Source organism: Lampris incognitus, chromosome 3 (assembly GCF_029633865.1).
Source record: "Lampris incognitus isolate fLamInc1 chromosome 3, fLamInc1.hap2, whole genome shotgun sequence".
Classification (NCBI taxonomy): Eukaryota; Metazoa; Chordata; class Actinopteri; order Lampriformes; family Lampridae; genus Lampris; species Lampris incognitus.
Genome location: NC_079213.1, coordinates 56,852,272 through 56,996,450, shown reverse-complemented (window position 1 = coordinate 56,996,450; position 144,179 = coordinate 56,852,272). Strand labels below are relative to the sequence as shown.

At 47.2% G+C, this 144,179-nt stretch overlaps 2 protein-coding genes and 1 pseudogene across 2 annotated transcripts in view; 2 read left to right on the top strand and 1 right to left on the bottom strand.

Moving 5' to 3' along the window:
• The window catches only part of LOC130109391 (desmocollin 2-like protein), a 79,027-nt gene extending 73,623 nt beyond the window's left edge, over nucleotides 1-5,404 (bottom strand). The window contains exon 1 of the mRNA XM_056276279.1: nucleotides 5,224-5,404. Within this exon, the coding sequence (XP_056132254.1) occupies nucleotides 5,224-5,265 (42 nt within the window). The 5' untranslated portion in view covers nucleotides 5,266-5,404. The remainder of the gene's footprint in view (nucleotides 1-5,223) is intronic.
• Nucleotides 5,405-42,684: 37,280 nt separating this feature from the next.
• Nucleotides 42,685-45,657, top strand: LOC130109767 (uncharacterized protein K02A2.6-like; annotated as a pseudogene).
• Nucleotides 45,658-74,434: 28,777 nt separating this feature from the next.
• On the top strand, nucleotides 74,435-120,918 carry LOC130109766 (desmoglein-2.1-like). The gene is made up of 16 exons (XM_056276748.1): nucleotides 74,435-75,370; nucleotides 75,474-76,213; nucleotides 83,338-83,368; nucleotides 98,787-98,909; nucleotides 99,163-99,321; nucleotides 101,242-101,383; nucleotides 102,257-102,420; nucleotides 103,522-103,656; nucleotides 107,415-107,600; nucleotides 108,311-108,795; nucleotides 108,920-109,062; nucleotides 112,152-112,373; nucleotides 112,810-113,049; nucleotides 113,765-113,895; nucleotides 118,882-119,181; nucleotides 119,569-120,918. Exons 1-16 carry the CDS (start codon nucleotides 74,435-74,437, stop codon nucleotides 120,916-120,918), a joined length of 5,487 nt encoding a protein of 1,828 aa, XP_056132723.1.
• The last annotated feature ends 23,261 nt before the right edge of the window (nucleotides 120,919-144,179 follow it).

Sequence of the window (144,179 nt, the reverse complement as noted above, 5' to 3'; positions counted from 1 at the left end):
AGGAAATGTGCAACCTCCTTGACGGCATTATTCGGCTCTACTTATGTGTGTGTGTCAGCCTTTTCTCACATGAAGATTATCAAGTCAAAATACCGTTCCACCATGACAGATGATCATTTGGAGGCCTGCTTGAGGCTGGCTACCAGCAGCTACTGTCCGAACTATGCAACCTTGTCTGACTCCCTCCAGTGCAGGTCATCCTCAGAGTAGAGAGGTAGAGATCACAAATCTATTTACCACAGCTGTAAAGGTTCATGCAGTGATGCAATTTCAACATAGTGTAGTAGCAAATGCTTGGTATGATTATTGCCTGTGTAAGGTTCAATATAAATGCAAATCCATTGCAATACTGTATATGTAACACAACATGTATATAAATACACACACTGCATATAAATGTTCATATATATGTAAAACATGTATTGAGTATTTTTATTATTATTTTTAATATGAGTAGATCATTTTGACCTGGTCATTTTAAAAGTAGCTCACGAGTCAAAAAATTGTGGGCACCCCTGCTATAGAGCCTGACAACACTACAGAGCCTGACAACTCTATAGCGCCTGACAACATTAGAGAGCCTGACAACACTAAAGGGCCTGGCAACACTACAGAGTCTGACAACACTACAGAGCCTGAGAACACTATAGAGCCTGACAAAACTACAGAGCCTGACAACACCATATAGCCTGACAACACTACAGAGCCTGACAACACTATAGAGCCTGACAACACTACAGAGCCTGACAACACTATAGAGCCTGACAACACTACAGAGCCTGACAACACTACAGAGCCGGACAACACTACAGAGCCGGACAACACTATAGAGCCTGACAACACTATAGGGCCTGACAACACTATGGAGCCTGACAACACTACAGAGCCTGACAACACTATAGAGCCTGACAACACTACAGAGCCTGACAACACTACAGAGCTGGACAACACTACAGAGCCGGACAACACTATAGAGCCTGACAACACCATAGAGCCTGACAACACTACACAGCCTGACAACACTACAGAGCCTGGCAACTCTATAGAGCCTGACAACACTACAGAGCTGGACAACACTACAGAGCCGGACAACACTATAGAGCCTGACAACACTACAGAGCCTGACAACACTACAGAGCCTGACAACACTACAGAGCCTGACAACACTACACAGCCTGACAACACTACAGAGCCTGACAACACTACAGAGCCTGACAACACTACAGAGCTGGACAACACTACAGAGCCGGACAACACTATAGAGCCTGACAACACTATAGAGCCTGACAACACTACACAGCCTGACAACACTACAGAGCCTGGCAACTCTATAGAGCCTGACAACACTACAGAGCCTGACAACACTATAGACCAGGGGTGCCCACTACGTCGATCGTGATCGACCAGTAGATCGCGAAGGCAGTGCTGGTAGATCTCCATGACATTCCAAAAAAACTTTTTTTTTCCAAGACATTAGCCTATCATCTGTCCTCCATTTAGCATTTGCCTTTTGATTGACGTAAAGGACGGCCACTCTGCTGTTGCCTAAAACCAAAGATTCTAGAGCGGAACCTAAAACTTTGTTACATTAGGTTACCATAACAACCAGAGCCCTTCTCGAACGTACCTTGAAGTTCACATGCCCACAACGTGAGCTAACGCAGAACTGCATCGAGCTAGCTAGTTCAACCCTCTAAAAAAAAATTCTACTAAAAAGTGAAACAAAACAAAAATGAGTGGGGGAGCCGGACCTAGCAAGAAACAAAAAACGTACCATTTCCATGTGGAATGGGAGGAGGACTTTTTTTTCACCATGTCTTATTCCAGATGCGTTTGTCTCATCTGTCAGTCTAGCATTGCTATCCCAAAGAAAGGAAATGTGGAGAGGCACTTTCGAACTGTTCATAAAAACTATGACAATGACTTCCCTCCGAAAAGCGAGCTGAGAAAAAGGTGAAGGAACTAAAATCGCAGTTAATCGCCCAGCAGTCACTTTTCACGCAGCCGCATTCAAAGGCAAAGGCAGCCACCGAAGCATCTTTACGGGTGAGTCACTCCATCATTAAGCATAAGAAAGCCTTCCAAGATGGAGAGATGATGAAAGAGGCCTTCCTTGAGGCAGCAGATTCATTGTTTCGGGACTTTAAAAACAAATCAGAAATAATACCTGCAATCAAAGCTCTCCAGTTATCAAGAGATTCCGTCACAAGGCACTGTGAAGTGATGGGCGATGATTTGACACAGCAGTTTTGGAAGGACATCGTGGACTGCGAGTGTTTCTCACTACAATTGGACGAGTCTATGGACATAAGTGATACGGCCCAATTGTGCATTTTTATTCGCATGGTGTTTCAAGATATGACCGCGAAAGAGGAGCTGTTAACAATACTACCCATGAAGGAACACATGCGGGGAGAGGACATTTTTCAGATCTTCAAAAACTTTGTGGATAAAATCCAGCTCCCAGTGTGTAAACTGGTGTCAATCACCACAGACGGTGCGCCTGCTATGGTGGGCCGCTCGAACGGATTTATTGCCAAGTGCAGGGAGGACGATGCTTTCCCTGACTTCCTTAATTACCATTGCATAATACACCAACAAGCATTATGTGCAAAAATGCTAAACATGAAAGAGATCATGGATGTGGCAACCAAAATCGCCTGTTCTATTCGAGCGAGGTCTCTTCAAAGGCGGTTTTGTGGTACACATTTGGAAGAGGCTGACTGCAACTACTCTGACCTCTTGCTACACACTGACATGAGAAGGCTTAGTAGAGGGAGATTCTTGCAGAGATTTCGAGAGCTCTGTCCGGAGATTAAGGAGTTTCTCCTTATCACTAAACATGCGGAACACAAGCAACTTAATGACAATCAGTGGCTGCTAGACTTGGCGTTTTTAACTGATTTAACCAACATGTTGAACGAGCTTAATTTAGAGCTGCAAGGAAAAGACAAAAGCGTGGTAAACATGATCAGCTCAGTTAACGCTTTCAAACGGAAAATGCAACTTCTGTCCTCAAAGTTGCAGCGCCGTGATTTGGGAAACTTCCGAAACCTCGCAGCAGAGCTGGAGAAGCAAGGGAGGGCATGTGCGCAACTTGACAGTGCACGCTACACAGAGCAGATTGAAAATGTCCGGTCAGACTTTGACAAACGGTTTCAAGACTTTGCTTTGCTCGAGCCAATCGCTACATTTATGTGCTACCTATTTGGGGAAGATACAGAGGTGGATTCTCTCGCCTCAAAAACGGCAACACTGTTTCACCTGAACTCGTCTGCAGTGGAGGATGAGATGCTGACAGTACAGGCTGACATTCAGCTTAAGTCCAGGGCGCATGAAGAGTTTTGGAACTTACTTACAGAGGACAAGTACCCAAACATGAGGAAATGTGCAACCTCCTTGACGGCATTATTCGGCTCTACTTATGTGTGTGTGTCAGCCTTTTCTCACATGAAGATTATCAAGTCAAAATACCGTTCCACCATGACAGATGATCATTTGGAGGCCTGCTTGAGGCTGGCTACCAGCAGCTACTGTCCGAACTATGCAACCTTGTCTGACTCCCTCCAGTGCAGGTCATCCTCAGAGTAGAGAGGTAGAGATCACAAATCTATTTACCACAGCTGTAAAGGTTCATGCAGTGATGCAATTTCAACATAGTGTAGTAGCAAATGCTTGGTATGATTATTGCCTGTGTAAGGTTCAATATAAATGCAAATCCATTGCAATACTGTATATGTAACACAACATGTATATAAATACACACACTGCATATAAATGTTCATATATATGTAAAACATGTATTGAGTATTTTTATTATTATTTTTAATATGAGTAGATCATTTTGACCTGGTCATTTTAAAAGTAGCTCACGAGTCAAAAAATTGTGGGCACCCCTGCTATAGAGCCTGACAACACTACAGAGCCTGACAACTCTATAGCGCCTGACAACATTAGAGAGCCTGACAACACTAAAGGGCCTGGCAACACTACAGAGTCTGACAACACTACAGAGCCTGAGAACACTATAGAGCCTGACAAAACTACAGAGCCTGACAACACCATATAGCCTGACAACACTACAGAGCCTGACAACACTATAGAGCCTGACAACACTACAGAGCCTGACAACACTATAGAGCCTGACAACACTACAGAGCCTGACAACACTACAGAGCCGGACAACACTACAGAGCCGGACAACACTATAGAGCCTGACAACACTATAGGGCCTGACAACACTATGGAGCCTGACAACACTACAGAGCCTGACAACACTATAGAGCCTGACAACACTACAGAGCCTGACAACACTATAGAGCCTGACAACACTACAGAGCCTGACAACACTACAGAGCCGGACAACACTACAGAGCCGGACAACACTATAGAGCCTGACAACACCATAGAGCCTGACAACACTACACAGCCTGACAACACTACAGAGCCTGGCAACTCTATAGAGCCTGACAACACTACAGAGCCTGACAACACCATAGAGCCTGACAACACTACAGAGCCTACAGAGTAGTAGTACAACTACTACCATGCAATTTCAGTTAATGTAAAGTAAACTGACTGGGTGCATTTTGGGGGTCTGGATTTTGAAAACCACATTCCACTAACTGCAGCCAAGAGAAGGTAGGTAGCACCAAAACGTGTTAGAGGATTTGCTGGGACATCTGAGACACTACAGGGTTTCAAACTAGTGTCTAAAGAGTTACTTCAACACATCATTTATATAATGCATCCCCACCACTGACTTCTGTTTCACCTCACTTTACAGGGAAAGCTTTCCATTATAGATGGATGGCTAGATAGATAGATAGATAGATAGATAGATAGATAGATAGATAGATAGATAGATAGATAGATAGATAGATAGATAGATAGATAGATAGATAGATAGATAGATAGATAGATAGATAGATAGATAGATAGATAGATAGATAGATAGATAGATAGATAGATAGATACGGCTGAAGACTTCCTTAGTGGCAGCAGACAGTAACGGTATCAGCTTCTCTAAAGTCGCCTTCCACAAGTGAAGGTCTTCCGGCGGTGCACAGTTCCACACAAGCCGGGTTAGAACCGGAACCGCTGCCTCAGCCTCGCAGCAGGACGTAAGCTGAGCCGTAACAGCACACCGGCCCGTAAGAAGGATACCGCGCGTTAGAGAGCATTAGTAAAGTTGGGGGTTGTGTGCGGCGGATCAGTGCTCACCGAGACGCAGACGCAGAGGCGCAGGACGTTGCCCGGGGCCATGGCGCACGCGGCGGCAGAGAGGTGGGTGTCCTGCTCTCAAAGTCCGCCGGGTGCGGGTGGAGCAGCAGCGTGGGCGGTGGATATCTAAGTCCACACATCCACCCTAACGGTTTCGGGACTTCGGTGGGAATGGAGTGTGTCTCAGCGCTGACTGACTAAACTTTTCCCGGGAGGGGGCAGGGGGTGGTGCTGGACTCCACCCTCGGAGAGACAGCCTCTGGTCAAGCGCGTGCGCTCGTCTGCGTTCACCCGTACGTGTGTGCGGGACAGTCTATTTGTCTATTTGTCTATTTGTCACAACACACACACGCACGCACGCACGCACACACGCACACACGCACACACGCACACACAGGCTGAACTGACCTACACAAACACGCTGCTGACTGTGAAGGCTGTGCGTGTTGTTTCCCGTTTTACTCCACACACACACCAGCAGTCATTTCCACTGGCACTTAGTACTCTGATCACTTAGTACTCTGATCACTTAGTACGCAGGGTTCTGTCTCAGCGTGTACTAATATCAGTTAGTACACAGGATTCTGTCTCAGCGTGCACTAATATCAGTTAGTACGCAGGATACTGTCTCAGCGTGTACTAATATCTGTTAGTACGCAGGAGTCTGTCTCAGCGTGTACTAGTACTACGCAGGATACTGTCTCAGCGTGTACTAATATCAGTTAGTACGCAGGAGTCTGTCTCAGTGTGTACCAATATCAGTTAGTACGCAGGATACTGTCTCAGCGTGTACTAATATCAGTTAGTACACAGGATTCTGTCTCAGCGTGTACTAATATCAGTTAGTACGCAGGATACTGTCTCAGCGTGTACTAATATCTGTTAGTACGCAGGAGTCTGTCTCAGCGTGTACTAGTAGTACGCAGGATACTGTCTCAGCGTGTACTAATATCAGTTAGTACGCAGGAGTCTGTCTCAGTGTGTACCAATCTCAGTTAGTACGCATGATACTGCCTCAGCGTGTACTAATATCAGTTAGCGCGCAGGATGCTGTCTCAGCGTGTACTAATATCAGTTAGTACGCAGGATACTGTATCAGCGTGTACTAATATCAGGTAGTACGCAGGATACTGTCTCAGCGTGTACTAGTATCAGTTAGTACGCAGGATACTGTCTCAGCGTGTACTAGTATCTTATAGTACGCAGGATACTGTCTCAGGTTGACGTGTAAGTCTTGTGGATGTTAGTGGGTCTACAGCCGCTGCTCTCATACCCCATACACATACTCTCTGTGGATATACCCCCCCCCCTCCGGGGGGTAGAGAGACACACAGCGCGTTAATGAGTGAGAGGGAGGGACGGAGGGAGAGAGAGAGAGAGAGAGAGAGAGAGAGAGAGAGAGAGAGAGAGAGAGAGAGAGAGAGAGAGAGAGAGAGAGAGAGAGAGAGAGAGAGAGAGAGAGAGAGGGAGAGAGGGAGAGAGGGAGGGACAGTGAGAGGGAGAGAGGGAGAAAGGGAGAGAGAGAGAGGGAGGGAGGGAGGGAGAGAGGGAGAGACAGTGAGAGGGAGGGAGGGAGAGACAGAGAGAGGGAGGGAGGGAGAGAGAGGGAGGGAGAGAGGGAGAGAGGGGGGAGAGAGGGCGAGAGAGAGAGAGAGAGAGAGAGAGAGGGAGAGAGAGGCAGCGAGAGGGAGAGAGAGAGAGAGAGAGAGAGAGAGAGAGAGAGAGAGAGAGAGAGAGAGAGAGAGAGAGAGAGAGAGAGGGAGAGATAGTGAGAGGGAAGGAGGGAGAGACAGTGAGAGGGAGGGAGGGAGAGACAGTGAGAGGGAGAGAGGGAGGGAGAGAGAGAGAGAGCGGTTGACCGCGGAGCAGAGGGTCTGATAAGGGCGCATTCCTTTCGGTATTGCTGCAAACAGAAGCAGGAAGTTGCTGTTCCTGATGAGATGAAGGTTTCTCTCTTAACCTACTACCCCTGTATATGGGCTTCATACACACACACACACACACACACACCCTTACACACACGCACGCACGCACGCACGCACACACGTGTGTGTGTGTGTACAATGTAGCCCTCTCTGAAGGGGTAGGCTATATGTGAGGAAGATACAAGTACACTTGCTCAAAATGAACAGCAAGTTTGTTTCTGACCGACATGTATGTGTGTGTGTGTGTGTGTGTGCGTGCGTGCGTGCGTGCGTGCGTGTGTCTGTGTGTCCTCTTCAGTGGTTGTGTCAGCGGTGGAAGTGAATTGGGTGGGGAAGCAAGGAGGGGTTGTGTGAACAAGAATGCTGCACTATGGCGTTCACAGCAAAACCTTTCTCCTACACACACCCTTACACACCTACACACACTCACACACTCACACCTACACACTCACACACACACTCACACACCCCTACACACTCACACACCCCCTACACACACCTCTACACAAACACACACACACACCTACACACTCACACACACACTCACAAACTCACACACAAACTCACACACACACTCACACACACACACACACACACACACTTCTACACACTCACACACACATCCACACACACACACACACCCCTACACACTCACACACACACACACACACACACACACACACACACCCCTACACAATCACACACACACACACACACACACACACACACGCACCTCTAAACACACACACTCATACGCAGCCAGCTCACATCTCCTGAGTCTCCTTCCTACTCCCCTTCCCCTGGCATTCCCCCTCCTTCCTTAATACTTCACTTTACCCCCCCTGCCCTCCTGACTGCTACTCTCTGTGCCTCCCCCCGTTCCTCAGTGTCTGAGCCAGAAGGCACGGCCCTCACTTCCTGTCCAGTCAAACTGGAGCAGGAGAAAAAGAAGAAATGAAGGTGAATCCGGTGCTGCTGACTTCCTCTGAAGGAGGAAGTCCCCTCAGAACAACTGGACTACACGAACCCAGAAACACATCAGCAGGACTGCCAAGAACCCAAAGACGAACTACAACAACCCGCCGGGTGGTGTATTTCCTCCTACACCACCACACCGGTGTTTTCATTGAATGCTTTATGCTATTATATGCAACTATTATTATTTGCACTTTTTATGTATTATTAATTTATTTCATTATTTATTATTATTTTATTTATTATTTGCAATTATTATTTTTGCACTTTGTGAGTCCAAGTGCTGTCTAAGTGCTAAGTATAAGAAATTGTCATTATTATTATCATTATTATTGTTATTATACAAATGTCCTTTAACTTCATGCCATAATACAACATAATAAGCAGGCGGGTCCATTCCTTGGGCCTCGGGTTAGGATGAGGTGGAAGTCTATGTGATGGATGGTGCCTTTCTTAGGATATGAGATGCTCCCAGTAGTGTGGTCTTCTGTAGTTCTTGTATTCTGATGTTACCTGGGATCCGCTGGGTGTATTTCTCCATCCCTTTTTTTACAAGTCCCAGGGCTCCTATCACTACTGGTACTGTTGTGGTTTTTACACGTCCCAGGGCTCCTATCACTACTGGTACTGTTGTGGTTTTTACAAGTCCCAGGGCTCCTATCACTACTGGTACTGTTGTGGTTTTTACAAGTCTCAGGGCTCCTATCACCACTGGTACTGTTGTGGTTTTTACAGGTCCCAGGGCTCCTATCACTACTGGTACTGTTGTGGTTTTTACACGTCCCAGGGCTCCTATCACTACTGGCACTGTTGTGGTTTTCACAAGTCCCAGGGCTCCTATCACTACTGGTATTGTTGTGGTTTTCACAGGTCCCAGGGCTCCTATCACTACTGGTACTGTTGTGGTTTTTACAAGTCCCAGGGCTCCTGTCACTACTGGTATTGTTGTGGTTTTTACAAGTCCCAGGACTCCTATCACTACTGGTACTGTTGTGGTTTTTACAGGTCCCGGGGCTCCTATCACTACTGGTATTGTTGTGGTCCCAGGGCTCCTATCACTACTGGTACTGTTGTGGTTTTTACAAGTCCCAGGGCTCCTATCACTACTGGTACTGTTGTAGTTTTTACAGGTCCCAGGGCTCCTATCACTACTGGTATTGTTGTGGTTTTTACAGGTCTCAGGGCTCCTATCCCAACTGGTATTGTTGTGGTTTTTACAAGTCCCAGGACTCCTATCATTACTGGTACTGTTGTGGTTTTTACAGGTCCCAGGGCTCTTATCACTACTGGTATTGTTGTGGTTTTTACAGGTCTCAGGGCTCCTATCACTACTGGTACTGTTGTGGTTTTTACAGGTCCCAGGGCTCCTATCACTGCTGGTACTGTTGTGGTTTTTACAGGTCCCAGGGCTCCTATCACTACTGGTACTGTTGTGGTTTTTACAGGTCCCAGGGCTCCTATCACTACTGGTACTGTTGTGTTTTTTACAGGTCCCAGGGCTCCTATTACTACTGGTATTGTTGTGGTTTTTACAGGTCCCAGGGCTCCTATCACTACTGGTATTGTTGTGGTTTTTACAGGTCCCAGGGCTCCTATCACTGCTGGGACTGTTGTGGTTTTTACAGGTCCCAGGGCTCCTATCACTACTGGTACTGTTGTGGTTTTTACAGGTCCCAGGGCTCCTATCACTACTGGTACTTTTGTGGTTTTTACAGGTCCCAGGGCTCCTATCACTACCGGTACTGTTGTGTTTTTTACAGGTCCCAGGGCTCCTATTACTACTGGTATTGTTGTGGTTTTTACAGGTCCCAGGGCTCCTACCACTACTGGTACTGTTGTGTTTTTTACAGGTCCCAGGGCTCCTATTACTACTGGTATTGTTGTGGTTTTTACAGGTCCCAGGGCTCCTACCACTACTGGCACTGTTGTGGTTTTCACAAGTCCCAGGGCTCCTATCACTACTGGTATTGTTGTGGTTTTCACAGGTCCCAGGGCTCCTATCACTACTGGTACTGTTGTGGTTTTTACAAGTCCCAGGGCTCCTGTCACTACTGGTATTGTTGTGGTTTTTACAAGTCCCAGGACTCCTATCACTACTGGTACTGTTGTGGTTTTTACAGGTCCCGGGGCTCCTATCACTACTGGTATTGTTGTGGTCCCAGGGCTCCTATCACTACTGGTACTGTTGTGGTTTTTACAAGTCCCAGGGCTCCTATCACTACTGGTACTGTTGTAGTTTTTACAGGTCCCAGGGCTCCTATCACTACTGGTATTGTTGTGGTTTTTACAGGTCTCAGGGCTCCTATCCCAACTGGTATTGTTGTGGTTTTTACAAGTCCCAGGACTCCTATCATTACTGGTACTGTTGTGGTTTTTACAGGTCCCAGGGCTCTTATCACTACTGGTATTGTTGTGGTTTTTACAGGTCTCAGGGCTCCTATCACTACTGGTACTGTTGTGGTTTTTACAGGTCCCAGGGCTCCTATCACTGCTGGTACTGTTGTGGTTTTTACAGGTCCCAGGGCTCCTATCACTACTGGTACTGTTGTGGTTTTTACAGGTCCCAGGGCTCCTATCACTACTGGTACTGTTGTGTTTTTTACAGGTCCCAGGGCTCCTATTACTACTGGTATTGTTGTGGTTTTTACAGGTCCCAGGGCTCCTATCACTACTGGTATTGTTGTGGTTTTTACAGGTCCCAGGGCTCCTATCACTGCTGGGACTGTTGTGGTTTTTACAGGTCCCAGGGCTCCTATCACTACTGGTACTGTTGTGGTTTTTACAGGTCCCAGGGCTCCTATCACTACTGGTACTTTTGTGGTTTTTACAGGTCCCAGGGCTCCTATCACTACCGGTACTGTTGTGTTTTTTACAGGTCCCAGGGCTCCTATTACTACTGGTATTGTTGTGGTTTTTACAGGTCCCAGGGCTCCTACCACTACTGGTACTGTTGTGTTTTTTACAGGTCCCAGGGCTCCTATTACTACTGGTATTGTTGTGGTTTTTACAGGTCCCAGGGCTCCTATCACTACTGGTACTGTTGTGGTTTTTACAGGTCCCAGGGCTCCTATCACTACTGGTACTGTTGTGGTTTTTACAGGTCCCAGGGCTCCTATCACTACTGGTATTGTTGTGTTTTTTACAGGTCCCAGGGCTCCTATCACTACTGGTACTGTTGTAGTTTTTACAGGTCCCAGGGCTCCTATCACTACTGGTATTGTTGTGGTTTTTACAGGTCCCAGGGCTCCTATCACTACTGGTACTGTTGTGGTTTTTACAGGTCCCAGGGCTCCTATTACTACTGGTATTGTTGTGGTTTGTACAGGTCCCAGGGCTCCTATCACTACTGGTATTGTTGTGGTTTTTACAAGTCCCAGGGCTGCAATCACTACTGGTACTGTTGTGGTTTTTACAGGTCCCAGGGCTCCTATCACTACTGGTATTGTTGTGGTTTTTACAGGTCCCAGGGCTCCTATCACTACTGGTACTATTTTGGTTTTTACAAGTCCCAGGACTCCTATCACTACTGGTATTTTTGTGGTTTTTACAGGTCCCAGGGCTCCTATCACTACTGGTACTGTTGTGGTTTTCATTCCCCACATTCGTTCAGTCTGGATTTCAAGGTCTTTATATCTGGACAGTTTTGCAGTTACTGAGGTGCTCCTTTCAGTCGGGATGGACATGTTGATGAGTAGGCAGCTTTATTATTATCATTATTATTATTATTGTTATTGTTATTATAAGTGTCTTCGTTGACAAACAACCCCATGGAAACAAGCATTTACACTTCGCATGCAGTATCAGTGTATAAATCATTCCTAAAATGCATCTTGCCACACCCTGACACCCTGTCATCACATGGGAATGGCCTCACTCAGCACATACACAAGTCTGTGATGACAGGCTGGGGTAGTTCAAGTTCACGAACTTGATTGTCATTGTGCAACCACAACGACACTGCAGATGGTGCACATGTAACCCAGGAGCATTTCTCTCTCACACACCCCCCCCTAGTCTACAGGGATCTGGTCTACAGGGATCTCTCCTGCACGGCCTGCTTCAGATTAGTGTCTCTGCGTTGTGTTAGGGTGGGTGTGTCTGGAGGGAGAGGAACGGAGCCGGGTTCTCGTATTGCGCTAGAGACTTCTATTTCCTCCACAGCAGGCGCCAGCAGTCACCGCAGGCCTAGCAACTCGCAAGACAATGCAACAGGTATCCAGTTACTACATGATGCACAATCAAATGACTCTTCATACATGAGGTCAACGGAGGTACTACAACCCTTTGGAACATGTAATACACACGGCAATGAGAGCCAACAACCAGCAAGTAGCAGCTAAGCAAATCACAGCAAGAACACTTTGTTTTTTTCGATAAAGATAAAACAACCTGCTTCTCAAATCCACATTAATCTGTATTTAAACATCTTAATAAACAAACGCTATCAGCAAAGTAGGTGGATGGGCAGTTTTATTTCTCATATTCTAATAGAGGCTACACACACTGCCGCCCACACAGCTCACCTTGCAAGATAATGCAACACGTATGAAAGTACGCTGTCCTGCACAGGAAATGCGTATGGCGGACGTCCGGGTAGCTGTGGTATTGTGATAAGAATACAAATGAGGACGGCTGTAGCATTCGTAGGTTTATTCACTCCCCGCCCCCCCCCCAAGTCTTCTTCTTCTTCGAGTACTTCCGGCAAAACCCAGTATTACCGTGCAACAGCATGTTATAAATTGAAGCTCCACCTGGCGGTATAATCCGGAATTGTACAGAACATCACCTATCCCTCTTAATAAGGAAACACTTCTATCGTGAAATTGTAACTGTAGCCTTGCAATTGTAATACTACAACATTAACATGTTACATTTCACAATGAGCAATGAGTTAACCGTCACTATGCAAGTAAGAACAATGAGTTAACAGTTACTATGCAATTATTAAATGACGTTACATTTGCTTTTTCTAACACAGTGACTAACATAACAAAATCATCCTGACTCTAAGTCATAACAAAGTCTTTTGTCCAGTCTGGTACTCGTCTCAGCCTGGCCTGTCTACCAGGAGGTGTGTGTGTATCTGGCTGTAGTGCAGGTGTGTGTGTGCGTGTGTGTCTAAGTGTGATGCAAGTGTAGCGTCATGGTCACTGTCATGGTTAATGTCGCCCCCTTTTCCCCCCAAGAGGATGGTGCAAGGTACAAAGCACAGTATGTAAGAATACTGTCCTTTCTTCCCCACCACTCTGAGCAGTTTGGAAAACCTGCACTGTGTCCTATGAAGGATGCCAGGTTTCTCCACACTGAAAGGACACACTCTTTGCCCCTCGTTTGTGATCTGTGTATGCTTTACTCTTGTCCTGTTTCTCGCCTACCCTGAAGGCTATGTCCTTCGGTGATGGTAATGTGGCCTGAGGAATCTGGAGCCCAGCCACATGGAGTTTGGTGCACATAGACCTGCCATGCAACAGTTCAGCAGGTGAATGCTGCGTTGTGGAGTGTGGAGTTGTGTGGTAGACCTGTAAAAAGTCTGTTGTAAACTCCTTCCACTGCTTGCCTTCCAGCAAGGCAGTCTGCAGAGTGTCTTTCAGCAAGCGATTAAAGTACTCGATCTCACCATTTGCTCGTGGATAATACACAGATGATTTGCAGTGAAATAATGCCCCTGTCTTGAAGGAACATTTCAAACTCCCGTGACACGAACTGGGAGCCATTGTCAGAGATAAGCTTTTTAGGGTTGCCCTCTGTGCTGAGGACTGTAGCTATGAACTGTATCACAGTCTGTGATGTGACTTGTGACATGAAAGCTATTTCCGGCCACTTGCTGTAATAATCTATCAGAGTGACTGCAAAGCGACAGTCCAAGGGCACCTTGTCAAACTGCAAGACTTGTCAAGTGACTTGCATGTGATGCATGCTTTGATAGCAGACTCAACCTGGGGGTCCATGCCAGGCCACCAGTATACTTCTCTAAGTCTTTGTTTTGTCCTCACTATTCCCTGGTGTGTGTCGAGGGCCAGGGAAATCAGCCTAGGCTGAAGACTGTCTGGAACCAGAAGTCCAGCTGTGCCCTGCACAACACAGTCATCCTGTACGGAAAGCTCATTCTGTAGCTTGAAAAATGGCCACAGGGCCGGATCTACGTTCTTGTCTGTCTTAGGCCATCTGGAGGTGAGTAGCTCACGCAGTTTCTATTGCACAGGACAGGAAACACATGTAGCCTTGAACTCAACTGCAGTGATAGGTGAAAGGGTAGAGGTTAGTGCTACCACTTCTATATCATCCTCTAGGCTAGACTCTGAGCTAGGCAATGGAAGTCGAGACAAACAGTCAACAGTGAAATTGTCTCAACTGGGCTTGTACTGGACATCATAACTAAATGACAGTAGTCTTGCAGACCACCTGGCTATGCACATGCCTGCTCTACCCAGACCTTTTGAGGTAAGTAGTGTTGTCAGTGGGCTGCGGTCTGTGCGTAGGGTGAACTGTCTCCCCCACAGATATGTTCTCTACTTTTCTGTCGCCCACACACACCCTAGTGCCTCTTTCTCCACGGTAGAGTAGTTTCTCTTTGCCTGGGAAAGTGTGCGTGAAGCAAACGCCACCGCCTTTTCTGAGCCATCAGGGTATATCTGAGTAAGGACCCCACCTAGACCATAGTCTGATGCGTCTGTAGTAACAACAGTGGGTCGCTTCGGATCAAAGACTGCAAGAGCAGGGCTATCGACTATGAGTCCTTTAACAGCCTCAAAACTCCTCTGAGCCTCAGCTAAAAGTAGCTGACCCAGGGAGTAAGGCTCTCAGGGGCTCAACCACAGCAACATACCATGGGATGAATTTCTGGTACCATGCTGTAAGCCCTAGAAATGACCGCAGAGTGATCAGGTCAGTAGGAGGAGGTGCTTGAGACATTGCAGTAACATGTGACGCGTCAGGTTGTATTCCTTTCGCCGACACAGTATGCCCCAAGACTGTGAGCTCTGCCTTTCTAAAGTGGCACTTTGCAGGATTCAGCTTGAGTCCTGCCTCATCAATGCATCGGAGCACAGCCGTCAGGTTTTTGTCATGCTCCTCAGCGGTCGCGCTTGAGACTATGATGTCATCAAGGTAACACTGGACCCCCAACTGACCTTTGAGGACCATCAACATCATGCGTTGGAAACAGATAGGTCCAGATGCCAGCCCATAAGGCACTCTTTTGTAGTGGAACAGTCCACCATGTGTGATGAATGTAGTTGAGCTACGGCTGTCCTCGTGCAATGTGACCTGGTGGTAAGCACTCTGAAGGTCTAATGTAGAAAACAGTGTTGCACCCCTCAACTCTGTATACATTTCCTCCATGTGGGGTAGTGGAAAGCCATCAACCACCACTGCCTTGTTAGGCTCCCTCAGATCTACACAAAGCCGAATAGCTCTATCTTTCTTTTTGGTAACAGCTACGGGTAAGATCCATTCTGAAGACTCCACTGGCTCTATGATGTCCTGCTCTACCAGGTTCTTTATCTCCTCGGAGACTGCGGTGAGTGAACTCTTTAGCGCACTCGGGTGTATTTTTTTCCCCCATGTTCAACAGTAGCATCCATCTGGCTGCACGGAGCAGAAGTAGCATGACCATCTAGTAGTTGCATGTGTAACGCAGAGAATAAGTCTCTCCCTAACACGGCTGAACCTTGTTTCACAATGTTAAGCTCTGTGTCAGTGCAACGGTCACCAAATGCCACGTTTGCTTTTAAGCATCCATCTAGAGGAATTGTATTTCCCCCATAGCTAACAAGTCAAAGCTTTGGTTCAGTAAGACGGAAGAGTCGTGAGTAAGTCGTTCTGGGTAGGATCGATACGGCTGAGCCCGTGTCTAGCATGAATTCAACATCCTGCCCCTCCCCCTCTTTTGTGCAATCTTGAACCTACCTCCCCCACAGTATCCTCAACGTTCAGCACAGTAACTTCAGGTACAGTTATTTCACTCACATGCTTAGAGCCCCTACATACTTTTGCGAAATGTCCCTTCTTTTTGCACTTGTTGCATGGCGCATCTCTTGCAGGGCACCCCTGGAAGTTGGCAGTGTGCTGAGGAGAGACACATCTGTAGCATGTCTGTCCTTTCGTTGACTGGGAAGGCACGGGCTGTGGGGGCGTAGCGTTACCCCGGCCCCGCTTGACCCTGTGCTGGCGCGGTCTCGTAGGCTGAACCGCTCGAACAGCACTCTCTGCTGGTCCCCGGAACATGACGTTAGCCTCGGTCCCCGCGGTTTCAATCTGCCCGGCGATCGTCATGGCTCTGGTCAGGGTCAGGGGAACTTCCAGTAGTAGCTGCTCCCTGATGCGTGCCGAGTTCGTTTTCTCGACCACCTGGTCCCGAATCATCGCTTCCTCCATAGACCCGAACTCGCACGTTGGTGCAAGCTCCCTCAGACTGGCAACGTACTGGTCTGTACTCTCACCAGTGCTCTGGCCACGTTGACGAAAACGGTAGCGCTCGGCTACCACATTCACTTTTGGTGTGAAACATTTCTGAATAGCCGCTAGAACCGTCTCGTATGTATCATCTTCAACCGTCGTTGTATAGAAAAGTCTTTGATCTTCCGCACCCAAGCAGTGGATGAGCAGAGCGCGCTTTCTTGCATCTGGCAGCCCCTCGTCAGACATGGCTAGCAGGGAGTTTTCAAACGTACGGATCCATGCCTTGAACGGAACAGCAGGATCTCCGAAGTCTTGTACAAACCGTGCGGGTTGGCTCAGGTTCAAAAGCGACGTCCTCGTCGCCAATATGTTGTACTGTGGTAAGAATACAAATGAGGACGGCTGTAGCGTTCGTAGGTTTATTCAATCCCCCCAGTCTCTCTTCTTCTGCTTCTACTTCTTCTTCTTCGAGTACTTCCGGCTAGACCCAGTATTACTGTGCAACAGCGTGTTATAACATGACGCTCCACCTGGCGGTATAATCCGGAATTGTACAGAACATTACAGTAGAATAGCGGTCTGTTCCGTTGCCTACCAACATGGGGATCGTCGGTTCAAATCCCCGTGTTACCTCCGGCTTGGTCGGGCGTCCGCACAGACACAATTGGCCGTGTCTGCGGGTGGGAAGCCGGATGTGGGTATATGTCCTGGTCGCTGCACTAGCGCCTCCTCTGGTCGGTCGTTCGTTCGGGCGGTCGTTCGTTCGGGCGGTCGGTCGGTCGGTCGGTCGGTCGGTCGTTCGGGCTGCAGTGTGGGTGGGGAGGGGAGAATAGCGTGATCCTCCCACGTGCTACGTCTCCCTGGTGAAACTCCTCACTGTCAGGTGAAAAGAAGCGGCTGGTGACTCAGAGGAGGCATGTGGTGGTCTGCAGCCCTCCCGGATCAGCAGAGGGGGTGGAGCAGAGACCGGGATGGCTCGGAAGAGTGGGGTAATTGGCCAGATACAATTGGGGAGAAAAACTAACGGTGTCTCCCACTCCCTAAGCGACAACATTAACCAGTCAACTGAAGGGTCCGACCCGTTAGTCAAGGACCAACGTATCTACTTATCCATGCACGTTACAGTATTCTAAATACTTTGAATTTGTCACGTATCAGGAAAGAACCCAAAAGCAGACGGGACAACCAGGTAAGGGAAGAATCAAGTCTTTATTGAAGTAACCGATCTCAGGGGTAGAGCAGGAGTTGGCTCAGTGGCAGGTAGGCAGGCAGGCAGAAGTCCATGAAAGGCGACGTTCCAGCGAAGACTGGTCCACAGTGGAGGCTTTTTAAGGGTGATGATCGCTTTGATGTCAAGGGAGAGCGGCTGACTGCTTTGATGGCCAGCTGGTGTATCGGGGTGAAGGGGGGGTCAGCAGGTGTCAAGGGCGATCGCTTTGATGTCAAGGGCGAGAGGCTGATTGCTTTGAAGTCAAGGGAGAGAGGCTGTGACGGGGGGGGGGTGTCAGCAGGTGTCAGGGGCGATCGCTTTGATGTCAAGGGCGAGAGGCTGTGAGTGACGGGGGGTGTCAGCAGGTGTCAGGGGCGATCGCTTTGATGTCAAGGGCGAGAGGCTGTCACAGTACCCCTCCTCCGAGGGGCGCCACCGGGCGACCTACCAGACCCGTCAGGGTGCGTGCTGTGGAAGTCCCGGATGAGGTTCGGGTCCAGGACAAGGCGACGAGGGACCCAACACCTCTCCTCCGGGCCATATCCCTCCCAGTCCACGAGATACTGCAGGCCGCGACCGCGGCGACGAGAGTCCAGGAGACGACGAACGGTGTAAGCCGGATGATCGTTGATCATACGAGGAGGTGGGGGTGGGGGGCGGAGGAACTAGAGGGCTGGTAGAGACAGGTTTGAGGCAGGACACATGGAAGGAAGGGTGAACCGGGGCAGCTTCAGACGGACCACAGAGGGGTTAATGACTTTGACAATGGGAAAGGGACCAATATACCTGGGGGACAGTTTTTTAGCGTCCGATCTCGAGGGTAGATCCTTGGTAGAGAGCCATACCTGGTCACCGGGGGATTAGTCCGGAGCAGGGGAGCGATGACGATCCGCCAAGCGCTGGTAACGGCCGGGGGCCCTGAGCAGCGCAGCACGGGCTCGCCGCCAGGTCCGACGGCACCGACGGACATGGGCCTGGACAGACGGAACCGGAATGTCTACCTCTTGAGAAGGAAAAAGGGGAGGCTGATAGCCGTAAAGGCATTGAAAAGGGGACAACCCAGTATAAGACGATGGCAAGGTGTTATGGGCATACTCCACCCAGGGAAGTTGTGAGGACCAAAAGGATGGGTTGGCAGACACCAGACAGCGGAGGACAGTCTCCAATGCCTGGTTGGCCCTCTCGGCCTGGCCGTTGGTCTGAGGATGGAACCCCGATGACAGGCTGATGGTGGCACCGATGGCAGAGCAGAAAGCCTTCCAGACAGCAGAAGTGAACTGGGGGCCACGGTCAGACACTATATCACGGGGAAGACCGTGGACCCGGAAAACCTCCCTGACCAGCAGATCCGCAGCAGTGGCGTAACCAGGAATATTTTTGTAGATGGGCCTGAGTGAAAATGGGTGGGCCAAAATTTTCCAGCAATAATCCTTCAAACAAGACGCAAATTCGAACACATTACAGCAATAAACACATAACAGAGGTTTTTAGTACGTGACCAAGAAACATACTAAAACTTTAATAAAAACCCACTTAAAAAAATACCACCCCAGTCATTCTCGCCAGGCTCTGCACAACCATTTAAACATCACTGAGGAAAACAGCCCGACTCGGTCTAAAAGATCATGATACAACATGTAAGCTATAGGCCTATAGTACACGTTTTACAGCACAATGTGTAGACGCCGAGGGCGAGCGTTGAAGATCGAGATTATTTCATCATAGTCCAAAGAGTCAGTAAGTTCTCTTTCAAAGGACAACAGGGATAGATTGTTGAGGCGTGAGGTTAGCATGGAAGATCTTAGACATGTTTTGATACGGCCTGTAGCGGAGAAGAGTCTTTCAACAGTACATGAAGTCAGGGGAATGGTGATCATTGCCCTTAACAGTCTGTTAATGTTTGGGAAAACGTCAGAGTTGCAGCTGTCCAGCACTTCAATGAGGGATGGGTAACACTGACCCCTCTCCACTTTACGACGCAGTGCCTGAATGAAAACGGTCCATTCCGAACCCTCAAATTTACCAAGGGCAATACAATGGGGTTTGCTAGCCTGATGTTTCGAGCATGCCTGGCGGAGGTGCTTCCAATCTACAAACCTGCTTCGAAAAAAAGTGTTTTCCATATGGGGCTCGGGGAAATGCCTACACATTTTACAGAAAACAGCGTTCCTTGCTGAGCTGTATTCAAGCCACTTAAATTCTTCATACCACTTATGGGAAAAAGAACGTAATTTTCCTGAAATGTTGGTTGCGGGGAACACTAATTTAGGCTGCGTGGGTGGCTCATCCACAGCAGACAAATCTGGCGGTGGCATGGTCAAGGGAATCGTCTCACCGTCGTCAGAGGGGGGAGGAGAAGCTGCCTGCAACGGAGAAGCTGTAGCCTCCTCTGTCGTTCTCTCCGGCGGTATCTCACTCTCATTGGGCGGCTCAGTCGGTGCTGGAGCAGGGTTGCTTTCCTCCTCTCCATCCGTGGCTTTTTAAAAAAGCGGAAGATTGAACTTTGTTTCGCCATTCCATAAGTTATGGCTAACTGTTGGCTATTGGCTAGTTAGCAGCAGTGAAAAATACAGAGCGTGATGGTATGCGCGCTCAGATTTTGCAGTTCTACGTACGTAAAAGGGGCCGGCCTACGTGCTTGTAAGCCAGCATGATTGGGTGGGCCTGGGCTTGAAATGGGTGGGCCTGTGACAGGCCAGGCCCACCCGTGGTTACGCCCCTGATCCGCAGTCTCTCGGGCCGAAGGCAGTTTAGACAAGGGCAAAAAGTGGGTAAATTTACTGAAGCGATCAACAAGTCAGTACAACGGTGTTACCGTCGGAGGCGGGCAGACCCGAGACGAAATCCAAGGACAGGTGCGACCAGGGACGGTGTGGAACAGGCAGGGGGCGCAGCAGACCGGCACTGGCCCGAGTGGAGGGTTTATTCTGGGCACAAACAGGACAGGCAGAAACAAAAGACCCAGTATCCTCCGTCATGGAAGGCCACCAGAACCGCCTGCGGAGGAAGGCTAGGGTACGGGTTACTCCAGGATGGCAGGTAAGTTTGGAAGAGTGAGCCCACTGCAACACGCTAGATCTAACAGCGTCTGGAACAAACAAGCGCCCGGGGGGACCGTTACCTGGGTCAGGCTGAGTCTTTTGTGCTGCCATGACCTCCCTTTCAATGTTCCAGGTGACAGCTGCAGCCGCAACCACACAGGTAGAGGGAACGATGGTGTCAGGTTGGAGCTTGGGCTCAGACTCCTCCCCATGCACACGAGACAGAGCATCGGGCTTGGCAGGTCTGTACGTCAAAGAAAAATTAAAACGACCAAAAAAGAGCGCCCACCTGGCTTGGCGCGCGGTGAGTCGCTTTGCTGACTGGATGTATTCCAGGTTCTTATGGTCAGTCCACACTATAAAAGGAAGCTCAGACCCCTCCAGAAAATGTCGCCATTCCTCCAGTGCCAATTTCACCGTCAGGAGCTCACGATTCCCCACATCATAGTTCCTTTCAGCTGGGGAGAGACGGCGAGACAGGAAGGCACAGGGGTGTGTCTTGCCATCCTCACTGGAGCGCTGAGAGAGGACCGCCCCCACCCAATCTCGGAGGCGTCCACTTCTACAACGAACTGCTTGGTTGGGTCTGGCTGGATGAGGATAGGAGCTGTGGTGAAGCGGTGCTTGAGGGCTTGGAAAGCTGCCTCTGCTACAGGGGTCCACAGGAACGGTCTGGAGGTGGAGGTAAGAGCGGTTAGTGGGGCCGCAACGCGGCTGTAGTTGCGGATGAACCGTCTGTAGAAGTTGGCAAACTCGAGGAACCTCTGAAGCTGCTTACAGCTGGTCGGGCTTGGCCACTCAAGAACCGCTCTGACCTTGGCGGGGTCCATTCTCACCTGCCCATCGGCCACGATGTAGCCCAGGAAGGTGACTGAAGGGGCATGGAATTCGCACTTCTCTGCTTTTACGGAAAGGCGGTTCTCCAGAGGCCGTTGAAGGACTTGGCGGACGTGCATGACATGCTCTGACAGGTCTCTGGAAAAAATCAGAATATCATCCAGGTAAACAAAAACTAAACGATCCAAGATGTCACGTAGGACATCATTGACCAGACTCTGGAAGACAGCTGGGGCATTACTGAGACCAAACGGCATCACCAGATATTCAAAATGCCCCAGGGGGGTGTTGAAGACAGTCTTCCATTGATCTCCGTCTCGAACCCGGACCAGGTGGTAAGCATTGCAGAGGTCTAGTTTAGTGAACACTGTGGCTCCCTGGAGAGAATCAAAAGCGGAAGTCATGAGGGGCAGAGGGTACTTATTCTTGACTGTGATGTTATTGAGGCCTCTATAGTCAATACACGGCCGGAGGGTCTTGTCCTTCTTGGCCACAAAAAAGAACCCCGCACCAAGGGGTGATGATGACGGGCGAATAAGACCAGCAGCCAAGGAGTCCTTGATGTACTTCTCCATGGACTCCCGCTCAGGCTTGGAGAGGCTATATAGGCGGCTGCTGGGGAGGGGAGCGCCCGGCAGCAGGTCAATAGCGCAATCATAGGGGCGATGAGGAGGCAGGGAGAGAGCTTGCTGCTTGTTGAACACGGCTTGGAGGTCATGGTACTCTGGAGGCACCAGTGACAGGTCAGAGGTCTCAGAGCTTGACACCTGACAGGGGACAGACTGAGGCAGAGCAGACTGGAGGCATATGGCATGACAGACGGGACTCCAACTTGAAATTCTGGCCGATGACCAATCAATATAGGGACTATGCTTAACCAGCCAGGGATGACCAAGTATAATGGGAACAAAGGGAGAATTGATAACGAAAAAACTTAACTCCTCTTGATGGTTTCCCGACAACAGGAGGCGCACAGGCTCGGTCTTAGAGGTTATCCGGGCCAGGAGACGTCCATCCAGGGCATTAGCTTCAAGAGGCTGGTCCAGACTCACAGTGGCAAGACCTAGCTGCTTCACAACACTTGCATCCAAAAAGCTTTCATCGGCTCCACAGTCAATTAAAGCCAAAAGTTTAGTGGACTGACCTTTAAAACTGATGGTAGCTTGCAACTGGGTACGTGGACGAGGAGACAGAGCGCAGACAGTTGGGCTCACGAGGATCCTCCCCCTCCCTCGTGAGCCTGCTAGTTTGACGGAACGGTGAGGGCAGGAGGCGAGAAAGTGACCAGGCTGACCACAATACAAGCAGCTGTTCTCGGTGATGCGGCGTTGACGCTCCTCCGGGTTGAGCCGGAAGCGGCCGAGTTGCATCGGCTCCGAAGCTGGGGAAGAGTCACGCCTCGGGCTTTCTCGGAGGACGGCAACCTCAGTCGAACGAGCTCGGCCCCCAGAGTTTGGAGGTGTGGCCCGTGGTAAGTTGTTGTGACCAGGAAAGCGGCGCGTCCTCTCTCGCCTCCGCTCCCGGAGACGGTTGTCCACACGAATGGCCAGGGTAACCAATTCCTCCAACCCTCCAGGCTCGGGGTAAGAAACCAATTCGTCCTTTATGGATTCGCTTAGCCCGTTGGAAAAGCCGGCCTGGAGGGACTCGTTGTTCCATCCGCTCTCCGCTGATAGTGTACATAACTCAACTGAGTAGTCAGCGACGCTGCGGGAACCCTGGCGGAGAGAGATCAGTCTTTTTGACGCGTCCTTTCCCCGCACGGGATGATCAAAAACCTGGCGAAAAGCATTGGTGAACTCAGCGTAGGATGAGGAAGTGGAGGCCCGCATCTCCCACACCGCTGTAGCCCAATCCAGGGCGCTTCCCCGGAGAAGACCCATGATGTAAGCGACTTTGGCTCCATCCGTGGAATATGACTGGGGCTGCTGGTTAAACACAATCTCACACTGCATCAAAAAAGGGCGACAAAGTCCAAAATCTCCATCAAACTTATCGGGCGGGGCAACCCATGGTTCCTTAGCCGAAGTTGATGGCGCTGGGGGTGGCGGAGCTGGAGGGGCGGATCCCGGGCTAGCGGAGGCACTAAATTGGGTCTGGCTTCCGGAGATCCTTGAGCTGAGCCCACGGAGGGCGTCAGCCATCCCCTGTAGCACCTGGCTGTGCTGGCCGAGGACCGATTCCTGGTTGGCTACAGCCTGGCAGACCGTGGCCAGGTCTGTGGTGGAATGGTCTGCTGGGTCCATAGTGGCTGGAACGTACTGTCACGTATCAGGAAAGAACCCAAAAGCAGACGGGACAACCAGGTAAGGGAAGAATCAAGTCTTTATTGAAGTAACCGATCTCAGGGGTAGAGCAGGAGTTGGCTCAGTGGCAGGCAGGCAGAAGTCCATGAATGGCGACGTTCCAGCGAAGATTGGTCCACAGTGGAGGCTTTTTAAGGGTGATGATCGCTTTGATGTCAAGGGAGAGCGGCTGACTGCTTTGAAGTCAAGGGAGAGAGGCTGTGACAGGGGGGTGTCAGCAGGTGTCAGGGGCGATCGCTTTGATGTCAAGGGCGAGAGGCTGTGACAGAATTACTTTAATATTTTCTTACATTTTGTGTAACAGTATGTATAGCATTCACACAATACTACTTACTTGAGTAGACTATTCTGTTTCTTCTATTGTAACTGGCTGAATGCATTTGAGTCACCTTAAATATATATTAACAAAGGCTAGAAGAGTATGTAAACACAAAAGATCTATGTTTTTTAATCAGGTAAAAAAAAGAAGATAATTTTTCCATGTCCTTTTCTTTATTTCCATAATTGTTAGAATGAAAAACCTTAGACAAAGATGACAATATAGCATACTGTTTTACTGAATTTACAAAATGTCGGATAGGAAACAACAAGTGACGAGCGGTGCCGGGCCCCGCCCACCCAGGAAGACAGTAGCCAATAGCTTTGAATTCATAAAACCACACCTATTTTCGGTTATGATCCAAACTCCCAATGCTAAAAAATGTGTTGAGAAAGGGCATGTCAGCCTCTCTTTAAAGTGTCCTACAACGTTGCGGGACTGTAGGGAAACGTCCAGTATTGGTTATCTTTGTGTAACCAAGCTATTTTCTCGCCCGTTGCGGGATTCGATCCGTATTGTACAGCACCAGGAGGCGACATCGCTAACCTCTCAACTAAAGGGGGCCGACCTTTAATTCCAGATTATAACTATTGCTCCAGATTTCTCTTTGACACTGTCTCTAACCTTACTAAAAAGCAGCCGTCTGTTAGCTGCTCACCATTCACGTCCCGCATGAGTTTCTAGACTTCATCTGCAATAAGGTTGATGAGATCAGAAACAAAATTAGTTCAACTCTAGCTACTCCTGCAGATCCTGTCTTACCAAATTTGTAATTTATGATAATTGGCTATACAAATAAAATGGACTTTCTCACCCCCAGTCTACAGGGATCTCTCCTGCACACCCTGGTTCACATTAGTGTCTCTGCTTTGTGTTAAGGGTGGGTGTGTTTTGTGGGAGAGAAATGGAGCTGGGTTCTCTTATTGCAGCAGAGACTCATTTCCTTGACACTAGAACCAAGCAGTCATGACAGGTCTAGGAACCTTGCAAGACAATGCAACACGTATCCAGTTACTACATAGTGCACACTACTATAACGATTCTTTCAATGCATCTTCTTTTAACATAAGGTCAACTGAGATTCAACCCTTTGGAACATGCCATACAGACAAAAATCAGCAAGCCAAAAACAAGCCGAGGGGAAGCCTGGTCAGAGTGGCTCAAATGTAGGAGGCAGACTCAAAACGGTTTCATTATAATAAAATGATTTATTTACAGAGTGTAGCTTACATGTAAAACAAAGAATACGCACAAAGCAACTGAACAGTTAGTTCAATTTAGCTGAACAAAACTCGACTCCCAATAATAACTGAGCTTAAATTAACGTCAAACAAACAAAACTGAACTCATAACATCCATCCATTATCCAAACCGCTTATCCTGCTCGCAGGGTCGCGGGGATGCTGGAGCCTATCCCAGCAGTCATTGAGTGGCAAATGAGGAGACACCCTGGACAGGCCGCCAGTCCATCACAGGGCCCACACACATCCTACCCAAACTAACAACTCCAAGACAACTACTTAAATACGCCCTTGGAGTCAATTAGCAGGACCTGAGTTTAGGCTGCACCACTGTGACAAGGAGGGCCAACACCTGGTCATGATGAAGATGATGAAGGGACAAATGGCTGCCACATAAGCAAATAACAATTAAGCTATTGCCGATACTGCTAGCTGAGATCATGGCAAGAACATTATTTTTTCCAACAAAGATAAAACAATCTGCTTTTCAAACCCTCATTAATATATTTAGACTTCTTAACAAACAAATTCTATCAACAAATTGGGTGTATGGGTCTATGGGTAGTCTTAGTTCTCATATTTTAATAGATGGTACAGACTGCCGCTTAATACAGATTATCTTGCAAAGTAATACAATAAGTATGAAGGTACGGTGTCCTGCACAGGACCTAACTAATATGTATGGCCAGCTAGAAAGGAACCAAATCAAGGCCAGATCACCACCCAGCGGTTGAAGTTAGACAACTTCCTTACACATAAAAAATGAATAAGACAGGAAAGACATAAGAAATATGAAATATCAATAAAAAGTACAGTCTACACAATCTACTGCTGCTATTACTTTTGGCTTCTCCCGTTAGGGGTCAACAGCCACACGCATGCCTCTCTCACCACATGCATAAACCTCCTCTTTGGCCTTCCTCTTTTCCTCTTCCCTGGCAGCTCCATATTCAGCATCCTTCTCCCAATATACCCAGCATCTCTCCTCCACACATGTCCAAACCATCTCAATCTTGCCTGTCTTGCTTCGTCTCCAAACCGTCCAACCTGAGTTCTCCCTCTAATATACTCGTTCCTAATCCTGTCCTTCTTCATCACTCCCAATGAAAATCTTATCATCTTCACCTCTGCCACCTCCTGCTCCTCCTCCTGTCTTTTCATCAGTGCCACTGTCTCCACACCATATAACATAGCTGGTCTCACTACCATCTTGTAAACCTTCCCTTTAACTCTTGCTGGTACCCTTCTGTCGCAAATCACTCCTGACAGTCTTCTCCACCCACTCCACCCTGCCTGCACTCTCTTCTTCACCTCTCTTCTGCACTCCCCGTTACTCTGGACAGTTGACCCCAAGTATTTAAACTCATCCACCTTCGACACCTCTACTCCTTGCATCCTCACCATTTCGCTTTCCTCCCTCTCATTCACACATAGGTATTCCGTCTTGCTCCTACTGACTTTCATTCCTCTTCTCTCCAGGTCATACCTCCACCTCTCCAGGCTCTCCTACACCTGCACCCTACTCTCATTACAGATCACAATGTCATCTGTGAACATCATCGTCCACGGAGTCTCCTGCCTGATCGCGTCCGTCAACCTGTCCATCACCATTGCAAACAAGGAAGGGCTCAGAGCCGATCCTTGATGTAATCCCACCTCCACCTTGAACCCATCTGTCACTCCAACCGCACACCTCACCACTGTCACACTGCCCTCATACATATCCTGCACCACTCCGACATACTTCTCTGCAACTCCCGACTTCCTCATACAATACCACACCTCCTCTCTCAGCACCCTGTTGTATGCTTTCTCTAAATCTACAAAGAACAAGATAACTCCTTCTGGCCTCCTCTATACTTCTCCATCAACATTCTCAAAGCAAACATCACATCTGTGGTGCTCTTTCCTGGCATGAAACCATACTGCTGCTGCTGATCATCACCTCTCCTCTCAACCTAGCTTCTGTTACTCTTCCCCATATCTTCATGCTGTGGCTGATCAACTTTATACCTCTGTAGTTGCTACAGTTCTGCACATTGCCCTTGTTTTTGAAAATCGGTACCAGTATGCTTCTTCTCCACTTCTCAGGCATCCTCTCACTTTCCAAGATTGTGTTAAACAGTCTAGTTAAAAACCCCACTGCCATCTCTCCTAAACACCTCCATGCCTCCACAGGTATGTCATCAGGCCCAACTGCCTTTCCACTCTTCATCCTCTTCATAGCTGCCCTCACTTCTTCCTTGCTAATCCACCACACTTCCTGATTCACTATTCCCACATCATCCAGCCTTCTCTCTCCCTCTCATTTTCTTAATTCATCAGCCCCTCAAAGTACTCCTCCGTATTCTCACCACACTCTCCTCGCTTGTCAGCACATTTCCATCTCTATCCTTGATCGCCCTAACCCACTGCACATCCTTCCCAGCTCGGTCCCTCTGTGTAGCCAATCGGTACAAGTCCTTTTCTCCTTCCTTAGTGTCTAACCTGTCATACAACTCACCATACGCCTTTTCCTTTACCTTCACCACCTCTCTCTTCACTTTACGCTGCATCTCCTTGTACTCCTGTCTACTTTCTTCATCTCTCTGAGTATCCCACTTCTTATTTGCCAACCTCTTCCTCTGTATACTTTCCTGTACTTCCTCATCCCACCACCAAGTCTCCTTGTCTTCCTTCCTCTGTCCTGATGACACACCAAGTACCTTCCTAGCTGTCTCCCTCACTATTTCTGCAGTGGTTGTCCAGCCATCCGGCAACTCTTCACTACCACCCAGTGCCTGTCTTAACTCCACCCTGAACTCCACACAACAGTCTTCCTTCTTCAACTTCCACCATTTGATCTTCGGCTCTGCCTTCACTCTCTTCCTCTTCTTGGTCTCCAAAGTCATCCTACAGACCACCATCCGGTGCTGCGTAGCCACATTCTCCCCTGTCACCACCTTGCAGTCTCCAATTCCTTTCAGATCGCTTCTCCTGCACAAGATATAGTCCACCTGTGTGCACTTTCTTCCACTCTTGTACGTCACCCTGTGTTTCTCCCTCTTCTTGAAATATGTATTTACCACAGCCATTTCCACCCTTTTCACAAAATCCACCACCATCTGTCCTTCTATATTTCTGTCCTTGACACCATACCTACCCATGACCTCCTCATCACCTCTGTTCCATTCACCAACATGCCCATTGAAATCCATTCCAATCACCACTCTCTCCTTCTTGGGTACCCTCTCCACCACGTCATCCAACTCACTCCAGAATTCTTCTTTCCCTTCAGTCTCACACCCAACTTGCGGGGCATATGCGCTGATAACATTTATCAATACACCTTCGATTTCCAGCTTCATACTCATCACTCTGTCTGACACTCTCTTCACCTCCAGCACACTGTTGACATGCTCTTCCTTCATAATTACCCCTACCCCATTTCTCCTCCCATTAGCACCATAGTAGAAGAGTTTGAACCCACCTCCGAGACTCCTGGCCTTACTCTCCTTACACCTGGTCTCTTGCAAACACAGTATGCCTACCTTTCTTCTCTCCATCATGTCAGCCAGCTCTCTCCCTTTACCAGTCATAGTGCCAACATCCAAAGTTCCGACTCAAACCTCCACACTCCTGCCCTTCCACCTCCCTCGCTGCCTCTGGACATGCCTTCCCCTGTAAATGACCCATATAATTTTGTCATAATATTTTTTATTATTATTGATTTGTATGGTGCTCATTATTGATTTGTATTTGGTACCTAAAGTACAGTTAATTACACTTCCTTTTGTTATGTGACCTTTATTTGAAAAACTCTGGTCTCCCATGATGCTGTGCGCTGGTGCGAGAAAACGGCAGAGCAAAACTGAAAGTTGGACGCGATGGTCATGTTCGCTATGCACAGAACGAATTCACAACTTATAATTCATTGATCATCATCATTTATTTAGCACCTAGCTGGAAGGCGAACAGGTATGAGTGCCGATTGACTGTTTGATTCGAATTTCGTTATGTTTTTATTTACAATGTGTTCTTTGTGATTTGGAGATCGCTAATGATAAGCTAATGCTAGCTAGTGCTATGCACCCCGTACTGGTGGCTAGCTATGGGGGAAACGTGGTTGCACATATAATTGAATGATTGTTTTATGTATATGCTTTCAGCCCCTACGGTGGTTCTATGGTGTGTCTACGGTGTGACTAGTAAAATGCTGCAATAAATGGTCTGATACCGCACCATGGACCCATCAGTCGTTATTGGAGTGCATCGTCTGAATAAAGTCCGGCTGGAATGCTACATCTCCCTCTCCTTCTCCTTCGCCCAACAGTAGCATGGTTTCCACCGGCACCCTGCTGGTCAACAGTACCGGTGATGGTTGTTGGTAACCTGGCAATCTTATTTATGATCCGCATATTTGATATGGCAAAGATTTTACGCTGGATGCCCTTCCTGACGCAACCCTCCCCATTTATCCGGGCTTGGGACCGGCACTAAGAATGCCCTGGCTTGTCCATCCTCAGTGGCTGGGTTAGTGTTGTTGGCTGGTGTATCCTGTGTGTTATTTTTCCTTTTGTAATCTGTGATTGCCTGGATGCCTTGCCACATCCTCCGTGGGTTGGAGTTGCTGTTTAAGTCATCCTCAATCTGTCATTTGTTGTTGTGATTTGCAGATCTGATACCTCTCTTAAGTTTCACTGTGGCGACGTCGTACGCTGAGGTGTCTCCTGATTTAAAAGCTGTGTCTTTTGCCATGGGCAGCCGTTTGACTTTGAGGGTCATCCATGGTCTGTCATTGGGGCTACTCGGATCCTTTTGCTAACAGTAGCATTGTCAACGCAGTAGTTAATTAATGACAATACAGATGAAGTCTACACCTCCAGGTCTGTCTGATGGCAAATATGGTCCCTTTTTTTTTTTACCCTGGCTCTGCCAAATGACGGAAGATAAACAGGTATGGGCTTGGCACTGGGATGGGAGACCTCCCGCGAAAACGGAGTTGCTGCTGGAAGTTGTGTTGGTGGGCCAATAGGGGGCAGTCTTCCCTCTGGTCCTAATTTTAAAAAAAACAAAAAAAAACAAACGTCAAATCCCAATGCCCCAGTGCAGTGACAGGAACACTGTGCTGTAGGAGATGATGTCCTTCGAATGAGACGTTAAACCGAAGTCCTGACTCACTGTGGTCATTAACGATCCCATGGCACTTATCACAAAGAGTAGGCCCGGTGTCCTGGCAACATTCCCAACCTGGCTCTCTCCATCTGGCCACCTAATCATCCACCCTCCCACCCCCGCCCCATGTAATTGGCTCAATGATTCCTCCTTCTCCACCTCAAGCTGATGTGTCGTGAGCGTTCTGCTGCAAAATGACTGCCGTGCATCACCCAGGTGGTGCTACACATTGGTGGTGGTTGAAGTGAGTTACCCCTTTAATGTGAAGCGCTTTGGTTGTCTACAAAAGCGCTATATAAATATTATTATTATTGTTATTATTATAATTATTGTTATTGTTGTTGTTATTATTATTATTATAATTTATTTCGAATTTCCTGTTTTACATCCTGTAGAGCCGGGTCCAAACTATGGACCTGAGGGACTATAGGGCAGATGTCACTTGATTGACAGTAGTCATCGTAATATGTGGGCTGTTCCGAGTAGTGCGGTCTTCTGGATATAGCCTCTGTATACTTCTCTTCCTGTGAGAAGACCAGAGATGAGCTGTATACAGAGGTGTTATATAGCCTCTGCATACTTCTCTTCCTGTGAGAAGACCAGAGATGAGCTGTATACAGAGGTGTTATATAGCCTCTGTATACTTCTCTTCCTGTAAGAAGACCAGAGATGAGCTGTATACAGAGATGTTATATAGCCTCTGTATACTTCTCTTCCTGTGAGAAGACCAGAGATGAGCTGTATACAGAGGTGTTATATAGCCTCTGCATACTTCTCTTCCTGTACGAAGACCAGAGATGAGCTGTATACAGAGGTGTTATATAGCCTCTGCATACTTCTCTTCCTGTAAGAAGACCAGAGATGAGCTGTATACAGTGGTGTTATATAGCCTCTGCATACTTCTCTTCCTGTGAGAAGACCAGAGATGAGCTGTATACAGAGGTGTTATATAGCCTCTGTATACTTCTCTTCCTGTAAGAAGACCAGAGATGAGCTGTATACAGAGGTGTTATATAGCCTCTGCATACTTCTCTTCCTGTAAGAAGACCAGAGATGAGCTGTATACAGAGGTGTTATATAGCCTCTGCATACTTCTCTTCCTGTAAGAAGACCAGAGATGAGCTGTATACAGTGGTGTTATATAGCCTCTGCATACTTCTCTTCCTGTGAGAAGACCAGAGATGAGCTGTATACAGAGGTGTTATATAGCCTCTGCATACTTCTCTTCCTGTACGAAGACCAGAGATGAGCTGTATACAGAGGTGTTATATAGCCTCTGCATACTTCTCTTCCTGTAAGAAGACCAGAGATGAGCTGTATACAGAGGTGTTATATAGCCTCTGCATACTTCTCTTCCTGTGAGAAGACCAGAGATGAGCTGTATACAGAGGTGTTATATAGCCTCTGCATACTTCTCTTCCTGTGAGAAGACCAGAGATGAGCTGTATACAGAGGTGTTATATAGCCTCTGCATACTTCTCTTCCTGTGAGAAGACCAGAGATGAGCTGTATACAGAGGTGTTATATAGCCTCTGCATACTTCTCTTCCTGTGAGAAGACCAGAGACGAGCTGTATACAGAGGTGTTATATAAGCTCTAACGAATGAACACTTGACATCAACAGAGCACATAGAGAACTTCCGAAGCAACATATCAGCCTGGGCATAGATTTTACAGCATTGTCAGTATATATCTCTGTCATCCGTCAGATCATCAGAGAGGACATGCCCAAGATATTTTATTTCCTTGCATGTATCGAGAGGACTATCTGATAACTGAAACACAGGAAAATTTGATTTCCTGCCCTCTCTAGTTCTGACAATCAGAACTAGAGAGGGCAGCTGTTATGGTCATTCAGAGCGAATAACAGTATATCCATATTATTCGCACTAAATGACCTTAACAGCTAAAATCGGTCGACCAAAGTCTTATCGCACATTTGATGTCTGACTTTTAGCACAACCAGATCATTTCCATTTAAACCGGATCATTTCTGACAAACCAATCAAATCCATTTAAAATTATTTTCATAAAATTCAGACCAAAAACATTTTTATTTTTATTCATGAGTTATGTATATTCAAAACGACGAATTTCAATTATAGTAGTCTATGGATAAAAAATGTGCAAACAACATAAGACTAGTGGTTGGTGGGAAGTGGGATTGGTGACGGGCCTGTCCGTCCAGGGCGGGCACTACTGACTCCGAGGGCGGGCACTACTGACTCCGAGGGCGGGCCCTGTCCCCTAAAGCCTGCCCATAACGCCGGAACTGCTGTTGATCTGGGACGTTGTTGTTACGGATCGCCGATTCCATGGCTGTGATCAGTTCCGCTAGCGAGATTTGCCTCGACGTGACAGCAAAATTCAGCCCCTTAGCAAGTATGGCGTTCTCCACCTGGGTGAGCTGCCTGTCGTACAGTTTCTTCACCCACTTGTCCACATCGCCGTCGTGTGTCTGGCATCCGTCTCTCTGTCTGCAGGTGAGGGCGCCGTCTGTTGTTTGCCGATGTCTGCAGCAAGTACGCCAAACTTCTTTTGCTGCCTGGTTTTCGACTCTCCATGTTTTCCTAGATGGGCCTTCTCCGTGAACTCAATCACATGTTGGAAAGTGGTCTCCTCTAGACCCGACGTGAGTCTCTGTTGGATCTGCTCCTCTTTGGCTTTCAAAGCATCGATGGTCAAATTAGTTTGTCTCAGGGTTTGTTGTTTCGAATCCCTGTGTTACCTCCGGCTTGGTCGGGCGTCTCTAAAGACACAATTGGCCGTGTCTGCGGGTGGGACGCCGGATGTCGGTATGTGTCCTGGTCGCTGCACTAGCGCCTCCTCTGGTCGGTCGGGGCGTCCGTTCGAGGGGAGGGGGAACTGGGGGGATGAGCGTGATCCCTCCACGCGCTACGTCCCCCTGGTGAAACTTCTCACTGTCAGGTGAAAAGAAGCGGCTGGTGAAACCACATGTATCAGAGGAGACGTGGAAGTCTGCAGCCCTCCCCGGATCGGCAGAGGGGGTGGAGCAGAGACCTGGACGGCTCGGAAGAGTGGGGTAATTGGCCAAGTACATGTAGCGCTATCTATCCTTTTTAACTGTCAAGGACAACGCTCCTGAGTTCTCTATACAACTCGGTATCCAATAAACTATTGAAGTATGTTAACTTCGCTTTTTATGTGTTTAAAGTATGTTGTAAAGGCTCTAAATGTCTTACAGTGTCATCAGGTAACTCCAACTAAAAAGGTTGACTACCCCTTTAAGGCGCTTAAATATGGCATATGACCCCTTTAAGGCAATCTAACATGGTCTAGACACCTCAATGTGTCACCGAGTAACTTATATTAAAATGGTGGACTAGCCCTTTAAGGTTGTCTCAACATGTCACTTACCATAGCCTAGACACCACTGGAATAAATACACATGAATAATCCACACTCACACAGGTACATAGAATTATATATACAAATGTATTATGAGTAATAATTATTAGAATGAATGAAAGTGATAAGCCTCAATGGCTAACAAGCATCTGCATTCAGATATACACAAATTAATCAGACTAACACATTAGCATACAGCTCAATAACCCTATAACTAAGCCGGCAATAAAATAAAAGAAAGTCAACCCCCAGTTGCAGGCCTGTTTCTTTATCGGGTACGTTGGGACCCTAAACAGCCCTCTTCGCTCCCCTTGGAAGCCCGCACATCCAACTTGTACTCACAAAGAATGCTCCTCTTCGTCTCGCGCTTCTCACCGCGGCACAGCAGCGAACGTCAGGCAGGCAGCCATCCTAGCTAACTGGCTAGTTGGCCGTTAGCACCATCTCACGGTCGAACCGTGCGCTCGCCTCGGCAGCCCAACACGGCAACAAACGACTCCTTCTGCGTTCCTCGATGGTCGCATGAACCCACCACTACACTGTACTGATAACGTTACTTCGCTAAACTAGAAGACGGCCCGACTCACTGTGGGGAGAGCCCCTTACCGCATCCAGTCCATTCGCGCGTCTTGCTGTGCTAACAACGGACACCGACTGGCTAGCTCGCTCCGTAACGTCGCTGGGTCCACATATGGGACTGACGAGTAGTCAGTTTGTCTCCCAAATCCACACAAACAGTTCCTGGGATGGGTCTCGGTCAGACACCCGCACACATCACTGTTCACTAAACTTCAATTACATTTCTCTCACCGCAAAATAGCATATAACAACTCGACATCAAACTGCTCCGTTTTGCTCACACAAGGGCCGAGAGACCTCCTCCCCGTCCAGTCTGCTCGTGCTGACGTTTTCCGCTGCCTTCTCAACCAATCACATTCAAGGTAAGGTATTCTCTCCACAGCCAACCAATCACAACAATGGTAAGTTTCAACACGAAAGTAAATGCATTTCACATTGGTAAACAACTGTTTTGCAGAACAATATCAACAATATAATATATTCATATTCAAAAGGTATACAAAATAACAAACGTAGGCCAAACTCTTATCTAATAGTGCAATATAATATATCTATAATTTAACCACAGGGTTACATACACTTGGTGAGAAAAAGGGGGAAAACTCCAAAAAAAATAAAAAACAAAAAGGGTTTGTCTCACTTCGCTCAACAGCTGGTTCTGTGTCTTGTGGAGGATCTTGCTAACTTGGGGGGCCTTCACCGAAGAGGGGGGTAAGAGTACATCTGTCACCATCTTACAATGCTGTGATTGCAACTGTTACCCAATCCTCTGTGAATAGTACTGTTAGGGCCACGGGTGTGTCTGTATAGTTGTGTGTTGTGTTGCCTCCTGTGTCTAACCCTCACTCCCACTCTACATCCAGGTGTCCGCTAGGTGCTCCTCATCACCTCATCACCTCATCAACCATCAACCAACTTCCATCCGCTGTGCAGTCTGCTGTTTAAACCCCCACACGTCTTCACTTCCCCGGCCAGCTGGTTTAGCTTGTGTGTGATTGTAGTGAGTGTTGTGTTGCTACTTTGTGTTGATGTCTTTGTCTCTGTAGCTACTTTGTGTTTGTGATGTCTGGCCCGTTTTCATTTAAGTTTTGTGTTGTTTAAATCCAGAGTATTTTGAGTTGTGTTTAGCCTTTAGTTTGTTTAGCTCTTTGGGGCAAGGGGGGCAAGGTAAGGTGCCCATGGGCAAACACCCCGTCACATAGCTTACCTCTGTTAGACACACTAGGCTAGGAGCGGTGCCACCCTCGGTCTTTAGGCTTGCTGTTTTTCAGCACTGGCAAGGGGGGGTACTTTTGTTAGTAGTTTATTGTTTTTGCAACCGTGCGGTTCCCTTGTCCTGTCATGGTGTCAATAAATATTTATCTTTTATTATTTAAAGGTTTGTCTCACTGTGTTGCACCCTCACCTCACTGTTACCCAGTACCCTAACTGTTGCACCCTCTCCAGACCGAGGGTCGTAACAAGTACACATGACCCTTTAACTCTAGTTGATGGTCACCGTAATTTGCATATGAAACTGATCGTTGGTTTCAGTCGTTATGCCACTGTGTTGTTTATAAGGGTGGGGACACCTGCAGTCACTGTACTGTTTATAAGGGTGGGGACACCTGCAGTCACTGTGTTGTTTATAAGGGTGGGGTACATGCAGGCACTGTGTTGTTTATGAGGGTGGGGTAGCTGCAGTCAGCTGAGACTAACTGCGTCACTTGGATGAGTGATGAAACGTTTCTTGTGTGTCCAGGTGAACTGGTTCAGCCTCTGGGATTCCCTCCCGGGGTTACTGAGCATGTGTCAGAAGAGAGCAAGAACAAGATGCAGAGGTTTGCTATTTCAAGTGAAGAATTTAACTTCGTATTGTAACTAAATTATATTCTAGTTTTGTTCTAAACCGGGTGAGAAATGCACGTTATAGCTAAAAGCCTCCTGATTTCATGGGACAACGTGCATGTCTGATTTATGATTTAAGAGAACCTGAATATCGGCCTGCAGCAACTGTCTCAGTAATTTCATATAGCGAAGGGAAGGGGGGATCTGAAAGGATGGAGGTGAAATCTAACATGATCTGCTTGACTATTAATGGTAAACACACGTTAGCAATGACTCTAGCTCGTTGTGTGTCTCTGCTATTGCTTGTCTGTCTTTCCATTTGTCTGATGTCTGTCTTTCTAAATGTCTGATGGCCTCTTTGTCTTTTCTTTACCTGTCTGTCTGTATGTCTGCCTGTCTGCTTCTCTTCCTTCTTTCTGGAATTCTTAGGAATTCACTGCTGCCTCGTTGGTCTTCCATGTGGAAGTCATTAGTGTATCGGCACGTGACTGCAGCCTGCATCACACATGTCAGCGTATCGAAGTGTGCATCCAAATCCACTCACGTAAACAAATACCACACGTACTTTCAGATACACCGGACGTATAGGGACAAACACATTCACAACCACAGTGGAGAGACAGACCCGCAGCGTGGCGTTCGTGTTCTGCCTGTTATTTCTCTTTCACAGGGCCGGGCTCGGTTCATGAGTCACCTCATTTGTGTGGCACATCCTTTACTCCTTCTTTTGATTTTGTTATACTCTATTGATCTACTCTGTTGACCCCCGTGGGGAAATTCCTCTCTGCTTGTAGCCATCCCAGCTGTGTAGCTAGCAGCAGTGGGCAGCCGCCGTGCAGCACCCGGGGACCGACTCCGGTCCGTCTCGCCATGCCTCAGTCAGGGGCACAGACAGGAGTATTACCCCTAACATGCATGTCTTTCTGATGATGGGGGAAACCGGAGCAACCGGAGGAAACCCACCGCAGACACGGGGAGAACATGCAAACTCCACACAGAGGATGACCTGGGATGACCCCCAAGGTTGGACAACCCCGGAGTTCAAACCCGGGACCTTCTTGCTGTGAGGCGACAGCGCCAACCACTGCACCACCATGACACCATACTTGCTCCCATCCCAGCTTTTTGTCAGTCTCACTCAGGTGCCATGCAGGGTCATGTGTATGCAGGTCTTCTTTCCAACCAGACACTCAGTTGGTTGATTTGGCTGATTAGTCCTCCTCACTCTGGGTGAAGGTGTGCTCATCCATGGAATCACCTGGTGTGTAGTCTTTGGTTGGAAAGACAACCTGCATACACATGGCCCTCCGTAACACATGGTCGAATACCACTGACCTGTAATAACTACTGCTGAGCAAAAATCAAGAAGCTTTCCCGCATGTTGTTGAATAAACATTTATTTTAGGTTGGATGGGAGTTCTTCCTGCAGTTGCACCATGCATCCTGCAGTACTGTCACACGGCCGTACTACCCTTCACAGCCATCCGGCCTTCACATTCTTGCAGATTTTTAACTCCCACTGGGGGTCGAACTCCAGAAAGAGCTCGCTGTACTCACCACCTGCATGTCCAAAGAAAAGGTACGCTGTACTCTTAATTAGCTTGTATTTAGTCAGTCTTCACTGGTTGTTGAGTCGTATTACTTTGTAGTTACGTCAAGTAGTTGTGTTGTGTATCAAGTAAGAAAGTGACAGCTTCATTTCATCTCACAGCTCCCCCAGTTAGACGGTGGCAGAACATCAGCAGAACACCACTTACCTGGGTTTGTGGGCCTTTAGCCCTGGGTTTGTGGGCCTTTAGCCCTGGGTTTGTGGGCCTTTAGCCCTGGGTTTGTGGGCCTTTAGCTCTGGGTTTGTGGTCCTTTAGCCCTGGGTTTGTGGGCCTTTAGCTCTGGGTTCTCTTAACAGAATATAGTTTAAAAACCAGCGGTCATTTTGACTGCCCATAGTAATTTTAAGTAGAAGTGAAATCTTGGTCGTTCTAGTGTTAACGAGGTGCTGCTGTGGTGGTGCAGGCTGGTGTGAGTGTGGCGGTGAAAGGCTGGTGTGAGTGTGGTGGTGAAAGGCTGGTGTGAGTGTGGCGGTGAAAGGCTGGTGTGAGTGTGGCGGTGCAGGCTGGTGTGAGTGTGGTGGTGCAGGCTGGTGTGAGTGTGGCGGTGCAGGCTGGTGTGAGTGTGGTGGTCTCGGCTGGCATCAATGTGGTGGTGCAGGCTGGTGTGAGTGTGGTGGTGCAGGCTGGTGTGAGTGTGGTGGTCTCGGCTGGCGTGAGTGTGGTGGTCTCGGCTGGCATCAATGTGGTAGTGCAGGCTGGTGTGAGTGTGGTGGTGCAGGCTGGTGTGAGTGTGGTGGTGCAGGCTGGTGTGAGTGTGGTGGTGCAGGCTGGTATGAGTGTGGTGGTGCAGGCTGGTGTGAGTGTGGTGGTCTCGGCTGGCATCACTGTGGTGGTGCAGGCTGGTGTGAGTGTGGTGGTGCAGGCTGGTATGAGTGTGGTGGTGCAGGCTGGTATGAATGTGACGATGCAGGCTGGTATGAGTGTGGTGGTGCAGGCTGGTGTGGTGTGGTGTGGTGGTGCAGGCTGGTATGAATGTGACGGTGCAGGCTGGTGTGGTGTGGTGGTGCAGGCTGGTATGAATGTGACGGTGCAGGCTGGTGTGGTGTGGCGGTGCAGGCTGGTATGAATGGCTCCACTGTGCTGCTCGGCCTTCAACAGTCGGCGGTTGTTCCTGCAGCGCTCGGGTTACAGCAGCACAGGTAAGCTAATGGGACGGTTTCAGTTTCAGAGAAAGAGGAGAACATCAGGAGAGGGAGGGGGGGGGAGGAACGCTACAAAGGGAGGCAAAGGGGAGGACGGCGTGGGAGGGCAGTGCTTTCATCAACGTGAAAGACCAAAACGTCCGGGACAGAGGGGAAAAAAACCAGAACAAGCCATGAAAAGCTCCTTTCTTCTCGTTTTCTTTTTCTTCTTGCACTCTACCTGCCCTGCTGTGTCGTATCCTCCCTCATGCCCATGCAGACTCGTTCTGTTAGAACTTGTCCGGTCCATCCAGGACAGCTGACAGGATGTGGAAGCAACCAGATTACACACCTCACCTCCACCGCCGTGCTAAAACCTCCAAATGAATCCGTTAGCGCCAGTGGAAAGGCCATGGCGGTAGCAGCAGTGATCAGGCGGCAGTAGGTGGTGATGTGTGTTGGTGTCATTCTGCCAGTTACAATCATGACGTCTCATAAAGGCCTCACAACAACACACACATGTCAGCACAGTGTAGCATCTTGTGAGGACACGTTCCTGCTGCACAACTCTGCTGCAACGGCCATTGTCCTCCAGGACGTACGGCGCGCGTCCCGCTCACTCCGTGTGTGTGTGTGTGTGTGTGTGTGTGTGTGTGTGTGTGTGTGTGTGTATTTAGTGCCAGCCACTAGTGGAAACAAGCTGTGCAGGGACTTTCTTGAGGAACCAGTTTCCCTGAGACGGTCGTCTGAGAAGAAGGGGGTTTGATTTGCTGCCTGTAAGTCAGTAGGAGGAGGTTCCTCCTGGTCTCCTGCAGTCTCCGGGGAAAAGCGGTTCCGCTGTGCCAAATGGTCTATATAAAGAACTCAGTACCACTCCCTCTGCCGTGTGCAGCACATTCATGTGCCAAACGATGAGCTGTGCAGGCGGGGAAGTGGTAAGTGTATGTGGGCCTAAAACACAACTGTCTGCACTGTTGCATGACAAAGTTCCATATGAATGCACAACGTGTAACGCACAGCATCACACCTGAGGTCCGGGACAGATTAAACAGAACTCGGCGGAGCGATGGGATCAAACCTCCCTCACTTGAGCTTTACTGTGTCGTCGCTGAAACGCTGGTGGAGTGTAAGGTGATGACACATCCGTCTGCAGGTGACGGACTTCACGCGTACACATGGGCTGGCACACTGACAAGGGCGGCAGACCACCACCATGTCTTCTGGGACTGTCCTGTTCTCATGCCCTGCAAGACATGCTGACATGTGAAATCCTCCTCCACAGTGGGCCCATATGTGCTGGGGATGTACCCCGGCCTGCCTGGAGGGAGGTACTAGATGTTTAATGGGTGTACTGCCGGCGGCTGGTAAGAAGACTCTTACCAGGAAATGGTCCTCACGTGGATGGAAACTAAGGCGATAACATCACCTGTCAATCAAGACTCGGAACAATCAGCCTCATACTGCAAAACGTGTTTTGACTGCGTAGCGTCCCACAGGCCTGATTCCGTTTTCACAAAGCCATGATTGTGTTGTAAAAGAAGCTCCCTCCCACCTTTTTACCCCGAGCTCTGCTCTGTCTGTTCTAGACGTGCATACAATGTTTAGAAATAATAATAATAATAATAGTAATAAAGCACCAGCATACAGAGCAAAGACCTTCCCAGAATGCTTCCTTAAAGGAAGCTGGAGCAGAACGTTCAGGTGTGTCATGTGTCAGAGCAGCCTGAAGGAGGCGTGTCGCGGAGGCTGTGTGGATACAGTGTTGTCCCAAAACAAAACGGCACAGGAACAAAGCCATCCTGCATGTTCGGCTGCTTGCAGCTGGATGACGCGTCTCTTTGGGTCGCAGGTTTGAGCTGTAGAATGGCTAACGTGCTGACGCACTTCCCCGTCATTACTGTCGCTCGTGCTGCTTCCGCTAACTCGCCGCTGTTTTACTTCTTGTTTATGTTTGTTTTTTGTTTTGTTTTGTCATCCTTTTTAGGTCTTTTGTACTTGATCGTTTGTATTTATGCCCCTTAAAGAAACTCGATAACAACTTTTAAAAAATGGCGGCGTGACTTGGCGTTTGCGGCGGCCTCCCCCAGTACCGTGCATGCAGTGTCTCTGTCCGTGTGGTATACTGAGTACCCGTTCATATTATACTTACCTGCAGTACCACCCCACACCCTAAGGAGGTACAGTTGACCCCAGGCTTATCAAGTTGATGAGTTGAAACATACGCAGAAGAAGTAGTGATAACTGAAATGACCACATGTGAATCTGTACGCTGTTCCGTGAGACAATAAAAAAGGTAAACCCGAATCCGGTGAAACTCCATCTTTCCATAAAGAACGTTATCACATATTGGCGACGAGGATACTGGATGGATGGGGGAAGTTCCTGATTGAAGACGGATGCGACTGGATGAGTTCAGGAGGCGGAAAGCAGGAAGACGTGCTAAGTACGGAGAACTAGGCTAAATTGGACCGGAGGATTAACGAGCAGAAACGTAAAGATGAATGCAATGATAGGCACCCTGTCGGCATTTGCTGCAAAGGAGCAGACATGGGAAGAGTACTGCGAGATTCTCGACCAGTTTTTTGAAGCAAATGAAATTGATGGCGGGGAGAAGCAGAGAGCTATCCTCATCAGCGTGGTGGGACCAGCAACATACAAGCTCATAAGAAACCTGGTGAGTCCAGCAAAGCCTAGCTCGAAAACGTACAATGAGATAACAACTCTAATGAGAGAGCACTTCAACCCTAAACCGAGTGAGGTCGTACAGAGATATAAATTTGATTCCCGTTTTCGGCAGCCTAACGAGACCGTCATGCATATGTAGCACAGAGCTGAGACGACTAGCTCATGATTGTACCTTTGGAGCTACACTGGAACAGGTGTTAAGAGACCGTCTAGTGTGCGGTATTAATGATGATCGGATTCAAAGACGTTTACTATCTGAAACAGACCTCACGTTTGAGAGGGCATTCAAGATTGCCGTAGCTGCAGAGGCCGCTAGTAAAAATGCACAAGACCTGCAAGCAAAGCCACCGTTAGCATGTCACATTATGAAAAGAGAGAAAGGGAGGAGATTGGAAAACGAGAGAGAAGGATGCTACCGATGTCATGGAAAGCAACACAGTGCAGCGGAGTGCAAGTTTAAAGAAGCAAAGTGTCACTGTTGCGGAAAAGTTGGGCATATTGCCAAGGCTTGTAGAAACAGAAACAGAGGAGGTGCACCGCGCCCCACTGAGAAATCACACATAACAGATCAGAGCGACGCGCGCGGCCACATCCATCACACAATGTAGGCTGTGAGTGTGGGAGGCAGGATAGTGAGGGTTCGGAACAAGAAGAAGAGGCATTTACATTAACTTGCCTGAAAACGGAAACCTCCATAAAGAGAATAAAGCCATTTGAAGTAAATGTGGAAGTGAATAAGAAGAAAGTAAATGTTGAAATTGACACAGGGTGTAGTGTGAGCGTCATGAATGAAATGAAGTTTAATGAGGCGTGGGAAGAAAAACAACGCCCGTCAATAAAACAAACCAAACTCTCACTCAAATCATACACAGGAGAGACAATTAAAGTAGTAGGAGTGGCTGAAGTGGAAGTAAACTACGCGCAACAGGGGAAGACGTCCCTAGTGGTGGTGAAAGGTACTGGACCTAGCTTGTTAGAAAGAGGATGGCTAGAGGCCCTGAAGCTGAAGTAGGATGAGATAAAGCATATGAGGACACAGACACAGAGATTACCGGAAGTGCTCATAAAGCATGAGGATGTTTTCAAGCAAGAACTTGGCATGTTAAAAGGCATGAAAGCCACAACTCGTGTATCTGCTGAAGCCCGTCCCAAGTTTCACAGGCCCCGCTCAGTTCCGTATGCCATGAGGGCGAAAGTAGAAGAGGAGCTAGAGAGACTACTGAAGGCGGGCATTATAGCGCCTGTTAAGTATGCTGAGTGGGCGGCGCCCATTGTACCTGTCCTGAAGCCGGATGGTTCAGTCAAGATATGTGGTGATTACAAACTAACAGTAAATGGCGCCTCTTCTCTAGAGCAATACCCTATTCCCCGCGTCGAAGACCTGTTCAATACACTAGCAGGAGGGAAACAGTTCTCCAAGCTCGATTTAAGCCACGCCTATCAACAGATCATCATGGATGACGAGTCCAAGAAATACCTAACAATAAACACACACAGAGGCCTGTTCACCTACAGTAGGCTTGCGTTCAGAGTATCGTCAGCACCTGCGATTTTTCAGAGAAAGATGGAAAGTCTGTTACAAGGCCTGCCTAGGGTAGCTGTTTATTTAGATGACATATTATTGACGAGGAGAGATGAATCCGAACACCTGAGCACGTTGGACGAGGTGCTCAGGCGACACAAAGAAGCCGGTCTGCGACTTCACAGATGCAAGTGTGCATTCTTACAGGCCGAAGTGGAATACTTAGGTCACAGGATCAATGCTGATGGTCTGCACCCAGTACATAGTAAGGTGAGAGCCATTGAGGAGGCCTCACCGCCAACCACAGTGACTGAGCTTAAGGCGTACCTAGGCCTGTTAAATTACTATAACAAATTTCTCCCCAATCTTGCCACACGTTTAGCTCCATTACAGCAGCTGTTTAGAAAAGACGCTCCATGGGCCTGGAAAAAGGAACAGGAGGACGCTTTCCGTGTGTCCAAACAGCTGCTGAAATTGGCCAAAGTCCTGGGTCACTACACAGCAGACAAGGACTTGGTGCTGGCATGCGACGCCTCACCATACGGAGTTGGTGCCGTGATGTGACATGTCATGGGAGATGGAAGTGAAAAGCCATTAGGCTTCATGTCACGCACACTGACACCAGCCGAGAAGCGCTACTCGCAGCTCGATAAGGAGGGGTTAGCCATCATGTTCGGAATCAAGCAGTTCCATAAATACATCTATGGACTTACATTCACAATCAGCACTGACCACAAACCGCTAATATAACTTTTTCATGAGAAGAAGCCAGTGCCACAGATGGGGTCACCAAGAGTGCAAAGGTGGGCAACACTGCTGAGAGCTTACGAGTACAAAATCATATACAAACCCGGCAAGGAACACGCAAATGCAGATGCACTGAGCAGGTTGCTGCTGCCACAAACAGAGGAGGAAGACGACACAGAACAAGTCCTGATGCTGGATGTGATGGAAGATCCACCTATCACAACAGCACAGGTAAAGCAGTGGACGGCGAAAGATGAGACACTCTCTCAAGTGCTCCTTTGGTGTCTGAAAGGATGGCCAAAAGAGGTGGAAACGGCATACAAACCCTACAGTCAGAGAAGACTGGAACGTAGTGTGAAAGATGGATGTGTGCTCTGGGAGGCGAGAGTGGTTGTTCCGAAGAGGAGAAGGGAAGCCATCTTGAAACAACTACACCACACACACCCAGGTATATCTAGAATGAAGGGCTTAGCACTTTCGTACATATGGTGGCCAGGGATGGACTCCAACATTGAAAGGGAAGTACAGTCCTGCCACACATGTCAGGAAAACAGGAAGTCTCCAGCCGCAGCGCCTCTCCACCCCTGGGAGTGGCCTGAGACACCCTGGAACAGACTTCACATTGATTATGCCGGCCCTCATCTAGGTAAGATGTTTCTTATCATCGTAGACGCACACTCCAAATGGATTGACGTGTATCCAACGAATACCGCAACAAGCCAAGCAACTATCGAAAAGCTCAGACAGTGCTTTAGCACGCACGGGCTGCCCCAGACAATTGTATCTGACAACGGAACTTGCTTCACAAGCCAAGAGTTTGAGACGTTCCTGAAACAGAATGGCATACAGCACGTGACATCTGCGCCCTTCCACCCGGCATCAAACGGCCTGGCTGAAAGAGCCGTGCAGACATTCAAACAAGGTATAAAGAAAATAAAAGGAGACACTTTAGAAACAAAAATAGCCAGATTTCTATTCAATTACAGAATCACACCGCAAACCACTATTGGCTTGTCACCAGCGGAAATGCTGATGTCCAGGAGACTACGTTCAACACTAGATCTTCTACTGCCTGATGTGAAGTCCAAGATACGTAAGAAACAACTTAAACAAAAGGAAAAACATGACACACACAGTAGGTGGAGAAGTTTTTCCCCTGGTGATGATGTGTACATCCGTAACTACAGCTACGGGCCCAAGTGGGTACCAGCGGTCGTCGAGCAGAACACAGGACCTGTATCCTACACGGTACAGACAGGAGATGGACGCGTCATGAGACGTCATGTTGACCAAATACGGAGACGGCATGCAACAATGACCGAGACGTCCATGACGGAGGTGACAGAGAAGCCTACCACTCTTCAGGAGCCGGAGCAAGCAGCGGAGGCCTTGCCTACAGACTCGACGGTCCCTGCTTCAGTGGAAGGGGAAGTCTCTGAGCCTGCTGAGATAGCTGAGGTTCACCCTCCAGACCCGCCAGACGTGAGAGCAGACCCACCACCAGTACTGCGCCCCTCTGAGCGCACAAGACAGGCTCCTGCTTACCTGAAAGACTTTGTAAGTTAGTAGTGAGATCCCTCAAGCAAGAGCAAGAATGCGCTCTGGGAATCACCGGAAGGCTGGTAGTCTACCCACCTTCCTAGTTCATTCTTGTGCTATGTTCAAAAATGATATGTAAAAAAAAAATTTAAAAAAACACACACGGGTAAACATTGTCATAATATGAAATGTTGAAATTAACTTTGAACACTTGATTAAGTTAAACATTTTATTTAGTTTTGCATTACTGTTACAGTACAATGTGTGAGCAGTTTAAAAAGAGAAAAGGTAACTTGAGGTTAAAGCTCACCCGAGTAGTTTACTCTTAAGGGGGGAGGGAAATATGTGATAACGTGTTCTTTATGAAAAGATGGAGTTTCACCGGATTCGGGTTTACCGATTTTATTCAGTCTCACGGAACAGCGTACAGATTCACATGTTGTCATTTCAGTTATCACTACTTACTCTCTGTATATCTCAACTCATCAACTTGATAACCCTAGGAGTCAACTGTACCTCCTTAGGGTGTGGGGTGGTACTGCAGGTAAGTATAATATCAACAGGTAGTCAGTATACCACAGTCCGCGTCTGCGTCCAGGCTCGTCTTCGTGTGATGGCTGGGAGAGCTGGCGCTGGGTCAGCCGGGAGAGCTGGCGCTGGGTCAGCTGGGAGAGCTGGCGTTGGGTAGGCCGGGAGAGCTGGCGCTGGGGAGAGCTGGCGCTGGGTCGGCTGGGAGAGCTGGCGCTGGGTCGGCCGGGAGAGCTGGCGTTGGGTAGGCCGGGAGAGCTGGCGTTGGGTTGGCCGGGAGAGCTGGCGTTGGGTTGGCCGGGAGAGCTGGCGCTGGGTCGGCCGGGAGAGCTGGCGCTGGGTAGGCCGGGAGAGCTGGCGCTGGGTCGGCCGGGAGAGCTGGCGCTGGGTCGGCTGGGAGAGCTGGCGCTGGGTCGGCCGGGAGAGCGGGCGCTGGGTCAGCTGGGAGAGCTGGCGTTGGGTAGGCCGGGAGAGCTGGCACTGGGTTGGCTGGGAGAGCTGGCGCTGGATCGGCTGGGAGAGCTGGCGTTGGGTTGGCCAGGAGAGCTGGCGCTGGGTCGGCTGGGAGAGCTGGTGCTGGGTCAGCTGGGAGAGCTTGGGCTTCTGTCCTGTGGGCCCAGGGACCACGGCCCTGCCCGGAGCTGCACTGGAAGAGACGCGGAAGCGGGGCAGGCTAAGCTAACGGCTAGTCCCTGCAGGCCGGCAGTCATCCTGGCTGGCGTTTGATCTCCTGGGCAGTGATTTGTCTTGTTTAGTGTGGATGTGTTGGTGTGGGTATGTGTGTTCTTGTAGATTTTGGATGTGTTGTTGTCTTTGTGTTGCACTGCTGTGGGCTGGGGGAAACGGATGTTTAGTTTCATTTCACGTACACAAGTGCATGACATGACAAAGTCTTTGTGATTTCGATTCTGAAAAGTCATGTGAATTCAGCAAAATCTGATAAAAAACATCAAATGTTTTCATAAATTCAAAGATGATGTGATATGATTAAAACTGATGATTTGATTGACTTTTTTTTAATCGCCCATCCCTTTCTTTCATCCGCCACTCATCATCTGCGTGGTCACTGGGCAGCATATGAGGAGGAAGCCAGGAAGGCTCCTGGTTGGAAAGCAGGGTGAAAGCATCTTTGCTGACGGACGGGTTTCTGCAGAACACTAACCCACAGAACCAGAGGCTGTCCAGCCCTGCTGCACACTTGCAAGTAAACGCAGCCAGTACTCAAGTACTGCATCCCCTGAAGCAATAAGGCACAGCGCTGTTTGTGTGGAAGTAGACTGAGTGAAAGTGTGACGCATGTGTGACTTGCCGAGGCAGTGCTGGGACTATAAATCGAGACGGAACTGGCAAAGACCGAACACAGCCTGTAAAATACCCTGAAACATGCTGGCATCACACCATCACATGTTAAAGACATGTTGGAAACATGCTGGCATCACACCGTCACATGTTAAAGACACGTTAGAAACATGCTGGCATCACACCATCACATGTTAAAGACATTAGAAACACGTTGGAATCACACCGACACATGTTAAAGACATGTTAGAAACACGCTGGCATCACACTGTCACATGTTAAAGACATATTAAAAACACACTGGCATCACACCGTCACATGTTAAAGACACGTTAGAAACACGCTAGCATCACACTGTCACATGTTAAAGACACGTTAGAAACACGCTGGCATCACACTGTCACATGTTAAAGACATGTTAGAAACACGCTGGCATCACACATCACATGTTAAAGACAGGTTAGAAACATGCTGGCATCACATCATCACATGTTAAAGACATGTTAGAAACACGTTGGCATCACACTGTCACATGTTAAAGACATGTTAGAAACACGTTGGCATCACAACATCACATGTTAAAGGCATGTCAAACACACTGGCATCACAGCATCACATGTTAAAGGCATGTCAAACACGCTGGCATCACAGCGTCACATGTTAAAGGCATGTCATAAACACGCTGGCATCACAGAATCACATGTTAAAGACATGTTAGAAACACGTTGGCATCACACCGACACATGTTAAAGACATGTTAGAAACACGCTGGCATCACACTGTCACATGTTAAAGACACGTTAGAAACACGCTGGCATCACACTGTCACATGTTAAAGACATGTTCGAAACACGCTGGCATCACACATCACATGTTAAAGACATGTTAGAAACACTCTGGCATCACAGCATCACATGTTAAAGACATGTTCGAAACACGCTGGCATCACAGCATCAAATGTTAAAGGCATGCCATAAACACGCTGGCATCACAGCATCACATGTTAAAGACATGTTAGAAACACGTTGGCATCACACCGACACATGTTAAAGACATGTTAGAAACATGCTGGCATCACACATCACATGTTAAAGACCGGTTAGAAACATGCTGGCATCACACCATCACATGTTAAAGGCATGTCATAAACACGCTGGCATCACATGTTAAAGACATGTTAGAAACACGCTGGCATCACACCGTCACATGTTAAAGACATGTTAGAAACACGCTGACATCACACATCACATGTTAAAGACAGGTTAGAAACATGCTGGCATCACACCATCACATGTTAAAGACATGTTAGAAACATGCGGGCATCACCGTCACATGTTAAAGACATGTTAGAAACATGCTGGCATCGCAGCATCACATGTTAAAGACACGTTGGAAACATGCTGGCATCACACATCACATGTTAAAGTAATGTTATAAACACGCTGGCATCGCAGAATCACATGTTAAAGACATGTTAGAAACACGCTGGCATCGCAGCATCACATGTTAAAGACACGTTAGAAACATGCTGGCATCACAGCATCACATGTTAAAGACACGTTATAAACACGCTGGCATCGCAGCATCACATGTTAAAGACACGTTAGAAACATGCTGGCATCACAGCATCACATGTTAAAGGCATGTCATAAACACGCTGGCATCACAGCATCACATGTTAAAGACATGTTAGAAACACGCTGGCATCGCAGCATCACATGTTAAAGACATGTTAGAAACACGCTGGCATCACAGCATCACATGTTAAAGGCATGTCATAAACACGCTGGCATCACAGCGTCACATGTTAAAGGCATGTCATAAACACGCTGGCATCACAGCATCACATGTTAAAGACATGTTAGAAACATGTTGGCATCACACCGACACATGTTAAAGACATGTTAGAAACACGCTGGCATCACACATCACATGTTAAAGACAGGTTAGGAACATGCTGGCATCACACCATCACATGTTAAAGGCATGTCATAAACACGCTGGCATCACATGTTAAAGACATGTTAGAAACACGCTGGCATCACACCGTCACATGTTAAAGACATGTTAGAAACACGCTGACATCACACATCACATGTTAAAGACAGGTTAGAAACATGCTGGCATCACACCATCACATGTTAAAGACATGTTAGAAACATGCGGGCATCACCGTCACATGTTAAAGACATGTTAGAAACATGCTGGCATCGCAGCATCACATGTTAAAGACACGTTGGAAACATGCTGGCATCACACATCACATGTTAAAGTAATGTTATAAACACGCTGGCATCGCAGAATCACATGTTAAAGACATGTTAGAAACACGCTGGCATCGCAGCATCACATGTTAAAGACACGTTAGAAACATGCTGGCATCACAGCATCACATGTTAAAGACACGTTATAAACACGCTGGCATCGCAGCATCACATGTTAAAGACACGTTAGAAACATGCTGGCATCACAGCATCACATGTTAAAGGCATGTCATAAACACGCTGGCATCACAGCATCACATGTTAAAGACATGTTAGAAACACGCTGGCATCGCAGCATCACATGTTAAAGACATGTTAGAAACACGCTGGCATCACAGCATCACATGTTAAAGGCATGTCATAAACACGCTGGCATCACAGCGTCACATGTTAAAGGCATGTCATAAACACGCTGGCATCACAGCATCACATGTTAAAGACATGTTAGAAACATGTTGGCATCACACCGACACATGTTAAAGACATGTTAGAAACACGCTGGCATCACACATCACATGTTAAAGACAGGTTAGGAACATGCTGGCATCACACCATCACATGTTAAAGGCATGTCATAAACACGCTGGCATCACATGTTAAAGACATGTTAGAAACACGCTGGCATCACACCGTCACATGTTAAAGACATGTTAGAAACACGCTGACATCACACATCACATGTTAAAGACAGGTTAGAAACATGCTGGCATCACACCATCACATGTTAAAGACATGTTAGTCCGCGGTGGCGTAGCGGTCTAAGCATCGGCTTGGTGTCGATGCAGTTGCCCACTGGGGACTGGGGTTCGCGCCTCGGTCTCGTCAGATCCGACTATGGCCGGACTCGATGAAGCAGCAATCATTGGCAACGCTGTCTTCGGGAGGGGGGCGGAGTCGGCTTGTGTTCGTCATGTGAATGCGTCTCTGTGTGTGTCGGAAAAACAGTGGTTCGGCTTGGATTCGCCTTGTCACGAAAGTGGGGAGGCTCTTTCCTTCGAGACTGCCGGCCGGAGAGATGCAGTTGGCGAACGCATGCAATACGAGGGTGGGTGTTTGAATTAAAATAGGGATCAATTGGCCACTAAATTGGGAGGAAAAAAAAGGGAAAAATCAGAAATAAATTTATAAAAAAAATAAAATAAAGACATGTTAGAAACACGTTGGCATCACACTGTCACATGTTAAAGACACGTTAGAAACATGCTGGCATCACACATCACATGTTAAAGGCATGTTATAAACACGCTGGCATCGCAGCATCACATGTTAAAGACACGTTAGAAACACACTGGCATCACAGCATCACATGTTAAAGACACGTTAGCGGATTTTCCACATGGCGGCATGCATGATGTCACAAACCACCAAGACTGCAGGGAGGAGGCGTTCAGTCTGCATATCCTGTCCTGCTCATATGCTCCTCAAAATATGTTGGATTTACTAAGACACAGACTGGGCTGCAGGTGTATTATGGGTTTAGTCCGCTGTGTAGTCGCAGGCAAACTCAAACATGAGGACAATAACACATACTGGTACTGGGATGCATCTACTTAACCAGTACAGCAGTCTCACTTTTCACCATGATAAATAATTCATTACATCTTCTGTCCACCAGCTGTCCGCCGTCTAATCATAGTCCCTGAATCCTGTGACTGAAATAACTGTCACCTTCCAGGATGTAGCCTTCACATTCTTATTCCAGGTTCGTATACGGTGTTACTTGTTACCAAGGTTGTGTTTCCAAGATGTGGTTTTGCTTGAATTTCGACTTGAATTTCGATTAGAATCATGAAGATTTGCTGTCAACGCAGGTATCAGGATGTACTTTAAAAATGAAGATATGTTGCAATACAGGAAGTGTTTATTTACAATACAGGAAGTGATTATTTACAATACAGGAAGTGCTTATTTAAAATACAGGAAGTGATTATTTACAATACAGGAACTAATTATTTACACACAAGCAACAATGTTGTTATGTGTAAGGATACTCTGTTTATTTGCTGTCAGGTACACTGTTTATCTATCTATCTATCTATCTATCTATCTATCTATCTATCTATCTATCTATCTATCTATCTATCTATCTATCTATCTGTCTATCATCTATCTATCTAACTACAGTGGCGCTTGAAAGTTTGTGAACCCTTTAGAATTTTCTATATTTCTGCATAAATATGACCATCATCAGATTTTCACAGAAGTCCTTAAAGTAGATAAAGAGAACCCAGTTAAACAAACGAGACAAAAATATTATACTTGGTCATTTATTTATGGAGGAAAATGATCCAATATTACATTTCTGTGAGTATGTGAACCTCTAGGATTGGCAGTTAATTTGAAGGTGAAATTGGAGTCAGGTGTTTTCAGTCAATGGGACGACAATCAGGTGTGAGTGGGCGCCCTGTTTTATTTAAAGAACAGGGATCTATCAAAGTCTGGGCTTCACAGCACATGTTTGTGGAAGTGCATCATGGCAAGAACAAAGCAGATTCCTGAGGACCCCAGGGCGAAAACAAGCGACGCACGAAACAAGCTTGTCCTGCTATGTTCTAAAAGTTTTTTCCTACATCTGGGTTGCTATTCCGCTCCTCGTTAGTTGAGCTTTTTTATCAACACCACTGACAGTTCCGAAAAAAAACTCTCTCTCTCTCTCTCTCTCTCTCTCTCTCTCTCTCTCTCTCTCTCTCTCTCTCTCTCTATATATATATATATATATACACACACAAACACATATATATCAGGAACACTTTATTTGTCATTTCATGAAATGAAACATCGTTTTCCCCAGCCCACAGCAGTGCAACACAAAAACACATGTAAGGACCTCTAAAATCTATTGTACCTACTTTGTGGTACTTCATTTACCAGCATGCTTTGTGTCTTGGATATTTCCTATGTTCTTGTGGGTTTCTAAACATGTGGACCAATGGAATGTATTTGTTCTTTGTATTTTTATTTGAATTTTGTTATTAGCCAATGATGTGGTGTGGAGTTGTTATGCCCGCGAAATCGCGAGGTTCGCAACGGTCGATCTCCGCACGGAAAGGGAGGAGTTTGGGATTCCAAGCAAGACTCCGAGGAGAGACGTCCGTTTTTTTCTACTGCTCTGTCTGAGTACCCGTTTCGCGGAGACTTTATACACAGCCGTGTACTAGGCCCGCATTTGAGGTCAGGAGTGTTGCGATTGTCCCGCGGTCGTATGCTTGCTGGTGGGGTTTGTTTTAGTCCGATTATTTTGTTTCTGCCTCATAGCCAGTGTCGCTGCTAGCTAGCTAAGTGGATTTAGCATCCAGTGCTAGTGTGTTAGCCGACTAGAGTTGTGGAGGCTAGCCAGAAGTCATCGGGCTGCGCTGGACGGTGATCTAACTAGGGGAGCCGCTCTGCTCCGTTCCTGGGACCTGTCTGCTGTTCAAAGAGGCTTCATCTGCTCTCCGGCGCTGGGCCCACCGGAGGACCACTATCTTCACCAGGGTTGTCTGAACAGGCCACTACCGGGGAGCCGACACCTGCCAGCTGCTAGGCTAGCACTACGCCTTCCATCCTCTGGACTGCACACAGCTCCCGGTTGAGGGAGCGATGGGTTGTGAGTAACCCGAAAATTTAATTTATACTGACACACACACACAAACACTTTAATCTCGTTGCCTGGGCATCGTAGCGGTGGCTGCCTTGCCCCTCCGCTCAGAGAACTGCTTTAATGTGCACCAACGGGCCCCAACGGAAGGCGCTGGGTATTTTTGTGTTCTTTTGATACTTTCTTTCTGTTTATTGTGACCGGTTGTGTCACACCCTGTGTAATTTCAATTAATGTTTATTTAATCAACAATACTACACTCGTGTGGTTCTCTCTCCCTCCCTCTCTCTCTCTCTCTCTCTCTCTCTCTCTCTCTCTCTCTCTCTCTCTCTCTCATTATTATCAAATAAATCCTATTATTATTAATTATATTTCGGGTGTATTGGCAGCTCATTTTCCGCATATGCAAAGCCTAGGTTACTTATATAGTGCTGGTAATAAGCTTGTACAGTAATTCAGTACACAGCAGGGTTATAAGATCTGCATTAACCACATGTTTGTTTAATTCTGGGAAGATACACCATTCATTAGCCTTAGGTAAGTGTAGTATTTTCACAGTGGAGGCACCGCGCTACTAAATTGATCATTATCTTGGTTAATTATTTCTATTATCAATTATCACTAATATTGTCATTAGTGGCACTAGCCTACTAGTACACAGGAAGTTCAGCCAGCTCACCATTCCACCGCTGAGAATTTAGGATCCTGTTGCGCCATTGGATTGGATTGTAACACTTTAGTAACTGGTAGCATTAGGCTTTTGTCTTGTTTAAATGTGCTTGGCGTTGCTCGCCAGTGAAAAAGGGGTTACACACACCCAAAACTACAAGAACTAGAAGAACACACATATCCAAAATAAATAAATAAATAAATCACTGTCCAAGGGAACAAACGCCAGCCAGGATGACTGTCGGAAATGCCGGTCTGCATGGGCTAGCAGTTAGCTTAGCCTGCCCCGCTTCCACATCCCGTCAGACCGCCCTCAGTGTTTCCTCCTTGGGCGCAGCTCCAGGCAGGGCCGTGGTCCCTGAGCCCACAGGATGAAGCAGACCAAGCTCTCCCAGCCGATCCAGCGCCAGAAGACACGCAGATGTGGGTAAAGCAATTGCATGGACGGTACTGGGTGAGGCCACCACAAATGTGAATTCGCGCCGCCATTTTCTCACAATGGATATATCTATATATGTTATTGAGTGTTGTTGTTTGATGGCGCCCTTACTCTTTGTATTACGGTACATTCGGATGTGACGTCGCCACGTTCTCTGCGTGTGACAATGTGCGACAGTGTGTGTTATAAGAGTTGGTAGTAGAGAGCTAAGACCTGCTGTATTTGCCTAAATAAATATGCCTAACGTTAAAGGCTAAAGAGAAAACAGTCAAGCTTTGCTTATCCTCCAGACGCAAGGGGAAGATTGCGCACCCCAGCTCAACAGGTTATGGGCCCAGGCAGAGTTGGACTAGAGCTAGCATTCCGGAAGAAGTTTAACGCGAAGTATTACACGGAACTTCTACGGGCTATGTGGACCAGCTTGGAGATAAGTGAGCATTTATAGCACAGAGTCTCTTAAGCTGTATTTATATTCTCGGAAGAAATTTTACACGACGTATTATGCATTAGCCAATGAAGCTAACAAGCTAGCTTAGCAAAGAAAAAGTATAGCAAGCTAGTAGGCCACGGTACAATTAGCGCGTTAGCAAAATGGCAAGCAGAGCAACGGGAGTCTTGGCACCGCAGCTTTTGTTCGACAGATCCGAGGATAAGTATGACCTTTGGGAAACAAGATTCCTAGGCTGCTTACATACTCTGAAGCTAACAGAGACTATTTTATGCGAGCCCACCGGCGCTAGCGAAGAACAGTTAGCTGAAGATAGGAGGAAGAATGCTGATTGCTATGCTGAGCTAATAAGACTGATAGATGATAAAAGCCTATCGCTGATAAGACATGATGGCAGGAAGGCTCTGAGAATACTGAAGGAACATAATTCCGGAAAAAGCAAGCCGCCGATAATAAATTTATACACGTCGTTGACCAAGCTATGCATGGCGGACAACGAGAGTGTTACGGACTACATAATAAGGGCGGAGAACCTTATTACGGCTCTGAGAGATGCAGGCGAGACCATGAGTGATAGACTGATCGTAGCCATGATACTAGGCGGGCTACCAGACTCTTTTAAGCCTCTAGCCGTCCGCATAACACAAAACGAAGATAACGTTACGTTCGTAGACTTTAAACGAAGACTACGGGTCTATGAAGAGGCAGAGAAAATGAACACGGCCATATCTACGGATAATGTGATGAAGACATGTGCAGGGCAAGGCCGAGTCCCCACCGAGACGCACGCTAGCAACAGAAAAGATGAAGATGCCAACGTGACGTGTTTCAAGTGTGGAATAAAAGGGCACAAGGCAAGAAAATATTTTCGAAAAGTGTGGTGCAGTTACTGCAAAAATAATACACACCAAGCATCCCTGTGCAAGAAAAAGGGGGAACAAGATGGTGTCAGAAAAGTCGCAGAGGAACAAAATAGTGACCAAGACCATCTCTTCAAGACCAAGCACACAAAGAACGAGAGACCACAAGACAACGTGAGGATGAAAGGGATCATGGTGGATGCAGGAGCAACATCCCACATCATGAACGACATCAGAAAGTTTAAAAGCTTCGACAATTAATTCCAGCCTGACACCCATTCAGTGGAGTTAGCCGATGGGATCAAGTGCAGTGGAATAGTCCAACGAAGAGGAACGGTGATGATGTGTCTACTAGACAGCGCCGGACGACGGCACAGAGCACAGCTACGGGATACACTGTATATGCCTTCATACCCACATGACATCTTTTCGGTGGCAAGAGCAACAAACGGAGGGGCGACAATCACTTTCAGGAAAGGGGACAGTCACATGGTTACCAAGGGCGGTAGCAGGTTTGAGATCCACAAGAGTGGGAATTTGTATTACTTGCCAACTGTTGAGGAGAGTGTTGACCAATGTAAAGGGTGTCACGACATACAAACTTGGCATGAAATTTTGGGTCATTGTAACTACGAAGATGTACAAAAGTTACAAGGTGTAGTGAAAGGCATGGAGATAAAAGGAAGTGCAGTCAGACCAGATCAGTTATGTGAAGTGTGTACACAAGGCAAATTCACCCAGACGAGAAATAGGGAGCCAGACAGACAGGCTAAGAAACCCTTAGAACTAGTCCACACAGACTTAGCTGGTCCCATGCCAACACCGAGCATAGAAGGGTACAGATATGCACAGTCTTTTACAGACGACTACTCAGGTATCATGTTGGTGTATTTTCTAAGGTCCAAGAGTGATAGAGTGCAAGCCACAGAAAGGTTCTTAGCAGACATAGCACCTTACGGAGAAGTCAAGTGTATCCATTCAGATAACGGCACTGAGTTTACAAGCCGAGACTTCCATGCACTGTTAACCAAGAATAGGATTAGACACGAGACGTCTGCACCCTATTCGCCCCACCAAAATGGCACAGGTGCTACTGCAGGCTCACAAAGAAAACGCCATACGAGCTGTTCACAGGCAAGAAACCAAACATATCCAAACTGCAGGAATTTGGATCAATGTGTTTTGCTTACAAGCAAGATAAAGGGAAGCTAGACTCTAGGTGCGAGCAAGGTGTTTTCATTAGCTACGATAAAAACAGCCCAGCTTATGTAGTGTACTATCCAGACGCAGAGAGGGTTCAAAAGCACAGGTTGGTGAAGTTCACAACCAAGACAGCCAAAGAAAAGGAAACGCAAACACCTGAGTCATACATAGAATATGGTGATAGGAATGTACATCCCAGGGTCAGACAGTGAAGAAAATGTTGATGAAAATGTGGAAGATGTACCAGGTCAGGGTGTTCCGAGTGGAGTTTCTGGGACTTTACCTGAACAGACTGAACGCACACAGCCAGGCAAAATCACCGAGACTGTAATCAGAAGAAACCCACCGCGAACCAAGAGGAGACCAGCTTACCTACAGGAATTCGAGACTGAGGACAAACTGCAAACATGCGGGGACTCTTGTTATAGAGCAGTGTGCGACATTCCTCAAACCTACCAGGACGCCATAGCATCAGCCAAATCAAGGCAGTGGAAAAATGCCATGAACAAGGAGATGCGATCACTGCAGGAGAACGAGACCTTCAGCCTCACCTAGTTGCCACCAGGTAAACAGGCAGTGGGGGATAGATGGGTCTACACACTCAAGTGTTACATTGATGGATCTGATAAGTACAAGGCGAGATTCGTAGCAAAAGGCTACAGTCAGAAACCAGGAACTGACTACGAGGAGACAATCTCACCCACAGCTGATATGACAAGTGTAAGAGTAGTCTTGCAGAAGGCAGCACAGGAGAACCTAGTCTTACACCAGATGGACGTTAAGACAGCCTATCTGCATGCACCAATTGACTGTGAAATCTATATAGAGCAACCAGAAGGTTATGAGAAAAAGTTAGAAACGTGTGAAAAGCTAGTATGCAAGTTGCAGAAGTCTCTCTATGGTCTAAAGCAGTCAGGCAGAAACTGGAAAGCTATGTTACATACACGTTTGAGTGAAAATGGTTTTGAATCCCGCTGATCACTGTGTGTATACAAGAGAAAAACATAATGGAAAGGTAATCTTGGAATACTGTCCTACTGAGCAAATGATCGCTGATGTAATGACAAAGCCAGCCACCAAGATAAAGCTAAAGAGGTTTGCTCAAGACATGTTTGGCACTTAGAAGTGTAAAGAGTGTGTTCTCATTGTCAAGGTAAAGAAGAAGCCTTATTTTTTGTTGTTGTTTTGTTTCAGGTAATCCAGTGAGCTAAGAGCGAGTGGGGGTGTTGGGTGTTGTTGCTTGATGGCACCCTTACTCATTGTATTACGGTACATTCGGATGTGACGTCGCCATGTTCTCAGTGTGCGACAGTGTTTTGTAAGAGTCGGTAGTAGAGAGCTAAGACCTGCTGTATTTGCCTAAATAAATATGCCTAACGTTAAAGGCTAAAGAGAAAACAGTCAAGCTTTGCTTATCCTCCATACGCAAGGAGAAGATTGCGCACCCCAGCTCAACTATATATATATATATATATATATATATATATATATATATATATATATATATATATATATATACTAGTAAGTGACCCGCAACCAAGTTGCGGTGATCATGACGTTTATTAGCTATCCACCCGTGTAAATCTCCCTCCTCTTCATCCTGCCAGCTAACCGCCTTTCCCCTGCCCCTAACCCCCCCCCCCACTCCAACTCCCTCCCCCCAAATGCTCAGAATCACTTGAAATGCCGAGAAAAGTGGTTTCTAGCCATTTTTAGAAAATGCATATTTTGCATAATTATGCATAATTATTGTAATTATATTTTAATTTTCTGCTATTTTTCTGGTCCTCTCTGGAACAATACCTACCACCTCCAAAAGAAATTAGGATCATAAATGCTTTAGTTTTCGGTCCCGCTATCTACACTAACATACACACACACTAACACCACACACACACACATTCCGAAAATATATGAGTAGAAGGTGCGAAAGTACCCACACCTGTACGACACGTCACAGAGAGGATACATACCACCGTCTCTTCAGTTTATTTTCTTGTAGAGCCAGCAGGCAAGAGCATCTCTTCCTCGTCGTCAGTGTCGGACGCCATGACAGAAGAGTGTAAACAACACGCAAGTATTATGGGTAATGTTGTGTTTCACGGACAGTTTTACAGGAAACTACAACGCGGAAGTGCGCTCGACTATGGAAGCCCAAATGACTGCGGACATTCCTCGTGGAGTCCGTTCCGCGTGCGTTCCGCCCGAGTATGTTTGGGCCTTTAAATCTGATTCATCAGATAAGACACTCGGACACTTCCACGCGCGCAACAGCGGACAACTTTATTGTTCGTCAGACCCGCCAAAACCCGAACCGCCCGCATGCGCTGATTTACATTCAAAAACAGAAAACTTTATTGAGTTCACTTCACGTGACAGCCGCCATATACGCCCGTGCTCGACCCATGCAAAAGCGACTGTGACGTTGTGGTTTATTTCACGGACGCTTTGTATTTCCAACGCGGCTCGCTGTCTCCGACCGCCATCCAGCAAGCCGTTAAGAACGCGAGGTTTGTGCGAACGGCGGAAAGAGCCGAGGCGTGACGTAGCCAGAGCCCGCCATCTGCTCAGGATTATGAAGGGATTCCACATATTTTATGCCTATTCCGCATATTATGCATATTTTTAATGTTCTGCTATTTTTTTATAGGTGCCCCTGATCATCCCCAATAACCTCCAAAAAGAATCAAGGCCCCAAGTGCTTTAGTTTGGCCGTTTATAGACTCCCACACAGACACACACCAGACACACATTGTGAAAATACGGGAGTCGATATATATATATATATATATATATATATATAAACACATACATACATACATACATACATACATACATGAGATGTTTGTTATTTGCCCTGTGTGTGTGTGTGTGCGCGCGTGTGTGTGTGTGTGCGGGTGCCATGGTGCAGGCTTCAGGGTGAGGATGATGGTTTCAGGGCGTGAACACAGAGTGAGTCATCAACACACCTAGACAGGGAAAACACCACACCCTGTGTACCTTCTGTCAACTGGCACCTCCCGGTGAGAAAAACTCCCCGTCCACAGGAATCTCCAAAAAATGCCTTTATCCGCCAGCCACGTTTAAAAGCAAGTGGCTTGATTCTTTTCAACCTGCTCATGTGTTAGATAGAATCCACAAGAATGGAGAAACAGCGTTTCGATGGAACTCAGGGTAAACTTCAAGAACGTGTGATAAAACACTTACTGTTTCAAAGCAGCTTTGCTTTTGACTTATCTTGATGTTGTGACTCCATTTTAAATACCATCAACAAACAAGCAGATGTGGTGGGAACAGGGAGGAGCCCTCTGACTCTTGTTATGCTGGCATGGAGTGTCCTGAGAAATGAAAAACTGTATTTTCACTGTTGTTACCTCTTTTATCTGCACTCGATTTATATCTAACACTTAGAAATTCCAACAAAACATGTTTTGTGTTTATAAGAATGATGTCTTCTCTTCCTGAGACAGGCTCTAGTTATATCACGCTGCACTGGTGGGGATTCTCTAAAAATGTCCAATGAGCCAGAGAACATGACTGGGAGCAGACCAATGATCTTCTACCACCAAATTCAAACTAGCCAATAGAATACTGATGTCCACATCCTTCTAAAACTGCCCGGCATCACTGACTGTTAGTTACATCAAACTCCCTTCCCTCACACAACTCCACTAAACTGTACCGCTTCATTCCCATGTAGTCAGATGGCAGGAGGTCACAGTGCTGTTTCATCATGAATCCACACTGCTGTTTCATCATGAATCCACATTCATCATGAATCCACACTGCTGTTTCATCATGAAGCAGCGCTGCTGTTTCATCATGAATCCACACTGCTGTTTCATCATGAATCCACACTGCTGTTTCATCATGAATCCACATTCATCATGAATCCACACTGCTGTTTCATCAGGAATCCACACTGCTGTTTCATCATGAATCCACATTCATCATGAATCCACACTGCTGTTTCATCATGAATCCACACTGCTGTTTCATCATGAATCCACACTGCTGTTTCATCATGAATCCACAATGCTGTTTCATCATGAATCCACATTCATCATGAATCAACACTGCTGTTTCATCATGAATCCACACTGCTGTTTCATCATGAATCCACACTGTTGTTTCATCCCACCTGTCCTCCAGTCTCTGCTCTCTAACACACCTCCACTAAAGAAGAAAGAAACACAATTTAAGGATTCAGTTCTATTGTTATAAGACAGACTGATTGGTACGGGGACAGTTATTGGCTCTCTCATTGCTCAAAGCCTTTTCTGATTATTGATAGGTACTTCTACATGGCCAGAAGTATTTTGTTTAAAGTGCAGATTATCATAGACGATCACTGATTATGAAACAGCTCAGCCCAGTGGCAAAGGGACTCCAGTCAAGTCAAATTTATTTGTATAGCCCAATATCACATATTTGCCTCAGGGGGCTTTACAGCAACGCAGCATCTTGTCCTTAGACCCTTGCATCGCATAAGGAACAACTCCCTAAAACCCCTTTAAGAGGGAGGAAAAAAGGGAAGAAACCTTAGGGAGAGCAGAGGAGGATCTCTCTCCCAAGACGCACAACATGCAATGGATATTGTGTTTACACAATTTACACAATACAACACTGAAAGAGGAAAACACGATTATAATAGAATTACAAGATATATGAAGAATATGATGAGGAGGATGGCAAGCAGTGTCCAGACACCACCGGAATGGCTCAAGACCTGAGTCACGTCACCACCAATACCCTATACACCCCTTTTAAATATGACCAGGAACCACTACGTTGTAAAACACGTTTATATGACAGAGTTGGAAGCGCTAAACTGCACAAAATAAAACAGTGAAAAGTGCGAGCAAATTCTGCAAATTCAGATGGATGTAGGCAATGTGGAAACGGCTGTGCATCCTCCGATTCACAGTCATTTGACAGAGTGAGCCAAATTAAGGGTAATGATTCAACTGGAGGGATTATTTTTTTTCTTTTTCATTGTCAATGGGGACTTAACTGTTCCTAGTTGGCGTGACAGCCAGTCTGGTTTGTCATCTTAATAACCTATTGATGCTCATGCTGTGACTAATGCTCCCCCCAGCACGTTTAGCAACGCGGTAGTTGAGACAGACACGGTTGGCCTTGACTTGACTTGACTTGACTTGACTTGACTTGTGTTCGATGGATTATGCTGCATTCATTCACATGGAATCCGGTAAAGAGCAGATGGCAAACTAGAAGTCATTATTGTGGAAGAGGGCAGGACGATAAAATCAGATGACACCAGCAAATTATGCCAACAAAGGTAGTGAGACCAGCTATGTTGTATGGTTTGGAGACAGGGGCACTGATGAAAAGACAGGAGGTGGAGCTGGAGGTGGCAGAGGTGAAGATGATAAAATTTTCATTGGGAGTAATGAAGGAGGACAGGATTAGGAACGAGTATATTAGAGGGACAGCTCAGGTTGGACGGTTTGGAGACAAAGCAAGAGAGGCAAGATTGAGATGGTTTGGACATGTGTAGAGGAGAGATGCTGGGTATTTTGGGAGAAGGATGCTGAATATGGAGCTGCCAGGGAAGAGGAGAAGAGGAAGGCCAAAGAGGAGGTTTATGGATATGGTGAGGGAGGACATGCAGGTGGCCTGTGTGACAGAGGAAGATGCAGAGGACAGGAAGAGATGGAAATGGATGATCCGCTGTGGCGCCCCCTAACGGGAGCAGCTGAAAGAAGAAGAAGAATTGGGAATCAGGAACAATTTGTCCTCTCATCTTATGTAGTATGTAAACAAAACAAACGAAATTCCGTTTCCCCCAGCCCACAACAGTGCAACACAAAAGACAAAAACACATATCCAACCCCCCCCCCAAAACAACAACACCAAAAAACAAACAAAAACAAAGAGAACAAAGCAAAAAACATAAACAGCCAACACCACAGTGCAACACAGTCCAAAAACTCCACTGTCCAGAGAACAAATGCCAGCCAAGAGACTGCCGGAGCTGCCGGTCTGCATGGGCTAGCAGTTAGCTTAGCCTACCCCGCTTCCTTGTGCTGGCAGTCCGCCCGCGGTGTTTCTTCTTCAGGAACAGCTCCAGGCAGGGCCGTGGTCTTTGGGCCCAGCGGATGCAGCAGACCAGCTCTCCCAGCCAGACACCGCATCACATCGTACTACATTGAGCTGCTTGACAACATGCTTACAGCATACAAAAACCACCAAGCGCAACAGGTCATTGAAAATTCATTTTCTTCACTCACAAGTGAACTTGTTCCCTGCTGGTCTTGGTGCAGTCAGTGACGGACACGGAGAAAGATTTCACCAGGACATGGTGACCATGGAAAAGAGGCATCAGGGCAACTGGAATCCATCAATTATGACCGACTATTGCTGGACACGGACACGAGAGGCACCAGATGCTGAGTACAAACCAGAATCAGCTGCAAAACATTCCCCCTCTTTTTCTCTCCAGTTGTACCCGGCCAGTTACCCCACTCCTCCGAGCCGTCCCGGTCTCTGCTCCACCCCCTCTGCCGATCCGGGGAGGGCTGCAGACTACCACATGCCTCCTCCCATACATATGGAGTCACCAGCGGCTTCTTCTCACCGGACAGTGAGGAGTTTCACCAGGGGGACGTAGCGCGTGGGAAGATCATGCTATCCCCCCCCCCCCCGAACAGGCGCGCCGGCTGACCAGAGGGGGCGGTGGTGCAGCAACCAAGACACACACCCACATCCGGCTACGCCAGCCGGACGCCCCCAGCTGCATAGCGTTGTAAGCTCAGGTGAGCAATGCGTCAGCATCATTATGCCATCCAACATGTTAACTTCAATACAAGTTATTTTAATGTCTCTCCAAAGTCCTACATTACACAGCCAATCTGAAGCTGTTTTGTTGTATTCAGCTTGAACACAACAAAACAGCCACAACGTGGTTATTTCCCAGGAAGCACAACACTCACAACCATGTTGTCCAGTTACACACTACACTCCCATCAGCTGCAGTCAGGGACACTGGACATTTCCTCTGAAATGAAACCAAACGTTGTTTCCCCAGCCCACACTTCAACACAAAGACAACAACACATATCCAAAACTACACGCACTACAAGAACAAACATATCCAGACTAACACACAAATCTAAACTAACACACAAATCCATACTAACACATATATCCACAGTAACACACAAATCCACACTAACACACATACCCACACTAACACACATATCCACACTAACACACATACCCACACTAACACACATATCCACACTAACACACATACCCACACTAACACACATACCCACGCTAACAGATATATCTATATTAACATATAGACAAGTTTACGGGGCACTTCCGGTCCATTTCCTCATTCAGGCCACCCTATGCTTTCTTTTGCGGTGTAATGAGTAGCTACCTCGTTGCCACAGTCCAGGGAAGGGTTTTCTTTGAAGTGATGGGAACAAACGCAGACGTTGTTCGGTGGTTTCTTCACATTCAAAGCCTTCAACCACATCCGTGACTCGAAACCTGCTGCTGGTTTTCTGTGGAAGGAAAGCAACAGAATGCAGGGACATCGGCGTTTTGTGGCAGGTCGATGGGCAACACACTCTCTATCCAGCCACTCATTCAGGCGTTCCCCTGTAGTAGTCCAGCCGCGCACTGCACAAGGTGTCCCTGAACCATTTTCTGATTTTCCAATGTCCTTTTTTAATGTTTAATGTTGTTGAAGATACCGCTGATCTAGGCTTGCATTTTACATCCGGCTACGGATGTTTAGGCCAGAAGAACAATGCACCCACCCCAGCGCCCTAGGTAAGGGCGGGAAAACTCATCTATATCCACTCTAACACATGTATCCACACTAACACATATATCTAAACTAACACATACATCAAAACTAAACAAATAATAATAATAATAATAATAATATTAATCACTGTTCAAGTGAACGATCACCAGCCAGGATGACTGTCAGAACTGCTGGTCTGCATGGGCTAGCAGTTAGCTTAGCCTACCCTGCTTCCATGTGCTGTCAGACCGCCCTCGGTGTTTGCTCTTCAGGCACAGCTCCAGGCAGGGCCGTGGTTCCTGGGCCCACCAGACACAGCAGACCAAGCTCTCTCAGCCAATCCAATGCCAGCTCTCCCAGCCAGACACCTTCGACACACCTCTCCGCACAACAGTGTGGCAGAACAGTGGTTGGTAAACTAATTGAGATCGAAACTGACCCGACATGCAGTACAGGTTGTGAAGCACCCAAAGGCAACGAATTGTAGGTTACGGCAAAAAGATGGGTTTTAAATTTGGATTTAAAGGACTCAACAGACTGATTGTTTGATGGCAGCAGGCAGGTTATTCCACACAAACGGGGCCTGATAGGAGAAGGCCCTGCCACAAGCTGACTTCTTCTTAACTTTGGGTACACACAAGAGCCCTATATTTTGAGAGTGAAGAGCTCGAGATGGAATGTACAGTTTAAGGAGATCAGACAGGTAGGATGGGGCAAGCCCATGTAGGATTTTATAGGTCAGCAGAAGCACCTTGTATTCTGATCTAACATGGACAGGATGCCAATGAAGGGAGGCTTTCTGAAAATTTAAGTACTAGTATGTGGCAGACCTTAGAACAGAACATTACAGCAAAGGTTGAATGAAATAAATGCATGCATTAGAGTCTCTGCATCAGCCATGGACAGAAAAGACCAAATGTTAACTATGTTACATAACTGAAAAAGGGCAGTCTTGGTGATTTCTTTAATGTGCTTATCGAAGGAAAGGCTGGGATCAAACATAACACCAAGATTTGTCCTTAGTGTCTAACCTGTCATACAACTCACCATATGCCTTTTCCTTTGCCTTTGCCACCTCTCTCTTTGCTTTACGCTGCATCTCCTTGTACTCCTGTCTACTTTCTTCATCTCTCTGACTATCCCACTTCTTCTTTGCCAACCTCTTCCTCTGTATACTTTGCTGTACTTCCTCATTCCACCACCAAGTTTCCTTGTCTTCCTTCCTTTGTCCTGATGACACACCAAGTACCTTCCTAGCTGTCTCCCTCACTATTTCTGCAGTGGTTGCCCAGCCATCCAGCAACTCTTCACTACCACCCAGTGCCTGTCTTACGTCCTGCCTGAACTCCACACAAGTCTTCCTTCTTCAACTTCCACCATTTGATCCTTGGCTCTGCCTCCACTCTCTTCCTCTTCTTGGTCTCCAAAGTCATCCTACAGACCACCATCCCAATGCTGCCTAGCTACGTTCTCCCCTGTCACCACCTTGCAGTCTCCAATCCCTTTCAGATGGCGCCTTCTACATAGGATATAGTCCACCTGTGTGCACTTTCCTCCACTCTTGTACGTCACCTTGTGTTCCTCCCTCTTCTTGAAATATGTATTCACCACAGCCATTTCCACCCTTTATGCAAAATCCACCACCATCTGTCCTTCCACATTTCTCTCCTTGACACCATACCTACCCATCAACTCCTCATCACCTCTGTTCCCTTCACCAACATGCCCATTGAAGTCCATCACCACTCTCTCCTCCTTGGGTACCCTCTCCACCACGTCATCCAACTCACTCCAGAATCCTTCTTTCTCTTCCATCTCACACCCAACTTGCGGGGCATATGCGCTGATAACATTCAGCAATACACCTTCAATTTCCAGCTTCATACTCATCACTCTGTCTGACACTCTCTTCACCTCCAGCACACTCTCGACATACTCTGCCTTCAGAATGACCCCTACCCCATTTCTCCTCCCATTCGCACCATGGTAGAAGAGTTTTAACCCACCTCCGATGCTCCTGGCCTTACTCCCCTTCCACCTGGTCTTTTGCACACACAGTATATCTACCTTTCTTCTCTCCATCATATCAGCCAGCTCTCTCCCTTTACCAGTCATAGTGCCACCATCCAAAGTTCCGACTCTGACCTCCACACTCCTACCCTTCCTCCTCTCCCGCTGCCTTTGGACATGCCTTCCCCCTCTCCTTCTCCTTCGCCCAACAGCAGCATAGTTTCCACCGGCATCCTGCTGGTCAACAGTACCGGTGATGGTTGTTGATAACCCGGGCCTCGACCGATCTGTTATGGAAATCTGATTTGATTTGGCAGTAAGAATGCCCTGGGTTGTGCATCATCAGTTATCTGTAATAATAATAGTAATGTTGATCATTTTGATGGTTTTTAGGTGTGTTTTTAATTATTTGCATCATACTGTACAGCTGAAAAAAGCATCAACTGTTATTTCCATAATGATATGCAGGGCTCGACTAGTCAAAAAAAACAAAAAAAAAACAAAACAAAAAAAAAGGCTTTGAAAATACTCCTGGAGAGCTAATTCTAAATAAGACCTATAATATGCTATCAACAACAACCTGTGTGAAAAGACTTAATGCGACGGTCAAGCAAGTACATTTTCTTTGCAATTATGTTTTGGATTTGAAATTGGTTGACCTGATCCTATAGATCACTGAACACGGACAGCACGTGGCCAAACAGCGTCTCTCAGTGTGCTGCATACCTGCGAACTTTTAAAGTGGCCACCGTAGTATAAGGACCAAGACGGCCATTATGGCCGTGAAAAAAAAGATACAGACCTGCCGCTCCCTGAGCTCTCCTAAAACTGCATATATTTGCATTAAAATGAAGTTTAGATCAATCGCACAAAAGAAGTTATGAGAAGATCTACCTAAAACGACCATGAGCGGTCAAAATGACCGTCTCGTAATTTGCGCGTGATGGTGTGCGTCATGTCAGTATTTATGACGTGTATTGGTCGCGTCATTTCCTTGGTGAAGTTCGTTGCTCTGTCCTAGAAACACACTAGCGTCCTCCAGTGGAGAGAAATAGTCTACACTTGATGTGTGATGATGTCCAACATGTCTGGTTACAGACGCCGTTACAGACGCACCATGACTACCACCGAGGCGCTGCACTATTTACAGGCGTTGGACAGCCGCCATTTCAAATTGTTTGAAAAATAATATTGTAACGTGCACGGATAAGTAGACACCTTAGCCCTTGGCTAACGGGGCGGAGCCTTTAGTCGACTGGTTAACGTTGTCGCTTGTAATGTGGGGGACACGGGTTCAAGTCCCGGCTGTGGCGGTATCCGTGGCTGTCCCCCGAATTCGCTGCAGTATTACAGTTGTTAAAATGTGAATTTTGGTGTCAGTTAGTTTCATAACAGACATACTAACATATGCATTAATATCTCAGTTGGGTATTTCTCTTGACAGAATATAGAGTTTAAAACCCGCCTAGTGTGGTTAGGAGTGACATCCCGGTCGTTGTAGTGTTAAAGTGGGTATTGTTGTGTTAAAGTGGGTATCGTGGTGTTAAAGTGGGTATCGTTGTGTTAAAGTGGGTATTGGTGTGTTAAAGTGGGTATCGTTGTGTTAAAGTGGGTATCGTTGTGTTAAAGCGAGTATTGTTGTGTTAAAGTGGGTATTGTTGTGTTAAAGTGGGTATCGTTGTGTTAAAGTGGGTATTGTTGTGTTAAAGTGGGTATGGCCAGAAGCGAGATGCATCTAGCTGCAGACAAAATGGCGGACCTCCGTAAGAGGCACCTCCGCAGTTGACAGGAAATCACGTGACCTCCGCGGTCGTCATGAAACCGGACGTTGGTCTTCTTCGTGTTGTTTTTAAGATTGCAATCCGCCATAAAACGGAAAGAAGAAGTAGACGATACTGCGACAGCGGTAAGAAGATACTTTAAAGGGTTAGTTGTCTTTTCTAAGGTTTTATTCAATGTTGTCTATCAAACTTAATGTATGGAAGAATCCAGCGAGCGTGGGTATAACTGTTACCGGTATGGAGAAAATACATTCGAAATGTCAAGTGGCTCTAAGCATTTAGCTAACGTTAGCTAGCGATGTTTCGTTGCGTAGTTGTTGCAGGCCATGTAGCTAGCTAAGCACTTATTAAAATATTTGTGTAAATGAATTAGTTTAATTGAGTTTAAAATGGATACTGTTTGAGGTTCGACGGATTACCCTTCAAAGTTGATTCCAACTGAAACGACATGCAAGCTCTGTTCAGGCAATCCCAAATTGGAGGAAATCTCGCACATCACAGACAAAGCCAGAATAGTTGGCATGATTGGTGTAATCCAAAGTAAGTTAAATGCATCCTTTAGTTTAGTATAAAAGGACAGTGTGCATGTACATTAATCGTTTGATTAACCATATACAGCTGATTTAATGTCCTAATGTATATCCTTATGTCCATTACAGACATCTCTGCTTCCAATAGAAGGTGTACTGAATGCCACATGATCTACCGTTATCAGGAATGGACAGATGGTCTGCTTCATTTCAATGACCATGTCACCTGACACGTGTCAGTGTAATTTATTCCATGCTGACCCAGAAAGATTTCATCAATTGAAAATTGTTCAACTAACTATTGTCGCAAGATTTTCCAAATTCTCTGTAGCCCCTTTTCTGCTAGTACTGTGGTTTCTGTGGCACTAATCAAAGTTAAATTGGCAGCCTATTCCACATCTGCAATTTATTTGCCCATTTTTAAAATAAATACATTACCAGGTACAGTGATTGCATGGAATGGTGTTACTAGTTACAGTAGTACTGTGTTTTCAGCATATTCATACCTTCAATTTCAAACCTTTTCCTGTCTTATTTTTTTACCATAGAATCATGTGTCAGTGTCTAGAGTCATCAGCTCTCTGGAGGCTTTGTGTGAAGAACGGTTTCCAGCCACCAACGGAATTTTTCAAGCATACTGCCACTTTGAGGCACTTTGCAACAGAGAATACACATACTCATGTGTAAACTGTGGGTTCTACCCCCCTGTGGTGGTTATGGACCTCCACAGAAAAGCAGTGTTCAACTTTGAGGGTAAGGTTTTCCTAAAAGTGCTATTTAGGTAAATCGCTTTTTAACTACCATTTTATAGGTGCCACATAAACTACAATGTACTTACTACTCATCCTCAAAGGATATTTTGTGTCTTATGTTGTATTTGGTGATTGCAGTTAGTGAGCTGAAACAACTGAGTGATGACTTCCAAGGTGAACACAACATAGAGGCATTTTGGGAATCCGTCCATCTACACATGATAAGCAGAGGATTTTTTGATGGTGAGTGTTGTGAGGCCAGGTCAGGTCGCTCTCCATGGTGCCAAAGGTGGGTCAGCGGTCCAGTGGAGCGCCAATGGGAGATCGGTGCGCCACAGTGTATATAGTTTGTCAAAAGAGTAAAATACACCAGGTCCCATCAGATGTGACTACGTCTCCCCGGAATGAACTGTATTACATATTTCAATATTTTGGAAATTATGTTTTTGATGCAGACTCTTCACAGAATCCACTTGTTGTCCAACCGGCATATGACAATTGGGCACCATGGATTGGGAGGGAGATGAGGAAAAGCAGCAAAGTACTCAACACGGAGTATGAAAAGGTCCCATTGCAGACATCGAACTAGACATCGAACTAGAATAGGGTCTAATTGGCTTTTCAGATTTCATCTTTTCAAGGCATGGCAAGGTTTTTGCCCACTGGACAGAGCAGTCCAAAGCTCTACTGAGAGGTGACCTGCCTCCTGTTTTCAGGCTCCCAAGACTCCAGAAGCGGACGTTTTCGGAAGTCGTCCAGGTCAGATTGAAATTCAATTTAACTACCGGTATAATCAGAACCATTAATAACTAATACATTCAGGTGCTTCAAACACTTTATTAACTAATGTTGAAAAGTGCATTGTTAAATAAATATATTTTTCAGTCATCATCTGTCTTGTTGCTCTCTTACATTACAGGAACATAACGAGGGCTTAGAACCAGAGGGGGGTACGTGACATTTGACAAACTTTACAGGACAGCCACAACAAAAAATGACCATACATTGTTATTGTGTGTTGTGTTATTACGATATTTGATGAATTACTCTGGGTTGGTTTAGAATTCACAAGTTGTCCTTTGCCACACATACCTAGAGGTTCCTTTACATTACTTGATGACCACTACACCCACTACAGCAAAGATGGCAAAACGTGCAAAAGAAGCCCGCAGGTCTGCCAATGAAAGATTGGTGGACTTCATCACGAAGCTGAAGGGGTCGGACAAACGGCTACTGGTATGATACCAATAATAATAATGCTTATACATAAAAACATTTCTAATAGCAAAAAAGATGATCAAAGCCTGATCTTCTGCAGTGCACTTATTTGACATGGTCTTTGTTTCTATAGGAAATAATCACAGGTGAAGGCAGCTCCAAGTGGCTGGTGAATTTCAGGTCTGCGAAACCAGACAGGGTCTTCACCTACCTGGAAGAAGACGACCAAATTGATGAAGTTTTTAAGCACATCAACTTGGTCCTCAAAGGAGCCACAAATGTGCACCTTATGTCCCAACGACAGAGTTCCAGAGAGTCAGCTTCGTGTTGGATGTGCTGATCCCTGAGGTGAGGTTTAACTCAACCATCTAATCTTAGTTACATTGATTTCAATAATTGTCTGTTTATCCAGTCATCAAAGCCTGTATGATAACTGTTAAAAGGGCGTTCCGCGATTTAGTGAATGGGTTACGCTCGCCCCACCACTAATTTGTATTGTGTTGTAAATATGGGACCCCTTTTAACTGGAGGTTATCTATCTCTACCAGGCCATTGTCCACGCTCTTGTGGCAGTGGACAACCTCTCTCTAGCTGAGGCAAAGAGAAGATTTAACATGGGACCATTGTATGATGAAAGGTACAAATGTCTGAAATCAGTCTACCACTTTGTGCCTAACATCCCCTAGCTGTGTTAATATTCATGATACACCATGAGTTCTCATGTCCGATCGATTGTATTTCTTATCTCTCCTTTTCTCTGTCTCTTTTCTTTTCCCAATGTATTCTTTAGTGAAGTGCAAGAATTTTATGATATTATCAAGATGCAGAAGAGGCAGTAGATCGAGGCCGAGCATTAATATTTTTATTTCTATTTTATTTTGTTTTTGTTTTGATGTTTTTGTTTATTATTATTATTATTATTATTATTATTATTTGGATGATCCTCTGTGGCGACCCCTAACGGGAGCAGCCGAAAGTAGTAGTAGATTATTATTATTATGTAAAACCCCAACCACATTCTGTAAAATGCTGAACCCGATGATAACACTGAAAAATAATAAAATAAATTACTTTAAAAAAGAAAAAAAAGAAATGTGCGTCTGCCTTGGGGGCCCTCCACCCCGGGGACCCCCACCAAGCCCCTAGTCACAGATGTTTACCATGTGAAGATGTCAAATGTTGCGCACAATGTCACATTAATAAAGATTATTGTTATATTTAACTGTTGTGGTCCAGACGCAAGGTGCATCTCCGCCTGAGTCTACCAGCAGGGTTCAATCAGCGCGCTCGTTGAGAGCGCAGCTACGCACCAGAGGCTCATCGGTGATCAGCGCACCTGAAGCCAATCTGCAGCCAGCTATAAGAGAGGACGCTGACGTGCAGTCGTTGCCAGATTGTGCCATCTATACTGCTCAAAAAAATAAAGGGAACACCTAAAAACACAATATAGACCTCGATGAATGAAATATTTCAGCTGAAAATCTTTATTTATTAGACAGAGGAATGTGTTTAGAGCAAAATAACCTAAGAATGATCAATGGAAATCAAAATCATTAGCCCATTAAGGTCTGGATTCAGAATCATACTCAAAATCAAAGTGGAAAATGAGAACATAGGCTGATCAAACTTCTGTGGAAATTCTTCAAGACGATTCAAAATGAGGCTCAGTAGTGTGTGTGGCCTCCACGTGCCTGTATGCACTCCCTACAACGTCTGGGCATGCTCCTGATGAGACGACGGATGGTCTCCTGAGGGATCTCCTCCCAGACCTGGATCAGGGCATCGGTCAACTCCTGGACAGTCTGTGGTGTGACATCGCGTTGGCGGATGGTACGAGACATGATGTCCCAGAGGTGCTCGATTGGATTCAGGTCTGGGGAATGTGCAGGCCAGTCCATAGCATCAATGCCCTCGACATACAGGAACTGCTGACACACTCTGGCCACATGAGGACGAGCATTGTCATGCATGAGCAGGAACCCAGGGCCCACTGCACCAGCATATGGTCTGACAATGGGTCTGAGGATCTCATCCCGGTACCTAATGGCAGTCATGGTACCTCTGGCTAGCACGTAGAGGTCTGTGCGGCCCTCCAAGGATATGCCTCCCCAGACCATCACTGACCCACCGCCAAACCGGTCATGCTGGAGGATGTTGCAGGCAGCAGAACGTTCTCCACAGCGTCTCCAGACTCTCTCACGTCTGTCAAATGTGTTCAGTGTGAACCTGCTCTCATCTGTGAAGAGCACAGGGCGCCAATGGCGAATCTGCCAACCAAGATGTTCTCTGGCAAAGGTCAATCGGGCTGCACGGTGTTTGGCTGTGAGCACATGCCCCAATTGTGGACGTCGGGCCCTCATACCATCCTCATGCATTCTGTGTCTCACTGTTTGAGCAGAAACCTGCACATTAGTGGCCTGTTGAAGGTCGTTTTGTAGGGCTCCTTCAGTGCTTCTCCTGTTCCTCCTTGCACAAAGGACCAGATAGCGGTCCTGCTGCGGGGTTGTTGTCCTCCTGCGGCCCCCTCCACATCTCCTGGTGTACTGGCCTGTCTCCTGGTACCTCCTCCATGCTCTGGACACTGTGCTGGGAGACACATCAAATCTTCTTGCCACAGCACGCATTGATGTGCCATCCTGGATGAGCTGCACTACCTGAGCAACTTCTGTAGGTTGCAGATACCGCCTCATGCCACCTCTAGTGGTGAGGGCACTAGCAAAATGAAAAACTAACCAAAGATCGGCCAGAAAAGATGAGGACAGGCAAATGGTCTGTGGCCACCACCTGCAAATCCATTCCTTTTATAGGGGTTGTCTTGCAAATTGTCTAATGTCCACCTGGTGACCATTAGACAATTTACCAACAGGTGAAATTGAGTCACAAATCAGTGTTGCTTCCTAACTGGACAGGTTGATATCTCAAAAGTGTGATTGACTTGGAGCTACATTGCATTGCTTATGTGTTCCCTTTATTTTTTTGAGCAGTGTAGTACGAACCCCCCGGTGCCGGTGCTTCTCGGGCTCCGTCTTCCTTGTGTTCCTCGGACCCCTCCCTTGTGCTCCCACGCTGCTTCCCGCAGAACCCCTACTCCTGGACTTGCGTTTCACCAATACGCACAAACACCCTCCAGTCATTTACGTTCCTGCACACACGCACCACACTTGCCCTGCACACAGACACATAGTCTTTTACGCACCCCACATCCAGGACTCTAGTTGCACCATACACATCCCGCATTTCCCTTCCCTGAATAAGAATAAACGTGCCTACGGGCTTGACCCTGCCGGACCCCTGCACTGGTTCCTTTCCGACCAACAACAGTACAATCTGGCCACGATGGAACCGGGTCCAGCAGGAACTCCGGCGGCTACCCCAGCGGATCTGGCGATCCTCCACTCATCGTAGGACTCAACGCAGCAGTCCAACAACAGGACACACGGATGACGGCGCTGGAGAACCGTCTCACCGCCGCCTTCGCTCAGGTCCTCGCTTGGCTGGATCGCCTGGACGTGACGGTAAGCCCACCGCAACCCGCGCCTCAAGCGGACCAACCTGGCTCAGGACCAGTTCCAGCCCCAGCTCCGGTTCTCGGGCCCGCTCATAGAGAGCCCAAGCTAGCCCCCCCCCCCCGAAGTCCTATGAGGGTTGAGTTCGAGCTCTGCCGTGGCTTCTCAGTCCAGTGCGAGCTGGTATTCCGCCACCAGCCCAGCCGTTACACTTCAGACGGCGCTAAGGTCGCCTTTATCATGTCCCTGCTTACGGGTAAGGCTCTCAGATGGGCCACGGCTGCCCTAGACCAGAAACCCGCCCTATCTTCTGATTATGCAGCCTTTTTCAGGGAATTCAAGAGTGTGTTCGATCACCCCATTGGTGGCTGTGACGCCACCGCCCGTCTCTACACCATCAATCAGGGCTCTCGTTCGGTGGCCGAATACACGGTCGATTTCCGAGTCCTGGCCGCAGAGTGTCGTTTGAATGACGAGGCCCTGCTGAATGCATACAGGCGGGGCTTAAGCGAGGAGGTCAAGGATGGACTTTTTAGAGACTGGCCGGCGACCTGCAATGAGTTAATCGGCCTGGCTGTGAAGATGGACCAACGCCTCCAGGCAAGGCGAGACGAACCCGCTCGAGCTCAGCGCCAGTCCCTCACCCCTCCCCGGGGCACCCCCCAGTCACCTCGACCCCTCCGGGATCCCCAGCCAGCACCAGCAGCTCTGCCCACTCCCTCGCCACGACCACCTGAGTCTGGGGTGGAGCCCATGGAGGGGGCTCGGTCACGCCTCACCGGGGCTGAGCGCGAACAGCGCATGCGAGGCCGGCTCTGTTTGTACTGTGGGCAGGGCGGACACTTCATTCGGGACTGTACCACACAAAAGGCCGAGCTTACTAGGGGAGGGGCTACTAGTAAGCTGCATGACTCTGCCCCAGAACAAGCCTTCCCCCTCTCCTTTATTCCCTGCGTCTCTCGCCTGGGGTCAGCAGTCTCTGCCTATCGGCGCCTTTATCGACTCTGGAGCCGACGGGAGTTTCATTGACGGGGCCGTAGCTCGGCAGGCTGGCATCAGTCTCACCCCGCTGGAGACCCCTATTGAGACCCGCTCGCTGGATGGACGCGCTCTCTGTCACATCACTCACACCACTGAGCCTCTCAAGCTAACTGTCTCAGGCAACCATGTCGAGACAATCCGCCTCCTTGTGTTCACTGCTCCCTCCTCACCACTGGTTCTCGGGAGGCCTTGGTTGCAGAGACATGACCCCAACATCGCCTGGTCCTCCGCTTGGATCATTGGGTGGAGTGTTGCGTGCCACGCGAACTGTCTCCGCTCCGCCTCCTATCCTCCTGGGGCTCCTAAGGCTGAGCCTCCTCCTCCAGACCTCTCCGACATGCCCGAGGTTTATCATGACCTTGCGGCTTCCTTCAGCAAGACAGATGCGCTCTCTCGGCTCCACCCAGGGGCATCTACGAAGGATGGCACCCAGGAGGGTGCCCTGGACACCATCCTGCCTCCCACCCGTGTTGTGGGCGTCGTCACCTGGGCCATCGACTCTCTGATCAGGACCGCCCAGCAAACTCACCCCAGCCCTGGTAACGTTCCCCCTAACCGTCTGTTTGTGCCTGCCGCTGTCCGCTCCAGGGTTCTCGAGTGGGGCCACTCCAGCTGCTTCACCTGCCACCCCGGCGCTTCCAGGACACTGTCCTTCCTCCGGCGGCGCTTCTGGTGGCCTACCATGGAGGCTGACGTTCGGGAGTTTGAGGCGGCGTGTATCACCTGCGCCTGGAGTAAGACCTCCCATCGCCCCCCTGCTGGTCTCCTGCGTCCCCTCCCGGTCCCCAGTCGCCCCTGGTCACACATCTCCCTGGACTTCGTGACTGGACTCCCGGTGTCTCAGGGTAACACAGTCATACTTACCATTGTCGACCGTTTTTCCAAGCTGGCCCATTTCGTGGCGCTCCCCAGGCTCCCGTCCTCCGCTGAGACCTCCGAACTGCTGGTTGTCCACGTGGTCCGTCTCCATGGCATTCCCCTGGACATTGTTTCTGACCGGGGTCCCCAGTTCTCTTCCCAGGTGTGGCAGGCCTTCTGTAGGGGAATTGGGGCCACGGTCAGTCTCTCTTCTGGTTACCACCCTCAGACAAACGGACAGGCGGAGCGCACCAACCAGAGCCTGGAGTCTGCCCTGAGATGTGTGACCACCAGCAGCCCGTCGACCTGGAGCAAGCACTTGGCCTGGGTTGAGTATGCTCACAACACCATGACTAGCTCTGCCACTGGAGTGTCTCCTTTTGAATGTTCACTGGGCTACCACCCCCCATGTTTCCCCAGCAAGAGACTGAGGTGGCGGTCCCGTCAGCCAGGGATCATCTCCGCCGATGCCGCCGCATGTGGAGGTCTGCTCGTGCTGCCCTGCTGCGAGCCAACGACCGGTCCCAACGCTCCTCTAACCGGCGTCGCGTCCCAGCCCCGGTCTACCAGCGTGTCTGGCTCCTGGCCGAGGACCTCCCCATCCCGACGACCTCTCGCAAGCTCGCCGCTCGCTACGTGGGACCCTACACTGTGGAGAGGATCGTCAACCCCACTGCGGTGCGTTTGTCTCTCCCTCCTTCTCTTCGTGCACATCCCGTGTTTCATGTTTCAAAGCTGAAGTCTGTGTCTGTCAGTGCCCTCGCCCCACCTGTCGCAGCACCGCCTCCTCCCCGTGTACTCCAGGACGGCGACCCGGTCTGGCCGGTCCGGAAGCTGTTGCGTGTCCGCCGCCGTGGGAGGGGCTTCCAGTACCTGGTGGACTGGGAGGGCTACGGTCCGGAAGACCAGAGCTGGGTGCCCCGGTCTTACATCGCCGACCCCGCCCTCCTGTCGGACTTCTACTTGGAATACCCTGATGCCCCTGGACGGTCGCCCGGTGGCTCCCGTAGGAGGGGGGGTACTGTTGTGGTCCAGACGCAAGGCGCGTCTCCGCCTGAGTCTACCAGCAGGGTTCAATCAGCGCGCTCGTTGAGAGCGCAGCTACGCACCAGAGGCTCATCGGTGATCAGCGCACCTGAAGCCAATCTGCAGCCAGCTATAAGAGAGGACGCTGACGTGCAGTCGTTGCCAGATTGTGCCATCTAGTACGAACCCCCCGGTGTAACAATAGGAACTGTTGTTAGGAACCATTGGTTAGTTCCTTGTTTACACATGGGTCGTTTAGGTTGTTGCACCTGGAATAACGGACCGAGCATGATGCATAACCTTACGTGCCGAAGTTATTATTAAAGTTTATAGCCCCGTGGGGTTGAAACGAGTTGTAACGTCTCATTGGTAGAAGGTAACAACACACTTTAACATGGTGGCAGCGGCGGACGACTCGGTTTGAAGTTTGGTGCGGAAAAGTTTCTAGGAGCGGGAGAGCGGTTAGTGTTCCTAAGCAACGTTCAGTATATGTTAGCATTGGTGCTAGCGTGAGACTGCCGTGTGACATGGATGGGCTTAAACCACCGCAAACGTTATGTCTGGACTCAAGCAACCTTTCGAGGACATGGAAGACCTGGAGGGACGAGTTTGCTCTGTATGTGGATTTAGCCATGGCTGACGCCGATGACAAACAGAAGGTGAAACTGTTCAGCTATCTTGTCGGGGAGAGCGGCAGGGAACTTATGGACACGTTACTGGGCGACACACCGAAGGATGCATGGACGTTAGATGACGTTATCGAGAAGTTTGATGATCACTGCGACCCCAGCGTTAACGAGACTGTGAAACGTTATCGTTTTTTTTACAAAAAACCAGGGCACCAGTGAAAATATAGACCATTATGTCATGGAACTGAGAGTGTTGGCAAGAACATGCAACTTTGGGACAGTGAGAGACTCGCTCATTCGGGATCGGATTGTGTGTGGAGGTAACAACACAATCGTAAGAGAAAGACTGCTCCGAGAGAAAAACTTGACACTGGACACATGTTTGCAGCTGTGCAGAGCCGCTGAGCTCTCAAAGGACAATGTGAAAACCATCTCGGGATCGATGGTGGAAGAGGTACATGCAGTGCAAGGAGCACAGTATCGGAAACAGACGAGCAACACTGTGGAGTGCAGATATTGTGGAAAAACGCATGAGAAAAGTAAACAAAAGTGCCCAGCGTTTGGGAAGAAGTGCACAAAGTGTGGAAGAGAGAACCACTTTGCAGCAAAATGCAGAGTAAAACCGGAACTAAGGGAAAAGAAATATGTGAGTAAAATAACAACTGAATCTGAGAGTGATGAATATGAAGATATTATCACCTGTGTAAAAGAAACTGAGAAAATGAAGAAAACTCAGCTTCTCTATGCTGGCATGCTTCTAGGCAAGGACATGATCAAATTCCAAATAGACTGTGGTGCCAGTTGCAATATCATCCCAATTAACCTGCTGAATCCAGATGCCAAATTAGAACACACGAAGAGTGTACTAGTAATGTACAATAAAACCAAATTAAAACCACTGGGAAAATGTAAAGTGAAAATAAGAAACCCGAGAAACAACAAGCTATATCGCTTAGAGTTCCAGGTGGTGAATGCAGCTGGTACAGTGCCTCTGCTGGGTAGGAGAGCCAGTGAGGCCATGGAATTTATAAAAGTGCAATATGAAAACATCATGATAATAGACAGTATTGTCACAACAGAAACAACAACAGGACAGTGGATAATGGGACAAATTAAAGATGAGTATGCTGATGTGTTCATTGGCGATGGCTGCCTCGAGGGAAAATACAAAATAGAGGTGGACAGCACAGTGAAACCAGTACAGCTGCCAAAGAGGCGGGTCCCAGTCGCCATGATGAAACCACTGAAGGACGAGCTACAGGACCTACAGCAAAGAGGGATCATAACACCTGTGGAATGCAGTACAGATTGGATCAGTGCAATGGTGGTGGTACAGAAACCAAGTGGGAAACCAAGAGTGTGTATCGATCCCAAGCCTTTGAACAAAGCTCTAAAGCGCAGTCACGTCCCACTGCCAACCATTGAGGACATTTTACCGGACTTGTCAAAAGCAAAAGTGTTCACAGTGTGTGATGTCAAGAGTGGATTCTGGCATGTGCAGCTGGAGGAGGAGTCCAGCTATTTAACAACATTTGCCACTCCATTCAGACGTTACAGGTGGCTGAGGATGCCAATGGGGATAAGTCCGGCCCCAGAAATCTTTCAGAGAAAGCTCACACAAGCGCTGGACGGTGTACCGGGCTTGTACATTATAGCTGACGATGTACTGATCACAGGCCAAGGGGAAACACAGGAGGAAGCTGAGCGTGACCATGATGGAAAACTGAGACTGTTTCTTGAAAGATGTAGACAAAAGAACATCAAGCTGAACAAAGACAAATTCAAGCTGAGACAAAAGGAGACCACATACATTGGACACCGCCTGACGGCTGATGGACTCAGGGCGGATCCAGAGAAAGTGCTTGCCGTTGAGAAGATGCCGGCACCAACTGATGTGAAAGGAGTGCAAAGGCTGCTAGGTATGGTAAATTATCTAGCCAAGTTTTGTCCCCACCTCTCAGACCAGTGCATAGTGTTGAGAGATTTGACACATAAGAACAGGGAGTGGAACTGGACAGCACAGCACGAGGAGGCTTTCCTCAAATTGAAAGAGACTATAGCAAAGGTCCCAGTACTGAAATATTACAACCCAGATGAGGAACTCACAGTGCAGTGTGACGCTTCAGACACAGGCTTAGGCGCAGCGCTCATGCAGATGGGTAAGCCAATAGCATTTGCAAGCAGAGCACTCACTCAAACAGAGCGTGGGTATGCACAAATAGAAAAGGAGTTCTTAGCAATGGTTTTTAGCATGGAAAGATTTCACCAGTACACATACGGCCGAAAAGTGACGGTGCAAAGTGATCACAAGCCGTTGGAAACAATAGTGAGAAAACCTCTACTAAGTGCACCCAAAAGGCTGCAGGGAATGATGCTGCGCATACAAAAGTATGATGTAGATGTAGTATATGTGCCAGGTAGAGACATGCTGCTAGCAGACACTCTGAGCAGAGCTTATCTTCCTGAGAGTGCACCGGATGCAGAACTAGAGACTGTCAACATGGCACAACACTTACCTATCGCAGCAGACAGGCTACATGATATACGATCTGCCACAAAAGAGGATGAAACACTGCAGCTTCTCATCAAAATGATGCAGCAAGGATGGCCTGACGATAAGTCAAAAACACCAAGGGAAATCAAGCCCTACTTCTCATTCCAAGAGGAGTTAAGCCACCAAGATGGAATAGTGTTCAGGAGTGAGCGCGCTGTCATCCCTGATGCATTGAGGAAAGACATCACTTGCCGCCTACACGCATCACATCTGGGTGTGGAAGGATGCCTACGGAGGGCTAGGGAGTGTGTCTATTGGCAGGGCATGAACGACCAAATAAAATCATATATAGCAAAGTGTGACATCTGCAGATCAATGGACATTAAACAACAAAAAGAAACACTAATGTCACATGATGTGCCAAGCAGGCCGTGGGCAAAGGTGGGCACGGATCTGTTCATGTTTGAAAACAAAGACTACCTCATAATTGTTGATTTTTTCTCAAATTTTTGGGAAATAGATTACCTGGCAGATACCAAGTCAACCACAGTGATACGGAAGCTGAAAGCTCACTTTGCCCGCCAAGGTATCCCAGATATTGTAATCTCGGACAATGGCCCACAGTATTCGTCACAAGAATTCCAGAAGTTCAGTCGACTGTGGGGATTTCAACATAAAACCTCATCACCAGGTTACCCGCAAAGCAACGGCAAAGCTGAGTCAGCCGTTAAGACAGCAAAAAGACTCTTGCTCAAAGCCAAGGCTGCTGGACGGGATCCTTATCTCGCCCTTCTGGACCACCGCAACACACCATCACAGGGTACTGATACCACACCAGCACAGCGGCTGCTCAGTCGCCGTACCAAAACACTACTGCCAACCAAGGCAAGCCTGTTACAGCCGAAAGTTGTGCAGGTGAAACAGGATTTACAAAATAACCAACAACGGCAGAGGGCATACTACGACAGGTCGGCTAAAGACTTTGACACGCTTGCCCCAGGTGAATGTGTGAGAGTTCAGCCTCTCGCACCCCACACTGGCTGGAGAGTGGGCAAGGTGCTGAGGCCGGTCGATAGGAGATCCTATGAGGTCCAGCTGCACACGGGTGGTGTCATCAGGAGAAATCGCAGACACCTCAGGCATGCACCAGGAGCAATCTTCACTGACACTATGGACATGGAGATCAGCAGCCCCAGTCAGCCAGAGAGTGTTGAACCCGGACATTCAGAGAGTGTTCCTTCTCGCAGTGTCTTAGCAGGAAACAAAACCAAGGACACTGGTGACAGGGCCAACCCTGTTACCACCAGATCAGGCCGCTCTGTTGTGCAGCCGCAGCGATACAAAGACTTTGTGACCTCACATAGATGAATGGATCTGTAGCACTAATGGACTTTGGGGGGGGGCATGAATGAAAAAGAAAAAAAAGTGAATCACAAATGTTGTGCAAATGTATTAAAGGTTCTAAAAAAAAGAGAAGAAACTGAAAAGAGAAAGGATGTAACAATAGGAACTATTGTTAGGAACCATTGTTTAGTTCCTTGTTTACACAGGGGTCGTTTAGGTTGTTGCACCTGGAATAACGGACCGAGCATGATGCATAACCTTACGTGCCGAAGTTATTATTAAAGTTTATAGCCCCGTGGGGTTGAAACGAGTTGTAACGTCTCATTAGTAGAAGGTAACAACACACTTTAACACCCGGTGCCGGTGCTTCTCGGGCTCCGTCTTTCTTGCGTCCCTTGTGTTCCTCGGACCCCTCTCTTGTGCTCCCACGCTGCCTCCCGCAGAACCCCTACTCCTGGACTTGCGCTTCACCAACACGCACAAACACTCTCAAGTCATTTACATTCCTGCACACCCGCACCACACTCGCCCTGCACACAGACACATAGTCTTTTACACAGCCCACATCCCGGACTCTAGTTGCACCATACACCTCCCGCATTTCCCTTCCCTGAATAAGAATAAAGTGCCTACGGGCTTGACCCTGCCGGACCCCTGCACTGGTTCCTTTCCGACCCACAACATTTAACCATATTATCAAGATGCAGAAGAGGCAGTGGATCGAGGCCGAGCATAAAGGCAGGGGTGACTTACATGTGTAAATGTATTGTTTAGTGTGTTCATTTTATTCTTTGACATTAACCAGTTTAACAAGCCTGTTCATTGACCGTTATTCGCATCATGTAAGCATACGTGAACGTGCTCTTTGACACAGTAGCCTTGGTTAAGTTTAGTCTCTTTACACAATACTGAGGTGCTTTGATAACATGTACTGGTTTAACTAACCTTATCTAGCTAACGTAACGCAATTGTTAGCTTGCGTTACGTTAGCTATATAGCTAACAACACTGTAAACTACGGAGGTCACGTGATTTCCTGTCAACTGCGGAGGTGCCTCTTGCGGAGGTCCGCCATTTTGTCTGCAGCCAGCTACTCTTGGAGAAAGCTGCATGAGTTTCAGACTCACGTCATGGCGTCCCGTTTAGCAGCGCAGTGTCAGAGCCCTAGAAAGAGAGCGTTACGTCAACCCGTAGACGTCATGGGCCACAGCAATGGCGGATCATGGGAGTCCCGGATAGTTCCAAACAGTGCGCATAGAATATGTGTCACGTTGGAATATATCTATATCTATATATAAATGTATCAATCTGAAAATATTGGTTCGTAGTTAGCAGAAATCGCGGCAAAGCAGTTCATTTAAAAGACCCGCCAAGTTTCGTTTCGGCGGCTACATGAACCACGTGACCCTCTCGCGACCCCTCATTGACGTAACTCTCTCTTTCTAGGGCTCTGCGCAGTGTGCGTCTACACCCCCAGGTACAGGAAACAGCCAAACACAGGTAGTGTGTGTCACAGTGGTTTCCAGTGGGGGGCATGTTTCTAATGTTGGGCTGCAGCCCCCGAAACCCCTCTCCCACACGCGGGCTCTGGGGCAAAGAAGCCAACGCGTCTTAAAAACCCCGTACTTCCAAACCCGAACAACACAGTTCCTGTGTTTATGTTGACTAGTTGGTTTCTGTTACTTTAGGGACCAACACCGCCCCCCCCCCCCCCACACACACACACGCACAGCCCTGATACTCCTCCCCGCGCCACAGGTGAGGGCGTGGATGCAGGAGTGGAGCGCGGTGTTGACAGACGCGTCTTTATGACCGCGCTGCTGCCTCTCGTCTGTGTCAGTGACGCGCGGCAGCCAGCGAGGACACGGTACCGCGGGCGCTTCTGACGGACCACACCACCGCATTCCATCGCTGTTCTCTGAATTTGTTGGGTCCACGGACGCTCCGCCAAGCCATGAGTCGGGTTCCTACGCCCGCTTGTGTCGTGTGTCTGATCGCCTTGGGGGTGAGTAGCTCAATTCACGTTGCCCTGCAGGGCGCAAAGCTCGAGCTTGTTATTATGTAGCCAACGCGTTGGATCTCCTTTGGTGGAAAAAAAAGGGGGGGGGGACTTTCTTGGAGCAGCTTTAGACTTGTTGCGGGATTTCTCTGTCTCGGGGCTTGAAGGGGGGACTTTCTTGGAGCAGCTTTAGACTTGATGCGGGCTTTTCTCTGTCTCGGGGCTTCGTTTTGCAGTACAGGTGGGCTACAGTGCGCATTCCGAAATGCGCAAATGGAGAATGTGCAAATCCGTCTTCCAACACTCCGCTGAGCTGCACAAATAACCTGCCTGCCGCAGCTGCTGCGTCCCGGAGCAGGTCCAGTTCATCTGGACTCGGACTGGAGGTGGTGGAGAGCCGCCAGTCTCGGCGATGTCTCTCCACAGCCCGGGCTGGCCGCCCTGCTGGGCTGGCCGTCCTGCTGGGCTGGCCGCCCTGCTGGGCTGTCCGTCCTGCTGGGCTGGTCGCCCTGCTGGGCTGGTCGTCCTGCTGGACAGGTCGTCCTGCTGGGCTGTACGTCCTGCTGGACAGGTCGTCTTGCTGGGCTGTCCGTCCTGCTGGACAGGTCGTCCTGCTGGGCTGGTCGTCCTGCTGGGCTGGGCTGTGCAGGCTACAAGCGTTTGTTTTTCTGAAGTGTTTATTTGCAGACCATTTGAGCTCGTGTGTTTTGTAGCTTTCATAAAACCCCAAACTTGTCAGCTACGAACGAGCTGAGGCAAACATACTCCCAAGAGCTTACTTTCTGTAAATATACAAATTTAAAACTACTTCCTTTAGTTTTAAGTAGTCTTAATTGGCTTTCATAGGTTGACCTACAGCACCATGGGGCAGACTAGTCGTGTTCTGCTGGATGGACAACATGTTTTATGAGGTTCACAGTATGTGTTCAGATGCAGGTGGACTACTGATAGTATCTGCTGCTCGGTGTTTTCTCTAAACAACTGACAACCTGCCGTCTGTGTTCGGCCGACGTCTTCAGCCTGCCTCTTCCATCACCCCTGACCCTGACCCAAACCTTGACCCTGACCCTTACCCTGACCCAACCCAACCAGGACACGTCGATGTGAGGCATTGTCACTTTATGCATCCTATTCTTCAGAATTTATCAAACCAGGTCCTTTATGTTAGAAACAACCAAGTTATCTCAGCCGTTTGTCATTATGAGATTGACCTAACAACTGCGTACGTCACAAAGTAAACAGGGACTTAGACGTCTCAAATGCAACGGTAGCAATACGTTAGACCTTTACCGTACTGGATCCTCAGAAATCAGACCAGAGCACCACCTTATGTGATGGTGCCTGTCAGCTTCCTGTATCAGCTGGTAAAACTGTATCAGATAATGATCCACTATGTAGTAAAATCAATGGCGATAGAATAGAGTATATATATATATGACAGAAAATAAATAGAATGAGAGAATTAGACGGTAAATGTACTTTGTGCACATCAACCTAAACACATCTTATTCATACGGCCGTTTCACACATCCAGAGATGTTTAAAAGCGACGAGCCTGTGTGTCTGATGTGTGGCCGCCCCGCATGAAGGAAGGCCCACATCTGACTTCCTCTCTCTATCGTCCTGGCATGCCTCGTCACTACCTGAACACACACTAGCATGCGCTAAATCACCCTGCAATACACACGCATTATGCAAATATGACACTGCAGCTAGCCTCCTCTGGTCAAGATGTCCCACCTACACCTCTGCCATGTGCACCACCTCTTCACACCAGGTGTGCAGTACCAATGTGCAACTGTAAATACACATACAATTCAAAGCAAGGTGAATCAGTTCATCCGGACACAATGTTTATAGAAACGTTTCATCGTCATCTAAGTGACATCTTCAGTCTCAACTTACTGCAGGTACCCCACCCTTATAAACAATACAGTGACTGCAGGTACCACACCCTTATAAACAATACACTGACTGCAGGTACCCCACCCTTATAAACAATACAGTGACTGCAGGTACCACACCCTTATAAACAATACAGTGACATAACGACCCAAACCAACGACCTGTTGCAAAGATGGGTGTGACCATTAACTAGAGTTACAGTGGCCGTGTGTACTATTCACAGAGGATTGGGGAATAGTTGCAGTCACAGCATTGTAAGATGGTGACAGATGTACTCTTAGCCCCCCTCGGTTCCAGGATGGTCGTTACCTCTTCACATAGATGGCCTCTTTGACTCCCTGTTCAAACCAGCGTTCCTCCCTATCAAGGATGGTCGCATCCTCATCCTTGAAAGAGTGGCCACTGGTCTGTAGCTGGTGTAGACTGTGGAGTCCTGGTCTGTAGATGGTGTAGACTGGAGTCCTGGTCTGTAGATGGTGTAGACTGTGGAGTCCTGGTCTGTAGATGGTGTAGACTGTGGAGTCCTGGTCAGACGTGTTAGCTCTCCTGTGTTGTGTCATCCTCTTGGCCAGCGTCTGTTTAGTTTCCCTGATGTACAAGTCATGGCAATCCTCCTGGCACCTAACAGGGTACACTATATTGCTCTGTTTGTGCCGGGGGACCTGATCCTTGGGGTGAATCAACTTCTGGCGCAGCGTGTTTTGGGTTTTGAAAGCAACTGAGATGCAGTGTTTAGAAAATACACATCTCAACTGTTCCGACACTCCCACCACATACGGAATCACCACTAGTTTACACTTCTTGGATTTTCTTACCTGGATTATTGAACATGCATAAATACACATACAACTGCTGTACACTGGTTACACGTTGTTGTTATTGTTGCAGTTGTAACATAGTATATAATGTAGTATGTAGTTGTGAGACTGGTGGTAGATGAATATATAGTGTGTACTTCTGGTACATAAGACGATATAGTGTAATATAGAGGGAGTATATAGTACTGTATATGGTATATAATGTAGTATGTAGTTGTGAGACTGGTGATAGATGGATATATAGTGTGTACTTCTGGTACATAAGATGATATAGTGTAATATAGAGGGAGTATATAGTACTGTATATGGTATATAATGTAGTATGTAGTTGTGAGGCTGGTGGTAGATGAATATATAGTGTGTACTTCTGGTACATAAGATGATATAGTGTAATATAGAGGGAGTATATAGTATTGTATTGGTATATAATGTAGTATGTAGTTGTGAGGCTGGTGGTAGATGAATATATACTGTGTACTTCTGGTACATAAGATGATATAGTATAATATAGAGGGAGTATATAGTACTGTATGTGGTATATAATGTAGTATGTAGTTGTGAGACTGGTGGTAGATGAATATATAGTGTGTACTTCTGGTACATAAGATGATATAGTGTAATATAGAGGGAGTATATAGTACTGTATGTGGTATATAATGTAGTATGTAGTTGTGAGGCTGGTGGTAGATGGATATATAGTGTGTACTTCTGGTACGTAAGATACCATAGTATAATATAGAGGGAGTACTATGTAGTATTGTATATGGACATGATGGGTTGTGGAGTTGGGGTATGGTATATAATATATGGACATAGGTTGCTGATTATTCAACCATAAAAACGGTGTCGTAGTGACATCCCTGTTGTGCAGACATGCTTGCCTCCGTTGTTCTGTTGTTGCTCCATTTATTTCTTCTGTTTTTTCATTCCTGTTTTTGTCTTTTGTGTGTGACTGACATCTGCAAGTACTAGCTAGAAGCTGCTGCGTACCGGAGTCAAATTCCTCGTGTGCTGAATGGTAGGGTGGGCCAGACCAAGTCTCCCTTGCTCCCACATGGCGTTTGGTAGACACCAGAGTTCATGGCAGTACATTTACAAAGCTCTTCGGCTCGCATGGCCCCAGGTGACTGGAAACTCTAACCTCCGTGTTATCGGTACCGTGCTATGTGTTAAAACACGCAGGGCTAAGGCAGGACAGCCATGCAGTCTCATACGGTCACAACACTGTAATTACCACGTGTTGTTTGAAATGGTACGTGCAGCTCAACGGCCACCTTGTTAGAACGCCTAAATTGAACATTAATGTTCATTTTCTACCAGTTCTGTCAACACGCTTGTTATACATTTTGCAGTCACAGTTCATCAAGCAAAGATTACTTCTGGTCTTTTACAAGCATCTTTTCTCAGTCCTCACTAACGATGATATTTATGTATCGTGGTCCTGGGACCAACATCTGTGCTTTCTGTGGCAGTGGGACTATTGGCGTGGACCCTCTAGGCGGGTAGGTCTGTTCTACTTGATGTGACCCGGCATGTAGAAAGTGCTGATCAGGGAAGCAGTGGATCAGGTGGTAGCACAGGTCATCTGGTAACTGGAGGGTTGCCGGTTCAATCCTGGATCCTCCTTGCAAGATGCTGAGATGTCCCTGAGCAAGACACATATCCCCTTACTGCTCCCAGTGTGCTGGTTGTTATATTGCTTGGTTAATCGACGGTGTATGAGTGTGTGTGTGTGTGTGTGTTGGGGGGGGTGAATGTGAGGCATTGATTAATTGCAAAGTGCTATGAATGGTTGGTGCAGCTAGAAGAGTGCTGTATAAACTGCAGTTCCTTTAATATCTGGATGATGCTATAGTAAGAACAACTACCTCACCATCTGCCAAGCCACGATGTGCCCCGGTCCATAACACCAGTCTATCGATTAATGCACCTAGGACTACTGGTGTCCGTAGGAGTAGCTGGACTTATTATGGAGGTTTACTCCTCTAAAGCCGCCATGTTCTCCTCTGTTGTCTCCTGACAACGTTAACAGGACTACCGCGAGGAGGGTGTGGCTCTTCACCACGCATGTGCAGTCATTCATCATGGAGAGGCTATATGTTGCGCTTCACATGATGCTGGGGTGTATGGAGACCAGTCTGGCACGCCACGAAAGGCCATCCAGGAAAGGTACTACTCCTGTACTTAACCCCTTAATTCTAAGAATTAAGAGCAAGTTGGGCTTCTTTTACTTGTGTGCATCCCAAATGCCAAGTAATTTCTCATGCCTGCCAACTTTGATTGTATTACCCTAGCGTTCCAATGCGGTGGATCTTGGTTCGAACCACAGTGTTTTCTCTGGCTCAGCCAGGCTGCGCAGGGAGAACAATTGGCAATGCTCCGAGGTGGGGAGCCAGCAGGGGTGAAGTATCCCACCTGTAGACTATATAAAGCAGGTGGAAAGTAGCACCTGTGACGTCACCCATTGGTTTCTAAAGGGGCATTTTGAAGCCATAATTTTGGCTTTAGGGAGGTTACCATCTTGCCAATTGTTGGAGCCAGGAAACCCAAATTTTGGCAACAGGGTGGACCATGGGTGGAGCTGGGGTGAGACCTCAGGGGTAAACAAGTTGACAGAACTTTCAGTCAGGGCAGACATGCCTCAACAATACTTTTTATTCCTTAATGCCTTGTTAATATAAAAAAAATCAAAATGACCACCCTCACACTGTGTACCAGACTCAAAATTAACAATTTAGTCACGAACTTCCTGCAGAAAAAAATGTATGAACTTTGTATTTGAAGGTAAGCGTTGGAACTTCTCTCACTGACTATTGTTCCCGTTTCAAACTCCCACTAGCCAAAACCAACAGACACAAACACTCATTTCATACTGTCAGCCATTTCACTGTTCAACTAAAAACGTAATATGAGCTTGCCCAATCAACCAGGTTTTTTTTTAAACATTGCTTTCATTTATTTTAACCTATGTATGCTATGTTATTTTTATTTTTATTCTGTGTTTACATATTTATTTACATATTTAATTGCCCTGTATATTTTTATCTTGCATTATAACTGTTCATACTCCTGCACAACCAATTTCCTCTCTGGAGACAAATAAACTTCTACTACTACTACTACTACTACTAGTACTACTAGTACTACTACTAGTACTACTACTAGTACTACTACTACTACTACTAAATTTACGTTGGACAAAAAGTTTTTTTGGAGCCAGCCGCCTAGTGGTCATGGTGGAACTGCAACTTACAACACTTCCACGTTGGCTAGCAGCTGGGAGAAGTTTGCCTTCAGGGCTTTCAGGCAAAACGGTTCCGGGCTTTCTGCCAGAACCGTTAGGTTTCGTTAAGGTTAGGATTAGGTTAGGATTAGGTTGCAGATGAGGTTAGGTTGAGGGTTAGCTATTGGTCAAGGGTAGGTTAGGGTTATCTTGAGGTTAGTTTAAGATTAGGTTAAGGTAAGGTTAAGTTTAGGCAATTTCAATGAATTCTGCCACTAGCTACACCTTTCAGTCTTGCTGGTTGCTGCTCAGTCCCACAATTGTAAATAGCGACCCCTGCAATTAGTAGGTTGCCTGTACAGCTGCTAGTGGATCTGAGGCTATAATTTGGCCTTCCACTCATCACATTCCCCAAGAGAACCTCACCTCACCTTGGTCGCCCATCAGGATGCCCCCATAGGGTTTCGGTTGGGCATGTTTGTTTAAAGCATGGGGCGCTACTCCACATGCAGTTCTATGGCTCTCCGCTAAATGGAGATGTTGTACCTTTCCACTGTCAAGATGCATTGATCATCTGCAAAGCCACGATGTCCCCCAGTCCATCTGTCTATGGATGAATGCACCTAGGACTACTGCTACCCAGAGGAGTAGCAGGACTTATTACTGAGGTTTACTCCTCTAGATCCGCCATGTTCAACAACAGAGCAGGTTAAGGTTGGGGTTAAGGGGTTAAGTATAGGAGTAGTACCTACTCTAGATGGCCCTTCGTGGCATCCTAGACTGGTCTTCATACACGTGGTCTTCATGTGAAGCACAAAATATAGCCTCTCCATAATGAATGACCGTCCATGTGTGGTGAAGAGCCACACCCTCCTCGCGGTGATCCCCAAGAGAAACCTGCAGCTGGTAGGTGAAAAGAAGTGGCTGACTGGCTGTACACATGTCCGAGGACACACTCGGGTATGTCTGCACCTTCCCTAATGGCTGTGGGGGTCATGTAGTGGTGGAGCTTTAGGAGAAAAGGAAACTAGACATGTCAAATTGGGATGAAAAAGGGGTAATAAAGTTTTGAGATTGCCTATCTCTGGGAAAGAAAAATCCATTTCACTTTATATTCCTTAAAGTTGATTTTATTTAATAATCACTTCATTCCATTCTATCACAAAACACCAAAACAAAAAATCAACATGATCATTGATTATTTAGCGGCCACTCTTGTTCACAGTGTCTTGTGTGGTTCAACCTGAGCCCTTCCATTACAGGAAAAAACATGGAAGAAGTGTCCTTTTTAATTATAAAACCGGTGACATTTATTCAAATTAGTTGAAGTGGGTTTACCTGCAGTAAGGTATGTGTTATGTCTGCACACATCGACAGTGCTGCATTTGATTTGGTGCTGTTCTATTGTGCTGGGATCGATTGGTGATGCCTGCGGGCTCTGGGTTGTTTGATCGGGTCTGCCTGTGATGCTGTGTCAGTCTAAATAAAGAATGCAACGTAGAGGTTGTGTGGACCGACAGTGCTATGTTCTGACGTGATTTCTAAATACAATATTGGCGACGAGGATGGCTGATATCTCTCTCCCACCACCTGCCCCCTTCCTGGCATTACCTGGCGAGCCTCCGGTACCACGGACTCGCTGGCTACATAGTTTTGAAAATTACATCATTGCCTCAGGGCTCGACGACGTGAGCCAGGCTAGGAAGACGGCTCTGTTGCTACACTGCTTGGGAGCAGAGGGTCATCGTGTGCTCGGGACTCTGGGAAACTTCACAAACTTTGACAAAGCTGTGGGACTTATGAGCACCCATTTCGCTGCTCCACAGAGTGCCCTCCTTCGGCGATTTATATTCCGTCAGCGACACCAACTGCCTGGTGAGTCTGTGCAGCAGTATGTAGCTAATTTGCGAGGGCTACCTAGTTTGGCGTGCTTCAGGATGAGATGGTTCACGACCAGCTAATCGAACACACCAACAACGCAAAGGTGCGTGAGACTCTCCTGCTAAAAGAAGACGATCTGCTGCTGTCCAGAGCAATTACCATCGCACTACAGGTTGAGAGAGCAGCTGAGTGTGCTGCTATGCTAAATACACAGCAAGTGGCCACCTCCAGTCAAGCTGCCAACGACTCCTCCCTCTACTCACGGCTGCCCCTCGGGAAGCACCCCATCCAGAGCGAGGCGGGCGCCGACTCCACTGGGGACGTCTTGCAACTGCAACGACAGCGTTCTTGGCTCCGCCCTCAACAGTCCTGTGGTAACTGTGGATCTCGGTCTCGTGTTTCAAGGGCTCAGAACTGCCCTGCCCGTGGCCAGACATGCCGTAGCTGCGGTAAGCAAAATCACTTTGCCAACGTCTGTCGATCTTCCCCGGCTGGGTCAGAGGGCCACATCCCCCAGTCTTCAACCGCCATCATTCACAAGGTGACCTCTGGGCCAGTGTCATTCAAATCATGCACAGTCAACATTAATGATGTGTGCATCCCCCTGCTGTTGGACACCGGTGCTGGTGTGTCTCTCCTGAATGTTGATACCCACAGTCAATTTTTCGGTTCACTGCCACTGTCCGCAACCCCAGCTGTCCTCTGTGGGTATGGTGACTCCAAAATCGATCTGGTTGGCTCTCTCCAAGTGACTGTCCGCTATGGAACCAAGCTGGTGCCCAATGCAGTTTTTCATGTGGCACGCCGTGGGGCCAACCTGATGGGCCTGGACCTGTTCTCCGCTCTGGGGTTCTCCCTCTTAGACACAAGGGGGGCAGCAATCCTGACTGTTGCCACACCTTGGCAGCAGAAGTGGCCATCGCTGTTCATGGGGCTGGGCTGCCTCTCCGCCTTCGCCCATCAACCTCTCCTCAACCCTGCTGTGAAATCTGTCATCCAACCACTGCGCCGCATCCCGTTGGCTCTCCGTGATGGGGTCTCCACCGAGCTGCAACAACTGCTGGAAGCTGGCATCATTGAACCGGTGGACGCGTCACCTTGGGTCTCAAACCTCGTGGTGGCTAAGAAGAAGTCGGGGGGCCTGCGTGTCTGCGTCGATCTACGTGCAGTAAATAAGGCAGTGGTCACTGATAAGTATCCACTGCCCACCTCAGAAGAACTCACTGCTCAGTTCTATGGCTCTGAGGTGTTCTCCAAGCTCGACCTCAGACAGGGGTACTTGCAGGTGCCCCTCCACCCCAGCAGCCGAAACCTCACAGCCTTTGTGACACATGAAGGAGTGTTTCGCTACACCAGGATGCCTTTCGGTCTCAGCTCCACCCCTAGCTGCTTCCAGAAAATCATGGTCTCCGTGCTGGCTGGCATACTGGGCGTGGCCATTTATCTGGACGATATAGTGGTACACGGGCCCACCAGTGAAATCCACGACAAGCGCCTCAACATGGTCTTCGCAGCCCTGTCCAAGCACAAGCTATCTCTCAATGCTGAGAAATGTGTCCTCTCTGTGCCAGCCATCGAGTTCGTGGGGTTCCGGCTGTCAGCGAGCGGTGTAACTCCACTACAATCCAACGTGGACGCCATTCAGGCCATCCCTGAGCCCAGCTCGGCCGCCCAGGTCGCCTCCTTCCTGGGTATGACAAGTTACTACCTGAGGTTTCTTTCCCAGTACTCTGCGACCACAGCCCCCCTGCGCCAGCTGCTGCGTAAGGACGAGCCATGGGTGTGGTCAAAGGCATGCAGTGACGCTGTGTGTGATCTCAAAACTCAGCTGACTTCACCACCAGTGTTGGCTCACTTCGACATCTCCAGCTCCACCTTTGTGACCTGTGACGCATCAGCCACAGCGATAGGGGCTGTGCTGTCTCAAACCCAGAACGGTGTGGAGAAGCCCATCGCCTTCGCCTCCCGTGCCCTCAACCTGACCGAGCAGCGGTACTCCGTGGGTGAGCGTGAGGCGTTAGCCTGTATCTGGGCTTGTGAAAGGTGGCACCTCTACCTCTATGGCCGCTCCTTCACCCTCAGGACAGATCACCAGGCCCTGACAGCGCTGCTGTCCACATCTGGGACAGGCCACAAACCCCTGAGGCTGCACCGCTGGTCTGACCACCTCCGCCAGTACAACTTCAGCCTGCAGTTCACCCCAGGCAGAGACAATGTTGTCGCCGACCTGCTCTCTCGCTCTGTCTCCACCCCAGCTCCACAGATGGACACTGACTGTGTGGAAAAGGACATTGTCCAAATGCTACACACACCCCTTCAGACCACTGTCTCTCTGCAGAAGCTGAGGGCAGCCTCCGAACAGGACCCTGTCCTCTCCCAGCTCCGCACCTACATCCAGAACGGCTGGCCTCACAAGGTCCCAGAGGAGCTGGCTGCGTTCGCCCGAGTCAGACAGGAGCTCTCCTGCTGGAACGACACCTGCGTGGCACGTGGGTTTTGCACAGTGGTCCCAGCTGCTCTCCGTGCACGTGTTTTGAATACGGCGCATGAAGGCCACCTGGGCATTGTGAAACTGAAACAGCGCTGCCGAGACCTGGTGTGGTGGCCGGGGATAGACAGAGATATTGAGGCTCTGGTGAAGGACTGTTCTGCCTGCCTTGTGAGTGGCAAGACTGGCCACCACGCTCCCCCACCCCTGCAACCTCTCGCCTGGCCCTCCCAGCCCTGGGAACACCTGCAGTTGGACATTTGTGGTGAGATCCATGGAGTTCCCCACCACCAATGCTTCATGGTGGTCGCCTATGATCTACACTCAAAATGGCCTGAACTCACCACTTCCGGCACTGTGACCTCACAGATCATCATCGACTTCCTGGACTCTCTTTTCTCTCGCTGGGGCCTCCCAAAGACCATCGCCACTGACAACGGCCCTCAGCTGGTCTCTGCTGAGTTCACTGCTTATCTCGAAAGCAAGGGCATCCGTCATATATGCACTGCGTACTACCACCCCCAGGCCAATGGCGGCGTTGAACGTTTTCACCAGTCACTGAAGAACGGCCTCAGAGCACACATGGCCCAAGGGTGCTCTTTCACGCAGGCCATCCGTCACACTCTGCTGCACTATCGGGCCACACAGCACTCGACCACAGGCGTCTCCCCAGCCTCTCTCATGCTAGGCCGGGAACTGTGCATGCCCCTTGACAGGCTCCGCCCCTCCACACCCCAGGCACCTCCCTCTGGGGTCAGAGCCTCAGTCACTCGTCAGCAGATGCGGATGAAGCAACGGTTTGACCAGTCAAAACGAACCAGGGTGCTAGACATCAATGTGTCAGACTGGGTCAGGGTCCACAGGCCCCACAGGGACAATAAAATGGCTTCATACTGGTCCTCTCCTCTCCAAGTCACCCGTCAGCTGGGCCCAGCCACCTACCTCCTCAGCGATGGCACTCGGTGGCACTCCAGTCGTCTACGGAAGGTGTCAGCTCCGCCACACACAGCTGGTGACACAACCATAGCCATTCCCTCAGCATGGCGAGACGCCCCGGGGCTTCATGCAGCTCCTACACGGGCCCCAGACATTTCTGGGCCTCAGCTTCCCCTGCCTTCTCCCTCCCCACCTTGGCCTGCCCAGCCTCAGGCCACCCCGCGACCTGTTCGCACACGTTTACGCCCTGGCCACCTAGAGGACTTTGTGTCAACTTTTCATGTTTGAAATCCTGCCAGGGGGGGAATGTTATGTCTGCACACATCGACAGTGCTGCATTTGATTTGGTGCTGTTCTATTGTGCTGGGATCGATTGGTGATGCCTGCGGGCTCTGGGTTGTTTGATCGGGTCTTGCCTGTGATGCTGTGTCAGTCTAAATAAAGAATGCAACATAGAGGTTGTGTCGAGCGACGGCGCTGTGTCCTGACGTGATTTCTAAATACAATAGTATGTACCACCAGAAGGAATTTCATCATGTTTCAGATGGAGAAAAGGCTTTACCCTAATACAGGGAGGGGCAACTCTGATGATACAGAGGGCCACAAGAATGGTATCCTCACTACCAGAGGGCCAGATTGTGGCTGTGCACTTCTACCAGTGGGGTGCTGTAACCCCATCACTCAGTTTATTAATTATAGCTGCTAATTTAATGAAAACAATGAAACATACACTACCGTTCAAAAGTTTGGGATCACCCAAACAATTTCGTGTTTTCCATGAAAAGTCACACTTATTCACCACCATATGTTGTGAAATGAATAGAAAATAGAGTCAAGACATTGACAAGGTTAGAAATAATGATTTTTATTTGAAATAAGATTTTTTTTACATCAAACTTTGCTTTCGTTAAAGAATCCTCCATTTGCAGCAATTACAGCATTGCAGACCTTTGGCATTCTAGCTGTTAATTTGTTGAGGTAATCTGGAGAAATTGCACCCCACGCTTCCAGAAGCAGCTCCCACAAGTTGGATTGGTTGGATGGGCACTTCTTTGAGCAGATTGAGTTTCTGGAGCATCACATTTGTGGGGTCAATTAAACGCTCAAAATGGCCAGAAAAAGAGAACTTTCATCTGAAACTCGACAGTCTATTCTTGTTCTTAGAAATGAAGGCTATTCCATGCGAGAAATTGCTAAGAAATTGAAGATTTCCTACACCGGTGTGTACTACTCCCTTCAGAGGACAGCACAAACAGGCTCTAACAGGTACTATTTAATGAAGATGCCAGTTGGGGACCTGTGAGGCGTCTGTTTCTCAAACTAGAGACTCTAATGTACTTATCTTCTTGCTCAGTTGTGCAACGCGGCCTCCCACTTCTTTTTCTACTCTGGTTAGAGCCTGTTTGTGCTGTCCTCTGAAGGGAGTAGTAAACACCGGTGTAGGAAATCTTCAATTTCTTAGCAATTTCTCGCATGGAATAGCCTTCATTTCTAAGAACAAGAATAGACTGTCGAGTTTCAGATGAAAGTTCTCTTTTTCTGGCCATTTTGAGCGTTTAATTGACCCCACAAATGTGATGCTCCAGAAACTCAATCTGCTCAAAGAAGTGCCCATCCAACCAATCCAACTTGTGGGAGCTGCTTCTGGAAGCGTGGGGTGCAATTTCTCCAGATTACCTCAACAAATTAACAGCTAGAATGCCAAAGGTCTGCAATGCTGTAATTGCTGCAAATGGAGGATTCTTTGACGAAAGCAAAGTTTGATGTAAAAAAAATCTTATTTCAAATACAAATCATTATTTCTAACCTTGTCAATGTCTTGACTCTATTTTCTATTCATTTCACAACATATGGTGGTGAATAAGTGTGACTTTTCATGGCAAACACAAAATTGTTTGGGTGATCCCAAACTTTTGAACGGTAGTGTATACTGGTAATCAAAGTTTATATACCAACATTTCTATTTACTGAGCTTAACACAGAAACAAAACGTCCACATTCCTGAGTGACAGACGTTATTTCAGTGCAAAAATCATCATTCAGTAACGGTACAAAAGTCAACGTTCACACCGAGTACAACAACTAATCTTCATGTGTGTAGTGTATTTCTACTCTGCCCCCCCCCCCCCAGTCCAGGACACCTTCGAATAGACATGCGCTGAGCTCAAAATGCCAAATGGACTGCATGTTATACACTAGCGCTTTGCTGGTCTACCGACCACTCAGAGCCCTTATTTACCATCTAGTATGCCTCTCTCTCTCTCTCACACACACACACACACACACACACTCTGATGCAGCCACCGAGACTCACCCACAGCTGCTGTTCATGTGCAGCGGCTCCGGCCATCTCTCCTGCTCACAGCTCCCTGTGTCACCATCTGACAAGGGCTTCTGTGCGTTAGCAAGCTCAAGGGAAACGGCAGAAGACGCCGTGAGAGAGGACTGCCATGTAGACATGGCTTTGGTAAAGAGGCTCTGCTTTCGGTGTACTTTTCCTCCGAGGTCAGCGATGATAGCGGCTCTGGCACTTCCAGTGTACCCGCCATATTTGTCGTTGTGCGTGGTACTGTAGTGGCGACTGAAGGTGAAATCCTTCATGGCTGCTTGTGTGTGCAGGCACACTAAACACACAGCGTTGCCTTTGAATTCCGTGAAGAGACGTTGTGTTTCCCAGCTTGCCTGCAAGACGCGGTTCTCTAGGTCAACTTTTCTTTTTTGCCGCTCATGTCTCTCCTCGTCACGTGTCGTTGCGGAAAAGGACCGCTGAGACCAAGACGAGACCACGCGCAAGCAGTTGCTTGGCTACAGGCCTATTGTGTTTCAAGGGAGCGCCCTCTATCAGAGGACAGTATAATTACAACTGGAATCTGGTTCAAACGTGGTCAAATGGCCCGCTTGCTTCCAACGCCTGTGTTTTCCGCTTCCGGTGCGGGAAGATGGCGGCGCAAATTCACTTTTGCGGCGGCCTCACCCAGTACTGTCCATACAGTGTCTTTGTCCACGTCTGCATCTAAGTATGCCTTCGTTTGATGGCTGGGAGAGCTGGCGTTGGATCGGCTGGGAGAGCTTGGTCTGCTACTTCCTGTGGGCCCGGGGACCACGGTCCTGCCTGGACCGGCTAAGCTAACTGCTAGCCCATGCAGACCAGCAGTTCCGACAGTCATCCTGCCTGCGTTTGTTCGCCTGGACAGTGATTGTTTTTTTTTGTTTTTTAGTTTAGATATATGTGTTAGTTTGTATATGTGTTCTTGCAGTTCTTGTAGTTTTTGGAAGTGTTTTTGTCTTTGTGTTGTTCTGCTGTGGGCTGGGGGAAACCATGTTTCGGGTCAGATAAAGTACAGATGTCAAGGAGTATTCAAATGTATATTTAGAAGGCCAGAAAATACGCTAGAATGTTGCTAAAGACTTACAATGGGGGGTAAACTGTTGATATTTTTCAACAGGCCACACACAACTGTGTACTTGTGTATAGGTATTTTCAGATCACATCCTATAATTTAGCCTCAACTGATGAAACAACATTTTTTTTGTTTCTACATCTGTACACTATGCAAATCCAAAATGTTTGTTTAACAATATGGAATTCTGTCTGACAGGATTATTGGATTGTTGTTTTTTATGCCCATTGTGTTTTGTCTGCAGGTTCTTGTTGCTGTAGCAGCTGATTCCTTGAACAGTCTACGGAGGAGTAAAAGAGAATGGATCATTCCTCCAACCAAAGTGGAGGAAAACACGGACTACTCCCAGAAGCAGTACATTGCCAAAGTCAGTCTTGGACCTAAGATATGGTTTTAAACGCCATTATTTCGGTTTACCTTTTAAAAACCACTGCTCTCAATACCCCCAAAACAAAAACCTTGACACATGGTTTTTGAATAATTAGAAAAAATGAGTTACTCTGTCAATTCCATCACATTGATTTTTCACCTGATACAATTGCGTTTTCTCGTTGTCTTTTAACAGGATTTGTGGATAAGTCTATCAAACCAACAAAATGCCCTCGTGCTTTCTGTTTCAGATCCGATCAGATCGTAATGATAAACAAGGGAACATCTTGTACTCCCTGAAAGGGGCCGGAGCCGATGAGGCTCCTTTCAACTTGTTTGTTGTGGACCCTGAAAATGGCGAAGTTCACTTGACTGGAAGTCTAGACCGGGAGACCATACATCAATACAATGTGAGTGTGAGAGGTCAGAAATTGTGTAATGAGGTGCTTAGGATAGAGGCCTGAGCCCCAAGTGTCTTTGTTGTTTCTTCTTCCATGTCTTGATGCATGCTCAATAACCCAGGTAAGGAAATACCAGGAAGGTGAATCAGTTCATCTGGACACAGCGTTTTACGGAGAGAAACGTTCCATCACTCATCTGAGTGATGCAGGTGAGACTGAAGAGGTCACTCAGATGAGTGATGCAGGTGAGACTGAAGAGGTCACTCAGATGAGTGATGCAGGTGAGACTGAAGAGGTCACTCAGATGAGTGATGGAACATTTCTCTCTCCATGAATGCTGTGTCCAGATGAACTGATTCAACTTTCTGTGATTTCTTCTTCCATGTTTTCACAATTTCCCGTGAGGTACTTCAGGAAAGACACAAAACATTTGGCCAAATGACAGAAAATGATTGCCAGTAATTATACAGCAAACACTACTCTACTGGATGGACATGAAGCCGTTATAATCAAGCGAGGAAAGTAAATCAAATGCACTTTTCGAAAACGTCCTTTCGAAACCATTTTAAAAAGTACTCATAGAGGATGCAAAACATCTCAAAAGGTTGGTGCTCCGTATGTTTCCAAGTCTTGGCTCACGTGACCCCTGCATAACAGACTGTGTTGATACAGATGCTGGTGCTCCAACGAACATTGTAGTTACGGTTAGATATTTTGGGTCCTCAACATTGGCCACCTTCTCCCCATCATAGAACTGCATGTGACGCAGCTATGTCTGATAAGACCCTAGTCTGTTCCAACTTGTAGCTTCCACTCTGCCGCCCAAGACGTGTGTAAGGCAGCGCCATCTTGAGGCTATTCTCTGCTGCTTCAGTGATATTTTGGATGTAGGTATTTTCTCATCTTCTCCCTCAATACTGAACACGCTGAAGGCCCTGAAGAGGGATTGGGCTGCAAAACCCCTATATCCTGCTTTGACATCCCTCCAGTCATCTAGATGCCTTTGTTGATTTGCTTCTCATACCTGCTCAGGTGCTGATGTTTGGCATTAGATGTATGCAAAACTGTGTCTGTCACAAATCAACACCAGGAAAGAAGTTTTTTGCCATTGTCCAGTCAATAAATCAATTATATAAGCAAAGGTGCATCTAAAGTTTGAGTTATTGTGCAACATTTAAGCAGAGGAGTTGCAGTGCGTGTTAAGGTAGGTGGACCACCTCCTCTAGTGGCGAAAGGGGGTAACACTGGCTATTCAAGCCATGCCATCACAAATAGCATTTGAGGTAAAAAGGGCACCAGCAAGACTAGACTAGCAGTAGACTGTAAAATGCCTTGATGATATACTTGATAAACTTGATGATATACTTGATGATATACTTGATAAACTTGATGATATACTTGATGATATACTTGATAAACTTGATAATATACTTGACGAATTAGGGCCCTGTCCTGCATAACTATGCACAGGTGACCTTGTAAGAGCGGCTAACTACCTTTTGACCCACCTTTATGAGTCACCTCCTCATATCAGTTTGAACATGTTAGTTGCCATTTGAGTCTATTTTAATATTGAACTAGGTATAGTTCAGCAATTTTGTGATTTTTGGTTCATATGTCATTCTTGACTTGATAGGATTTAATAGCTTTTTGGCATCTTTTTAATATATTTGGCTGCCCTTTTTGCAAAAGACTACCACAGGCTCCCTGTGCGATTAAAATGTGTTCTATTATGAAATATTTCAAAACACATGCTAAGCATCTTTTTTGCCTGTTGGAACTGAAGAGTCAAAAATATGAACCATGACAATGTTGGACGACAGCGTTGAGGACAGGATGATGAGCTGTTCTGAGGTTGATGATGATAACACATGCTGATGATGGTGGTGATCGCGATGATGGTAACAGTTTCGATTTCTCTCTTTTCAGCTGTCAGGTATTGCCAAGTACAGGGATGGCTCTCTGGTAGAGCCGCCCATTGAATTAAGGATTGAGGTTTTGGATCAAAATGACAACGCTCCAATTTTCCGTACAATTGAACCAGCGGCTGTTGAGGAGCTCAGCCCTGCAGGCAAGTGTTAACTCAACTGTGTGTTGGTAGCTCGAGTAAACATGGGCTTGAGTATTATTGTCACAAACTCCCTTAACTGTGCTTCTTGCATTTTCTAAAAGTTTCAACAGCAGCCTACACAGCCTGGTTATAAGTGGAACACAACCTCAGCATAGGCAGTCTTGATTATTTTGTTTTCTGTTCATACTAAAACCTTTATTGCTGCTAATGTGTGAAAACCTTTGCTTGGATGACACATAGCCATCAATGTTAAGATATTAAGATAAAAAAGATGGCGGCGCAAATTCACGTTGGCAGCGGCCTCACCCAGTACCGTCCATGCAGTGTCTTTGTCCACGTCTAAGTTTGTCTTCGTTTGATGGCTGGGAGAGCTGGCGTTAGATCGGCTGGGGGGGCCTGGTCTAATGCATGAGGTGGGCCCAGGGACTATGGCCTTGCCTGGAGCTGCGCCCGAGGAGGAAGCACCCCATGCGATCTGACAGGAAGTGGATGTAGCCCATGCAGACCGGCAGTTCTTACAGTCAGCCCGGTGTTTGCTCTCTTGGGCAGTGACTTTTTTTTCTTCTTTTGATGGATATACATACGTATGTGTTTTTGTAGTTTTTCTGTAGTTTGGGTATGTGTGTTCTTGTAGTCTGGATGTGTTTTTGTCTTTGTGTTGCACTGCTGTGGGCTGGAGGAAGCAATATGTCGTTGAAACCACAAATAAATGTTCCTGATTCCTGAATGTTAAATTCGAGTTTCCGAGTTGCAAAATTCTACTGCATTTTTGTATCATTTGCCTATGCAGCATGAAATGTCAGGGATGACACATTTTCCCACTGACTGTGGAGAGGAAAGTCAAGACTGACAGACATTCTGATCTTTTCATAGGTACTTTGGTCACGAAAATCCACGCCTCAGACGCAGATAAGCCAGGGCATCTAAACTCCAAGATAGCTTACACCATAACTGACCAGCAGCCACCAGGACAAGATATGTTCTACCTCACCAGGGATGGAGATCTCCTCATCAAAAACGCTGGACTGGACAGAGAGGTAGAGTTCAGCCTTTCACACCCAGACTGCTCTGTTTTTGTATTGAACAAGAGCCAAGAGAAAACGGTTTTTTAGGCAGACCAGACCACTTCAACGAAGAACTAAAGGAGAACTAAACCCGAGTTTGCTGTCCAGCAACTCCGGAATAGGAGCAGTTTTCACTCACAGTACTCCATTTACCTCTCACTACTCCACTTACTCCACTACTCCGCTTACCTCTCACTACTCCACTTACTCCACTACTCCACTTACCTCTCACTTCTCCACTTACCTCTCACTACTCCACTTACTCCACTACTCCACTTACCTCTCACTACTCCACTTACTCCACTACTCCACTTACCTCTCACTACTCCACTACTCCACTTACCTCTCACTACTCCACTTACTCCACTACTCCACTTACCTCTCACTACTCCACTTACTCCACTACTCCACTTACCTCTCACTACTCCACTTACCTCTCACTACTCCACTTACTCCACTACTCCACTTACCTCTCACTACTCCACTTACTCCACTTACCTCTCACTTCTCCACTTAACCTCTCACTACTCCACTTACCTCTCACTTCTCCACTTAACCTCTCACTACTCCACTTACCTCTCACTACTCCACTTACTCCACTACTCCACTACTCCACTTACCTCTCACTACTCCACTTACTCCACTACTCCACTTACCTCTCACTACTCCAATTACCTCTCACTACTCCACTTACTCCACTACTCCACTTACCTCTCACTACTCCACTTACTCCACTACTCCACTTACTCCACTTACCATCCTGTCCTGTACAGCACATAATTACTGATGCAATTCCAGTTGCACTCACAATAAAGACGTGCATTGTCCATGGTTGTCCAGAGTGAGTTGTGAAAGGTGTCCCAGAGACAAAAGACCGTCCACTCTGAATGCTGTCATCTCAAGTATTCTGGAGAGAAACGCCGTACATCTGTTGCAAAGCTGTCAGATTCTGTTTTGCTATATTCTATTTGCATTATTTATTTGTTTGTTTGTTTATTTATTTATGTTGGTTCAAATTACGTCTTTTGTGCCCCTTGTTAAATAAATTCAAATGGTTATTCATTTGTCTTGCAGGCCCATGACACGTATGTTCTGATCGTGAAAGGTCAGGACCTGGATGGCAGCCCAGAGGGGAACACTGGAACTGGCACTGTCACCATCCAAATCAAAGACGTGAATGACAACCCCCCCACTTTGGAGAAAGAGGAGGTAGCATTGAATGATACTTATAAGAAATAATCATTACATTTATATAGCGCTTTTCTAGACACCCAAAGCGCGTCACATTGAAGGAGGTAACTCACTTCAACCACCACCAATGTAGCACCACCTGGGTGATGCCGGTATGTTTTAATATATATATATATATATATATACAGTGGATCCGGAAAGTATTCACACCCCTTCACTTTCCCCACATTTTGTTATGTTACAGCCTTATTCCAAAATGGATTAAATTCCTTTTTTTTCTCATCAATCTACATACAATACCCCATAATGACAAAGTGAAAAAAGTTTTGTAGAAATTTTTGCAAATTTATTAAAAATAAAAAACTGAAATATTGCATGTACATAAGTATTCACACCTTTTACTCAGTACTTGGTTGGGGCACCCTTGGCAGCAATTACAGCCTCAAGTCTTCCTGTATGATAGTACAAGCTTGGCACACCTATATTTGGGGTATTTCTCCCATTCTTCTCTGCAGATCCTCTCGAGCTCTGTAAGGTTAGATGGGGAGTGTCGCTGCACAGCTATTTTCAGGTCTTTCCAGAGATGTTCAATGGGGTTCAAGTCTGGGCTCTGGCTGGGCCACTCAATGACATTCACAGACTTGTCCCGAAGCCACTCCTTCGTTGTCTTGGCTGTGTGCGTAGGGTCGTTGTCATGTTGAAAGGTAAACCTTCACCCCAGTCTGAGGTCCTGAGTGCTCTGGACCAGGTTTTCATCAAGGATCTCTCTGTACTTTGCTCCATTCATCTTTCCCTCGATCCTGACTAGTCTCCCAGTTCCTGCCACTGAAGAACATCCCCACAGCATGATGCTGCCACCACCATGCTTCACTGTAGGGATGGTATTAGCAAGGTGATGAGAGGTGCCTGGTTTCCTCCAGTTGTGACGTTTGGCATTCAGGCCAAAGAGTTCAATCTTGGTTTCATCAGACCAGAGAATCTTGTTTCTCATGGTCTGAGAGTCCTTTAGGTGCTTTCTGGCAAACTCCAAGTGGGCTGTCATGTGCCTTTTACTGAGCAGAGGCTTCCGTCTGGCCACTCTACCGTAAAGGCCTGATTGGTGGAGTGCTGCAGAGATGGTTGTCCTTCTGGAAGGTTCTCCCATCTCCACAGAGGAACGCTGGAGCTCTGTCAGAGTGACCATCAGGTTCTTGGTCACCTCCCTGACCAAGGCCCTTCTCCCCCGATTGCTCAGTTTGGCTGGGCAGCCAGCTCTAGGAAGAGTGCTGGTGGATCCAAACTTCTTCCATTTACGAATGATGGAGACCACTGTGCTCTTCGGGACCTTCAAAGCTGTAAAAAAAAATTTGTACCTTTCCCCAGATCTGTGCCTCGATACAATCCTGTCTCGGAGGTCCACAGACAATTCCTTTGACTTCATGGCTTGGTTTCTTCTCTGACATGCACTGTCAACAGTGGGACCTTATGTAGACAGGTGTGTGCCTTTCCAAATCATGTCCAATCAATTGAATTTACTACAGGTGGACTCCAATTAAGATGTAGAAACATCTCAACGATGATCAGTGGAAACAGGATGAACCTGAGCTCAATTTTGAGTGTCATAGCAAAGGGTGTGAATACTTATGTACATGCAATATTTGCTTTTTTTATTTTTAATATATTTGCCAAAATTTCTACAAAACCTTTTTCACTTTATCATTATGAGGTATTGTGTGTAGATTGATGAAAAAAAAAGGAATTTAATCCATTTTGGAATAAGGCTGTAACATAACAAAATGTGGGGAAAGTGAAGGGGTGTGAATACTTTCCGGATGCACTGTATGTATATATATATAAACTTAGCACAAAAAGTAAGGAAATGTGTGTTTGGTGGATTATGTCTTTGTTGTAGCAATGCTTCTTGGCAATAAATCTTATATCAGGCAGCTGATTGTCAGCACCTGGGGTACCAGAAGCTCAAAACAAGAGTCAATAGCAACAGCAAAATAAGCTGTTTGGCATTGGCAGAGAAGATTTGGCAAATTTTTCATGGATGCAACCCACATACTCAGCTCTGCTGCTCATCCCACAAATGCATGTTCCTTACAAATGTGGCCCCATTTAAAAGGGAAATAAACAGGCTTTGCAACGGTATAAGATTTATTGCCAAGAAGCATTGTTACAACAAAGACATCATCCACCAAACACACATTTCCTTACTTTTTGTGCTAAGTATATATACATATATATATATAATTTTCTCAGTTTTTCTCCCAATTGTACTTGGCCAATTACCCCACTCCTCCAAGCTGTCCTGGTCTCTGCTCCACTCCCTCTGCTGATCCGGGGAGGGCTGCAGACTACCACATGCCTCCTCCCATACATGTGGAGTCACCAGCCGCTTCTTTTCACCTGACAGTGAGGAGTTTCACAAGGGGGAGGTAGCGTGTGGGAGGATCATGCTATTCCCACCTGTCCCCCCTAACCAGCGCCCCGATCGACCAGAGGAGGCGCTAGTGCAGCGACCAAGACACACCTGCAGACATGGACAATTGTGTCTGTAGGGACGCCCGACCAAGCCGGAGGTAACATGGGGATTCGAACCGGCAATCCCCGTGTTGGTAGGCAACGAAATAGATCGCCACACCACCCGGACGCTATTTTTAATTATTTTAAATCATTTTTCCAGTTAACTAACAACAAACATCCTCAACACGCGATACCGGGAACTCATCTTGTAGTTCCTTAAGTTAGTTTTAGTGACATAACACATTTCCATGATGATAAGCTCTTGACCCTGATAGAAAAACAGATAATGGCAATAGAGATCATGTATTCCAAAAAGTAGGTATTCTCCAGAGGGACTCGTGTTTCCTGACCCCTTACCCCAACATGTTGGACTGATGTCACAGATGGTTCGAGCAAAATTAATTTGAATAAAGCCATTGACCGATCCTCACAGAAGTGCTTACAAAGTAGGAGTTTAATGACAAAGACCAAAGAAAAGCTTAATTGTGTATAATCGGAGTGGTACTGTATTATTTGAATTTATTCTACTGAATTTTCTTTTCTCTCTTTTTGTTTTTCCACCCCACAAAACACATTTTAGATGTGTTGTTCCCCTCAGTTCTCCATTCACCTTTATTATTCCTGATATTAGCTGCAGTCAATTCTGAATGATCATGTGTTAGAAATGTAGGCAAATAAGCTGCATCCCTTCACTATTTTTACCATATTTTTTTCTAAATTAAATTTAAATTATTTTTTTCTAAAGAAATTCATTATATTTTTTCAAAATATCATATATTTTTATTATACCATTATATTTTTTCAGCATAATCTATAATTTCATTTTATTATTTCTCTTGAGCATACAAGTTGTGTTTTTTCTAATGGGCTAGGCCGCCAGGCTATATGTTTATTTATTTGTTTTTGTTTTTGTTTTTTTTTTGCATTTCAATGTTGAATTTTTGGTTGGTGTTTTTTTCTGTTTGTTTTTTTTCTATGTAAATATAAACATTGATTTCATATATGTATATACAATATTTTGTATATACATATATACATTTGTATATACAAAATTTCAATAAAACCAGTTGTGGAAAAGGAAATGTAGGCAAACAAATAAATATTTCAGCCCCAGCCTGTTGTCAATGCCTGAATCCCTCGTTGGGCCTGAGATGCCGGTTGTTCTTGATTTTATCTGGGCATGATTCAAACAACCCAGACTTCTGTCAAGTTTGCTTTTATTTCTGTGCAGCACTATTGAACAATATCTGCATGTGTTTTCCCTGCAGTACGAGGGCAGTATTGAGGAGAACACTGAGGGTGTGGAGGTGATGAGGCTCAAAGCACAGGACCTGGACATGGAGTACACGGAAAACTGGGAGGCTGTGTTTGAAATTGTCAAGGGTAATGAGGCTGGCTACTTCAGCATCATGACCGATCCCAGGACCAACGAGGGTATCCTCATGCTGGACAAGGTATGGCTGATCTAGCTCCGCCGTGTTATCTAGAATGTTGTGAGAGTCGGCCTGAAATTGAAACACTAATAAGGTCTAACATCAGTGATGACTTCAGTCATCATGTGTTTTGTACTGTCTCTTCCTACAGAAAGGGAAAAGTAAAGGTAAAAGGTAGAATTCTGTTTTCTAATTTTCTCTTTTCAAAAGAACTCCTCCAGTTCAGCTTCTCAGCTGATCTTTTTTAGCGAGACTCGTGACCTCATCAGATACCCTCATTTACATACAGCCAATCAGATCAGAGCAAACTATGAAACTCCACCCACACTCACTGCCAACCACTGCTTGCACTTCTCAATCAAAGGTCCGCTCATGAATATTCATACAATTAGACCACACCTACACTGTTTTTGAGATAACTGAGAACAGTAATGTATAGAAATATTAAAAAAAAACACTATGTTGGGCAGTTATAAGTAATTCGAGAATAAGAAAAATTTTGTTGAATGTTTTATTATGACATGTTTGAGGTTTTTTTTAGACATTAAAATGAAATCTAATTTTGGTCCGACTTTGAAAATATCTGTATTCTCAGACGGCACAGTTGAAAAAATAAGGGGCCGCAAATAATCAATTATCATTTTTATGTTTGTAAAACTGTCCTATTAAAGACTCATTGTTATATTTTTATCTGGAATTGGTTTTTTCCATTATTTTGTGCTGTTCTCCAGGCTGTAGACTATGAAGATGTGAAGGATCTTGAGCTGGGGCTGGCTGTGAGGAACAAAGCTCTGCTACATCCTGCAGCCGGAGGTGGAAGTGGGGCAACAATAGGAATAGGTGGTGGGGGAGGAGCAGGAGGAGGAGGCGGTGGAGGAGGAGGCGGTGGTGGAGGAGGAGGAAGTGGAGGAGCAGGAGGTGGAGCAGGAGGAGGTGGAGGAACAGGAGGAGGGGCAGGTGGCAGTGGGACTTGGGGAACATGGACAGGAACTGGAACTGGAGGATCTTTATGGTCAACTGGAACAACTTCCATGGGAACATTCAAAACGTATCCGATTAAAATCAATGTAAAGAACCAGCCCGAAGGGCCTCGTTTCGAGCCCAAAGTCAAAGCCATTCCCCTGTCAGAAGGAGGTGAAACCATCAACATGAATGACGTCATTGCTACGTTCCCAGCACTGGACCAAGACACTGGGAAACCTGCTGAGAATGTCAGGTCTGTGCACACACACACACACACACACACACACACACACACAAACACACACACGGTTGCACAGAATATATTTGCCATAAAAATAGCAACAATGAATTTGTGCTATAATTCCTTTCTGCCGTAGGTATGCCAAGGGTTTTGACCCTGACGGCTGGCTGACGATCGATCCAGAAACGGCTGAGATTAAACTCAACAAGATGCCTGACAGAGAGTCACCGTTTCTGGTGAACGGGACCTACGTTGCTAAAGTGCTGTGTATATCAGACGGTGAGCTCTTCTACCACACACTGTCTGTCCACATGGGATGTAGTTCAGGACACATCCATTTCAGCAAAAGTCCACCATGGAATTCAAATAGTTCAGGTCAAAACGATGTAGACCTGAACAAGAATGTACCGAGACAAGTTGACACGTAATATGTGCTGTTGCACTTTAAAACACAAAGTAACGACAAGCATAGCTAACACAAGCAGATAAATGAAGAAAAAAAAAGATATAGATTAATTCATTTGTATGAATATGTCAGGAATATACACATACACAAAAGGAAATTAAGACGGGAAGAATGCAAAGAATGCCAGGGATATGGGTGAGGCTTCCCCACCCATATCCCTGGCAGAGGTCCCTGGGTAGTTAAAAAGCTCCTCAGTGGCAAGGCGCCAGGTGTGGATGAGATTCGCCCTGAGATGCTGAAGGCTCTGGACATTGTTGGGCTGTCTTGGTTGACGCGCCTCCTCAGTGTCGTGTGGAGGTCGGGGACAGTACCTGTGGAGTGGCAGACTGGGCTGGTGGTTCCCATATTCAAAAAGGGGACCGGAGGGCGTGCTCCAATTATTGGGGCATCACATTGCTCAGCCTCCCTGGGGAAGTCTACTCTAAGGTGCTGGAAAGGAGGCTCCGACCGATTGTCGAACCTCAGATCTAGGAGGAACAATGCGGATTCCGTCCTGGCCGTGGAACAACGGACCAACTCTTTACCCTTGTGGAAGTGCTGAGGGGGGCATGGGAGTTTGACCAGTCAGTCTACATGTGTTTTGTGGACTTGGAGAAGGCTTACAATCGTGTACCCCGGGGCACTCTGTGGGGAGTTCTGCTGGAGTATGGGGTACCGGGGCAGTTGCTACAAGCCAGCCAGTCCTTGTATAACCAAAGTGAGAGCTGTGTTCGCATTCTTGGCACAAAATCAAACATGTTTTCGGTGGGTGTGGGACTCCACCAAGGTTGTCCCTTGTCTCCGATTCTGTTTGTCATATTCATGGACAGGATCTCAAGGTGCAGCCAAGGTGAGGAGTGTGTCTGTTTTGGGAACCTCAGAACTGCATCTCAGCTCTTCGCAGATGATGTGGTTTTGTTGGTTTCATCAGAACACGACCTCCAGCATGCACTGGGGCGGTTTGCAGCTGAGTGTGAAATGGCCGGGATGAGAGTCAGCACCTCCAAGTCTGAGGCCACGGTTCTCTAACGGAAAATGGTGGATTGCTCCCTCCGGGTTGGGGATGAGTTGTTGCCTCAAGCGAAGGAGTTCAAGTATCTCGGGATCTTGTTCACGAGTGAGGGTAGGATGGAGCGGGAGATTGACAGGTGGATTGGTGCAGCATCAGCAGTAATGTGGACGTTGTACTGGACCGTTGTGGTGAAGAGGGAGCTGAGCTGGAAGGCAAAGCTCTCAATTTACCAGTCAGTCTTCATTCCAATCCTCACCTATGGTCATGAGCTTTGGGTAGTGACCGAAAGAGTGAGATCGCGGATACAAGAGGCTGAAATGAGTTTCCTCCAGAGGGTGTCTGGGCTCAGCCTTAGAGATAGGGTGAGGAGCTCAGACATCCGGAGGGAACTTGGAGTAGAGCCGCTGCTCCTTTGCATTGAAAGGAGCCAGTTGAGATGGTTCGGGCATCTGATCAGGATGCCTCCTGGGCGCCTTCCTTTGGAGGTTTACCGGGCACGGCCAACTGGGAGGAGACCCCGGGGTAGACCAAGAACTCGCCGGAGGGACTACGTGTCCAGTCTGGCCTGGGAACACCTTGGGATCCCCCAGGAGGAGCTGGAGGGCGTTGCTGGAGAGAGGGACGCCACCACGACCCGACCCCGGACAAGCGGCTGAAGATGAGATGAGATGAGACAATGCAATGAAGCCAAATCCTCGAAAGCAAGCTATAGTGGTGTAGCTGGTGAAGGTTTGTACATCAGCTAAGGCTCTGATAATAATACATATTTGTTTGAGAGAGGTCTAATACATACAAGATCGAAGCCAGAAAACTGTCTTGATATGCATAATAATATCTGCATTTATACATTTGGAGATCTCGGCCTACTAAATAAACATTTCTGGATAAAATGTGAGGAGGAAAAGTAGAGCAAACTCAACTGTAGGCTAGACTGTACCAAGCTCAATTTTAACAGTATCCGCCAGCCTAACTACTACTACTACTACTTTCGGCTGCTCCCGTTAGGGGTCAGGACAGCGGATCATCCGTTTCCATCTCTTCCTGTCCTCTGCGTCTTCCTCTGTCACACCAGCCACCTGTGTGTCCTCCATCACCACAACCATAAACCTCCTCTTTGGCCTTCCTCTTCTCCTCTTCCCCGGCAGCTCCATATTCAGCATCCTTCTCCCAATATACCCAGCATCTCTCCTCCACACATGTCCAAACCGTCTCAATCTTGTCTCTCTTGCTTTGTCTCCAAACCGTCCAACCTGAGCTGTCCCTCTAATATACTCGTTCCTAATCCTGTCTTTCTTCATCACTCCCAATGAAAATCTTATCATCTTCATCTCTGCCACCTCCAGCTCCATCTCCTGTCTTTTCATCAGTGCCACTGTCTCCAAACCATATAACATAGCTGATCTCCCAACCATCTTGTAAACGTTCCCTTTATCTCTTGCTGGTCCCCTTCTGTCACAAATCACTCCTGACACTCTTCTCCACCCACTCCACCTTGCCTGCACTCTCTTTTTCACCTCTCTTCTGCACTCCCTGTTACTTTGGACAGTTGACCCCAAGTATTTAAACTCATAATTTAAACTCATAATCCGCCAGCTTAACACACTTACATTTTCCATGCACTCTTTTTATTTCTAAAAAAAAATTAAAAAGTAAATTTAAAGCTCCTATTGCCACTGTGGCTATTTTTTCAAGGATGTAAATTTGTGCCATTGTCAATTCGAGAGCAACACAGTTTAGCATCTAAATATTGATGCAAAGAAGGTTGCATACCAAAAGGGGGAGTGAAAGTTACACCACTGAAAAAATTCTCTCCAAAAAAAAAAAGAAAAAAAAAAGACAGGGACGAGTTCTAAGAAGGTAATTATGGCATAGAGATCTGACCTTTCCTCATTCTTGTGTTGCTCTGTGCAGACATGCCTTCTAAAACAGCCACTGGAACCATCGCCATCCAGGTGGAAGACTTTAATGACCACTGTCCAACCGTCACCAGTGCAGTCCACACTACGTGCACCAGCATTGGAGCTGTAACTGTGACTGCTAAGGATGAGGATGTGTTCCCTAACCAAGCTCCTTTCAGCTTCTCCATTATCCCAGAAGACACAAAGGGCCACTGGGTGGTAGAGCATCTTAATGGTGAGGGTGATGATACAAAGTAACAAATAAGCACACCAGCAACAATGACAATGATACCACACTTTTCTAATTTCTGAGGTACAACAAAATGTTACAACTGTACAAACTGGTACAATTAGCTACAGATTTTTGCATTTTACCCTTAGCCTGTAGCAGAGGCCACTTGCACTAGCCATATTTTTTAGGGTCATCTACCTCTGAACAGAAAGCCTTATTTCAATCAGTCCCTTTATAATAAATACTAATTTTGTAGGAAGATATGCACAGACAAGGCATAGTGGAAGATATGTAGCTGTACATATAATGCATTTAATTCCATGTATGTAAAGAAGAACCAATGTCACTGGCATGGTGCTTTTGTGACACCCTGTACAGACCAGGGCTATGGCTCAATCACACCCACCTGCTCACCATATGATTGTGATCTGACCAACAGACACCACAGCAGTTGTGCGTGCTAAAGATGACTCCGTGTGGCCGGGTTCATATGAGGTGACATTGGAGATCAAAGACCAGCAGGGAAAGGCATGCCCGGACCCACAGAAGATCCAGGTGGACGTATGCACCTGTGAGGATGGAAAGACATGTGGACCCCGCGGTGCTCGAAAAAGCAAAGGGTCAGAGTTAGGAGCAGCAGCTATTGGGTTGCTCTTCCTGGGCATGCTGATGCTACTTCGTGAGTATGAGGTTTCATTTCATCCTGAAGACCCACATAATCGAAAGACCAAACTAACAGTTGCAAAGAGGGGAAATAGTTAGGTCAAGGGAACATGCAATTATAGATCATACCCACATTTCCCTTTGCATCAAAATTGCAACTGAAATTTGGGCAAAAAATAGCAACACCAAAAATTCAATGTACATTGCAATTTGGGCAGCACGGTGGCACAGTGCTTAGCGCTGTTGCCTCACAGCAAGAAGGTCCCGGGTTCGAACCCCGGGGTCTCCAACCTTAGGGGTCATCCCAGGTCATCCTCTGTGTGGAGTTTGCATGTTCTCCACGTGTCTGTGGTGGGTTTTCTCCGGGTGCTCTGGTTTCTCCCACCATCAAAAAGACATGCATATAGGGTTGATACTCCTGTCTGTGCCCCTGACCAAGGCATGGCGAGACCAACTGGAGTTGGTCCCCAGGCGCTGCACAGCGGCTGCCCACTGCTGCTAGCTACACAGCTAGGATGGGTTAAATACAGAGAGGAGTTTCCCCACGGGGATCAATAAAGTATCTTGAAATCAAATCAAGAAAAAAAATAATTTGTAAAGCTGAAACTGAATGATCGTCTTCAAAACATACATTTGAATTTCAATCATTGTGAAATATGAATTCAGATCATGCAACTAAGGTTCAGCTGTTGAATTCCTGACTGACTGAGGCATCCTTGTTTTGTCCACAGTTGCTCTTTTGCTGTTGCTCTTCTGCCAGTGTGGGCAGCCTGGGGGTCTGCCAGGGGGGTTTGCTGAAATGCCCTTTGATACCAAGTCGCACCTTATATACTATCACACAGAGGGCCAGGGCGAGAACACGGTAGGCCCACAACACTTTTTTGAATTGTTTACTGTGTTCACTTCATTTTTAGTTCTGGTGTGGAAAAACAAAAATCCTTCAAGACACTATAAATAATGTGTTTTGTTCTTATGGACAAAGTACCCGGAGATGACTTTATGTAAAGGAGCTTTTATTCATATCTCTCGGCTGTACATGTCCACCTGACTGTCAAGGCATTGGAGAGCGCAGTTCTGGGTTTTGGCGCTTTTGCACCTAATATTTATATCCTTTCTGGGCGGGGTTACATCCGGTCAACAACATGTAAACAATAAGTAGTTCCGTATCCACAGTGAATGATAGAACATTTATCAATACACCACATTCCTCCCCAGAAACTTTAAACCTCTCATATTTTCATCTGAACAACAACAAAAAAAATAAAACCCGTTTTCCACCCACAGCAGTGACATTCTTTTTCCTATTACAGTCAACACTCAATGAACAGTTGTTTACAATCAATTTTTCTCCTAAGCAGATTATAAAGTTAACCTATCAGGTGCTCGTCTGTTTCGCTGTGGTCTGGTGCATGGTGCTTCCGTAGCGGCAGATGCTTCATCTCTTTCCAGTTCACCACTGGGTACCACCTCTGTTTCTGGAGCCCTGACAAACACATGTTCTGCAATGTCAAATTCTGGGTCTCCTGTGTTGTCTGTGGTCTTATCTGTGATCAACTGGTCAATGTGTTTCTTGAGGGTTTGCCCCTCTACCTTGACTAAGTAAGTCACTGGCCCTAGAGCTCGCTCTATCACCCCTGGTTTCCATTTCTCCCCATCCCCTCCCCGAAAATCCCTAACCTTCACCTTCTGATTGGGCTGGAGGGTTTTAGGACTGCCTGTAACCTTTGTGTGTTTCTCTTGCATCTGTGCTGAGAATTTTGGCTTTGTCTGCGACAACCTGGTTCGAACCTGTCTTTTCAGAAAGAGCTCAGCTGGGGTTTTCCCTGTGGTTGTTGATGGAGTGTTCCTATAACTAAACAAAAAACTATCAATGCACCGTTGCACTGGATACCCATATTCCTTCTGCTTCTCTAAAGACTGTTTAAAAGTCTGGACCAACCTTTCTGCCTGTCCATTGGAAGCTGGATTGTAAGGAGCGGACTTGATGTGTTTGACACCATTTTGTTCTAAGAAGGTTTCAAACTCCCTTGACACTAGCTGTGGGCCATTATCTGAAACGACCACTTGGGGGAGCCCCACGCTGCAAAGAGGCCCCTCATTGCATCTACTAGGGCTGTAGCTGTAGTCCTGGTCATAAGCTTGACCTCTGGCCAGCGCGAGTATGCATCACTGACCAAAAGAAACTGCCGTTTCCCTTTTTCTGCAAAATCGATGTGGATTCGTTCCCATGGCTGCTCTGGCCATTTCCATGGGTGTACGGGTGCTTTGGTGGGCAGGTGTCTGTTTGCTTGGCGTAAAATACAATTGTTTACCATATTTTTATTTCCTGATCTAAGCGTGGCCACCAAAAATGGCTTCTGGCTACTGCTTTTGTCTTCACAATGCCCAAATGCTCTGCATGCAACTCTTTCAAGAGTGTAGGTCTCAGTGTCATGGGTATGATTACCCGTAAACCCCATAACACACAGTCGGCTTCCACTGTGAGCTCGTCACATCTGTTCCAGTATGGCTTTAATTCTTCATCTGCTACATGTTTAGGCCATCCTGTCTGTATAAAATGCCTAACTTTTGTGAGCACCCTGTCTTTATCTGTTTGGATTTTAATATCTTTGGCTGAGACTGGCATTGCTTCTAGCCAAGACACTCTGTACTCTGGGTTACTCGTTGGTGCTTCTCCCTGTACTGGGAGCCTGGACAGACCATCTGCATTTGCATGCTGTAAGGAGGGTTTGTAGACTATGTCATACTGATAGGCAGAGAGGAGTAATGCCCATCTCTGCAGGCGTGCAGCGGCTAATGCTGGCACCCCTGTTGTTGGCCTTAGAATCTTTACTAAAGGCTTATGATCCGTCACTAATATGAATTTCCTTCCATATACTAAGTAGTACCTAAATTTTTGTATCCCAAAAATGATGCCTAGTGCTTCTTTCTCAATTTGAGAGTAGTTGATCTCAGTCTTGCTAAGCGTGCGTGAGGCATATGCGATTGGACGTTCACTACCATCTGCCACATTCTATGTGCTATCACTGCTCCTAACCCATAGGCACTTGCATCACACGCTAGTAATAGTGGTAGCTGGGGGTCAAAGTGAGTCAGCACTGTGTCTGATGTTAACTGGCTCTTGGCCTTCTCAAAGGCTTACTGGCACTTAGTAGACCATACCCATAGCTTGTCTTTCTGTAACAACTCAGTCATAGGCTTTATGATAGTGGATAAGTTGTCCATAAACTTCCCATAATATGTCAGTAGGGCTAAGAATGCTCTCAGTTCTGTGACATTCTTCGGGGTGGGAGCATTTGCTATGGCTGTTACCTTCTTTTCTATGGGGTGTAACCCTTCCTTGTCTATTTTGTGCCCTAAATATGTAACACTTGGCTGGCAGAAGGCGCACTTGTCTTTGTTCACCCTTACACCTCTGTCTTGTAACCGCTCCAGCACTCGTTCTACATTTTCCCAGTGTTCGGCTTTTGTTGTCCCTGTGATGAGTATATCATCTAAATAGCACACCACCCTTGGCAGCCCCTGTAATACCTGATCCATGATGCATTGGAATATTACTGGGGAGCTTGCTACTCCATATGGCAACCTGTTTAGACGATACAGCCCCTTAGGCGTGTTTATAGTTAGGTACTGCTTGGATTCATCATCCAGCTCTACTTGCTGATATGCTTGTGTGAGGTCTAACTTGGTGAAATACCTGCCACCTGCTAGTTTAGCAAACAGGTCTTGTGTCTTTGGAAGAGGATATTTGTCTACCTCTAGCCATGGGTTTATTGTCACTTTATAATCCCCGCATATTCTGACTTCTCCATTTGTTTTGGGGATACATACTATGGGAGTAGCCCATTCACTATATTCTACCGGGGTCCATACTCCTTTTTCTTGCAGTCTGTCTAGCTGCTGTTCTACTGCTGTAGTCAGTGCATAAGGCACTGATTTTGCTTTGCAAAACTTGGGCGTGGCGTCGCTAACCACCTGTAACCTTGCTTTTACTCCTGAAATGACCCCCCTGTCTCTCTCAAACACCTGGAAGTATTTCTGATACATCTCAGTCAGTGGGTCTACTACCACCGGTACATGGTTCACTCTAGACCAGTCTAACTTTAAGAACTGAATCCAGTTTCTACCCATCAGTGTTGGCCCATGTCCCTTACACACTAACAAAGATAGCTGTTCTGTTTGCTCCCCACACTGTACTTTCACTTGGAATTTACCCAACAATGGAATCGGCTCTGAAGAATAAGTTTTTAAACTTACATCACATGGCATTAGTTGACACTTGCTAAACCTCTATCTGTACAGTTTCTCATTTATGATACTCATGGCTGCGCCTGTATCTACCTCCATTTTGATCTTTACACCATTACATCTCACCATGACCATAAATGGTCTGACATATTCATTATCATTTTTAGGCCTACTGGTAACGGAAAACAACCCGAAGTCTTTTTCAGTCCCTGTTACCTCGATGATGGTCAGCTTGTGGGTTTTGTTGGAGGCCCTGTAGTCCTCATAATCAGTCTCTTCCACCGATGCACTTTGCTGCTCGTGGGGAGACTCCTCCCTGGTGATGTAGCGAGTCTGCCTCTCTGCAGGAGTGGCCCTCCTGCTCGTCCTAGGTCCCCGTCTGGAGCTGCCGCCGACTACGATGATGCAGTGGACCTGCACGCCCTCTCCAGATGGCCCTTCCAGTTGCAGGCTCTGCATTGGAACTCTTTGTACCTGCATGTCGCTGCTTGATGTCCCTCTCCGAGGCACCGGTAGCACGCCGTGTCCCTGGCGCCCTTTTTCATGTCGTGTGCCGCGTTTCCGCGCGCACTGGCGCTCCCTTTGTAGCTGCTGGCTCTCACAATGTCTGTTCTCAGCGGAGCTTGCTGGAACGCTCTAAGACTCGTGGATGTGCACTCAAAATTGTTCACCGTGTCCATCACCTTAGCCCAGTTTAGCTCTTGTCCATAAGCAGAACTCAACAGCTTAGTTCTCAGCTCTTTACTACTGATACCATATACTAGCTGATCTCTCAGTTGTTCTTCTAGCGTCGCGCCAAATGCGCAAGAGGCTGCTAACCATTTTAGCGCGGCAACATACTCAACTAGAGACTCACCACTTTGCTGCTTGCGGGCACGGAAGCTATAACGTTCGCTCAGGACATTCTTCTTTGGCACATAAAAGTCCCTCAATGCTTTAAAAATATCAGCTAATGGCGTTTCCGATGGCTTCTTTGGCGCTACCAAGTCAGTCAGTAAAGTGAAAATCTTTGCACCCACCACGGATAGGAACACAGCCCGTTGCTTCCCCTCCTCAATCCCGTTGGCTTCGATAAACTGTGCAAAACGATCCTCGTACGTGCTGAAGCTTTCGTTAGCCTCGTTGAAGCACAAACCCGACTCACTGCTAAACACAGCCATTTCGTGACTGACGTTGCTAGTTGCTCCGGTTAGCTCTCTCTTCTCTCACACCGTTTCCTCCGTCTCAGAAGAAAAAGTTTTCGTGGAAAAAAAACGAATCCCCCTCGTCGGCAGTGTTTTGTTCTTATGGACAAAGTACCCAGAGATGACTTTATGTAAAGGAGCTTTTATTCATATCTCTCGGTTGTACATGTCCACCTGACTGTCAAGGCATTGGAGAGCGCAGTTCTGGGTTTTGGCACTTTTGCACCTAATATTTATATCCTTTCTGGGCGGGGTTACATCCGGTCAACAACATGTAAACAATAAGTAGTTCCGTATCCACAGTGAATGATAGAACATTTATCAATACACCACATAATGCTGTTGCATTTAAGGTAACTGCTGCTCTTTATGCTTGTGTAACCTGTTCTGACTTTGTGACTCCCATCTTGTTACAGGAGGTGCCGCTACTGAACATGCCAACACAGGTCGATGGGGAGTTACGAAAAATGGACATGTTGGGTGCCAAGGCTGCACCAGGGGCTCATGTTTTACCTGGAGAGTTTCAACATTCTTCTTCGATAATTGGTGGGACCCTCTACCAAGAGGACCACATGGGCGGCTACAGGGATGGAACATGGAGGACAGGGCAGGATTGGGGCAGCGGTTTCTACTCGGAGTTTGAGAGCAGAGAGACTGGAGGAATGAATAATGGCATTGCCTTGCCAGACCGCTTCTTGGAACAGTACTATGTCCAGGTGAGGAAAGATTAACTGCTTCACCTCAAGGCACTTGTCATTTTCATTTTTGTACTCAAGCCATTTTTTAAACTATGACATTATACTAGAGCCTCTTACAGTGGATAAGAATGATCATGTTGTGATGTCCTCATATCTCCACCCAGCTTTTAAATATGGGGAACACAGTGTAAACCAAACCATTTGACACAGTTCAGCCGACTAAACAGAATGCTCTTTTAATTGAATACTAATGATTGTCTTTTTTAAAACATATAAATTACAGTGTAAATGTCACAGAAAATTTAAAACAAAAGAGAAGGTTTGTGCTCAAATGAATTACTTTCAATTTAGCTGTGAACTTGGCAACATAACATTTGTATGGCTTTCTGTTGTTTCCTGCTGCAGAAGTTGCACTCTGGAGAAGAGAGCCAAGCGGTGAAGGACAGTCTGTTGGTGTATGAATATGAGGGTCAAGACTCTCCTGTTGGATCAGTAGGTTGCTGCAGCCTCCTGGAATCTGACAATGACCTACAATTTCTCAACGACCTGGGGCCAAAGTTCAAGACCCTTGCTGAGGTGTGCAGTGGCAAGGAGATTCAAACTGAAATCAAACAAGACAACATTGCTCCTCTTCCTAAGCCCACCATCTCCTTTGAAACAGCTACAAATACTGTGAGCACAGCGAGAAGCATGGTGCATGTGCAACAAGAGCCTCCACCCCAACCCCTCCTACCCCAATCCAAGCCCCCTCCTCTGTCCCAGGCCACAATCCAGCAAAAAGAGCCATATGTAGTGAGACAATTGTCAGACCATTCTCACACAGATGGAAAACAGATGGCAAACCAGGGCCAAACACTCCTGCTACAGCAACAGCCTGTATACTACACCACCACACCTGTGCTACAGCCCATGCACTACATAGTTCAACCACAGCTTCAGAACACTATGGTGCTTGCTGAGAGGCCGGCAGCTGCAAACCTGCAAGGGATGATAGTGGTCAATGGTACAACATCTGGGCCTCCCCAGGGCATGTTGGTGCAGGAACAGAGGGTGATGTCCAGTGGACCAGTCCACGGCCAGGGTATGGTGCTTCTAGAGAAGGGTAATATTGGTAGTCAGGGAGTACTTGTGGATGGTGCTGGTGTCGGCCTGATCCACGCGGGCAACCATGGCTCTCAGGCTATGGTGGTGGTGGAGGAGGGCCAAATCCCAATGGTCAATGGTACAACATCTGGGCCTCCCCAGGGCATGTTGGTGCAGGAACAGAGGGTGATGTCCAGTAGACCAGTCCACGGCCAGGGTATGATGCTTCTAGAGAAGGGTAATATTGGTAGTCAGGGAGTACTTGTGGATGGTGCTGGTGTCGGCCTGATCCACGCGGGCAACCATGGCTCTCAGGCTATGGTGGTGGTGGAGGAGGGCCAAATCCCAATGGGCTCCATGAGTATGCTCCGGGGTAGCCAGGTGGTGCAGGGGGGAACTCTTCAGCAAGGGGGGTTCACAGGTTCTCAGAGTATGCTGGTGGTAGAGGGGCAGCAAGTCAGTGGAGGGCAGATATTGCATGAGGCAGGAGCGGCATCCCAGGCTTTGTCCAAAGGAGTGGTCTCTCTCACATTAAGTAAAGAAACCACTGGCTCTCGGAGCAGCGCAGCAGGATGGAATATGTCTAATACAACAGTGGACACAGACCAACGCCCTAACAGGGCACTGATGCAGAAGAAAAGAATGATGACCACTGAGAATGCTCAAGAATAAGATGCTGACTTTTTATTTGAGAAAAGTAAGTGCCTTTAAGAATGTTAAAAGCAGGGAGGACACATAGTTCAGTTGTATCTGTATTCTATAAAGTTTTTGAAAGCTGTCAAATTTCATTCTGATCAAAGTTCTGGCAAGGAAATCTGTCAGTTATTGTTTTAATGCACTATACAGCTGTACATCCAAATCTCTTGCTTGAGGGCACGTCATTATGCATTGACTCAGAATGAAGTCTCGTGTGCCTGCATGTAGACACTAACAAATATAAGAATTGTTGAGCAGTCTTGAGCAGAGCTCAGCATGTGTTGCACGTTTAGTTCCTGTTGAATAGCCAAGTATTACATGTGGGTTTTAATCTTGCACGCTGATAGCTTCCATTGTTTCTTTTATCATTTTATTGTGTACACATAACCAGTTATCGTCATTTTGTAAACAAATATATCAAAATTCACTACCGTGCTTCTCTGGAGAGGAACATAGTAGCTGTTATGCTATGTTTTGGTATGCCGCTGTTACTTCATCTCCACAGAAAAATCAAAATAACCACAAACCATAACCATGTTACTTGGTGATGCTTTCTGTGTTTGTTGTTTTACTGCAGATCTAGCCAAGCAGGTTGAGTGAGTGTTTCTCAGGAGTGGCCATGATTTTCTCTTCTAGTCCATCATATATCAGCCTGTGTGCAAACCATGAGAGTAGCATGCCACTACTACTGATTCTAATTTTGTTTAGTGTTGACAGCAATTAACACAACAGATTGTATAGCTTGTGCATGAAATGAGGATTTTTTTTTGGTTTGTTTGTTTTTTTGATATAGGAATACTCTGCTCTAGTGATGTGAACTAATGAATTTCCAAATTTTCTAAAACAGTTTAGAGTAGAAGGGAAATGAGAAGTGATGTCAGTATTGGGCAGGGAAACAGGGGTGGCATAGGGTGGCAGCTGCCAACCCTCCAAAAGGTCCTGCCACCGTTGCGATGGACACCATATAACAAAAGCGATGTATAGCGTTGCTGAGTTGAACATTATGTTTTAGCTATTTTTATAATTGCAAACTACCTCCAAATTGGAGGATGCCAAAAATGTCATGGCCTAGCTGCCCTTCATCTTTACATGGCATTTGCAGCATATGCATTGAATTTTACGCAGCTAAATGAATGAGTTATGAATATGAAATTGAAAGTACTCTTATAAAGCTTATGAAGTTGTCATTACTGTTTATTAGCTTGGTAGGCTCGGTAGTCCGAGAGAGTTTGTTTGTAAATGTTAAAGTTAGCTAGCTAGGAGTGCCCTTTGCCCACGTCTGCTCACACTAACTGGTCATTTAGCTGTAAAGGCTAGTAGGAGCTATAGGATGCAGAATGGTACATATGTGGTTTGCATTTTCATCGTGACATTTTGCTGATGCAGGGCATGTTAGAGGGTTTTTAGATGAATGTTGTTCACCTGAACTACCACACGTTTATTACGTCTACACAGCCTCCCACTGTAATTCAACAATAGTGTAAAATTTCAAATCTTACTCCAGCAGCCTTGTCTTAACCCCCTTCCCCATAACCCACACATTACATCAATAAAAGACCTATGAAGCTCCTACATGGCCTCCACTCACGTCATGGGCCAACACTTTGACAAAACTAAGTAGATTTGCTAAATGAGTCATAGTCAGAGATAGTAAGAAGATATAGATACTCTGTCAATAAGTTTGATCCACTTTTTACTGTAAATTAGCCTTATGAATTCATATGAGAGAAAAAAAGCTTGCAATCAAATGTTGGGTATATTCAGATCACAGTGAACAATGGTAAAATATCATGTCATCTTAGAACATGCTGTGTCTCAACTCCACCAGTGTGGGTTTGCTTTTATTGCTTTTGACTGTCGTTGCCATAGTATCCTGTACATTTTGAGTTTGGTATTCAGTGCTGTGATTACAGCCCAAATACTATAATAAATAGTAAGATTTATTTCCGTTGTCAACCGTGTAAATCATTTAGAGAAAACTAAACAGACAAAACAGATACAAAGATAAAACAGATAAATGACAGAGACGATTAGATCATGTTTTTAATGGAGCCTGACTTCAGAGGCCACACAAGCACTCACACCGTGGACTCATACAAACACCATTGTTCAGCTGTGCTGCTATGTCCTGTACTGCTACTCAGTCTATATTTACAGTCTATAGTCTATATTTACAGTCTGTAGTTACAGTATATAGTCTATATTTACAGTCTATATCAGTCTAGTCTATATTTACAGTCTATATTTACATCTCAACATATAATACATATTACTGCACTCAAAAACTGGTGACAGCTTCTGTCGTTAGAGCGTATGAAAGAGTTTTTCTTTTCTTTTTTTCTGTTAATTTCGTTGTAATGCAGGTGCAATATGCAAGGTGTGCTTTAGTTCACCAGTGAATTTGTTTTTTCGTTCCTTGTATTGTGTGTTTCTATAGCCTGTCATGTGGGCTTACAAAAGATGCAGTCATGTTGTATGTTACGACTGTGGGGCACCCGTCACACACAGGGACCATGTATCTGGACAACCATTGCAGGAACACTGGTTATACATTATATTCTGCATCATATATTGTACATCATGTATTCTGCATTATATTCTACAAGGCACTGGGAGACCTTCTGACAAAGTGTTGGGTTTGTTTTACATGTAGCTTTTTTTTAATGTGACTACTTCAATAAAAGTCTGTGTACTTCTTTGGGATCAATACCTTGAAGCCCTTGCATTCTTGCCTGTCATAATGTCAGTCGTATAGTATTATTATTATTGTTATTATATATGATGACATGTTTGTCAACAGAGACTCTGACAGAAGTAGCAGGACCATGACAGGGCATGCTTCCAGGGAAATGAACCTTGGGAAAGTACAGTAGTACAGTAGTACAGTAGACTCTGCTAGTATGGACATGTCCTGAGTGCTCACTAGTCTTCTTCTTCTTTCAGCTTATTCCCCGTTTCCCAGGGGGTCGCCACAGTGGATTTGATAGTTTGATAGTCGTTGTCAACCCGGGCCTTGACTGATCCGGAATGGTCTTGTCAAATGATTTGGCAAAATGTTACCTCGGATTAGTCTTAATTATTATTAATATGAATTATTATCGTAATTAGTTGGATTAGTGAGTGTTCACCAGTACAACTCAGCAACTGCTTAGCAAAGCTAGTTCTGACAGCAGCATCATTTAGTACTCCCTTATTTCACATATTTTACTGCAGCCATGTATCTCACACGTGCACACTACTTTGAAAAAAGAAATCAGATCAGCTCCTGCAGGTTTTTGCAGGTCGTCCCTGAACTCACATAGAAAAGGTAATTTTACATGTGTCTAAGTGTGTTCTCTGCAGTTATGTAGTCTTTATCGGAAGGTACACCGATCCTCTGCATTGGACCATGACACTGCTTATCATATTAATTATTGTTATATTTCTGTACTTTTCCTTGTTGCCCTAAGGAGTTGTGGGTATGGTAAAGAAGAGGGTGGGGAATTAGGCAAATGTCTGCAAAAGTGCAGAACAGTGCAGAAGAGGAAAATTCAGAGAAGGTGGACTCAGAGCAGATGGGGAGGAGTAACATGTGACTTGAAGTACTGTAAAAGGAGGCAAGAATGCCGTTGAGGTAGCTTCTCCTCGTGGTGAGGGCTTGCCAGAGTGTCTTGCAGGTGATTCTGGTGAAATCTGCTCAGAGACACAGAATCACACCTTGGTGATTTCTCCACTGAGCCGAGACAAACTTTACCTGCAAGCAAAGGAAACTGCTGTGAGCCGTGTCAGTTGGCAGTCCGCTCCGAGCGCCTGGCAGCAGCAGGACCATGGATTCCTCTGCAGCTAAGCTCCTGCTCCTGGCTATCATGGTAAGTTCACACACGTGCGAGCGTGTGAGTGTGTGAGTGTGTGTGTGTGTATGTGTAGGGGGGGGTAAGCAAAAAAAAAGTGAAAAGTAATTATGGAATTATTTTAAAAAATGCCCCAAGACTATGGGCCTATCATCTGTGTACTTACAGGATTAAAATGAAGACAGTCCAGTGCATCTGAACATTGAGCTGACCTGATAAGCTGTAATGTTTCATTTGGTGGACGTGACTTAACCCATCTTTTCAGATACTGAAAATACACACATTTACTAATAGCTCATTCATCAGGATGTGCAGCCTTCACATGAGACCAGCACAGCTTTCTCTTTACTCTCATTGAGTTCAAGTGTATTTTTCAGGCTTTACTGAATGATGTGATTCAGGTTTCATTAGCAGCGCCTCTCAAAAGAAAGGAAATACACCTCTCCTTCTGGGGCATACCCGTCATCTCCCAGCGTAGCAGACGATGGGCATGTGTGGTTTTCTGCTGTAGATGGGTGTGCGTACTGTGGAAAATAGTTAAAAACTCTTTTGTAATTTGGAAAAATTTGCATGTGCTTGCTTTGCTTAAGAAAACTGTCACAGCTCGACTAACGATTTAAAATGATAGCATGCCTGGCTCCGGAGACTGAGAATTTAAGTTCCTTTGCGAGGTGCCACTAATGATCCTGGCAGACAGGCAGCAACTGAGCTAAAGTAAACTCAGGGTTCAGTTTACCGTCAACCTGCACACAGGGACAAAAAACAGTGTCCATGAGTACGCCTGACTTATGCAGGTAGGACACACAGTAGGACACACAGTTAGCGACGGGCATTGGTAAACATCGGATCACAAAGAGCCACGCACATCAACAGCTCTGACAACGACTCCTAGAGGATAAGTTCTGAGTCTCATCAGCAGCCAGTCAGACTAGCTTGGTCTAGTCAGAAAGGCGAAACGTCTTCACGGATATATACCAAGTCCAGTTGCACTTGATTCAACTCCTTTGGATTAGCTTAGCATGTAGCCCACCTCGTTTCCCCCTCTTCTATTATATAGATACTTAGCTTAGCATGTAGCTCGCCTCGCTTCCCCCTCTTCTATTATATATATACTTAGCTTAGCATGTAGCCCGCCTCGCTTCCCCCTCTTCTATTATATATATACTTAGCTTAGCATGTAGCCCGCCTCGCTTCCCCCTCTTCTATTATATATATACTTAGCTTAGCATGTAGTCCGCCTCGCTTCCCCCTCTTGTATTATATATATACTTAGCTTAGCATGTAGCCCGCCTCGCTTCCCCCTCTTCTATTATATATATACTTAGCTTAGCATGTAGCCCGCCTCGTTTCCCCCTCTTGTATTATATATATATATACTGTAACGTGCATGGATAAGTAGACACGCTGGCCGCTGGCTCGCGGGGCTGACCTTTTAGTCGAGCGGTTAGCGATGTCTCCTGCGGTGCGGGCGATACGGGTTCGCTTCCCGGCCGCGGCAGTTCCTGTGGTTGCGTTGTCCCCCGAATTCGGTACAATACTTAGCTTAGCATGTAGCCCGCCTCGTTTCCCCTCTTCTATTATATATATATATATATATATATATATATATATATATATATATATATATATATATATATATATATATATATACTTAGCTTAGCATGTAGCCCGCCTCGCTTCCTCCTCTTGTATTATATATATACTTAGCTTAGCATGTAGCCCGCCTCGCTTGCCCCTCTTCTATTATATATATACTTAGCTTAGCATGTAGCCCGCCTTGTTTCCCCCTCTTCTATTATATATATACTTAGCTTAGCATGTAGCTAGCCTCGCTTCCTCCTCTTGTATTATATATATACTTAGCTTAGCATGTAGCCCGCCTCGCTTCCCCCTCTTCTATTATATATATACTTAGCTTAGCATGTAGCCCGCCTCGCTTCCCCCTCTTCTGTTTACGTTGCCGCCGGGGGCAGCGTTTCCACTGCGAGGCCGGTGAGTGGATAATATGGATGGGGAAGTTGTCCGTGAAGGTGGAGGGAAGTGAGTAATCCGTTCTGAGGTTTAAAAGAAGAAGATCGCATGACCTGCACTTGTAAATAAACTTAAAACTAACATACAAATAACAAAGAAAACAGCCCCGAGCAGGGAGCCGCAGTAGCCGCTGCGTCCAGCGCGCCGCCATCTTGTCCCTTCAGCCATGTGTGCAGCAGCTGGGAGGATCAGCTCGTCAGCGATGGAGTCAGGCTGCCCTGGTGTAAATCCCCCGGTATGATGCCGAGAGAGCTACTGTTCCCCCCTCTTTTTACTCCTCAATTGTACCCGAGGCGCTAGTGCAGCGACAGCGACACATACCCACATCCGGCCAAGCCGGAGGTAACGCGGGGATTCGAGCCGGCGATCCCCGTTTTGGCAGGTAGGCAACGGGATAGACGGCTACGCCACCCGGACGCCCCCTTCGAGAGCTTGTTTATGTAATCTGTTGTGCACAACACTGACTCGCTTGATGGAAGTTGAGAGAACGCCCCTTCATAACGTGCTCTGGGTTTGTCTTTATGTTAGTGTTGCGGGACAGCTCCCTGACAGACAGACAGTCTGACTAAAGTAACGCGAGACCCTGTTAGCCAATGAGAAGAGACTTAGGAATGCGTGCGTGCTGCCTATTGTTATCCATTGCACAGCACAGCGTGAGTTAGTTGTTATAGTGGTTTACAGACTGTCACACAGTGTTAGCTTAGCATAACGTGTTAGCGATCAGACGTAACATTCCTGACTCCTACACCCCGACTGAGCTGACGCTAGACAGTGACTAACCAGCGACGACCATAATAGAACCAGTAAGAGTGATTACCAGCCCCCAGAGAGAGATCAGAGTGTGCAGCCAGAGACAGTGCGAGTGTCTGCAGAGTGAGACCATCCCAGCCAGGCTAGCCAGCGTCCGTCATCGTCTGCAGACTGCAGGAGCAGTGCAAGGTGGGTTGCTAAACCCGTAGCCTAGCCCGGCTAATTAACGCCAGAGACTGTGTTGTCGCACCATAATTCCCAGCCTCCAACTACTTAATATAAAAACATCTAAACCCAGTCCCGCGACAAGTGGTGTCAGAAGTGGGATAATTGGATTGCATTCTGTCTCCATACAGAATAGCGGTGCTATTGCTATTTACATTAGCGTCCTTGCTAACTAGCAACCGGCTAATTACGTGCAGTAGCACTTTATCAAGGCCATCGTTGCATGTGATCTAGATGATGTTGGAACCTACTGAGGAGATCGAGCACGTGGAGCACGGTGCTGTAGGGGGGGGGAGAGGATAGCGCTGTGGAAAGCGAAATGGAAAAGCAGATGTGTCATCTAGCCCAAATGTTTGAGCGGTCCCTCCTTAACCAAGAAAAGCAGGAACAATCAATGGAGGAGGTGAAGTGCATGCTTAAAGGGGTACTTGTCGGGCGAGTTGTGCCACATCCCCAACCTCCCGCTGTGCAGCAATTGAGCACGGGACTCCACCCGCTCCCTAGTTCCCCGCAGCCATTCAATGGCTATCAGGAGGGCTTTGATAGTGGCCATGGAGCCAGTCATAGCATTACAACATTGGAGGTGCAGGACATGGAGTTAACTACTCCACTGGTCCCCCGTCCAGACGGACCGGATGTGAGACCCCGTGAATATGCTTTGCCCCCGGGAATGGAGAATGTCGGCCCAGTAGCGGATGGCCGCAACAGAAGTCACCATCCCAAACCCCTTGTCACCAGTACTCCAGCGGAGCGTAAAGGGGGAGCGCCAAACCCGACATCGACGGCCACCGGCGCGACGCAGTCCGACCTAAATGCTGACATCAAGGAGTTGAAAGCCGAGGTAGCGGCGCTGCTGCAGGAAATGCGGCGTTCCTGGAAACCGTCCCCCCCGCAGCTGACATCCGACACAGCCGAACAGAAGAAGGAGGAACGGGGCAGAACTCTAGAGCGGCCGGCGAGCAGCACTAATGGGCAGCGGCGTTACCAATCACCGAGTCCGGGCGCCACCCCTAGAGGCTCCTGTTACCAGTGTGGAGGCCAGGGCCACTTCCAACGAGACTGCACCTCCCGCTCACCGAGCCCTCACGTCAAGGAAAAGGCCGATAGCCAGCCAGCACCCCGCATAAACCGAGCAGCAGGAGATGGTCCTAGTCTGGTAGTGCCCATCACGGTCAACAAACTGGAACTCAAGTGCGTTGTGGACACCGGCGCGGAGGCGACCGTCATGTCTGAAGACACCTTCCGTCAGCTGGAGCTAGCTGGTCAGCCAAGTGTGGGGACTGCCGTCCTGAGGAACGCGGAGGAGGGGAAAGAAATGACCGAGACTCCGAAGTATAGAGTCACCATCCGCTTGGGCCGTAAGACCAAGGACTGGGACGTCTACGTCGCACCAATCCGCGACCCCTTTCTCCTGGGTCTGGACTTTATGCTAGCCGCCAGAGTCACAGTTTCGGTCGGAGGACAAGTACACGTTGATGGAGAACCGATCGGCACTGTCGTCATAGGCAGGTCGCTAGGAGAGTACACGGTTTCCAGAGTACTGCTGGAGTGCCCCCCGACTTTACCAGCGGAGAGCGAACGCGACGTCTGGGGTCTAGTGGAAGGCCCAAAGCCAGGAATTTCTGCCGTCCTGGAGCCCACTGGCCTTGCAGAAGGAGTCTCTTCAGGCAGTGTAGTAGTCGACGTTGCCAAGAGAGTCCCTGTGCGACTATGCAACTTGTCGCCCCGCGAAGTGACCTTAAGGAGAGGTGTTTGCTTGGGCGTGTTGGTTGAGGCAGAGGAAACCCCGTCCCTAGAGCCGAACCCCACGAACCCGGCGGAGAAGGAACAAGTGTCAGTGCGACGGCTGGAGTCCGCAACAGCCTTGGATCTACCAGACCATCTGTCATCCCTGTATGCAGCCGCCAGTAAGGAGCTCGAAGAGGGGCAGCAGAGAGCCCTACTGCAGCTTCTGGTCAAGCACAAGGAGGTCTTTGCAGCAGCAAACGACGACCTGGGCTGTTTTGATGCTGTCCAGCACCGCATCGACACCGGAGAGGGACGCCCAGTACGCCAGGCAACCCGCCGCACACCGCTGGGGTTCCAGCAAGAGGAGGAACAGCACCTCCAGGAAATGCTGAAGGCTGGAGTGATAACGCCATCGACGTCTGAGTGGGCTTCACCTGTGGTCCGGGTGAGGAAGAAAGATGGAGGCGTTCGATGGTGTATCGACTACCGAAGACTCAATGAACTGACGCTGAAGGACGCGTACCCGCTTCCAAGGATTGAAGAGTGTCTGGACACCCTGGAAGGCGCAACCGTGTTCTCCACGTTAGACATGCAGAGTGGATACTGGCAAATTGGAGTCCATCCTGCTGACCGATGCAAGACGGCCTTCATTACTCGCTATGGCCTGTACGAGTATGCCCGAATGCCTTTCGGACTCTGCAACGCGCCAGGCACCTTCCAGAGGGCCATGGAGGTTGTCCTGCGCGGGTTGCAGTGGAAGAGCCTCCTCGTGTACCTAGATGACGTCATCGTCATTGGCCGCAGTGTTGAAGATGGGTTGAAGAACCTGGCCATCGTCCTCGAGCGGGTCCAAGCCAGCGGGCTCAAGCTCAAGCCCCATGAAAGCCCCACGAAAGCCCCACGAAAGCCCCATGAAAGCCCCACGAGCGCCCAGGTGTCTCCCTCCTTGTCTCCGCCCTTGGCTGCCAGCAGTTCTCCAGGGGAGCCGACCACTACTCGACGCCGAGAGGCCGCAGCCCGTGTTCCAGGCGGGCAGTCTTCCGCCCCTGACCCAGAGGGAGCCGAAGCAGACGTTGCTGAGCCCCTGCCCCTCCCCACCACTAGACAGGGCAGACCAGTCCGGCCGTCTGCCTGGCTCCGGGACTCTGTTCGAGACTGATCTTGACGGAAGTGACTAGTTGACTTAGGGGGTTACTAGGCTAGTCACAGGAGTCCTACTTTAATAGTGACCACCCAACCAGTTTATTTTGACGCCCTTAGTTCCGGGCCTAGTTGTGTGCCGGGTGTTTTGTCCCGGGTGTAATTCCGACTCTAGTTCCCAGAGTTATTTTATCTTTATGTTGAAGGGACTCAACAATCTAAAGGGGGGGTAGTGTTGCGGGACAGCTCCCTGACAGACAGACAGTCTGACTAAAGTAACGCGAGACCCTGTTAGCCAATGAGAAGAGACTTAGGAATGCGTGCGTGCTGCCTATTGTTATCCATTGCACAGCACAGCGTGAGTTAGTTGTTATAGTGGTTTACAGACTGTCACACAGTGTTAGCTTAGCATAACGTGTTAGCGATCAGACGTAACATTCCTGACTCCTACACCTCGACTGAGCTGACGCTAGACAGTGACTAACCAGCGACGACCATAATAGAACCAGTAAGAGTGATTACCAGCCCCCAGAGAGAGATCAGAGTGTGCAGCCAGTGACAGTGCGAGTGTCTGCAGAGTGAGACCATCCCAGCCAGGCTAGCCAGCGTCCGTCATCGTCTGCAGACTGCAGGAGCAGTGCAAGGTGGGTTGCTAAACCCGTAGCCTAGCCCGGCTAATTAACGCCAGAGACTGTGTTGTCGCACCATAATTCCCAGCCTCCAACTACTTAATATAAGAACATCTAAACCCAGTCCCGCGACATTACTGATAGTTCGCAACCATTTAAATCTGTTAGGATTTCACCACATGGTACATACACACTGGGGTTGCGGTTGATTGGCCAAACCAACGTACGTGAATCCTGTTTCAACGCTTGTCTTATAATGTGACGACCACGGATGACTGGCTACCCACACAGCAGACACATTTGGGCCTAATCTGGGGCACTTTTGGTACAGTTACGGCACTGGCAGCGGTTGTGTGGGCCAGACGTGGCCCATATGTCATACGCCGGGCCTGACATGGGTTACGGCAGGTCTTGTGTGGGCCAGACATGGCCCAAATACAATGAACCAGGCTTGACTTGTGTTATAGCACATACTATGTGGGCCAGATTTGGCCCAAAATGTGGCCCAAGTGTGGCTGAGTTGAGGCAGCTACACTCACCCTGACACGATCACTGGCCAGAGGATCAGCAGCCAACAGGTGAGACACATCTCCCTGTCGGCCAGTATGAGTGGCACCTGCCCTTGATTGGCCTGTGATTGGGTGCACCTGTGCTGGGGACTATTTGACCGGGTGCTTTGTAGACATACGTCGTCGAGTCTTGGAAAAGCTTAGTGTCGGTCTGCGGACGCCCGTGGCTCTTGAACCCTCGCCTGCCTCCCCTGTGTGAGAGTGTTCCCTGTGTTTAATATTTTGTTATTTCGTGTTTGCATTTTTGCCTGTCCTGTTTGGCGGTGGTTTTTGGTTATTGTAAGTTTTCCGAAGTCCAGTAAAGCGACTTGGTACTTAACTGCCTCTGCCTCCTCTCTGTGATTGGGTCCAAACGCACGGCGTTACACACCCTGAGTCAACGCCGTCTTTCAAGGCCAAATGTGGGCCGTAAGATAACTGCAGAAGTGGGCCATATTTGGGCCAAAGATACTTTGCTATCTTGGCTACAGGTTGGACCCTTTAGTCGACTGGTTAACGTAGTCGCCCGTGGTGCAGGAGACCCGGGTTCGCGTCCCGGCTGCTGCCCGAATTCTCTACATTATCTTGGTCTTTTCGTGGCAGGTTGTCTTGCTTGAATTTGGCCCATCAGATGGCTTTAGCTGAAGTAGGCCAACTTATACTTACCATGGAACCTTATATGCACTGCTAAAACTATATTGAGTACCTTCAACAGTCTGTGAAAAGGTTCCTTTGTTCTGTTTCATTTCTTTATTTACAAATATGGGGGAAAATGAACTATATAGTTAGACTGCGAAGGAGGCTTGCCTAAAAACTCTCCAGGGACTTGAAAAGTGACTTTCTTCAGACAGCATACTACAACATACAATTACAGCAGTGTGGTATGCACGACTTGCATGTGTCTATCAGTCATTTCACACATAGCAAGAGGCGAGACGCACTTCAGCACAACGCCTGACAATGCATCCCATGAACACCGACGTTAGAGTACAATGACTCAGTCATAGTCACAAGACACACACACGTGTCAAGAACACCATGACATGCAAGCATACACAAAAACTATCAACAGACTAAGAACAACCAGTCATATATATGGCTTAGTTTTCATAAGATAAAGGACAAAATAAACACAAATTATATATATATATAATCCGTCAGGCACGTGTTTTTGAATATTTGTACGTTGCACCTCTCCCTTCCTCATTAGACATTGTGCACGTGATGTGCATGACAAAGCAGTAAATGGTTTGTTCTTTCCTCCGGTAGCTTTACTCACAGCTGATGATGCTTATGGCATGAAACGGGCTTGTAATATGTGATCCAGTGAGTCAAGCAAATTCTTTGAGACAGTATAAGCCCGTTTCGGATTATTTTGTTCCTTATTTGTTGAGCACTTTCCCTGCTATTGAGTGTTCCTTTAAACAAAGTTATACACACACACACACACACACACACACATATATATATATACACACACACACCTTCGCCCGCTGGATCGTGCATCAGCATCGGGCAAAGAGGAGCTCACTGTCCGTCTGGCTCCCGGTAATGCCAGGTCGCTAGCCAATAAGACGTCCCTGCTAAATGACTTCTTGACCTCTCGGGAACTGGATTTTATGTTTCTGACGGAGACACGGCTTCACTCTGGTGACTTCACCCCATTTCCTGAACTTCTTCCCCCTGACTGTTTATTCATCAGCTCGCCTCAGACCACTGGCAAAGGTGGAGGTCTAGCTTCTGTATTTAAACCCAGCTTCCACTGCCGACAGGCTCCGTCTGACAGCTTCTCCAGCTTCGAGCTGCAGCTTTTGGAAATAAAGTGTAATTGTCCCGTGCTGTGCGCAGGGGTCTACCGTCCACCAACATTCAGTAAGGACTTCATTCAGGACTTCACGGACTTTGTGGCGGGGACTATAGTGAACTACGACAGTTTCTTAATTGGCGGTGATTTTAATATCCGCGTCTGTTGTGAATCCAGGCCTCTGGTCAAAGACTTTTTGAATGTTATTGACTCTTTTAATCTCCCTCAATTGGTGACTGGTCCGACGCATGAGAAGGGTCACACACTGGATCTTGTGTTGACCTTGGGTTTAAGCGTCTGCATCACTAAAATATGTGTGTCGGACCATTGGCTGTGTTATTTACTGTGACGCTGCCTTGTTCTCCGGTTAAATCGCGCGCCCCGGCACGCTCCCTGCGCACAATTAACCCTTTGACGGCGGCTCAATGACGCCACCCGCGGCGCTCTTAGACGCACATGTAGACGCGCTGAGAGAAAGTGGAAGAAAGACAAACTTCATGTCTCCTTAGGAATTCTACGAGACTGCTTACCAGAGTACCAGAGAGCCGTTAAATCTGCAAAAACACCGTTTCTATCGAACCTTGCGTCCAACAATTGTCATAGGCCTCGTGGTCTTTTTAATACTATTAACTCTCGTATAAATCCATGTGAGTCTCCTTGCATCGTGCCAACGCCCACGCTCTGTGAAGAATTTCTTAAAGCTTTTATAGATAAGATCTCTGCCAATAGGGCCTCACCATCCTCTTCGGCCTCAGATCCTGCTGTTTATTCTATGTGCCCAGCTGTCTTAGAGGGGGTCCTCCCTATAGTCCCCGGGTCCTATAGTCCCCGGGTCCTGTGTCCCCCGCTTTGTATGAGACCGGGGAATATCGGACCTTTTTGTATACAGAGGGCCCTATATTCCCCACTTTTCCCCAAAAGGGTCCTATGTTCCCCGTTTTGTATGTGCAGGGAGACATGGGACCTTTCTTTATAAAAAGGGTCCTATGTTCCCCGGGTGCCCTAGGGGAACATAGGACCCTTTTAATAAAGAAAGGTCCTATGTTCCCCGGTCAGCAGGTTTGACGCTGTTTGGCGCAAAAAGTGCATTTTCAATAATGCATTATTTAGGGCAGATTATTAAGAAGACAATGAATCATGCGATTTCTATTTTTCTATCACAAAAACGAATTCAAAAAGTCTAGGTTGGCTAAAGTATGTGGAAACTTTCGACACTAAACCAATTTCAATTTATTAGGCTATAGCCTATATTTGGGCGCATAACCCACCCCGGTAGTTCTCTGATATTTATGCGTGAAATGTGTCACTTATCGAGGAAAATGCGCCTCGCCGAGTAGGTGAGCTGGCTCGTCTGTGTCTGAATGTAATATAGTAAGCCTATGTTCCTTGGGCGATTGTACCCGGGCATAGCTCAGTCGGTAGAGCTCTCGCCTATGGATCGCAAGATCGTGAGTTCGATCCCGGGTGCCGCCAACTCAGCGTATGAGTAGCACATTGTGCGAGAAGTGCTGGGAGCTGAGGATAGGTGTTGTGTTCCGTCCTCAGCAGTCCATCTCCCAGAGGTCTAGCGCATTGTACCAGGGATAGACTCCTGCGTAAGCTGGCTGATACCGACAATAGGCCAATTCCGACCCACGTCTTCTATGTTCCCTAGAAAGCCGTCGTTCCCATCATAACCACACCAGCTTATTGGGAAAAGCATCTGACAGATATTAGATAGAAACCATCTGCTCAGTAAGGCCCTTTAAGCATCATAATTGTAATAATAATAATAATGATAATGACAATAATAATAATAATAATAATAGAATAATAATGATGATGATGATGATGATAATAATAATAATAACAATATAGCCTTATATTAGAAATGCTAAAAATTGGATAATTGAAATATTTATAATTATAAAGTAGGCTAATATAGCATGGTAATAACAATAAAATAATAACAATATCTGCCTGGTCTCTTAAGATTCTAAGATGCTGTATGCTACAGAAATAACGGGACATGGGCCTAGGCTAATGAATACGCCTTTTTGACAAAATATGAATGAAAGGCTAATCAAAAACGCTAAAGCTGAATCACAAAACACATATTGCTCGAAAAATAATTTATAAATAGCCAAATGCACACATGATTTCGAGTTTGGAAATATTTAAAACTTGTCGTGGATGTGTGGTCATCTGCACGCAAGTTTCCTGGCGTTCTAAACCACATGATCAAAATTCACCAATGTCTAAACCGCCCGCCAACTTGCAACAATTTGCAACAATCGGTTGTTATCGGTGATAACTCGTGGACTCACTGTCATGTGCTTACTAGCCTACAAGAAGACAAACAATGGCGATAGTTATGGATGGTGATCGAGGGGGCAAAGTGTTGGTACATGAGAACTTCAGATATCAGAAGCACCGCACCAGTCAAGACACCATTAGATGGAGGTGCTGGAGGTGAAACTGTAGAGTGCCACTGATTATAAATAGATTTGAAGTGGAGGACGTGGATGCTAACATTGTTGTGCACGATGTTGGGGAACACGTGCATCCCCCTGACGGAGAAGTGGTGCGCCGTGCAGAATTCCGACAGGGGGTGATTGCAGAAGTTGCGAGGGAGCCAACAGTCCCAATCAGAAGGATCTATAATGCGCAAAGGGTCCTGCAGCGTCGGCAACGTCAAATCCAGGGTGGCGGCGACAGACCACCACCACAAGGATTCCAGTCTGTATGTATTTAAATGACCCCTCAGAACATCTACAAGTGTCATTTAAGGTCAAATACGAACACGGCTTCTACACTTTGTACGCGAGTTCTGGCAGCATGAAGTGTTTTGAGTGCGGCGATGTCGGCCACAAACGTTCATCCTGCCCACACGGAGCCCACAGCGGGCAGCAGTACAGGCGAGCCACAGCCTGACGGCGCCGCTGAGGGCGGTAGCCCGCAAACGGCGCGGCAGGAGATACCGTAACCGGTGATCCGCAACCTGGTACGGAAGGAAATGTAACAACTGAGCAGGACAGCAATACTATAAATGATGGTAATTTGAGTGGTACTGAAGCAGAGGATGCGGACGTATGCAGAGACGAAGGACAGACAGAACCAGCGGGAGACAGTCACCCAGCCGAGGCTGAGAGTCAGGTTCCTGCAGGTGAGTCACACTGTGAAGACGCTGGAAATGAAGATGAGGACATGTTACAGGATGATAGCCTATCTCAGTTTGCTGATATTGTGTCGCAAGATGATCAGCAGTCATACTCATTGAAGAGATTAATGATTTCCTTGACGAAACCTATGGCAGACAGTCTGTGGATGTAACAGATTTCTTCTCGGATGTGGACAGGTTCGTTAGTTCTGTTATGAAAATTAGAAAAACAGCTGGATATGAAGAGCTCAGTAAGCAGAAGAGGTTTTGTCTGAAGAAGATTCTGACTAAACTCAGGAAAGAAAAGCGAGGAAAGGTTTCTTTACATGTACAAAACTGAAATATATGTGATACACAAAAGGTGGGGTTTTTTCTCTCTTGGAAAGTTTTCACTGTCTTATCCTTCCTTTTCTCTCTTCTTTTAATGGACGGTTTGCGAGTAGGGAGTCTAAATATTAACGGAGGACGGGATAGAGTTAAGCGAGGTGTGGTAGCTGAGCTGATTAGAGCTAAGAACATAGATGTGCTCTTCCTACCGGAAACACACAGCTCTGCAGACAACGAGATAGAGTGGGGAATGAGTTGGGCAGGCCAGGCTTTTTTGAGCCATGGTACCAACTTTAGTGCAGGTGTAGCTGTTCTCTTCTCGCAGCGCCTCCTTTTGACAAATGTTTTGACATGTGAAGTGGAGCAGGGCAGGATCCAGGTAGTTCAGGCAACAATCCGAGGAATACCCTTTGTGTTTATAAATGTGTATGCTTATAATACAGGCACTGATCGCTTGAGATTGTTTAGCAAACTGAGGGATAAACTCAAACAATTTAATAGTGGCTCAATCGTAGTGGTGGGAGGAGACTGGAATTGCACTACACACCCTACAGTTGACAGAAACTCAGAAGAGCCTCATCCACCGTCAGCTTCTTTTCTGTCCACTGTGGTTGCAGAAAACGACCTTACGGATGTTTGGAGGACACTTAATCCAACAGTTAGGCAGTACACATGGGTAAAAGCTGCGGAGGGTAGTGTGAGGGCAGCCAGGTTGGACAGGATTTACCTCAATCAAACATACAGCAACAGGTTGATTAAGTCCACGATATCACCTGTGGGATTTTCAGTGGCAGATTTTTCTTTACAAGTTAAATTTCGACACTGTTCCCACTGGCACTTCGATTTGCGGCTAACGCAGGATAAAGCCATCTGTCAGTTCTTCTCTGACTTCTGGAGTCATTGGAGGCTGAGGAGGAGGGATTTTGAGAGCTTAGCTCGATGGTGGGAGGTAGGAAAAACACAAATTAGGATTTTCTGTCAGCAATACAAACAGCACACTCTCAGTGTGGAGAAAATTTGTCTTGATGAATTAGAGAGAGAAATTAGGATATTAGAAGGCGAAGTAATTATTGGACATGATGGTGACAGCAGCACTTGGGAAAGTAGGAGGAAGGCTTTAGGTAGGTTCTTACATGACAGAGCAAAGGGCGCTTTAATCAGGACCCGACTTGCCACCATCAAAGATATAGATGCTCCAACTTCTTTTTTCTTTAAACCCGAGAGGAAAATTAGAAAGAACAATGTGATGATGCACCTCAAACTTCCCAGTGGGGCAATTACAACTGATCCATCGGAGATGAGGAAGTTGGCCATAGACTTCTACAGCAGCCTGTTCAGTGCGGAGACCTGTGACTCTGGCTGTGTGGGGGAGATACTGGAGGGACTGCCTCAGCTGGGTGAAACACAGGTGACTTCGCTGGAGTCCCCTGTCTCCTTTGATGAGATGTCTGTGGCGGTTCAGCAGCTCAGCTGTGGCAAAGCCTCTGGAGTTGATGGACTTCCTTCAGAGTTCTACAAGACGTTTTGGACTCAAATTGGACGAGACTTACACGATGTTTTTAAATAATGTTTGAACTCTGGAACTCTACCTTTGAGTTGTAGACTGGCTGTCCTGACACTGCTACCAAAAAAGGGAGATCTTGGCCTACTGAAAAACTGGAGGCCAGTTTCATTGTTGTGTACTGACTATAAGATCATTGCAAAATGCTTTTCAAACAGACTCAAACAGTGTATGGACACGGTTGTACATTACAGCCAGACGTACTGTGTTCCTGACCGTACAATTAAGGATAATCTTTTTTTGATACGTGACATTATTGCCATATCTAAGCTCCAGGAGCTGGATGTTGGCCTGCTTTCCTTAGATCAAGAGAAGGCTTTTGACAGGATAGATCATAGCTATCTGTCAAAACACTTAAAGGTTTTGGTTTTGGGGATAAATTTGTTAACTGGATCAAGTTGTTGTATTCCGGAGCCAGTGTTCTGTTGAAGGTAGGAGGTGGACTCAGCCGACCTGTCTCTGTTAGGAGAGGTATCAGACATGGTTGTCCCTTATCTGGGATGCTGTACTCCCTGGCCATTGAACCACTTTTATTTCAGCTCAGGCAGGGGCTCCCAGGGCTAACCTTTTCAGGGAAGATCACCGCTGCAGTTAGCTTATCAGCATACGCTGATGATGTCACGGTTTTCATAACAACCCAAAACGATGTACAATTTCTCAAGCAGAAATTGGCCTTATACGAACAAGCTTCCTCTGCAAAAGTTAATTGGTCAAAATCCGAGGGCCTCTTGCTGGGGGAGTGGAACAATAGAGAAAAGCTGACATTACCAGCAGGGCTGCAGTGGAATACAGAAGGGATAAAATGCCTAGGTGTCTTTCTAGGCAGTGACCGCTTCCTGAGCAAAAACTGGGAGGGTTTAACCGAGAAGGTCAGTGCCCGATTGCCTAGGTGGACTTGGATCCAGCCTCAGTTGTCCTATAGGGGGAGAGTCTTGATTGTTAACAACTTGATTGCCTCGATGTTCTGGCACTGGTTTACAGTTGTAGAACCTCTGGACACGCTCATACGGGAAGTACAGAAGATGCTGGTGGACTTCTTCTGGGGAGGTTTCACTGAACCAAGTCTGCTGTACTGTTCCTACCAGTGTTGGAAGGAGGCCAGGGCCTGATTGACCTCCGCAGTCGCATCATGGCCTTTCGCCTTCAAACTGTGCAGCGCCTTTTATACCATGACCAGCGACTTTGGAGTGGTCATGAACCTGAACTATGACAAGCACCTGTTCTTTCTGGACCTGGCTGGCATGGATTTCACGACAACACCCTTCTATCAATCTGTTCTCCACGCTTGGGGAACGGTCTTGCGCACCAACAGGGACTACTCCCAGCTCTATGGCAGTGTCGGGGAGGAACCACTGTTCCATAACCCACTGATACACTGCAGGATGCTCAGCTCCGCAAGTGTACAGAGATCCCTCATAAGAGCTGGACTTACGAAATTAGCGTGTCTCAGATCAGAGGACAGTGGAAGACGGCAGGCATTTTGAGCCAAGAGACTGGCTTTAAATCTCTTCGTTAGATGGAGAGATTGTTGGGAGAAGTGATCAGTGCACTTCCTGGCTTCTTCAGGGAGGTACTAGGAGCGGAGTGTGGAGAGGATCAGCCAGCTATGCTGCCTGTCTTTCCATCTTTGTCAGTCCGTGCGGCAGTGGAGGAGCAGGAAGAAGTGAAGGGGGCCATTCTGTCCTTCAAAACGCCAGAACTACATGACCTCTCAAGCACGTCACAGAAGGCCTTGTACGCAGTCACTGTAAAGGTTCTCAACGGAACATCACTAGCCGGCGTGCAGGAGTAGAGGTGGTTGAGTTTGTTGGCACCAGGCTCATCCCCCAGGGGCAGCTGGAGGTCCCTGTACAAACCCCCATTGAGAAATGCACTGCGGATCTACAGTGGAGGGTGGTACACGGGGCTGTGGCTACGAACAGACATGTGGCACACTTTGATCCTAGGGCAGGGAGTCAATGCTCTTTCTGCAATGATGAGGAAACCCTACAGCACTTATGACTTAGATGTCCCAGGTTGGGCCCTCTTTTCTCTGTACTGCAGCGTTGGCTCAGAGGTTTAGGAGAGGTTCTTGCGGACAGCCTGTTTGTCTTTGGTCCGAGGTACATGGCAGCACAGTGCAGACGTATCACCTTGGTTAATTTTTTGATAGGACAGGTGAAAATGAGCATTTGGCTTAGCAGAAGGAACAAGATGAAAGGCACAGGGTCCACAGACGCCATGCTCATGTTCAGGGGTCTAGTGGCTGCTCGGCTGAAAATAGAGTTCATGTTCTTCAACCTTAGTTCAAACCTAGAAGGATTTATTTCTATGTGGGGACACGGGGATGTGCTGTGCACAGTGGAAGACCAAGTGCTTATTCTTAATCTTTGAAAAAAGGGGAAATAGGGGGAAGGTGTATCCTTTGTTTTGACTGTGTATGGCGATTGTTGTGTTTTTCCACTATGTATATGAGTTTTTGTGTTGATGTTATCTTGATGTGACTGAAGAATTGGAACATTAAAGGCTTGGTTAAAGGTCAAAGGTCTCTCACACACACACTCTCTCTCTCTCTCTCTTTCTCTCTCTCACACACACACTCTCTCTCTCTCTTTCTCTCTCTCTCTCTCACACACACACACTCTCTCTCTCTCTCTCACACACACACACACACTCTCTCTCTCTCTCTCTCTCTCTCACACACACACACTCTCTCTTTCTGTCTGTCACACACACACACACACACACACACACACACACACACACACACACACACTCTCTCTCTCTCTCTCTTTCTCTCTGTCACACACACACACACACACACTCTCTCTCTCTCTCTCTCTTTCTCTCTGTCACACACACACACACACACACTCTCTCTCTCTCTCTCTCTCTCTCTCTCACACACACTCACATACACAAACACACTCTCTCTTTCTCTCTCTCTCTCACACACACACACACACACACTCTCTGTCACACACACACACACACACTCTCTCTCACACACACACTCTCTCTTTCTCTCTGTCACACACACACATATACACACACTCTCTCTCTCGCTCTCTCTCTCTCTCTCTCTCTCTCTCTCTCTCTCTCTCTCTCTCTCTCTCTCTCTCTCTCTCTCTCTCTCTCTCTCTGAGCGGAAGTGCGAGTGAGCGTGCTGAGCAGACGCCTGAGAGCGGTTGTGAGCGTTTTTCTATCTTTTTTGCCATTTTTTCCGTGCAAATATTGTACATAGTGTGTTTCGTAGGGTTGCTGGCTTGGTGTGTGTGTATAAGGGGGTTTCGAGGGGTTTTGTGTGTGTGCGTGTTTTCGGTCGACCAGCGCTTGCTGGTCGGCGTGCTAAACGCCGACATGGAGTTTACCAAACTCACCAGAGGACATGGCCTTAAAGTGTCGCCCAGTTTCCCGTGTTCAGTGGAGGACTGTGCCCTGGCAGTGGGGGAGGTTGTGGGTCACAGCAGCGTTAAATCTGCTGCTAGGATGAACGGCGCTGTGGTGATTTTTGTCGACGCTGTAGCCAAAGCACACCAGGTGGTCGAGGCCGGCGTTGTTGTTAATGACAGTTTCGTGTCGGTGTCGCCGCTCACCACGCCGTCGACGAGAGTCACCGTTTCAAACGTCCCGCCGTTCATCTCCGATGAGTTTTTGTCCAGAGAGCTGTCGAGGTATGGAAAAGCAGTCTCGTCCATCAGGAAACTGTCGTCTGGCTGCAAATCGCCGCTCCTGCGACATGTCGTTTCACACAGACGACAGGTTCACATGATCCTGAACAAACAAGACCAGGACTTGGATGTGGCTTTTAGGGTGAAGGTAGATGATTTTGCCTATGTCATCTTTGTAAACTCTGGGACCTTGAAGTGTTTTGGCTGTGGGGGAGAGGGTCATTTGGTTCGGGCTTGCCCGGAGAAACACCGCTCCGATGGCAAAACGCAGAGTGAAGCGGGAGGACACGAACAGAGTGAAACCAGGCAGAACAGCGAAGAGACAACAGAAAAGGGACAGAGTCCAGATCACAGCGATGAAACTGAACCACCTAAACAGAGTGAGAAGTCTAAACAGGAATGCGTAAATGTTGAAAACGAAGCACAACGTGAACAGGCAATGGCATCAAACGCTACAGGTGGAGTTGCAGAAGGTGTAGTGTTGAGCACTGAGGAGGACTTGCTGGAAGATGAAACAGTCTGTAAGGTTCCTGTGCTGAAGAGAAAGCAGGCAGCTGAACCGAGTGGCTCTCAAGCCAAGAAAGGAGCATTGACAAGGGAGAGAAGCAGGCAGTACGAGGAGCACCTGTCTGGGGATGAGTTGAGTATGGAGGAAGAGGAGGAGGAAGGGGACTGTGGTATGGGCAGCCGGGTACCTGTATTGAAGAAGAAGCAGCCAGAGGTACAAATGTCTGAAGATGAGTTGGAGGAGGATGGTGGTGTAGACAGCCAGACTCACTTCCTCCCAGTTGTCAGGGGCGGCACAGCAGGAGTACTAAGATGCACGCCAGATTAAGAAATTCTTGCAACGAACAAAAAGTTTGAGAAATGTCAAACTTGAGGACTTCTTCGCAGACAAAGAGCTGTTTCTGTACTCTGTTAAATCCCAGATGGGACACAAAGACGGATGCGGCTACACTGATCAGGAGATATACAGGCTACGGAAAATAGTTATGAAAATTAAACAAGAATTACAACATGAAGAGTCAGAGGCAACATAAGACAAATCTTGTCCCATCCTGGTCAATGTTGTTGATGAGGTTTGAGACCAGGCTGGTTGACAAGTGTGTTGCACCGGGCGTTCTTCCTCCTACTGCTGCTGGAGGAGCCACTGATACATGGAACCAGGCTGGTTGTCTACGACTGGTGCCTTCCAGGATTTCCCGGAAACTGTTTTCCTCCATGACCATCACCCCGCAGCGCATAGTGGCTGCAGCAGGATGGGGACTCAACAACACCGAGGCCGTTGCTCAGCTGCTCAACATGAGGTCTCCATGCTGCACAAGAGACTTATTTTATAGCTACGAAGTAAAAACTGTCTGAAGGAGATGTTTTTTTTACAAATACTTGTTTAGACTACTCAATGGCATTAGTTTTTCCCTGAAACTGTTTTTTGGATGAGCTGGATTATGAAGAGATAATTGTGTTTGGTTATAAGCTGTTGGACTATTGGACTGTAGCGTATTTGGAATAAATGTACGTTTTAAAAATCGAAAAAGAATCTCTCTCACACACACACACACTCTCTCTCTTTCTCTCTCTCTCTCTCACACATACACACACACACTCTCTCTCTCTCTCTTTCAATTCAATTCAATATGTGCTTTATTGGCATGACATACATTTGTGTACATATTGCCAAAGCATGTAAAACAACAACAACACAATACAACAATGATTATAATAATAACAACAACAACAATGATTATAATAATAACAGCAACAACAACAATGATTATGATATTAAATAACAATAGTAGCAATAGGTGCCGTCATCCACTATCTCTCAGGTTGTGGCAAGATAATATAAATCTTGCTGCAATGTTCGCCGCTGGC

Excerpts from the sequence above, each read along its gene's own strand:
- LOC130109766 (XM_056276748.1), top strand. The coding sequence starts at position 74,435 with ATGACGGCGCTGGAGAACCGTCTCACCGCCGCCTTCGCTCAGGTCCTC. Across the intron at positions 99,322-101,241 it reads AGACCATACATCAATACAAT|CTGTCAGGTATTGCCAAGTA; the intron begins GTGAGTGTGAGA and ends CTCTCTTTTCAG. Across the intron at positions 113,050-113,764 it reads GGGCATGCTGATGCTACTTC|TTGCTCTTTTGCTGTTGCTC; the intron begins GTGAGTATGAGG and ends TTTTGTCCACAG.